At 36.7% G+C, this 144,179-nt stretch overlaps 2 protein-coding genes, 1 long non-coding RNA gene and 3 other non-coding genes across 6 annotated transcripts; 3 read left to right on the top strand and 3 right to left on the bottom strand.

Annotated features, from left to right (window-relative positions):
• Positions 1 to 7,078: 7,078 nt before the first annotated feature.
• Positions 7,079 to 44,802, bottom strand: LOC121729398 (facilitated trehalose transporter Tret1-like). Its single transcript, XM_042117904.1, has 7 exons — positions 44,413 to 44,802; positions 36,173 to 36,378; positions 34,758 to 35,069; positions 32,530 to 32,662; positions 29,421 to 29,629; positions 14,406 to 14,594; positions 7,079 to 7,403 (listed from the first exon to the last, which is right to left on the bottom strand). Exons 1-7 carry the CDS (start codon positions 44,495 to 44,497, stop codon positions 7,152 to 7,154), a joined length of 1,386 nt encoding a protein of 461 aa, XP_041973838.1. The 5' UTR covers positions 44,498 to 44,802; the 3' UTR covers positions 7,079 to 7,151.
• On the top strand, positions 14,054 to 14,126 carry Trnar-ucg. Its single transcript has one exon. It is a non-coding gene; the product is annotated as a tRNA-Arg (tRNA).
• On the top strand, positions 33,487 to 33,559 carry Trnar-ucg. The gene has a single exon. It is a non-coding gene; the product is annotated as a tRNA-Arg (tRNA).
• Positions 44,803 to 78,340: 33,538 nt separating the features above from the next.
• On the top strand, positions 78,341 to 78,413 carry Trnar-ucg. The gene has a single exon. It is a non-coding gene; the product is annotated as a tRNA-Arg (tRNA).
• A 5,611-nt stretch (positions 78,414 to 84,024) lies between these two features.
• LOC121730417 (orexin receptor type 1-like) lies at positions 84,025 to 109,672 on the bottom strand. Its single transcript, XM_042119447.1, has 8 exons — positions 109,631 to 109,672; positions 104,532 to 105,100; positions 104,119 to 104,266; positions 99,285 to 99,426; positions 96,296 to 96,408; positions 94,063 to 94,162; positions 87,277 to 87,389; positions 84,025 to 84,271 (listed from the first exon to the last, which is right to left on the bottom strand). Exons 2-8 carry the CDS (start codon positions 105,075 to 105,077, stop codon positions 84,057 to 84,059), a joined length of 1,377 nt encoding a protein of 458 aa, XP_041975381.1. The 5' UTR covers positions 105,078 to 105,100; positions 109,631 to 109,672; the 3' UTR covers positions 84,025 to 84,056.
• A 7,074-nt stretch (positions 109,673 to 116,746) lies between these two features.
• Positions 116,747 to 137,150, bottom strand: LOC121728647. The gene is made up of 3 exons (XR_006035850.1): positions 136,981 to 137,150; positions 128,287 to 128,292; positions 116,747 to 116,759 (listed from the first exon to the last, which is right to left on the bottom strand). It is a non-coding gene; the product is annotated as an uncharacterized LOC121728647 (long non-coding RNA).
• Between the last annotated feature and the right edge of the window lie 7,029 nt (positions 137,151 to 144,179).

Below are 144,179 nucleotides of genomic sequence, written 5' to 3'. Positions count from 1 at the left end.
GCCAGTTACAGGCGCGATGTCGTATAGGGCCTGTGCATACTGTTATGTCAAGGACCTCCTGTCTCAGTGGGTTGATAAACGTTGGTTTAGTACCCTGATTCAAAGTGTGGAGGTTATTAGTAAGTAAGAAGTCAAATAGTTTCTCACCTCTGAAGTTTACGTCGGTGCTGCCCCAACTTGTATGATGTGAGTTGCAATCACTTCCCAGGATAAGTTGGATGCGCTGATTCTCGACGTAGTCTATTATCGGTGATAGCTGCGTAGTGGGGTCTTGAGTGTCTCCAGGTAGATAGGCGGAGCAAACCATCAGTTTGCCTGCAGTCCCTCCGGGCTCCTCAATATACGCAGCTACAGTGTCATCTGTACACAGGCAAGAGACACACAAAAATTTCATCCTCTTGCTGAAGAGGATGCAGGATCTGGGCCTCTGGCCATGCTGAAAATAAAGTACGTTACCTGCCAGTCCAAGGCCCATCACCGTGTTCCCGTTGACCCACGGTTCTTGGATTAAAGCAATGTCGAGCGCCTCCCGGATGAACTTCTGACAGAGTACATCTGTGGCAGCCTTCGCGTGTCGTAAGTTGACTTGTATTACTTTAATCATTTTTTTTTTTTTTTTTTTTTTTTTTTTTTTTTTTTTTTGTGTAGTGTTACTGTGAAGTGTAGCTGTAGAGTGTTAAAGTGAGTATATGTGGATGGATGTGTGTGTGTGTTTAGTCTGTGTGGTGCAGGTTAGGTAGTCGGAGCAGGGGGTTTCGCGACACTTTGCGACTTGAGTGCTCCTGCGCTAATGAGGGCAGCTGTGCTGGCTTCCTCACAGCGCAGGCGCCCCCAGAGCCACCACGTCCGCGTCCGCGTCCACCACGGGACTGTCCAGGCCTACCCCTACTCACAGTTGCCACTTTCAAGGGAACTTGAGGTCTGGGATTGGTCTGAGCAGCCGGGCGTCCGCCTCCCCTGCTGGTGTGCACGTGCAAGTTTTGTGCTTGCACGTGTAGGGTGTTGGGCTGAGCAGTAACAGTGGCAGATGATGTGCCGCTGCTGCTAGCTTGGGGCGGCGCCGTGCCTCTATAGCCTATAGGCTTGATAAGAGGTGCTGGCCGCCATCCTTTATGTGAGGTGTGGGGCTGGGAAGTTGAGCCCAGCAGAGGTGTTGCCGTCACTTCGTCAGACCCTACAGGGTTTGACAGGAGTGCCGGTTTTGGTCCCTTCAAGCGAAGCTGAACCCGGTTAAACCCGAAGTAGAGCTGAAAATCCCGCTCGGAAAGTAGCTTGACCGCAGATTCGTCGAAGGAAAAGGTAAAAGTTTGACCCTTTCCATCGGCTTTCCTGCTGACCACTTTCCAAAGCCGGATTCCCATACCTCCATTCTGCGAGGTCAGTCGCTTGATGATTCCTACCTCGTCCACCTCTAGGTCAGGAACCCACGCCGTAGCGTAACGGGGCTTAGGCAGCTCCGCCTCGTCAACGACGCGGAGGGCTGCTCCATCCCAGGGATGGATCATGTCTATCAGCCGCGCCAGCCACTGCTTGGAGGCAGCGTCGACGCAGGTGAAGACAAGTCCACCCGATCTGTGGACGCATCCTATTAGCTTAGGTCCCTCTCCCTCCGGTTGATCGTCGATGACTCGAAGAATGCATTTCTTCAACCCCTCGGCGTTCTCCTGTGAGAGAGGTCCCCCAGCATCGAGGATGCCCACACGAATGGCACTCGCCGCCTCACTGAAACTCGGCTTGGGCGCCTGAGCACTGGTGTGCTTGGCTGCCTTCGTCGGTCTTTCCTGTGAGTTGGCGGTGTCAGAGAGCTGCCGTTTGGAGCTCGAACGCTTCTCCAACTCCTCGGCATACTCAGGAAACTCACTGAGTGGTTTCTGACAAAGGGTCTTCGCCTCTTCGAGGCTCTTACCCCTCGCCATCCACCACTCAATGCGTCTCTTGGCTGCCCCACTGAGTTGTCTTCTTCTTCTCTTAGGGGCGTTAGCGGTAGCGCCAGCCCCAACTTCAGAAGAAGAAGGTGCAGAAGCGCTAGATGGTAGAGGGTCGGAAGGGGTACCAGACACAGAAGTGTCCTCTGCCCCGACAGACCCAGACAATAGGTGGTCCTCGGCTACGCCGATTTCCATCGCCTCCGTGGAGCATAAAGCTTCCAGTTCGGCCACAAGACTTTCCTGGTCCTTTTCAATTTCCATTCAAATCCCACGAGTAGCTAGGGAAATAAAAGGTCCACCCCCACAGAGCCCCGCATGCAAGGGTAAGGCTATTTACTCCTCGAGGTCGCCTGGTATCGAGGGCCCTCCGTTCGCGGCTGACTTCCCCCAGCCATGCATCCTTCGGCACGGGTCGGATAACACCGATTGGATTGGGTTTTTGTTGTCGAGTTGAGTTCTGGTCTGGGTTGGGGTTCCAATGCTGTGAGCACTAGAACCCCAAACCAGACCAGACCTCAACCCAACCCAGACCGACTGATCCCAAATCTGACAGCAACTTGTCGCAACCGTTCGGGGGTAAAGACGCACTCGTCCGCACGTCGAGACCTGGCTGTTTGCACAGCCAAGCCCCGACAGGCCGAGCCGAGCTCGCTCCCTCCCCCAAACGGCGGCAACGCCGCAGTCAGGTCCGGGGTCAGCCGGTCCGCCGGTCGATCGGCCGCCCGCTTGCCACATCCGCAGATGTTTCAAGCGAACGTTGCCCAGGGACACCGTCACGATTACTTCACCAGAACCCAGAGAACCGTCGACATACAGATTTAATCCGTTGGTCGGCGGCACCGAAAGACTGGAGAAGTAATCGTGCACACTTGGAGGTAACCGGAAATCGCCCCCCGGAATTTATAATTCGTAGTCTTCAGCCTTATTGGCGATACTGTTAGCTTTGCGAGAAATCTGATACTCATTGCCGCTTGTCTGCTTAACAAGCTTCATAAAATGATTTTAATGAGGAGACGGAATAATATTATGTACTACTTAAATTCTTTTAAAAGATGAAACTTGTGCTCGTTGAATCACGTATTTTCGAAAGTCATTAGTCATTACACTAACAACAGTCATTCATCAGTTTAGAATACCACTTGAATAAAAGTTAGACCATATTTTATCAAATTGAGAATCCATACTATATTATAAAAACGACTATGACTGATTGTCTGTCTGTTACCACTTCACGCCCAAACCGCTGAACCGATTTTGCTGAAATTTGATATGGAGATACTTCGAGTCCCGAAAAAGGACATAGGATACCTTTTGTCCCGGAAAAATTAACGGTTCCCGCGCGATAAACGAATTTTGGCACAACGGAGTTGCAGGCGTCATCCAATCTAACTATACTAATATTATAAAGCGGAAGAGTTTGTTTGTTTGTTTGAACGCGCTAATCTCAGGATCTACTGGTCCGATTTGAGAAATTATTTCAGTGTTTGATAGGCCATTATCGAGGAAGGTTATAGGCTATATTTCATCACGCTAAGACCAATAAGAGCAAAGATACAGAGGAAAATGTGAAAAAAAAACGGGGAAAATTATTTGAAGGGGCTTAATATCTTACGCACTACTGGAACAATTTTTATGTTATTTGGCATAAAATTAATATAATATAGTAGACTACGCGAGACATGGATTAATAGTTTGTGAGAATGTACGGTTTCCGTGAAATTCCTAATTTACGCGGGCGAAGCCGCACGGAACGCTTAGTTCTTAATAAGCTACATCGAGCGCGAAAGTTTCGAGTTGACATTTTAATACATTAACGAGTTCAGAAACTTGAGCTCCGCTTGAATATTTTAAAGCAGTGACCTATTCTATTAACAATAGCACCATATAATGGTCCAAAGTTTTCGCGCCACAAAGAATACTTACAAATACTTGAAACTCTTCAGCGGCGAGATTTCCCCAACGCTTTTGAATTCGCTGGGGTCAAGATATTGAAATTACTAGTCATTTTGTGCACCGAACTTGAACGCGGTGTATATACGGTAGTTAAATGCAGTATACCAGGCTGCATAAACAATATACAACGCGAATCCAGTATAGAATATTCAAAAACCCTTTATATATTATCAGGTTTTTTTTTTTAAATACATTTTGTGACTTAAGAACAAGTGAAGTAAAAATCATTTTAAATACATACGCTGAAAAATAATAAAATTCAGTCAATAATTATTCATAATATATAATAATCTAATCGCATATAGGTAGGGTGCACGTAATTAGTTTGAAGGTGGCCATACACGGGATTTTACGTTCAAAAAGTCGATTGGACGATTTTCTTGACGATCGATCGAAACGACAAATTGTCCCGTGTATGGGCACCTTAAGGCTGCGTTTCCACTGAAGCGGAGCGGAGCTTAACGGTGCCAAATTGACCAATCACCATGCTCGAAATCCTCGCTGTCATTCCGCTGGAATAGCAGGATTGGTCAATTCGGCACCGCTAAGCTCCGCTCCGCTTCAGTGGATACGCAGCCTCACACTCGTTAAAACCATTTAGCTTTGTGCTACGCAGTGTCTTCGTAGACTCCGCTACGAGTCGTAGCATTTTTGTAACTGCGTGGTTCCATTTAGTCCGCAACGCGACGTGCGACGTGCGTGTAGATAATATTATGCATCTCCATAAAGTTAATAAATTAATATACCTAGCGGAATAGAGAAACAAAGGCCTGAGCAAGAGAGATGTCACTATCAGTAACACTGCGTAGTAAAAAGAGACGTGTGATACATGACAGCAGCACTCTTTTTTTGACGACCACACGTTGACAATTTAATCTCATAGGATTCATGTTCAATCATGCTTGTGTAAGTGTATACGTACACATATTTTTACACACAGATGCAACCAATTGACAGCTCGAAGTTGTTGCTCTATTCCGCTTTGTATTCCGCTAATTAACTTTATGTGCATTTCTTAAGGCATTTCTAAATTTGTAAGGATTTGACAGATTTGCAAGACGTCTCACGCTCACGAAATCTGTCAATTCAGTAAAAATTTAGAAATGCATCTATGCGTCGCACAGGGCTGTAGCTAAAGTCAGATTTGAGGTAGGGCAGCATTGGTGACAGGTAGGGCGGAAGTAAAAAAAAATCATAATTGATTGATTTTCTTGGGTTTTTTGGTATTTTTAAGGTAGGGCATTATGATTTTAAGGTAGGGCATTGCCCCACGATGCCCCCCCCCCTAGCTACGGGCGTGGCGTCGCATTGCGGCCCGAATTTACCAGTTTAAAACAGGTATAGAACTGATACTGTGAGTTCCGGTAAAGAATATAAGATTTTATTGCGGCTGCTAATGCGATTAAACATTTACCTTGTCTGGATAAAAAGTTAACCGCGATGTCAACAAAATGGAGCCTCCATTTTGTTGACAACGCAGACTTTATTATAATTTATCATATACTAGATGACGCCCGCAACACCATTGCGCACAAAACTCGTATATCTCGCGAGAACCGTACATTTTTTCGGGACAAAAAGTATCCTATGTCCTTTCCCAGGACTCAAAGCATCTCCATGCCAAATTTTAGCAAAATCAGTTCAGCGGTTTGGGCGTGAAGAGGTAACAGACAGAGAGACACACTTTCGCATTTATAAAATTAGTATGGATTAGATTTTATTTTGCCATAAAATATATATTTAAAAAATAATTTTAAATTTGTTGGTCTCACTAAAACTCAACAACAACTGTAGGCTAATTTTAGTCTTGTAATATTTTTGGAAGTCTAAGGAAGGTTTATATTAGGAAGGAAATGATACAAAGTTCACCAGCTCATCTAAAAAATATAATATACCCTAGACACTAATATATTTGGCCGTTCACTACATTTTCTCTTGATTTCAGGCTTTCTGGGAAGTGTGTAGTGGCGTATAATGAGTGATGGAGCTTTTAGAAAATTTATTTCTGGCTTTACTTCAACGTTGGAACGTCTGCCATCGAATAATAAATAATCGAGCTAAAAGCCTTAAGATAAACCTTTCTTCGATAAACATCTAAGTATACCTAAAATAGTTATCTACCATAACATTATATCGACAAAGTTTAATTATTGATATTAATGATGATTCCAAATACTATGAATGAATGAATGAATGAAATATCACTTATAAAGATACAAAAGGAATCCAAGAAAAAGACAAAATATTCAGGAGTCAAAATACTAGGTAGCAATCTCTTCCAGGCAACCGCAAGCAAAGGTGATAGAGAAAAACGTGTATGTGCAAACAAAAGAATACAAAAAAATATATTAATATAATATGTTTAGAATTAAATATAATATATATACACAGCATGCATAATATAAATATATTTAAATATAACTTTATTAATTATTATAATAATTAATCATTAATGAGTGAACAGTTTTAGGTTTTAAGACAAAACAATATCTCATCTTTTTATTATTTATTTTAAAAAAAAAATCACAACAATGCTTAAATAAAAATATTTTTTAATTTATTCCTAATTAACTATAATTTCTTAAATATAAATATAAGACAAAAACTTACCTACATACAATAACTTACAAAGGATCGAATTTACTTAATAAAATGCAATTTCATTTTATAATTATTATTCGTTTCAGATTTTGTAACTCGTCTCGTCACTTGGACCGTACGCTGAAGCCATGAGAATCTTAACTTCCATTTGTCTATTAATAATTATTATTACTTGTATAAAACAATACAGTATAATTGTATTACGCACCTATATTTTACAATATACCATCAAATAGTATATTATATTCATATTTCATAGGCAGACTATGAACCTTAATGATTTGGTCGGGCTGCCAAATTAATGTTAGGGCCAGGCCAGAACACTGCGTTGCGGCGTCGTATCGCAAAAACAACATCGCACAGAAATGCGAAGCGTTGTTATAACGCAAAAATTTCGTCGGAAATGTCGCTGACGCATCGCAAATTTCCACGATGCGTTCTGCGACGTCGTAGATTTTTACGATGCGGCCGCAACGTATTGTTGTGGCCTGGCCCCTAGTCGTGATCTGTCAGCTGGATTTGAAATACTTAACCCGACCAATTCAATTTCTCTGATTTTACTTTGCACTTTCTTTGCACACACTCATAATGTCTACAGTCTCAGTAAAATTATTTATAGGCACTTCAACCTAGAATAATTTCGTGTTATTCTACTGTCTGAGTATTATATTAAACCTTCACAGTCTTAAATTCAAGCAGCGGGACTCTTTTCAACTGCCTCTCTATTTGTCTAACGTTCTTCATCTTGATTTCAGGTACGGCAGATATCGTGTATATCGCTCCCAGTATGTTCACCGCTGAGAACATGTACATTAAGGTATATATTCCTGTGAAGTCCTCCAAATACTTGAAAGTGTGAACGTGAACAATCCTCAGCACTTGAGAATAAGTGAATATTACGCCAACGAGGAACGCTCTGATCTGAAATACAAATACAGCGTGTTTTAAAAGGTACGTGAGAGTTTTGAGTATCATAATTTTTGTACCTAACTCTCTATAAAAAAATAAAGATTAAAAAAAAATATATATTCGATTAAACTGTACATTTTAGGCATTTGAAATGGAAGTTACGAAAGTAAAAGATTTAGGCCGGCCGCAAATTGTCCGAAATTTCTGATCAGAAACATATGAACTGCCATCCGATCGAGTACTCTGGTGTTTCGTCCCAACCAAGGTTTTTGGGCCCAGTGGGCCCAATCACCAGATATGAATTTTTAACATTTTTTCATCTGGCGATTGGTCCCAAGTAATTATTTTTTATGACTTTTGGGCTTATGTCCGTAGAGCTAGCAAAAAAATTGTAGATTTGAATAAAAAACAAAATAATTGCTTTGTATGAAAGCATTTATTATACAATGAATGAATATAATATGATATTTAAAGAAAAATAATACAATAGACATTGGACATGTTTCAATTAAAATCTCTTATGACATAAATAATAACAAAAGTACTTATTTTCTAAATAATCTAATTATATTATTATTGTATAGTTATTTTAGTTTAAAATTTATTTATAATTATTATTTTTATATAAAGCTTATATATTTCTTTAATTGGCAAATTACAGGTATATATATTTTTTTTTGTAAGAGAACGACTAATTAATTAATTAATTTTATATAAGTAAGTTTAATTTAATTACGCGCCATTGTTGTGGCAGAATGTTAAAACTATAAGTATTTAATAAAACCTTTATATCATATAAAGACATTTGAATTTGAAAATGAAAAATATTTTGTATCACGTAGGTGCTATGGCAACTTTATGCCGATAAGCCGCGCGAGCGGCTATAGCCCGGCTGAATTTTATTTATGATTTGAATACAAAAAAAACTTCCCAAGTCTATCGTACAACTAAGATAGAATCATTTTACTATGGGAAAACAACCATTAAAATTTCACGCAGTACCTATTAGAGCAGGTATTTTTAAAAACTTGATTCAACGCAGTATGTTTAGGTATTAATAATAATAATATAAGTTTTAAGATGTTAGATATGTTTCGGATCATAAATTTCGGACAATGTGCGGCTGGGCTTAATCGGCATAGTCTCTTCTAACAATTATTATATCTGACTTAAATAAATATTAAATAAGTTATTATTTATGTAATTAATTATTATTATTTTGAATATTAAATATTTCCTGTTAATGCGGTGTTGAAATAATTAGTAAAATGAAAACTCGTATATTCAATACGTGACCTATAATATTATGTTAGATATTTTTTAAATTTACAAAACAATATTATGGTTATAACTGATTATTTTTGTGTGGTTTTTTGTGCCTACTTCAAAATTTCTTTCCAGAAAATAATGAATCACAAAAGTGGGACCAATCCCCATATGATAAAATGTTAAAAATTCATATCTGGTCATTGGGCCCACTGGGCATAAAAACACCAGAGTACTCATCCGATCGACGTCATCTGACACATAATGTCAGATGCCTGCCGGAACGCACTCTGCTCATAATATATTTTGTATCTGACGTCCGGTCCGGATGAGTTGTCAGATGCCGTCTATCGGATGACAGAAATTTTTAATTGCGTTCCGGCGGGCGTCTGACATTATGTGTAAGATGACTCATGGCGGCTCTCGACTCATGGCGGCTCTCGACATAGGCGAACGCGTTGGCCAACGCGTCTGCAGACGCGTTGGCCCAATGTGTAGAACGGGCGTTCGCGCGTTGGCCGTAGGTATTTAGACGTTGGCCAACGCGCGAACGCCCGTTCTACACATTGGGCCAACGCGTCTGCAGACGCGTTGGCCAACGCGTTCGCCTATGTCGAGAGCCGCCATATGTCGAGAGCCGCCAATAGGCGAACGCGTTGGCCAACGCGTTGGCAGTGCGCTTGCAACGGCGTTTGTGAGTAATCCACACATAGGAAGGTCGTTCAGTATGCTTTGGATCGCGCCAATGTGCGGACGGATTCAAAATGGATGTTGAGTCGCTAACAGCTGCAGCTGTATATTTATTCACAGCTTATAATTACTTTGTAAATGTGGACAAGAAAAAGTTTTTAAAGGGTATTCTCGAAATAAATAAGTAAAAGGCGAGAAAACGTAACAAACAAAGAAATAAACTCACTTTTACATATTTTATAATATTAAAATATTTTTTTTTATTACTTATTATTTATTATACTTACTTATATAAAAATTATTACTTATTACTTATTATAATTATCATGATTAATAATTAATAATATATATTTATTATTTATTAAATATTTTATTTATTTTGTTTTTAGTATATTTTGTTGTTATAGCGACAACAGATATAGGTACATGACGTCGATCGGACGTCAGTTCAAATGTTTCTGACGGATCGCGCTCTCTCTTACATTTTGTACTGAGCCGAGTGAGCTCGAACTCGCCGGAAGGAAATTTCGGATAGTGTGCGGTGTGGCGGTCCGGCCGACGTTCAAATGTTTCGTATCAGAAATTTCGGACAATGTGCGGCCGGGCTTAATCTCCATTGGCACGAGTAATTGAAAAAATACATTATCCGAACGGAATTCTTTAAAACTCAACAGCATTACTGAGAATATAATATCTTTTTAGCCCGGCCGCACATTGTCCGAGTTCTGATCAGAAACAGTTAAATTTCGCCGGACCGCCACCCCGCACACTATCCGAAATATCCTTCCGGCGAGTTCGAGTTCACTCGGCTCAGTACAAAATGTAAGAGACAGCGCGGACGTTCAACTGTTTCTGATCAGAAATTTCGGACAATTTGCGGCCGGGCTTAGTTTCAAGTATGAGGTATTTAATAAAAGCTATGCTATTTAATAAAAGGATATGTCATCTTCTTATACCCTCTTATAGATATACCAAAGTCGTATAATATTATATACCAAAGGTATGTCAAAGAAGCTAGGACAACCGTCATTTCTATACAAGGATGTTTCAATTGGCACGTGAATGAAATTGTCATCGTCTATACAACAGCAATTGTCACTCAAAATGACAACAACGACAGATTGAGCCACGTGAATAGTATAATTATGATAACCTGGACAGTAGTACATAGTGATGTAAAACAGCTGTCTTTTAGCTTTCAAGTGACCCCATACAGCATGACTGGTGACTGGTGAGACATGATCAATACTTAAGGGGAATACTCGGCACTCATTATAATTGTGTAATAAAATTAGGTACTTAATTTTTGACCAAATTTCCCTTTAAATAAATGAATCACGGACACTTAGTAAATTACTTTGCTGCCGGCGCGGCGCCATGCGCCCCGCGCCGCGTGCTACCCCTCCCGCGCGCGGTGTCCATGCGTTGGGTAAATAATTGGGTTTAACTTTGAGCTACATTTACTCAGTGATCTATTTTTTTAAATATTTTTTTTTTCAACTAATATAATAGCCAAATATCCAAATATCCCTTCAACTCAGTGGCGGCTATATTGCAAAAATAAGCGCATACAATATGTTTCACCAGTCATGCTGTATAAGATGGCAGCGTTAGTTCTAATTTCTGTCAGACGTCAAAACATCCTTGTAGGATTGTGAAACATTTTGATATTATCAGTAATTGGTCAAGATATTATTGTTAGCTACCTATCACTACAGAGTCTAAGGTTGGGTTGCACCATTGCACAAACTAAGGCCGCGTCCCCATCAGACACGGCGCGGCGCCGGCACAGTGTTACGACACGACGCCGCCACCGTGACACGGTACGGGCTACGGCGCCGTATCGTGTCACGGTGCCGCGTACGGTGCGATATTTGTGCTCGAAGGAGAGTGCTTGTCTGGATATGGATCGCGAAAGAATTATTCTCTTGTTGTTACTAAGACGAAGCTTGAAAAAGAAACAGAAAAATAGGAAATTTTGGGTAAATCCGTATATTTATACAATGAACCCAGACGGAAGTCATTTCAGAAGGAAATATGCAGCTCTAAAATTAAGTGGGAATGAGATTTTTTTTTTAATATTTTAGAATGACTATATCAACTTTTGAAGAACTACATATCAAGAAAGCACCTCGTTTACAAAAACAGTATGTGTTCAGAAAACCTGTGGACCCTATGGAAAGGCTTGGTTAAACTATCAGGTAATGGTGGCTTCTCACGGCGCGTGATATCACAAGCCGCGTCGAGCCAATTTTTGCTATTTTTTAACTGACTTCAAAAAAAGGAGGTTACCTATTCAACGCGTATGTATGTAGTATTTCCAGAACTGCCCAGTTTTTGTATAATATGTTGGTCCAGCTATCTCCAACCCGCAGCCCGCGAGCCGCATGCGGCCCAACGGGACTTTATTTGTGGCCCGCATGATGTTAAACCATTTTGAAATTCACGCCGACCGGCAAAATCAAAGTCAACGTGAAAGTCGTGAATTTTTTTTCACTTTTAAATCGATAATTTTTAATAACTTTCTTTTTTAAACCTTAAAAAAAATTGTTGCAGCCCGCGACATGACACTAAGACCAAAACATGTTTGTGGCCCGCATGAAAAAAGGTTGGGGACCACTGTGTTAGTTTCAGTGTCTGAACAAATGTACCAAATTTCAAAAGTGTATGTATGTATGTTCATATGCCTCGTTTAAGTTTGGACACAATTTTTGTTCTGAAGTTTCACCAGAAGAGGGGCGCGCGGCGCACCGTTTACGGCACCGTGTCACGGTGCGGCGCCGTACCGTGTCACGGTGGCGGCGTCGTGCCGTAACACGGTGCCGGCGCCGCGCCGTGTCTGATGGGGACTTAACTTTAACTATAACTGTAACTTTAAACTTTAACTACAATGCAAAATGTCAAATCTTTGGTTAAAGTTAAAAATGGACGCCATCAAGACGCCATATTTAACCATTACCATAGAGCTCGACAAGGTTTTAAATGCACGTGGCGAAAAAAGGAACTAACGCTGTTATCATACAAAAACGCCATTTTTGACAGTTCTCCTTTACCAGCAGCGACCCCGTCCACGTTCCTTTATAACCTTGTTGGACCAGCTGTCATCTGTCAATTTCTCCGGTCAAAGTTAAGGTTAAAGTTAAAGCTAAATTTAGCCTTAACTATAACCATAACTTTAACTTTAACCACGCCTCTGGTGTAACCCAACCTAAAACAAAACTTTTCTTCGGTCCCTATGTTGTTTAAATCTTTAAAACTACACAAGAAATTTGAAGCTTCTTTGTTTGGTAAGTAGAGTACCTAACCAGAAGGATAGAGGCTGCATTTAAATTCGAAATAAGGAGTTGAAAGAGAGGATGATCATGAAAACCGCGCGGGTTAGCTAGTATAAAACTAAGTTTATCTCCTTCCCCTTGACGCAGGAATATATATAATATTATTTTCTCCCGACTGACCTCACATAAAAATGTCCTGAAAGCGCGGAAACGCGTTTATCTCATAATAAATCTGTTCCACGTTTGGAAACCGACGCCATTCTTTATGCCCAGACTTACGACCTCTAGGGAGCATCTAAAATTGTTTTAGCTATACGCTTTACATAACGATAAAAACGGTTTAAATCTGAATTTCTGGTAAAAGTAGAAGTTACTAGGTGTTTTCTTCAGTATGTGCTGTAGTTACTTAGTGAGTAGGGCCTTATTAAAATCCGACAGTCCACTATTGTCTCTAAAGCTTACTTAAAAGTAAGTTGACAGCTCTGTCGCTCTATATCATGCATTTTCCTTTATTAATAAAAAACAAGTGAACAAAAACATTAAATTTAACCCCGTCTTAACTTTGACCCTGATGAAAATACATAATACTAGCTGTTGCCCGCGACTTCGTCCGCGTTAGTATAGTAGATCACGCCCAAGTATTATTTATTGTACAAAAATATTCAATGTACAGCATTGACTTTCCTACAATTTTATTATATATAAGTAGATAGATGTTCCGCGCGGCTTCGCTTGCGTAATTTAGAAAAATGTACTTTCCGCAAAAAATAGCCTATGTCCCTTAACGTGGTCTATTCTTCAAGTTTGCCAAATAACATAAAAATTGCTCCAGTAGTTCATAAGATAATAAGCAATTCCATATAATTTCCCCCGTTTTTTCCGCATTCTCCTATGGCCTTTTTCAATAAATAGGCTATGTAACACTGAAAGAATTTTTCAAATCGGACTAGTAGTTCCTAAGATTAGCGCGTTCAAATAAGCCCTTTCAAATCATTTCCCCCCGTTTTTTCCACACTTTCTTCTATTTCTTTGCTCTTATTAGTCTAAGCGTGATAAAATAATATAGCCTTTAGCTTTCCTCGATCAATGGGCTATATAACACTGAAAGAATTTTTCAAATCGGACCAGTAGTTCTTGAGATTCGCGCGTTCAAATACGCCCTTTCAAATAATTTCCCCCCGTTTTTTCCACATTTTCCTCTACTTCTTCGTTTTTATCAATATTAGCGTGATAAAATATACCTATAGCCTTCCTCGATAAATGGGCTATCTAACACTGGAAGAATTTCTCAAATCGAACCAGTAGTTCCTGAGATTAGCGCGTTCAAACAAACAAACAAACAAACTAACAAACTCATCAGAATTATAATATTAGTATAGATTATAGTTTCTAAAGCAGGAACCACTATTATAATTCGCTCGGAAACTGTGAGACCGTGTGGCCTAATGGATAAGGCGTCGGACTTCGGATCCGAAGATTGCAGGTTCGAGTCCTGTCACGGTCGAAGGACAACAATATTTTGTATGTGTCACTTTAAATTAAGAAGTTTTTAAAGATATATTACAATATTTTTTAGTAATTCTTACTTGTAGGACTTCATATTAAGTAAAATCGAATAAAGAATAATCTATACTCATTTAACGTGTTGGGGTAATATACTCGTAGCACTTATTATGCGGTATTTTAATAGCAATAGAAATACACTTTTGTATTGTTCCACTTCTACCATTGACAATCTTGTACCAACTGATAACATCAGATAATCAAAAGCTTTAAAACTTACCTCGAAATTAAACATCTCAGTCAATATAACAGTGGGTATGGCCCAGGCCAGGCCATATCCGAAGACCAGTACCCCCAGGGCTACCACAGGGAGCCATCTCTCCGACCGCACGGTCAGGTCAGACTGGGTGAACACTGCCAGGGTGCCCATCGATAGAATCATTATGGAGAACGCCGCCGTCAGAATATACTGAAACAAGTAATTATTTTAAAAATAGAAGCTATTTTAACCGACTTCCAAAAACAAGGGGGTTATATTGTGTGGTGGTGATTTTTTTATGTATGTTCAACGATTACTCCGCCGTTTGTGAACCGATCTTCAAAATTTTGTTTTGTTGTAGAGGGTATTACTCCAATTTGGTACCATATTTAAAAAAGTGGTGACCTGATGATGGGATCCATGAGCAATCGAGGGAACTCCTCAAAATTGAAACGGAAACATATGTTTTTTTGATTTCGTATGAAGTATTCCAGGCATATGATACCAAAAAGCAAGATTTTGCACCAGGATACACCATGGTTCGAAGGTGGTGAACAGATCTCCTTACTCTTTATAGATACATGTTTGGGGGTTTCAGCGTTGTCTTAAGAACTGAAAGCATATACTACTAAGCAAATTACATTAATCATCATCATCATCACCACCAATCCACCATACATCCATGAGTAATCGAGGGAACTCCTCAAAATTTATATGGAAACATATTATAATGATTTTGATTTTATGAGAAGTATCCTAAGCATATTATGCTACCAAAAAGAAAGATTTTACATTCATATATTATACCATGAGTCCGAAGGTGCTAAGAGAACTCCGGATTTGGAGTTTCCTAGTTGGTTTAAGAACTCAAAGCATATGCTACTATGCAAGTTACATTCGTCATCACTCATCATCGTCACTACCACCAGTCATCACACCATGAATCATTTAATCATAGCCCTATTATTGGTACTTTTAACCGTCTTTAAGATCGAAACCCGAATTTGTCGAACCATTTAATGTTAACGCCAAGTTAGAGTGGACAGTGGTATATGCTTGGAGTTGCTTAAGCAATTCTGAAGTGATCTCAGACAATGAGTTCTCATATCATGAAAATGTATTCTGATTCCTGGATCCAAAGTGACTAAGAATAACACATTAGTCTGTACATAAAGCCTTATAAATGACTAAAAAGAGTGAAATTATTATTTATAATAAAAAATTAAAACCGACTTCCAGGGAATAACATGTTTCCAACGCAGGAATCGAACCCACGACCTCCGAGTCAAGAGCCGTGCTCTATACCACTAGACCACGGAGGCGTGGGAGCTAGGAATAATATATAATAATATAGGTAATGAACAAAAAAGTATCAAATAATTCTTACTCTAATTATAATGGCTTATGCAGAATTCTCCTAAGCCACAACTATTTCTGTGCACAATTTTTATTATTTTGAAGTCGGTACCAGTGCAGTCTTTAATCTTCAAAATAATGAAGATTGTGACAGAAATAGTTGTGGTTTAGGAGAATTCTGCATAGGGCACTATTAAAGAGTAAGAATTATTTGATATTTTTTTGTTCATTAACTACAAATAATAAAAACTATTCATTACCTATATTATTATATTATTGCAAGGCCACCTAAATATCTGTATATATAAAACTCAAAGGTGACTGACTGATTGACATAGTGATCTATCAACGCACAGCCCAAACCACTGGACGGATCGGGCTGAAATTTGGCATGCAGGTAGATGTTATAACATAGGCATCCGCTAAGAAAGGATTTTGATAAATTCCAACCCCAAGGCGTTCAAATAGGGGATGAAAGTTTGTATATAATAATACTTCTTAACGCGAGCGAAGCAAAATAAATGCATTGAAATGTGTTCCTTTAGGTACACATTTTTGACAAGTATTGTAGAACGATATGTTTATTGACGGAGTTACTTTTCGTTACTTTTTATTATTCGTAGGCTATTAAGGCCCAGTAGTCCCTAACATAAGCAGGTCGATGTCTGTCAGTACGAATATCGACGTAAAGGACATAAAATAACATTCATATCAGCGCGCCTTGTACAGTGGCGGTTACGCGCTTTGATAATAGGAAATAGGCTTCGATCACTAATATAGTGATCGAAGGAAATAGGAGAAAAAAAACCTTTTGTTTTTAGTATTACACAAATCAAATATATCAAATCGTTTAGGTTATGTTACGACAAATGTACTACATTTTTGTTTTTACTAGAAAGTGTGTAATTTAGCCATAAAATGATTTAATTATGAAAAACAGCGTTATAACAGTCATCTTTGAGATTTTTTTCTATCGAGCAGAATTTTTTAAATTGTGTACCTTTGCGTATAGGAAATTTTCTTAATTTTAAAACGGTACTTTTTTATACTTAAATAATGACAGTTTCTTTACAAAAAACATTATTTTAAAAACTCATTTTACGTAGTTGCAACAACCACAGCGCCTTAAGAGGATACAACAGGGGCTAGAGAAATGAAAAAAAAGTACGTGTAATATCTATAGCTGTCTCCCTTACCTCAAGCCTATACCGCAGAACGCGATAGAGACAACTGCAGAAAATCCAGGAAATCAACGATTCGTTGTCCCCTGATTCCTTCTCCAAAACTTAACCGATTTAAGTACTTTTTTCATTAAAGATTAAAAAAAGGCTTGAGCTGTGTTCCTATGTTTTGCTTTTTTTGTATAATCTAGCCAAATCTGTTTTCTGGACGTTTGAACACAGCGGAAAATCTGGCCATTTTTTTGGGTTTTTGAACGTTCATATCTTATTTAATAATTAAATTATAAAAAAAAGAAAACATAGGGACATTGTATTAGTGGCCGTAGATATTCAGGAAAAAAATTATAACTCTACTAGCATTATCCAGGGAGGAAACAGGGGACAACGTTTGTATGGAAAAAAGGGCGGTGTGGAATCCTCTTAAGTTTAGCCGCTACGAAGGCACATAGACCGTACATACATAGACTGCCGTAATCAGTAGCCTTCCTTTTGACTGTAGTCGGGTAAATAGTAAAACCAGTTCAATAAAAATTAAAGACTGAATAAATAAAATTAAAACGAAAATGATAAAAGGATAAAATATAAAAGTCCCTGGATGGATTAAAAGTAAATCTGGTTGTTTCCAGATATAGATTTTAGGCCGCGGATAATCCATTTTGATACTTTCATCGTCGACACACTGACAAAAATGCCTTAGCCAAAGTTTGCTGCACAGTAATAATTTTTATGCTCTCTTGGGACATACAGCGTACTAAATTTGCTCTGTTCAAATAGAATAACTAATTTAATTCACGTAGCATTTGGCTGTAAATGAAACGAACTACGTAACTTACTTACATATTTTGTTATATTATTCAGTGACCATTTCAAACACGTCGCGTCCTAGAGACAGCCAATGTAGTTTTGTGAATCCAAACAGTAGGTATTCGGAATCAAAAAACTTCATTGGCTTAGGGGATATTTCTTATTATACGTGTAAATTATATCTCATAGAGTACGAGCCCGCGAGAGCCAGACCTCGAGGGCTCTTACTCTTGGTCCATCTATTTACATAGTGTAAAATATAGCATAGTATAAATAATAAGTATACGTCGCACACTAAAAACAAAAGTGACGTTATACAAAAACAGTAGTTTTTCAGTATATGGCCATTAAAAAGTTTGGGTACTGTGATCAATATTTAATGCAAATAACTGAAATATAACACGGTAATTAGTTTCACCAACAGTTTGACTATCTGGCTTTTAGTTAAATTTTAAAAACATGCGAGTAATTGAGATAGTTATTTTGAAAATAATAGTTTAAAAAAATTGTCCGTATAATATATAACTTTTGATTTTTGTATTTTTTTCCGTTTTAGAATAAAAACCCAAGTTATAGCTCATCTTTATGATAAAAGTAACATAAATAAAACAAAATTATGTGATAGTAACAAGAAAAAATATTTATTTGGCAAAAATAAAGGAAGTTGCAATCAGTACAATCGAACAACAATCAATATCGAGAGTGTATGAGATATAAAACTATTAGGTATAAAACCCCATTTTTGGCGTAGCACTTATTCAAACTCTTAATAAACATAAAACTAAGAATTAAGTAGGTAACACGAATGAAATAAGTATAAAAAAAGAAAACAATAAACATCTGGTATCAAAATAAAATATTAATTCTTATGTAGACAAAAACCTACTCAATTTTTTTATGAGATCAATCATAACACTGTGACCAGGGTCCAGTTGTCGGCAGCTCTACACGGGGGTCCATGGCCCTGTAAGGAGCTTCTGTATGGGTGGAAGGCCCGAGCGCCCAAAACAAAGCGCTTTTAAAGGGTGTCCAGAAGATAATGGTGTTGCGAATGTTCCGTGGCTATCGTATCATAGCTGGTGATGCAGCACTCGCTCTTGCGGGGACCCGGCCTTGGGACATCGAGGCACAAGGGCTGGTGGAGATTTATTTCCGAGCAGCGGAGATTAAAAGGAGAGGGGAACGGGTGTCACCCGAGCTGATAGCCCGATGGCGCCGCCAGACGCGCATTATCACAATGCGCACCTGGAAAGACAGCCTGGCGTCTCCGACTTACGGACGACGAGTCGTAGAGGCGATTCGGCCTCACATACGACAATGGGTGACACACCAGAGGGGTTCCGTCACGTCATACCGGATGGTGCAGATGTTGACCGGGCATGGCTGCTTTGGTCATTATCTGCACCATACGTCCAGACGAGAGACGACACCCCGGTGCCACCGACCACCCGGTATGATCATGACGACGACACCGCACATCATACGCTCCTGGAATTCCCAGCCTGGGTAGAACAGCGATCACCGGATTAGACCTCACACTCCCGACCATAGTTACAACTATGTTCAGGTCGAGACAAGGCTGGGACGCAGTGGCTACCTTCAGTGAAGATGTAATCTCACAGAAGGAGGCCGCCGAACGGATCAGAGAAGCTGATGTGGCCGCAGAAACGTGATTTTTTGGCTATTTTTGCACGTAATCCATAATGGAAACAGGTAGGCACTTAAAATATTCACAAAATCTTTTATTTTATTCGTACTTTAATATTTAATAAGAAAATTAAAATAAAATAATTCAGGGGGCTCCCATACAAACAAAACACTACGAGTATTTTTTCGCTCTATTATGGTACGGAACCCTTCGTGCGCGAGCCCGGCTCGCACTTGGCTGATTATTTATAATAATATCGATGGTCATTGGTATTAAAAACGTTATTTTATTATTTACCATTTATTTAAAACTACATAGATTTTCGCTGAAACTAAAACCTGTCTACGATATAAAAGGGTGAATTTCCCAAACGGCTTTTTTTTTGTCTTCGTTAAAATTACTATTAAAAAAAGGGAATAATGTTGTAAATTATTTGTTTTACTATTCAATGGGTAGCTATAGGATTGTGGCAAAAATATAATATGCCTAGGACTATTACAAAGGTAGAAATAAATAACTTAAAGATGTATTTTTATCAAATCGGTGCTGTCCCTCTACTTTTTTTACAAACAAAAACGCTTACATACTAGAAAATATGAATAATTTAAGGGTATAACTTATATTATTTCGTAGAACATTAGTTAATCTATTATTATATACCATATTTTATTATATAATTAACGATTATAGTTACTTAGAGGCACAAATGTACTTGTCCTGAGAATTTTCCTCATATCGCTGGATAAAAGTAATTTGAGCATTACTTTTCATCGACGAGTCGGACAGTCTCACCACCCCAATTTTAATTTACTCCTTAGTGTGTGCTTCCACGCAGTCAAGACAGATTTGCATCAAACCGCTGCATATTCGTGCCAACAATATAAGTATGCCATTAATATGCTCTCGGGCAATTATTTTATAATATCGGTGATTGAATTTTATAAATGTAATTAATAGTTTTAAAATTGTTGTTTGGTTCTAATGAGTGTATTAGGTGATTAAGCTTCATTATCTGTAACCAAATTTATCTTAGATATAATACATTTTTTATAATTTCCTAAAAAGTGCGTTTTTTCTCACGTCGCTGCTCTCATATCGGTGTAATCGGTGGTCGTTTTAACCACCGATATGATAATTTACACCGAAATTATAAGAAAAAACGAATCGGTGTCTTAAATCTAATCTCGGTGTTTGGAATCATGACCAACGCAAAGTTTTGTCACATCGGTGAATTGTTTTATCATATCGGTTGATCTAGTTATAGATCGTTAAGTATATAAAGAAATTACAAATGCGCATGATAGTAAAAACGAATGAATGTAAGGATGTATGGATAATTTAAAGTTTTTACTTTATTTTTCTTTTCACATCTAGTTCATTTTAATAAAGACAACGATGATAAATTTTATTATTTTTTTATTCTATATCCCTACATCAAATAACTGGATTTCCCAAACTGCTTTTTTGCGCGGCAATGCTGAAAACTATCTTATTTTTTCAATATATCGTTTTAATTTTTGATTTTAAAAATTAAAACATAACGCTTATAATTTGGGCCTATCTTTATTTTTTTTTAATAATTATTATTTTCATTTTATATAGTTGACTCTTCATAATATTATATCAATTTTACTGTGCTAACTTCTGTAGTTGAGTTTTTATGACACAGCTTAGGTCTGTCGCGGAGAATTTTTAAATTTTGGTGGGATTTACAAAACGTCCTTTCTAATAAATACCATTGATCCCTTAAGCATAAAAAATACGCCATTTGCTTCATTCAGCCACACGCTAACCTGTTTAGGAGGTGGCTGTGGGCTGGGTCGTACCAGTTTCCAGCCAGAAATGAAAGAAAACCGTTTTATCACAAAACTCCCGATTTTATGCAATTTTGGTGAACTTAAATTATCCTACTTATGGCAATAATATTATATTGTTATTTTGAATATCGGTAGAGATTTGGTTTGTTTATAGTTAAGTTAATGTGATGTAACTTTAGTGCACGTAGTTTCTTTTAATGATTATTTTTCTCGCAAATTCCAATTTTGGTGGGTAAGCGGGTGTGTAAAACATTATTTTTACAAAATACCATTGATTCTTAAAGCATAAAAATACGCCATTCACTTCATTCTGTCATAAGCTAACTCGTCTAGGTGGTGGTTGTTGTACCAGTTACCCGTAAACACCTAATCTCCAATTTTGGTGGAAACAAAAATGTCCACCAAAATTGTATAAAAATGCAAGTTGTGGAAATCCACTAAAATATTGTAAAACATTTTAAAAATATTTTAATTTTATTTTAAGTACTCTATTCTTGATCAAAATAAATACATAAATATAATATTATAAAGATAATATTATCATATCGCTGGAATAGTATGACTTGTCATTTCGGTGGTTAAGCTTATCATATCGGTGCACAGAAATAAAAATCGGTACCGGTTTATCATATCGGTGGAAACCAGAATTCAAACTGAATTTTCTCCATAGTCTTAAACGATACGTTAATGATATTAAATTTTGGGAACATTTTGTATCCTAAAGAATACATATACAATCTAAAAAGTATATAAAATATGTATAAATAAAAAAGTTCACCGATATGATAAAAAAATGGTCATTTGTTGAAATTCACCCAAAATATAAATTCCATTCCCAGAGCTGAAAATATTATTTCCATGCATATTTTTTGAGATCGGTTTAGCGGTTAAGTTAGTAAGGTGGTATGAACTATGATGATATCAGACACATACACTTTCCTATTTGTAATATACATCTAATATAATATTACTATCTAACTACTTACATGGACAAATTATATAATTATTGATTTTTCTTTGCATTATGCTACTAAGGCAAAACTTGGAATTTGCATCGCATCGCATCGTAATGTCATTTTTATTATATGAGTTTTATCGCACATAATATATATATATATATATTATGTGCGATGTTGCAAATTCCAAGTTTTGCCTTAGTAGCATAATGCAAAGAAAAATCAATAATAAATATATAATGTAATTTTTATTATATGAGTTTTATCGCACATAATATATATATATATATATATTATGTGCGATAAAACTCATATAATAAAAATGACATTACGATGCGATGCGATGCAAATTCCAAGTTTTGCCTTAGTAGCATAATGCAAAGAAAAATCAATAATTATATAATTTGTCCATGTAAGTAGTTAGATAGTAATATTATATTAGATGTATATTACAAATAGGAAAGTGTATGTGTCTGATATCATCATAGTTCATACCACCTTACTAACTTAACCGCTAAACCGATCTCAAAAAATATGCATGGAAATAATATTTTCAGCTCTGGGAATGGAATTTATATTTTGGGTGAATTTCAACAAATGACCATTTTTTTATCATATCGGTGAACTTTTTTATTTATACATATTTTATGTACTTTTTAGGTTGTATATGTATTCTTTAGGATACAAAATGTTCCCAAAATTTAATATCATTAACGTATCGTTTAAGACTATGGAGAAAATTCAGTTTGAATTCTGGTTTCCACCGATATGATAAACCGGTACCGATTTTTATTTCTGTGCACCGATATGATAAGCTTAACCACCGAAATGACAAGTCATACTATTCCAGCGATATGATAATATTATCTTTATAATATTATATTTATGTATTTATTTTGATCAAGAATAGAGTACTTAAAATAAAATTAAAATATTTTTAAAATGTTTTACAATATTTTAGTGGATTTCCACAACTTGCATTTTTATACAATTTTGGTGGACATTTTTGTTTCCACCAAAATTGGAGATTAGGTGTTTACGGGTAACTGGTACAACAACCACCACCTAGACGAGTTAGCTTATGACAGAATGAAGTGAATGGCGTATTTTTATGCTTTAAGAATCAATGGTATTTTGTAAAAATAATGTTTTACACACCCGCTTACCCACCAAAATTGGAATTTGCGAGAAAAATAATCATTAAAAGAAACTACGTGCACTAAAGTTACATCACATTAACTTAACTATAAACAAACCAAATCTCTACCGATATTCAAAATAACAATATAATATTATTGCCATAAGTAGGATAATTTAAGTTCACCAAAATTGCATAAAATCGGGAGTTTTGTGATAAAACGGTTTTCTTTCATTTCTGGCTGGAAACTGGTACGACCCAGCCCACAGCCACCTCCTAAACAGGTTAGCGTGTGGCTGAATGAAGCAAATGGCGTATTTTTTATGCTTAAGGGATCAATGGTATTTATTAGAAAGGACGTTTTGTAAATCCCACCAAAATTTAAAAATTCTCCGCGACAGACCTAAGCTGTGTCATAAAAACTCAACTACAGAAGTTAGCACAGTAAAATTGATATAATATTATGAAGAGTCAACTATATAAAATGAAAATAATAATTATTAAAAAAAAATAAAGATAGGCCCAAATTATAAGCGTTATGTTTTAATTTTTAAAATCAAAAATTAAAACGATATATTGAAAAAATAAGATAGTTTTCAGCATTGCCGCGCAAAAAAGCAGTTTGGGAAATCCAGTTATTTGATGTAGGGATATAGAATAAAAAAATAATAAAATTTATCATCGTTGTCTTTATTAAAATGAACTAGATGTGAAAAGAAAAATAAAGTAAAAACTTTAAATTATCCATACATCCTTACATTCATTCGTTTTTACTATCATGCGCATTTGTAATTTCTTTATATACTTAACGATCTATAACTAGATCAACCGATATGATAAAACAATTCACCGATGTGACAAAACTTTGCGTTGGTCATGATTCCAAACACCGAGATTAGATTTAAGACACCGATTCGTTTTTTCTTATAATTTCGGTGTAAATTATCATATCGGTGGTTAAAACGACCACCGATTACACCGATATGAGAGCAGCGACGTGAGAAAAAACGCACTTTTTAGGAAATTATAAAAAATGTATTATATCTAAGATAAATTTGGTTACAGATAATGAAGCTTAATCACCTAATACACTCATTAGAACCAAACAACAATTTTAAAACTATTAATTACATTTATAAAATTCAATCACCGATATTATAAAATAATTGCCCGAGAGCATATTAATGGCATACTTATATTGTTGGCACGAATATGCAGCGGTTTGATGCAAATCTGTCTTGACTGCGTGGAAGCACACACTAAGGAGTAAATTAAAATTGGGGTGGTGAGACTGTCCGACTCGTCGATGAAAAGTAATGCTCAAATTACTTTTATCCAGCGATATGAGGAAAATTCTCATGACAAGTACATTTGTGCCTCTAAGTAACTATAATCGTTAATTATATAATAAAATATGGTATATAATAATAGATTAACTAATGTTCTACGAAATAATATAAGTTATACCCTTAAATTATTCATATTTTCTAGTATGTAAGCGTTTTTGTTTGTAAAAAAAGTAGAGGGACAGCACCGATTTGATAAAAATACATCTTTAAGTTATTTATTTCTACCTTTGTAATAGTCCTAGGCATATTATATTTTTGCCACAATCCTATAGCTACCCATTGAATAGTAAAACAAATAATTTACAACATTATTCCCTTTTTTTAATAGTAATTTTAACGAAGACAAAAAAAAAGCCGTTTGGGAAATTCACCCTTTTATATCGTAGACAGGTTTTAGTTTCAGCGAAAATCTATGTAGTTTTAAATAAATGGTAAATAATAAAATAACGTTTTTAATACCAATGACCATCGATATTATTATAAATAATCAGCCAAGTGCGAGCCGGGCTCGCGCACGAAGGGTTCCGTACCATAATAGAGCGAAAAAATACTCGTAGTGTTTTGTTTGTATGGGAGCCCCCTGAATTATTTTATTTTAATTTTCTTATTAAATATTAAAGTACGAATAAAATAAAAGATTTTGTGAATATTTTAAGTGCCTACCTGTTTCCATTATGGATTACGTGCAAAAATAGCCAAAAAATCACGTTTCTGCGGCCACATCAGCTTCTCTGATCCGTTCGGCGGCCTCCTTCTGTGAGATTACATCTTCACTGAAGGTAGCCACTGCGTCCCAGCCTTGTCTCGACCTGAACATAGTTGTAACTATGGTCGGGAGTGTGAGGTCTATCGCCTCTACGACTCGTCGTCCGTAAGTCGGAGACGCCAGGCTGTCTTTCCAGGTGCGCATTGTGATAATGCGCGTCTGGCGGCGCCATCGGGCTATCAGCTCGGGTGACACCCGTTCCCCTCTCCTTTTAATCTCCGCTGCTCGGAAATAAATCTCCACCAGCCCTTGTGCCTCGATGTCCCAAGGCCGGGTCCCCGCAAGAGCGAGTGCTGCATCACCAGCTATGATACGATAGCCACGGAACATTCGCAACACCATTATCTTCTGGACACCCTTTAAAAGCGCTTTGTTTTGGGCGCTCGGGCCTTCCACCCATACAGAAGCTCCTTACAGGGCCATGGACCCCCGTGTAGAGCTGCCGACAACTGGACCCTGGTCACAGTGTTATGATTGATCTCATAAAAAAATTGAGTAGGTTTTTGTCTACATAAGAATTAATATTTTATTTTGATACCAGATGTTTATTGTTTTCTTTTTTTATACTTATTTCATTCGTGTTACCTACTTAATTCTTAGTTTTATGTTTATTAAGAGTTTGAATAAGTGCTACGCCAAAAATGGGGTTTTATACCTAATAGTTTTATATCTCATACACTCTCGATATTGATTGTTGTTCGATTGTACTGATTGCAACTTCCTTTATTTTTGCCAAATAAATATTTTTTCTTGTTACTATCACATAATTTTGTTTTATTTATGTTACTTTTATCATAAAGATGAGCTATAACTTGGGTTTTTATTCTAAAACGGAAAAAAATACAAAAATCAAAAGTTATATATTATACGGACAATTTTTTTAAACTATTATTTTCAAAATAACTATCTCAATTACTCGCATGTTTTTAAAATTTAACTAAAAGCCAGATAGTCAAACTGTTGGTGAAACTAATTACCGTGTTATATTTCAGTTATTTGCATTAAATATTGATCACAGTACCCAAACTTTTTAATGGCCATATACTGAAAAACTACTGTTTTTGTATAACGTCACTTTTGTTTTTAGTGTGCGACGTATACTTATTATTTATACTATGCTATATTTTACACTATGTAAATAGATGGACCAAGAGTAAGAGCCCTCGAGGTCTGGCTCTCGCGGGCTCGTACTCTATGAGATATAATTTACACGTATAATAAGAAATATCCCCTAAGCCAATGAAGTTTTTTGATTCCGAATACCTACTGTTTGGATTCACAAAACTACATTGGCTGTCTCTAGGACGCGACGTGTTTGAAATGGTCACTGAATAATATAACAAAATATGTAAGTAAGTTACGTAGTTCGTTTCATTTACAGCCAAATGCTACGTGAATTAAATTAGTTATTCTATTTGAACAGAGCAAATTTAGTACGCTGTATGTCCCAAGAGAGCATAAAAATTATTACTGTGCAGCAAACTTTGGCTAAGGCATTTTTGTCAGTGTGTCGACGATGAAAGTATCAAAATGGATTATCCGCGGCCTAAAATCTATATCTGGAAACAACCAGATTTACTTTTAATCCATCCAGGGACTTTTATATTTTATCCTTTTATCATTTTCGTTTTAATTTTATTTATTCAGTCTTTAATTTTTATTGAACTGGTTTTACTATTTACCCGACTACAGTCAAAAGGAAGGCTACTGATTACGGCAGTCTATGTATGTACGGTCTATGTGCCTTCGTAGCGGCTAAACTTAAGAGGATTCCACACCGCCCTTTTTTCCATACAAACGTTGTCCCCTGTTTCCTCCCTGGATAATGCTAGTAGAGTTATAATTTTTTTCCTGAATATCTACGGCCACTAATACAATGTCCCTATGTTTTCTTTTTTTTTATAATTTAATTATTAAATAAGATATGAACGTTCAAAAACCCAAAAAAATGGCCAGATTTTCCGCTGTGTTCAAACGTCCAGAAAACAGATTTGGCTAGATTATACAAAAAAAGCAAAACATAGGAACACAGCTCAAGCCTTTTTTTAATCTTTAATGAAAAAAGTACTTAAATCGGTTAAGTTTTGGAGAAGGAATCAGGGGACAACGAATCGTTGATTTCCTGGATTTTCTGCAGTTGTCTCTATCGCGTTCTGCGGTATAGGCTTGAGGTAAGGGAGACAGCTATAGATATTACACGTACTTTTTTTTCATTTCTCTAGCCCCTGTTGTATCCTCTTAAGGCGCTGTGGTTGTTGCAACTACGTAAAATGAGTTTTTAAAATAATGTTTTTTGTAAAGAAACTGTCATTATTTAAGTATAAAAAAGTACCGTTTTAAAATTAAGAAAATTTCCTATACGCAAAGGTACACAATTTAAAAAATTCTGCTCGATAGAAAAAAATCTCAAAGATGACTGTTATAACGCTGTTTTTCATAATTAAATCATTTTATGGCTAAATTACACACTTTCTAGTAAAAACAAAAATGTAGTACATTTGTCGTAACATAACCTAAACGATTTGATATATTTGATTTGTGTAATACTAAAAACAAAAGGTTTTTTTTCTCCTATTTCCTTCGATCACTATATTAGTGATCGAAGCCTATTTCCTATTATCAAAGCGCGTAACCGCCACTGTACAAGGCGCGCTGATATGAATGTTATTTTATGTCCTTTACGTCGATATTCGTACTGACAGACATCGACCTGCTTATGTTAGGGACTACTGGGCCTTAAATAAAAATCGGTACCGGTTTATCATATCGGTGGAAACCAGAATTCAAACTGAATTTTCTCCATAGTCTTAAACGATACGTTAATGATATTAAATTTTGGGAACATTTTGTATCCTAAAGAATACATATACAACCTAAAAAGTATATAAAATATGTATAAATAAAAAAGTTCACCGATATGATAAAAAAATGGTCATTTGTTGAAATTCACCCAAAATATAAATTCCATTCCCAGAGCTGAAAATATTATTTCCATGCATATTTTTTGAGATCGGTTTAGCGGTTAAGTTAGTAAGGTGGTATGAACTATGATGATATCAGACACATACACTTTCCTATTTGTAATATACATCTAATATAATATTACTATCTAACTACTTACATGGACAAATTATATAATTATTGATTTTTCTTTGCATTATGCTACTAAGGCAAAACTTGGAATTTGCATCGCATCGCATCGTAATGTCATTTTTATTATATGAGTTTTATCGCACATAATATATATATATATATATATATATATATATATATATATATATATATATATATATATATATATATATATATATATATATATATATATATATATTTTTTTTTTTTTTTTTTTTTTGCGATGCGATGCGAATTCGCAGTTATATGTTCGAACCACGTTGGAACCCTAAATTAGGCTATAATTTGTCACAATAAAATTATCATGACAGTAGAAGTCAATTCAGACCGCAACGCGACGCGTAGATGCATTTTTAAATTTGTATGGATTTGATAGAATTGAACTGCGTGAGACGTCATGCAAATCTGTCAAATCAGTACAAATTTAGAAATGAATCTACGCGTCGTCACAATAGACATAACTACCAGTAGTTCGACTGCAAAGAAACGGACAGGTTTCAATATCTGTCAAATTCGTCGGGTTTCACTAGGACTATGAATGGATTGTGATTTGTACCTCGCGCTGGCTGATTTAATTTATTTTTAAATATTTAAAATAAAGATTTCAAAATTGGATTCTGACAATTTTAATCGCATGTGCCAAAACACAAACAACAATACGACCAAAGAGGAACACGTCCAGCGAATATGTCATAGTTTTAAATTCGTAGGTAACAAGTTAACAACCCTAGCGACGATTTTCGTCATAATACGTCAAATTTAAAAATTTCAACATCAGTTCTAAGTCGGCATACTCTATCATTCTTTCTACTCTGGCGTCGTGTTGTGGTCTGAATTAACCCTAAAGAGTAATCTGCCGTCAAAAAAATAAAATGGCATACTCACTCACTTTTCTTTCCAGTATCCTCAAAAGAACTACACAGGTTATGCTCCCCAAGAACAAGCATATCGGTACCAATTTCTTCTCTGGATCGATGTCATCGTTCAGTTGGATCAAGGCCTTATCCTGGTCGAGGAATATGATGCTCCCGTTGAGTATCAGGGTTGTAAATTGAACGAAACCTATTTTCATCTCGTCCCTCCAAATTCTGTTTCGCACTAAAATAAAAGGTCAAATAAGAACAAATGCCAGGGGAGTTGCGAGCCCGGGCCCTCGTGAGTCGTGACCCTGCGACAGCTATACTCAATCTGCGGCCCGCCAGGACTTTATCAGTGGCCGAAGTTTAACCATTTTGAAATACACACCCACCGGTAAAATAGTGCAAAGTCGAAGTGAAAGAGGTACATTTTTTCCAAATTTCAAATCGCTAGTTTTCAATAAGAACGTTTTGTTTTAATCCTTAAAATTTTTGGTGGCCAGCGACACCAAGGCCAAAACGCGTTTGTGGCCCGTATATAAAAAAGGTTGAGTACAACTGCCCTAGGAGATAAGTGATGACGGTCGTTTTATAGAATTAGTAGGTATATTGCATGAGCTCACTTAACACGCACGCCCTGGTACTTATTATGATGGCCATGCGTGGCTAAAGATTTCCTTAGTAAGGGCCCTGAAATGTTTTTCAGTACCTAAGAACGTACCTAAGAACCTAGCAATATCTATTTTATATATAAAAATGGATTTTCAAATGTGTTAGTCGCGCTAAAACTCGTAAACGGCTGAACGGATTGGGCTGATTTTAGTCTTAAAATATTCGTAGAAGTCCAGGGAAGGTTTTAAAGTGACACGAAGTTCACCGGGACAGCTAGTATTTATTATTTAGGTTTTTAGGTACGTCAGCTTAGTTTAGTCAATTTTCTCGCTTTATGTATCTAACGAACTTAACAGTCATCGCTAAATATAGTTTTGCATGAAAGAGAGCTATTAAAAATTGATAGACCATAATTTTATATCTTACTGTACAATTTATAATAGAAAGATAAGAGTATTTCCTCATTCTAGTTATTTCTCAGTCGGATATTATCATTATCTTATTATTGTATTTCAATTTAGCAATTTTAAGTACTACGCATACGCTCTTTAAACTCTGTTAATTTTAACGAAATTTCTCTTCTCATTCCAATTTAACTTTAAAAAGCGACATATCGGTAATTTTACGCGTCTCTTCACTTTAAATATGTCGAGGGGCTGACGAATCGCTTCTGAGATAATCTGAGTAATGAAATCGCACTTCAATCGCAAATCTCAGATTGGTGGGATTCATTTTCAATGTGCCCATCAAACTTCTCGGATATATTTCAAACAAATTGCCAACATTTACAATGTGGGGGTGTACTGAGAAATTAAGATCGAGTGCCGGCCTGTCATTTTCACTCTTTCGTTTGTTTCGTTTCGGATTCCAATGACGATCGGTAATTAATTTAATGTCGTTACGAAATTATCGACTTTAATTTAATTTTGATGTCGTCATTTTCGAAATGAGGAAGTGTACTTGTCGGGCCTTTATAAAATACAAGTTTCGAAACATTGCCATTTAATTTATTAATTGATTCGTTTTAGTTAAATTTATTAAATAATATGTTAAATATATTTAACTGGATGACGCCCGCAACTCCGTTGCGCCATGATTCGTTTATCGCGCGGGAACCGTACATTTTTCCGGGATGAAACTATCCTTTGTCCTTTCCCGGGAATCAAAGTATTTCCATAAAATCGGTTGAGCGGTTTGGGCGTGAAGAGGTAACAGACCGACATATAGACGCACACACAGACAGATACAGAGACAGTTTCGTATTCATTTAAGAGCCTGTTTCACCACTTTCTGATAAGGTGCCGAACAGGCGATTCACAACTGTTTTGACAGATTCTCGATACTTGATCTATTAAGTTAATTGGTGGATAGCCTATTTGTCACTTATCGGGAAGTGGTGAAACAGGCCCTAAGTATGGATGTTAACTGCGAGATTACACGTGCGAAATGAAATCCAGCGGGAACGCAGCTCTGCTGTGAGATAATATTATTCTGAATATCAGCTTATATATAGAAAGAAAGCAAGGGGAAATACCATCTCATCATCAGCACATCATCATCTCAATCTATTTAATAGTTTGGAGCATATTATTCGATGTAAGCAAACAAGCCTAAACTCTCTATAATTAACGTTAGTCTTTACACAATAATATTATTTTACCTAAAGGTGTATGTATGTTGGCGTAAACACGTCGGGGGTAACCTCTCAAGTCTCACCCCGACAAGAGGTCACGTGTCGTCATGTCACGAGGACGAAACCTGACCCTAAAGGTAGGATTATTTTTCACGACACTCCGAGAAAGCGTTAACTATTATTTATCTAACCACTACGTTATGCTACGTAATATTTTTGTTTGCGAGAAAATTAGGTTGGGTTGCATCAACTAATTTTAACTATAACTACAATGCAAAATGTCAAATCTTTGGTTATAGTTAAAAATGGACGCCATCAAGACGCCATATTCAACCATAACCATAGAGCTCGACAAGGTTTTAAATGCACGTGGCAAAAAAGGAACTAACGCTGTCATCATACAAAAACCCATTTTTGACAGTTCTCCTTCACCAGCAGCGCCCCCGCCCACCTTCATTTATAACCTTGTTGGACCAGCTGTCATATTCTGTCCGGTCCGGTCAAAGTTAACAAAGTTAAGGTTAAAGTTACAGCTAAATTTAGCCTTAACTATAACTATAACTTTAACCTTATAAGTTATAACTTTAACTTTAACCACGCCTCTGGTGCAACCCAACCTTAGACTCGTAATTTTAAGGCAATGACACATTATTATTACTTACTTACACTTCCTACTCGGTGGCAATTTTCAATTAAAATAAACTCGCCCTTTAGCCAAGACATTTTCTTCATTCTATGAAGAAAACGTCTTGGCTATCTATCTCAGTTAATATTTTTATACAAGGCGATTGACGAATGACTTCGCGACGTCGTATAAAAATATGAAGCTCCAAGCAAACCACCACCACTTAAACGGCCTAAGAAAAACTTGATCAAACATAAATGAGTATATTTACCTATCTGAAGTATGCCCAGGTTCCCATTAGCTCTGGCCCTGTCGCTCTCGCTCTGGAGGCGTCTTATCTCGTGGTCTATGTACACATCATCCGCGCCCAAACACTTCAGCTTCGCTAAGTTGTGTCTGGCTACCTTAAATCAACACATTCAATATTCGGACCTGTTCGACAAGTACGTCTATGGCCTATTAAAATATTGTAGCAAAAATAATAGGCTGGGTATGAGCAGTAACTTCTTTGGTTTGATTTCGTATAGATATCTTATTTTGTTTAAGGAACGTTATGGTGCTTACCAACGCGCTTACAATAAAATAACAATATTATGTAAAAAAAAATGGCTCTACATAACTTTTTTTTTAGATATTCGTTTCTATTTCGGTATATTCGGTACTAGGTTAAAAAAGGTAGGCAGGTCTGCTTGGAATAATATTTGCGTAGCTAACATGAATCATCCGACATTCACAAAGTAGTCAATACACTCTATTGTACCTACATCCTAATATTTGTACAATTTTATCTTAAAATTCTCAAGCAAATAAAGGTTAAAGCAGCAAATTATGCTATTATCCTACTAGTCAGGCTATTTCGTAGTGTGATTCCAGGGTAATACTCGTCTTTATAATAAAAACTGCATCTGTTTTGATTAAAGTTTGACTATATTAACATCGTTCCCACCAAACTTGTTCTAAAAATTATTGGGACATGATAGTTTTGGATCCGACCGTAAAATCCTGCAGGATACAAATACATATAATATATATTATTATATATATTACTTTATTTATTAACATTAATCCATTATATATGTTCTAAAGATTATTTTAAAATATATTCGATCGAAAAACGATTCATGCAGAATTTTACGGTCGGATCTTAGGATATAACTCTACCGTGAAATATAATTTATCTCTGTTATAAAGGGGTGAAACAAACCCTTATTTTTCCAGGAGTCTATAAGACCGTGTGGCCTAATGGATAAGGCGTCGGACTTCGGATCCGAAGATTGCAGGTTCGAGTCCTGTCACGGTCGATTACCAGGGTTCTTTTTAAAAGCTTTTATATTTATTTATAAAATATAAAATAACTTAAATTGTTTATTATTTTGTCAAATAAATACTTAGACCCAATTTCACCAACCTCTGTTTGTTAAATCCTAATAAGGCATTACTTAACGGACCTTGGAAAATGTCCCACAGTAAAAATTTAACAGCGGATTAGTAAACACAACGTTATGTGAACAACGAGTGAATAACATTCAATTCGTTCGTTCTTGTTAAAAGGCGACGAAATTGCAATGTACAAGTTAAATACGACATGTTGGCTGCAATGGGTCATTTTCACCTTATTTGTATAATACGTCATCTGGTAGATAATGCGACCAAATTAAAATATCACTGATCGCATACATTTGTTACACTACAATAGTTCTTTTTAATTTACCAGGTTAATAATTATGATCTGTCAAAGCTACACAAACTTTTATTTACTTATTTCGGCTTGGTAATTTTGATACAAGTCAGTGTATTTGCAATGTCAAGGAAAATCCGAGGGCTGAATTTTTGAAAAAATGAAAATAAATAATTATGCATAACATGAAAAATAATAAATAATATGTAAGGAAGTGGCGAAACATGGCGTCAACACTCAAAAGTCAAAACAGATTATTTTATTGATATTATATATTGTCTTTTTGTTGTTTTGACTATTATAACGGCCTGTTTTATATTTAACGGACCTCCCCAGCAGGAATTAAAATTTAACACCGTGTTAGGCGGTTTGACATGACATTAGCGTATGGTGGAACGCTCGATAGCTCTAACAAGCCGTTAACTAATTTAACAAGCCGTTATTTATTTAACATTGCTTGATGAAACTGGGTCTTATTCTAATAATAATTAATATATTTTGTTAGTACTGTAAAGTAACCGTTTATACAGTTAAATGGTGTAATACCTATGTGTTTTGCGTTTTTCCTCAAAATCAATTTTGGGTTTTGAGTGGGAAATTAATTGGCTGGAGAAACTAAGGGTGGGTTGCGCCAGAGGCGTTGTTATAGTTAAGGTTAAGGTTATCGTCATATAAATGGCGTCCATTATTGACTTATACTAGGGATTTGAGTTTTGACAGATCATTTGACATTTTGTTACAGTTAAAGTTATAGTTAAAGCTGTTAAAGTAAGTTGGTGTAACCCACCCTTAATAACATAATTTTATTTTACTAAACTCACCTCAATTTTTCCGACTTTAATTAGATAGTCGGGGGTTTCTATTAATGTGAACAAAAACAGGAATTGAAGGATCACAAGTGATACCGTTAGGTAGAGCATAGACTCCGAGCTGAGGCCGAGTTTAACCAAATAACCTCCTGCTGTCATGAACGACATCAAGCCGACCATGGCTCCTCTGCTATGAATCGTGCTGATCTCTCTCAAGTATATCGGCACGCAGGTGAACAGCCCAGCTGTTGATACCCCGATGAGCACGTGCAGAATTATGTTGCTTACTTCTGAGTGCGGTAAGAGAAGAGGTACGCATGAGACCTGGAACAAACATAATTAATTATTATTTTTAACAAAAAATTAAAACCGACTTCCAAGGTAAAAACAATAATAATATGAACTAAAACGTATTAAATAACTCTTACTCTATAATAGTGCCTTTTTCAGAATTCGTCTAAATCTCAACTATTTCTGTACATACTACAGTCAATGTCTACAGAAAATGATTGAAATAGAAAAAATGTGGGGTCTATCATTTATGAATAGCTCTAAATAATATTATCTTAGCTTGATGATGAAGTAGGTGAAAGTTACAAGATTTTTTAATTTCTCATAAGTTGTAAAATGTTAGTTTCCCACTTCATCGACTCAATTAGGGATGATGACAAGGTCAAAGGTTAGCGAATTTTGTTAATAAAATAAATAATCAATTTCAGTTCGATAGCATTTGTTTTTTTTTTTGTTATGCGCCTTCAAAGTTGGATAATCAAGTCGATTTTTTTTTCAATTAAATTTCTCAATATTTGTATACCATTCGATAACTTATGCAATTTAAAGCAACTTTTGTTATGAAACCACTTTCATAAACGCAATATTTAATACACCTATCAAACAAAGTTCCCTCCCGATGCGTACAAACTACGAAAGAGTGACGTCAGTCTTTCGTAGCATATTTGTATGGAGCGTTTCGGGCATATCTATTTTATGAGATGTTTGAATTGTCATATCTTGGTAAATTTTTAAGCTATGAGAGTCATTCTTTCAGCGATGTTTTTATTTTTTAAGGGTCTTTCAATTACCAATAAGAAAAAAAAAATAGTCATCAAGCCTATTGTCCTTGTAATGAATGTTACCTACGTATACCTAAATACATATGTTCATTACAAGTACAATTGAAGACATGAGTATCGACTCATGCCTACAATTATTATCCTTGTAATTCAAATTTTAGACTTCATTAGAAGTCTGAAATTTGAACAATACGTTAGTCACTTTAGTGGACCTATTGTCAATTGGCGTTACAATGGGCATTCGATTCAACAAAAAACACGTTTGGGACCACAAGGCTACTGACAATACATTGTATATTTTTTTATTTAATCGCCATTATTTGGGTTAGGACCGTATTGATTTTTATTTCTTACCCCTTGCAGAAGCACTATGACGTATATTCCGAATCTTCGTCCCAACCTGTCGATGCAGAAGCAGAACAGGCTGCCACTGAAGATGGAAGCGAGGATGAGGGCGGTGGTGGTCCATGGCACGTCGTTGAAGAAGATGAAGTATCCAGAGTGAGTCGATATCGTGAGGTTGTTGCTCTCGACCCCATGAGTGAAGAATAGGAGGCTAACTGGAATAAAAAATATCATTAGGATATTTTGTTTATATACTTGGTGAATACGCTTAAGGCCATCCCCTGAGCAAACGACCTTGACCATACATTTGCCGCGTTGCCGAGATCGCACCAAAATCCTATTTTTTTTTACTTCTCTTAGTTCAAAATTGACCTAAAAAAAATCTAACGGCAAATATTGGCGTGTGTTTCAAATATACGTTTATTTTGTTTGTAAATACTAGGGAGATGCTGAATGTATGCTTGAATTTAAAAAAATCGTATTACTTTGGAAGCTGTCAATATGATGAGTATAATTTATTCGTAGAGTATAATAAACAAAAATAGGAAATTATTAACTGAGAAAGAAATGTTCATATGCTGAAGATTATTGGTGTATTTTTATTATAATTTTGTAGCTTTCAAATTATGAGTTAATACTTAATAATACTCTTAAAACGGTAAATTACGGCATCTCCGTAGTGGAAGCGCCTTAATCCATAGTAATAATATTTTAAACATGTAAAATAGAATGTCGGCCTGTAAATTGTAATCACTAATTCCTTAACGATTTACCCGCTGAAACGATCTTGATATGTCTTGATGAGGTATTTTGAGTCCCAAGGAAGGACATAAATGTATGTCAAACTAAGTTTTAATTTTAAAAAAGTATGATTTCTTAAATGAGCCATTTTTTTTTGCGATTTTAGGGATACGACACCACATAAATTGTATACAATTAGTGCGTGAAATTTTAAGTTAAAACTTAAGTACAGTTTTACGCCAGAAGCTAATATAGTATCAAATATCAATCTTAAAACTGCATTTTATAAGATGAGCCATTTAAAATAGATTTTTGTTACCAATGGACCGAGACGATAAGGAATTGTTTATCGGAACGTTAAAATCGAACAACGACTATTTTATTTCATTGTCAGGCAAATCTAAGACCAAATTCTGTACGATTGTGATATAAGTACTTAAACTAAAAAAATAAACCACTAAATGATTAATAACACTTTACCAAAAGTTTCGATTAAGCTCGTAAAAAATTAAGTGCATAGATTTATATCGTTATACACATTATTTTTGCAGTTTATTTATTTAGTTCGAGAAACTATAGAATACGAAACTTTTAACAATAATAGGTACTCGGAGTAGGCATCTAGTTACATAAGGTTTTTTTTATTATTTTTATCTTTTAAAACTTGTTTAAAACGCAGGAAAATAAAATATGTTCAGCTGTTTTCTCGGGTTGATCTTGGCAAAATTAATGATGTTAGAAGGATTATTTCACGCTCCGCAGTGAATCATGTAAATTCGCTTGTTTTATAACGATTCCTCAGCGTAACAAATCGGTTTAGTGTCACAGTTCTATGTCGATTAGACTTCCTAGGGTCAATTCAAACCGCAACGCGACGATTTGTATTGAATTGACAGACCCATAAAGTTAATATACCTAGCGGAATAGAGCAACAATCTCGAGCTGTCAAACGAAACCGAAATTGATTTATGTCAAATCAATATACGCATCGCGTTGCGGTCTGAATCCCCTACTCGTATATTATGAATTAGTATATTATGTATAGTTAGTCCGCCAGCAACTGTAAGATTTTCGTCATTTTATAAAAGCTTAGGTTACTTATGCCCCTCGTAGAGGTAAGATTGACCATCTACTATGGTATTTCGGTCGCGGTTACTTGGAGGTAATCAGTTCTGAAGATCTACCTAACCTCATACTACTCTACTAATATTATACTGTCGCTGGCTCTTGGGTTATAAACTTGTAACTTATAAGTTTGTAAGTACCGAAGGATATTATAAAACTTTAGAACTATTTTTATGAAGGTAGGTATGTAGTTTATGCTTCTACATTAAAACATAGAGTACGTGTTATCTCTATAAAGATTGGATTTAATCAAAAGTGGAGTATGTCTGGCTGGTCTGGATACAAGAATAGATAGAGCTGGGAAAAATTTCATGACCGAATATAATTACTTATTATAAATTTTGTGATTTAATAGAAAATGTTTAATGCTAGATACATATTAATAATACATATCATACATACATAATATCAACCATAATACCATATTATTATTATGAATGCCCTTTTAAAAGCCAATTTTACAATCACCAAATATTGTTAAAAATGCCATAATTTGCAACAAAACAACATCAGTTACGTTTCAAAGTTGTGGAATGACTCTATTATAGATTCGTTATGGCTGTGAATACGTGCGTATAGCCGGTGTACGTCACATGTCACTTTAATTACAAAGGATGTAGAGATTAGCAACACCTAAATCAACTTTGTTAGCACAACATAAGATTGTGGATAGTATGATTAAACAGTATGGTACTTCGACTTCAGACAAACGGGCGAATCTACGCGAGTTGGGCGAGAGGGTACTCACAATGCTGAGTTTTAGTACGGCGGCGGCGCGCGCCGGCCGATCGGACATAGATACGTCAAACATACCAATATCGAGATCTCTTCTGAGTCGGCCTACTCGTTAGTTTTGTTTACTCTGGTATAATGTCTAAACATGGTCTAAACATAAGTTCGGGGCTTCACTGCGAATTGATAATAAGTACCTGGATGACCGAGCTTAGCTCGGTATAGCAAACAGTCATTGACTTCGTGTTACTTAATAACGCCATCTGCTGACACTCGCAGCATCAGAAGAGCTGCAGGTGCGTTGCCGGCCTTTTAAGAGGGAATAGGGAAGGGTAGGGATGGGAAGGGAAGGGAATAGGGGAGGATAGGGAAGGGAATTGGGCCTCCGGTAAACTCACTCACTCGGCGAAACACAGCGCAAGCGCTGTTTCACGCCGGTTTTCTGTGAGAACGTGGTATTTCTCCGGTCGAGCCGGCCCATTCGTGCCGAAGCATGGCTCTCCCACGTATAAACTTATTGGCATTTCTACTATTTTCAAACAAAAATTAAAGGTATAAAAATTGCCAACGCTGAAGTAGTTTGCCCAAGTAGGTACGAGTATGCTGTTTTTTGCATAAAAAATATAACATTTCGGTACACAGTATTCAATGGATTGGGGAATTGATATTGCATGTTAGATTCCATAGAATTCAGCAACTTATTTTTATTGAAAAGACTACTGTATCGGTTTCAAACTTATGTCGGATTTTCTATTGAAAACAGCAAATATCTATTCAAGTTACGAATAACGTATAAGCCGATATTCAATAGTTCTGGCACGATATAGAACAAAGCCGCGCTTGAATAAGCATTCTCCAGACTCTACAAAACTGTTCACTAACTACATAATATAATGTAAAAATAAAGGTAAGTATATTAAAGATTAATTTATTTTTACACTAGGTGTGGGATACAAGTTACAACTTAATGCACACATTTAAGAGGAGTCCACACCGCCGTTTTTCCATACAAACGTTGGACCCTGTTTCCTCCCTGGATAATGCAGGTAGAGTTATGATTTTTTTCCTGAATATCTATGGCCACTACTAGCATGTGCCTATGTTTTCTTTTTTTTTCATTATTTTATTATTAAAAAGGCCGGCAACGCACCTGCAGCTCTTCTGCGGGGCTAAAATGGTAACTTTTAGCAATTCCTCACAATCAATTCAGCGACGATATTACGAGCAATATCGTCGGTGATTCATCTAATTTTGTAAAATAACGTCCTACGTCAACGGCAATTCAATTCATTAGCAGATTCATAATTGAAACTGTATTGCCATTCTGAAAAACATAAAAACGAACATGACCGGTTTTTTTTCTACATTTATTTATGATTTTATGAATGATCCACGAAATATTTGATATAATTGTTATATTTTATGTATTAAACTGTACATTTATTGTATATTTGTTCATTAAAATCATTTTATAACTAAAAACAAAATGTTGGTTAATAATTTCACCATAATCTTCAAATATCGTTATATTTTCGTAACGTTATTGCCGCAAGGGCATCTATGTCCATATAACAATATCAAGTATCGGTTAAATTTTCATATTATAAGCACAGTAAAATTTAATACAGACAGACAGACGGCCTGACAGACCGAAACTATAAGGGTTTCTTGTTGACTACGGAACCCTAAAAAGTAGGTAAGCACAAATCTTGCGAAAAAACTTTGGTGCTCGAAGTTGGGCTTTGAGTGAGATTTCGTGCGTCTACTAACATGAACGGAAGGTATCGCGTCGAACTGGCATCGTTGCATATCAAAAATTACCGTTAAAAATATCAGTATTAATAACGTTATTTTTATACCTATAGGTATCTAAAAATGTTACCCACAGACTTGTATGAATATAAACGAAATGTGTCGCGTCGAACTGGCAACGTCGCATACCAGAAAATAACGATATTTTTACCGGTAATAATAACGGCATTTTTTAAACTATATTTAAATGTTATGTTACCTACTAGATATCGTTAAAAATATCGTTAAGCTACCCTTATAAAAATAGCGGTACGTAACGGTAATTTTTCTAGTAATCGATAACGTTATGAAGCCATGCTATATGCTGGCAACATTTTTTACTTTAGTCATGTTTGTATACAAACTTCAAAGTTTTGAAACCGACTTTGTAATTTTAAACTTCTTTAGATAAACCATAAACCTATAATGCTACGACAGTATATAAAGTCTATGAGATAAACAATTTCTATAATATATTACGACATAAGAATAGTTCTAAGATCAAAGATGACGTTTATAGTAACATTTGATGATTCTGATTTTTACGACTTTTCATAGAAAAATGTCAAACAAATGAATTGCTTAGTACGAATCATTAAATGAATTGCACGTTAAGAGAAGTTTAAAAATGAATCGTAAATGATTCATTGTATGATTCAACTAAGCGACCATTTTAGCCCCGCCGATGCTGCGAGTGTTCATGGGCGACGGAAGTTGCTTTCCATCAGGTGACCCGTTTGCTCGTTTGCCCCCTTATTTCATAAAAAAAAGACTATTTTTTTTATTATCTCTATTCATTAAGTACTTATTTCAGTCATAATAATAATAAGAGACTTTATTCGACAATCTTTGTAATACAAACTAAATACCTACAAAATAATAAATCAATTAATATTGACACTGCACCGGTTAAGAGTTTGTCTTGCGTCGTCGCATAGGCCTCCCCTTTCTGTCTGTCCTGCTTGTTGCATCTTTTCCAATTGGTGCCCGCAAAATAAAAAAATAAAAACATTCCAGTCGCACTTAGGGTCAATTCAGAGCGCAACGCGCCGCGTAGATGCATTTCTAATTTTGTATGGATTTGACAGATTTCAATTGCGTGAGACGTCTTGCAAATCTGTCAAATCCATACAAAATATTGAAATGCATATACCTACCTACCTACGCGTCGCGTGCGTTGCGGTCTGAATTGACCCTGGATGAAACAAACGTCATTTGGTTACTCGAAATAATTTTAATGATTTTTAATACTAACAAAAGAATTATGTTGCATAATGATTAATTTATCTGATTTACGTAATAGCACGGTTATGTTATGTAATAGACTATAATGTTTCCTACAATCTTCATGACATAATAACACGCTAGGGCAGTTCCTAAGACGTAAACCTTTCATTATATAGAACTCAATATTGTTGGGCATTTTTTATCCCTAATGATATCCATACCTTTTTTTTTTATGAAATAAGGAGGCAAACGAGCAAACGGGTCACCTGATGGAAAGCAACTTCCGTCGCCCATGGACACTCGCAGCATCAGAAGAGCTGCAGGTGCGTTGCCGGCCTTTTAAAAGGGAATAGGGTAATAGGGGAGGGTAGGGATGGGAAGGGAAGGGAATAGGGGAGGGTAGGGAAGGGAATAGGGCCTACCCTATTCCCTTCCCTACCCTCCCCTATTCCCTGAGTGAGTGAGTTTACCGGAGGCCCAATCCCCTAGGATTGGGCCTCCGGTAAACTCACTCACTCGGCGAAACACAGCGCAAGCGCTGTTTCACGCCGGTTTTCTGTGAGAACGTGGTATTTCTCCGGTCGAGCCGGCCCATTCGTGCCGAAGCATGGCTCTCCCACGTATAAATATAATATTATACATGGTTTCTTAATTTCATAAAATGAAAGTTTTTTTTCATAATCATCAAATGCCCCTGAGTAGGGAGTATGGCCGTTAGCTAAATAATAATTGGGCTTCAGGTATAGCATTTGGGTGACGTAGCTCTCATAAGAGGTAATATTGTTTATTTGTCTGTCTTCGAAATTTACTGAGTGCCAAATTCTACCAGAAGGAATAGTAATTAATAATTATTGACTAACTAAATTAGTGGAAACTAGTGGAAACGTAACTCATGCCTATGGCGTACACTCACTCATTTACTTAAAGGTTAAGTTTTATTTTCCGGAATATTGCTAAAAATAATAACATAAGTACAAAATTTTAATTAATGTATTATTTACAAATAATAATTACTGTACCTATCAAAATAAATACTCACTGAACCAGTTTATCAATGTTAATGTTGCATTGTTTATAAATTAACTACCGGAGAGTCGGCAGTCGTTAGCCTTTATTAATAAAAATGTCAGTTAGTATTAAAAATCATTGTTATTTTTAATTATTAATAACACACCTGTAGGTTGATTTTTTTGCTTAATCTTACAATAACAGTTTCGATACAATTTTGATGTAATCACTCCTCAATACTCATATTACTTATATAATAGACTATGAAATGGTATTCTTATACAATCAGGGGGCCTACTACAACGTGTAATGCACTTCTTCTCCATATAAACTATAACTGTGCGAAATTTCATGCACCTACGTTTCCCCATTTTTCGTAAAAACGGTTACAAAGTTTTTCTCTCACGTATTAATATATAGATAGTTATATTATAGTAGGTATGTGATCAAACAATTAAATAACAAAAGTAAACAACGAAACAATTGTATTACTTAACTAATAAATAAGTGGCAATTTTTATTTTTAAATAACATCTACCTGATACTTAATATAAAAAGTATTTTATTTCCAGATGGTTCTTGAAGGTCATTTTAATAAAAATTTAATAATAAAATTTTATCTACAGTTAGGTACATAATAATTTAAAAAACAGGTTTCCAATTTATACATGACTTGTGCGTAGTACCGTGTAGTACGTACAGATAGCATTTATTTAATTATTCAGCGTAGGTTTAATTAAATTTAACTGTTGGACGAAATTAACTGAAACTACCTGTAGAGTTAAAACAAAATTTGGCCAAGGTAAGTGATACAATTTATTTCATGCTAGATTGAACACAACTACGTTTTTGTGTAAATTCGCTTTACGTGCCTAAAAATATAAGTATCTTTTCCCAGGACCTTGCAAATTTCATCAATATCGGTTTAGCGATTTCAGCGTAGAGGTACAAGATAGTGCTGATAAGTGAACTCACGCATATTAATAAATATAAATGGGCATTGTCCAAAAAAAATCACATGTACTTTTTATATTTTTTTTCGTTAAAATAGGGTATTTTAAGAATATAAATTAAATAATTTTGAAATTCATTGGGTAGTTTTTTCTCAATAAATTTTTAAAGTTTCGCTCTGACGTCATCATCGGCGGCGAATTGACCTCTGCAGTATGTTTTAAATTTCCTTTCAATCTTATTTATAATGGCTGGTTCGTCAAATGCAAGTTCTCATTATGTGAAAGCTGATACGAGAAGCTTACCAAAAGTTCGAAACGTAATGTTGGTCGAATTTATTGCTAATTTAACGCCATTGAAGGTCAAACTAAGGTTAAACATATTTGTTCAAAAATATAAGTAACTAATGGGTATTTTTTTCGTTTATATACAGAAAAACGATCACTGACCTTATTCCTCGAAATGTTTTTGTAATGAGCAAAATTAAAAAAAATGGACAATCCCCATTATTATGATTGATATTATAACAATATTATCCTGTGTAATGATAATTTAGTATGTTTCATATAATATTATATTCATCCTAAGTATAACATCGTAATAGGATATAAACACCCGGATACAATAAATAACACCGAATGTTGAAAAAAAACAATAAAATTTATAAAACGTACCCGCGAAACATAGGCCGAACTGTTTCCATACACAACCCTTGTCTTCCGCTGCGCCCAAGTTTTTATCCGTTATCGTGTACACCATTTTGAACCGAGCACTGTTATTCCCACTAAAAGAGACGCGTCTGCATCGCACCGCTTTATATAGTAATTTTAAACAAGTAAAAACTTTAACTAGCTCCCAATTACGACGCAATAGGGCTCAATTTCGAGCAACCGGAGCCGGACAAATATTTGCGAAGCGTTTTGTGAGTTTATTTAAAATGAGTCTGACTGAGTTCACGTTCGCGATAATGTAGCGCCGGTTTTATTGTGGTGCTCAGCGAGATTATACGGCGATGATAGATAAATACAAGACGTCGAATGGAAGCCGATTGTCAGCGCGTTTGAGTCAACACGATACGAGCTATATCAACGACTTGTCGTTCATCAAGACTCACGAGAAGGTTATGCTGTGTTTACACGTCGCGGTCGGGGGCCCATGGGTTCTATTTTTATATTGTTGACCGAGAACTTCTAAAAATACTTGAATTTAACCCTCGGTTGGTCACGTGGGGTCTTTAAAAGCCCGGAGTTTGCGAAAATGTAAAAAAATATATTTAAATTAATCGTACTCAACTCCGCTCTTTAGGAAGCTTAGCTTAGGAAGGAATTACATATTATACTAGCTGTCCCGGCAAACGTTGTTTAGCCATAAAATGATTTTCCCTCTTTTCCTGCTTTTCTCTTGAAGTTTTTCCTGTTTTTTTTTCTATAGACATCACGGAGCCCGAGACCTTTCCAACGAATGCAAAACCGTGGAAATCGGCTCGTGCGTTCTGGAGTTACAGCGTCAGGAAGGAAACCCGATTTATTTTATGTATAATATTAGATTTTGATAATATAATCGGTACTCATATTCTGAGCTCGCGTGCGTGTGTTGTGTGTAGGGAATGCAATATCGGGATACCGGGATCCCGCATGTATTTTGCGGGACTAATCCCGTTCGAAAATTTAGCGGGATCCCGCGGGACTGGCGGGATTACAAAGAAGCGTGATTCATACGTGTAACTCTGCGCGAGGGGATGCGAGAACTGGCTACAGGCAGCCCACTAAACAATTTACAGTCAATTCACCTATATTTCACTTTAAATGATAATAATTGTACCAACCAGCTTGGAAGCTGAGCGAACTTTTTCAGCTGCTGGCTACTTTGTGTCGAATATCAAGAGCCGTTTGGGAGGCAACAAAATTAATACATAACTTTTATAAGCTTGGGCTGTGTCATGTATGTAATGGAATCTTTTAGTACAATTTTCTCTATATTTCGAAAAATTTTTGTTTCATAAAACATGAAAAGAAATAGGCATGGTTTTTTAAGTTTATTTTAACTATTATTATTATTATTACGTAGCCATTTCCAAAAAATGATTAGTTTTTTTTTTTACGTCTGAAGTCAGAAGTATTTAAAAACCCTTGTAAAAAAAGTGTCCGACAAAGTTAGTTTCATTTGAATTCTAAGAATAAAACGGGTTCTATCAACTAAAGTAATTATAACCATTTATTTTGAAAGTTTAGGTCTACTCTGCGGGATCCCGCAAATACCGGGATCCCGCGGGATTGTGATGGTTCAGTCCCGCAAATATCGGGATTGAAATTATCTGGCGGGATTGCATTCCCTAGTTGTGTTTTACAAATGCGTTTATTTACGCTGGGGTCTTAAAAGACCTCAGGTGACCGACCACGTAACTAATTTTTTTATATACATATTTCCACACAGTTTCCACACCGAAATGGATAATTCGTTTGTGATTTTTATAGCATTTTAATAATAAATCAACAAAAACGATCGTGTATTGTTTCTTATTGTTTTAAATTAAGTACTTTAAAGAAGCTTTAAACGCACTTTTCCAAAAATGCATATTTTACTTTAATACAGTAACAGTGCATAGATGAAGATAATGATGATTATTTTTGGTGATGATGAGAAGATATAAGTAATATGCTTAAAGCATAAGAAAAGAAAAACATATAATACTAGCTATCCCGGCAAACGTTGTTTTGCCGTATAAAGTATTTCCGCCCATATTATTTTATTGAAGTGACTAAATAAGTATATAACCATGGCATAAGTCTTCAAAAAATAATTAAGTAGTTATCTGATTGAATCTGATTGATATTGAATTTAATAACAATAATTTAAATAAAAAAGTTAAGAAATATATAAGTTTATGCCAGGTCACCAACGGCGTTATTTTAAAAACGCGACCAACCGAAGGTTAATGGCGGACGTAAATATACAGCAAATAATATAAGCCCGCCTCCCTCGAAAGGAGCGTTATGTTTTTGAGTTTCTTTAAATTATTATGAATATTATTTTTTTGATGTGGCTCATTTGAGAAAAGATAATATTATATTGCCTGTGTCCACTGTCCACTCTTTATATTGTATCAAACTATAACTAGTCATGCTAAGCATGTAATATGTGTAATTACTATTTTTATGCATTAAATAATTTTTGCCGGTCCTTTACAAATCCTTACCATACCATTGATGACGATGACCGTACTGTGGCACTATCGTGATTGTCTCAAATCATTGCGACCTAAATATCGTTAAATAGCTATTGAATCGTTTGCGATCGTATAAAACTGAATTGTAATTGGCAACAAAATATTATAATAGTTGAAAACATTTCATAGATTATTATTATTGGAAAATAAACCACCGTCCATTTTTACTGTCTCGTGATTCTTAACGATATTTATATTATATATTCTCTCATATATATGAATTATAATAATTTTAATTGCATTCTACTAATAATTATTGACTTCGGAATAAAGAACTTGAGGCTTGAGCGTACAGGGCCTGTAGACAAGTGGCAAAGCGCTAACGCTAACGCTACAAAATGTATGCGATTTGACATAAGTCATCGCTTCGCTAGCGAATACTAATGCCAAATCCATACATTTTGTAGCGCAAGCGTTAGCGTTAGCGTTTTGCCACTTGTCTACGGGGGCTGGACAACGATCATTTTATGCTGTAGTAGTCTTTATCCTATCCTACTAAGATTATAAAGGCGAAAGTTTGTTTGGATGTAGGTATGGATGTTTGTTACTCTTTCACGCAAAAACTACTGAACGGGGGAGGTGTTATGTTCGTTTTCTTATGTTCATCGATTACTCCGCCGTTTGTTAACCGATTTTCAAAATTTTGCTTTTGGTATATAGGGTATCATCCCAATTTGGTATTATATTCACAAAAGTGGTGATCTGATGAAGGATGCATAAGTAATCGAGGGAACTCCTCAAAATTTATATGGAAACATGTGGTGACTTCGGTTTCGTGAGAAGTATTAAAAGCATATGCTACCAACAAGTAAGATTTTGCACCGAGGTATACCTGGTATACCGTGGTTCGGAAGGTGCTGAGAGAACTCCTGATTCTTTATAGATACAAGTTTGGGAGTTTCGGCGTTGTTTTAAGAACGGAAAGCATATGCTACTATGCAAATTACATTCATCATCATCATCATCATCACTACCATTTTATACCATACATAGTCCCATGGTTATGTCTTATGAGCCTATAATGACCCTGTTTTTGGTACTTTTCATAGCCTTTTAGATCGAGATTCGAGTTTGTCAAGCGATAATTGAAAAAAATCCTTACTTAATATTGCTTGAGAGTATGTTTGCTTGAACGCGCTAATCTCAGGAACTACTGGTCCGATTTAAAAACTTATTTCAGTGTTAGATAGCTAATTTATCGAGTAAGACTATAGGCTATATAAGGCTATATATTATCACGCTAAGACTAATACGACCGAAGAAACTCAGGAAAATGTGGGAAAAACGGGGGAAATAATATTAGAAATTACGAACTACTGGAGCAATTTTTATGGCAATATTTGGCACAGATATAGAGTAAACTAAGTGAAGGGAGTAGGGACATAAGAGCTATTTTTATGGGAAAATGATCGGTTTCCGTAAAATTCCTAATTTACACGGGCGAAGCCGCGCGGGACATCTAGTTTTATAATATACTTAATAGTAGCAGTCGATATTGTGATAAATATAATCGGCGCTCTACATGACGGAAAAATTCGAACTGTGTGATGAAGTTATCAAGTAGACTGGCACATTAGAGCGTACCTTAGAGAACAATCAACGGACCAGCAAGGTAATTCAGGTTAACTGGCTGTTCCGGAGCTGCTTCTTAACTGATCCTAACTCGGGATTACGGATACCGCTGCTATTTTTAAATGATAGTTCCATTTAATTTCAGTAATTTAAACTCTGGAACGAACTCCAGCAGTATAAGGGAGCGAACGAGCAAACGGGTCACCTGACGGAAAGCAACTTCCGTCGCCCAGTGACACTCGCAGCATCAGAAGAGCTGCAGGTGCGTTGCCGGCCTTTTAAGAGGGAATAGGGTGATAGGGGAGGGTAGGGATGGGAAAGGAAAGGAATAGGGGAGGGTACGGAAGGGAATAGGGTAGGTGATTGGGCCTCCGGTAAACTCACTCACTCGGCGAAACACAGCGCAAGCGCTGTTTCACGCCGGTTTTCTGTGAGAACGTGATATTTCTCCGGTCGAGCCGGCCCATTCGTGACGAAGCATGGCTCTCCCACGTATAAATTCAGTTATTTATCATTTGGACATATTTACGGTTATACGTAATATTATTACAATGATCTACATTTCTCCTCTCAGTGGATTACTTACGATTTTTCGGTATATAAAATATAAAAAAAAAAGTGTAAATATTTTTCTTATTAGGAGGGGTCCTAATAAGAAAAATATTTACACTGTTCGTAGAGGCCCTACACGACAATCCTTGTCTTTATCTGTCAAGCCACTTTCAACGTATAGGAAAAATATTTGTTTTAAATGAACACTATATAAGTAAAACGTCTGTAGGTATACACTATACACTGTATAGATCCATACTTACATACCAATATTATAAATGCGAAAGTGTGTTCCGGGTTTATCCCGGGTTTTAAAGTATCTCCATCCATATTTCAGCAACATCAATTCAGTGGTTTCGGTGTGAAGATGTAACAGACAACTATTTGTCTGTTACATCTTCACACCCAAACCCGGGATAGGACACATAATACTTCTTATTCCGGAAAAATGGACGGTTCCCGCTTTATAAACGAGTTTTGGCGCAACGGAGTTACTAGATAGTTAATGAGAATTTTATGTCTAAAACAAAACATAGGTATATTATCTAGGTTAAAACTATCCTGTTTTCTTTTCTCGGACTCATATTATGACGTATTCTCCTTACCAAACATTCAAACGCTTTTGGCTTTGAATGTCTTAAGGCCCTGTATTCCCAGAAACGGATGATTTTCAAGATCTGAATTACAAATAATTTGGACATAGTATGGCAATTTCGTTAAAAGAAGAGGTAACTTTGGGATTTTTTCTATCGAGTGAAGTTCATGATATTGTGTAATGGAATATAAATTCCACTGTATTAGATTCTTAACTAACACGTATATATTTTTTTCAGAATTTAAATTACTATATTTTTATGTCTCCTGTCACTTTTAAATCTTGAAAATCATCCGTTTCTGGGAATACAGGGCCTTAAGACATTCAAAGCCAAAAGCGTTTGAATGTTTGGTAAGGAGAATATGATATTGTGTAATGAAATATAAATCCCACTGTATTAGATCCATAACTAACACATATATTTTTTCAGAATGTAAATTACTATATTTTTATGTCTCCTGTCACTTTTAAATCTTGAAAATGTGTTTCTGGGAATGCAGGGCATTAAAGTGGTGACAGACACATATTTTGCGATTTTAATATATATATTTTTATAAGTACATTTTAATACTTGGTATTACCCGTAACCCTGTTGCAAAAAAAAACGTTTATCACGCGGGAACCATACGTTTTTATATAATAAAAACAATATTATATCCTTTTCCGGGACTCAAAGTATCCGTATACCAAATTTCATCAAAATCGGTTCAGTGGTTTAAGCTTAAAGATGTAACAGACACAATTTCGCATTTTACAATATTAGTACGGATGTCACTGAGGATTGATCATTATTACTTATTAATGCTATCTCAAATGCTACTTTATGACCTGAAATTGTTTTAACATTGTTACGTCCTCGGATGAAGTGGATAACTATCATTTTATAACAAAAAATACTAATTTCCCTATAATTTTAATTAACCGTGTAACTAAACAACTTCATAATATATCTGGCTAATACATAAAATCCATGAGTTTCTTTTATTTCAAATCATTTTCCCGTTCCTAAAGCCGCCACTTATGCAAAAAACGAACATTTTCAAATCATTAGATATACACTTCATCCACTCACGTCTTCAATTGCTAGGTATATAATATTATTTACGTGCAAAAATACTACTAGTATGGAGAATCTGTCAAAAAGTTGTGGATAGCTTATCCGGCACTTTATCAGGAAGTGGTGAAACAGGCTTTAAATATCTTAATCTGCCTTTGTTTAAATTGTTTCAACTTTATGTAAGTACCTAAAACCTAAAGTGACTCATCACACGATGAAATATGTCAAGTTAAGGGGTGGATAGCCTATCCAGCACTTATATCAGGAAGTGGTAAATGTGGCCCAAAAACTCACATTTCACAATAAATCTCAAGAAGTTTCTATTAAGATAGTTAACTGAATCTTTAAAGTTTCGCAGGAGATAATAAGTACTTGAATCAAAATATGATTATTGAATTTCTTGGACCACATGTGTCCCTGAGTATAGTCAAAAAGTTCGTTGGTAGATAAGATAAGTACTTTAGTCGCAAGGGAAATATTTTATAGTTCCTTACCTATATTTGATAAGAATTTTATCAGTAAAATACTATAACAAGCTACATGTCGTTTTAAATAAGAATACTAATATCGTCGTAAGTATATAATAAATTAATTAATATGTTACCGATTGAATGCAGAATATGTTAAGGTGACGCCGCGTTAAAGTAAAAAACCGTGTTGGATATGTTTTAGATTGCTTGTTTTGAAAACAAGCAATGCAATGGCAAAAAATTGAAAGGGCTTAAAGCAACAAAATGGTTTTTGTCGCGTTATTTAAAAAAAATACATTTAATATAAGCTATGGGCAAATTAAAGTGTATGCTTGAACCAATCTATGTACAAATTTTGAAAGCTTAAGTCACTCTCCTCTGTTGGCAAAATTGGAATCCCTTTTTTTACAGAGGTCTTTTTGATTGATTATTCTGTGTTATAAAAGTTGACCAATCGTGTTTTGCTATTAGTAATTCAAAGACAAAGACATGATGAATCCTGACAATGAGCTTTATATGACAAATCTTTTTTTGGCTGTAGCGATATATCGCTACAGCGATATATCGCTACATTTATACGTGGGAGAGCCATGCTTCGGCACGAATGGGCCGGCTCGACCGGAGAAATACCACGTTCTCACAGAAAACCGGCGTGAAACAGCGCTTGCGCTGTGTTTCGCCGAGTGAGTGAGTTTACCGGAGGCCCAATCCCCTACCCTATTCCCTTCCCTACCCTCCCCTATTCCCTTCCCATCCCTACCCTCCCCTATTACCCTTTTTCCCTCCTAAAAGGCCGGCAACGCACCTGTAGCTCTTCTGATGCTGCGAGTGTCCATGGGCGATGGAAGTTGCTTTCCATCAGGTGACCCGTTTGCTCGTTTGCCCCCTTTTTTCATAATAAAAAAAAAAATCAAGGCGCCGCCTTAACGTGCACATTACCTATAGGTACTCCGCAGATTCCCTGATACCATCCGTTAAAGTTTTTTAATTTTTAAATATAAAAGTTTATAGGTAATTGCACTCGTTACTCGTTTGTTTTACTTTAATGAGAATAGAATAAACTTTATGCACTTTAACTAATCATATAATCTGCAGAATACCTTGTTAATCTGCAGTCTAATTGGTTTATGCACATTAATGGTAACATATTATATACTACAAGTTGTAGGGCACATAATAATTAAATAATTAATAACACAACATTTTTAATAAACCAGGTCCACCGGCTTATTCATGGATTTGATATAGTATGAATAATAACCGACCGAGTAAGTAGTAACTAATAAGTTAGCCACAAAACTTTGTAATTTGCTGAGCCCTCGTGGTTTTGTCAAGTGGAGTGACAGAAACAATTTCTGACAAGTGTGACAAGATTTTCATCAAGTGGTACACTTGTTGAAAATAATTATTTAGCCTAAATTCTGTTTAATAATCTTACATGGCAACGAATCTAATTTGCCTTTAAACTTTACTGATTTTATAATAGGCATGTATATTTTAATTTTATGATATTGCCGTGTCAAGTTTTTATAATTTAATGAAAGAAAAAAAAACCGTTTTAATTAACAACATTTGCATCTTAGCTATTAACTATTTAACAACACTTTAACTGCGCGTACCGTAATAATTAAATCACCATCAAATGAAGTAAAAATGTCGTTATAGTTGCGAGTAATTGTCTTTTAATTGGATAACGGCGTAACAATGCTATCTGATCCTAATTATAAATTTTATCATAGTATCGAGACCCCTGGCCTTGAACACTCCAAGGTTTTCCTGGCTTCAACAAGAAACTGTCAGAAATAGTGCTCACCATGGGTAGGAATCAATTAAGAATCCTTACCAGACGCCTAGCTGCAAGCTTAATAAGCACCTTAACAGAATAGGTGTTAGTAGCTTAACGACTTGCAGATTCTGCGAGGAGGAGGACGAGACACCTATACAACTTCTCCTTGACTCTCCTGCTCTACTACAGAGCAGAAATAGGCACCTCGGTTGCTACGAACCAATCCACATCGGAAATTCGTGGCACCAACCCCAACCACATCGTTCAATTTATGAGCAGCATTGGGTTGGGGACGGTACTCTAATGCGAAGTTGTCACAGAAGATCCTCAAGGGTCGCAGTGACTTTAGGGCTACTTGACCTGCCTTCAGCACAAAAAAAAACATAGTACCAAGGGTCGATGAGCAGTCTACAAGAAGTCACTCGTAGAGCCAGGCCCGGATTTATGAATAAGCCGTATAATAGGCCGTGGCGTGGGCGGCAGCGTTCTTGGGAGCAAGCGTCTATAAGGGGGAAATAGATTTCATATATGGGGCGGCAGAAACAAAGTGGCCTACTCTCATAAAAAATATAAATTCGGCACTGCGCGGCGTAGAGCTGGCGCTGGGTGGAGTCAAGTATGCAAAATGTGAGGAACGCGTTTTGTGAATAAGGTTGAGCTCAGAAAAGTATTAAGATTATGATTCTGAATGTTATCAGAAGAAAAACCCTACCTCTATGGCTCAGTGGTCAGCACGTTGGTAGCTCAAGCCGGGGGTCGCGGGTTCGAATCCCGCCGACGAAACAAAAAGTTTTCAATATTCCCGGGTCTGGATGTGTATTAAATATGTGTATGATATAATAAAAATCTTAAATATATGTAATTTGTAAAGTATAAAAGTATTAAATATATTTCCGTTGTCTAGTACCCGTAACACAAGTCCTTCAGGTACTTAGCACGGGGCCAGACTGACGTGGTGTGAAGCGTCCATAGATATTATATTAACCCTTAACCTTGCACGCTGACACAGGATTGATATTGATAAAATATGATAACCATAATAATTATGGTTATCATAATTATTATGGTTGGTAGCACAATGTTTCACACACGCTACTGTAATTATTACAGTAGCGTGTGTGAAACATTGTGCTCAAACGACGTCCATCATGGGCGATCGGAGACTTAGACCCAGTTTCATCAAGCAATGTTAAATAAATAATGGCTTGTTAAATCAGTTAATGGCCTGTTAGAGCTATCGAGCGTTCCGCCATGCCCTAATATCATGTTAAATCACCTAACACGGTGATAAATTTAATTCCTGCTATGGAGGTCCGTTAAATATTTAACAGGCTGTTATACTACTATGGAAGAAAGTGACACATTGCAGCAAACATGTCGTATTAATCTTGTACATTGCAATTTCGTCGCCTTATAACAAGAATGAACGAATTGATAGTTGTTCACTCGTTGTTCACTTAACATTGCATTTACTAATCCGCTGTTAAATTTTTACTGTGGGACATAAGTATTTTAACAGTCTGTTTAATTTTCCAAGGTCCGTTAAGTAATGCCTTGTTAGGATTTAACAAACAGAGGTTGGTGAAATTGGGTCTTACAATATTATGTCCCTTTATATTTTCTAAAAGTTAGGCATCGCTTATTGTCCATCATTGACAGAGAGACATCAAACAAGAGCAAGAAATGCTATGCATCGTATAAATTAACTGTATATTCACGTTTCTTGAAGATATTCGGTATGAGTGAGCACTGAGCAGGTAGATTCATTAAAAATGAAAATCACGAGATGAAAGACATGCATCCTCTTAATATACATGGAGCAAAACGTACATGAGTCTACTCAGAAAATTTATTCATGTCACTCATAAAAGTGTTAATTTAAACACTCAATTTAAACATTAGACTTTTTTTACGTCCAAGGCAATCACTTTTTAGTTAAGTTTGAGTCCTTTTACACTTCCGATTTTTTTTTCCATATCAAAATCACTTGGAAGTTTCGCATTTTATTTATAAAATTAAACAAATAAACAGACAAACTCCTTAAACCAAACCTGTTTTCGTCGTTCAAATACTTTAATCCATATTAATTATTTTCCCTGAGGCTAGGTTAGGTTAAAGCTGACTTCATATAGCCCTGATTGACGAATTTGCATAGTTTTTGCTTAGGTCTTAATTTGAAATTGAGTCCTTTGTGGCTCGATGGCGGCGCGTAATAGAGTTACCCGATAGTCGATACCCCCCCCCCTCTCCCGACTCCAAATATTCATTCTTCATTTTACATTATAAAGGTATATAAAGCTATTAATAAATTTTAAGCCCAGAATCGTTATGTTCAATATGTCTGCCTAGAATAATATAATCCATACTAAAATTATAAATGCGAAAGTGTGTCTGTCTGTCTGTTAAGTACCTCTTCGCGCCTAAACCACTTTGTGAAATGACAAAAAAAAATTGGTATGGAGACACTTTGTGTCCCGGGAAAGGACATAGGATTCTTTTTATCCCGGAAAAGTGTACGGTTCCCGCGCGCTACACGAATATTGGCACAACGGAGTTACGGGCGTCCGTCATCTACATAGTTAAGGTAAGTATAATAATATGGAGCTATATTTTTGTGTCCAGAATCTTTATGTTCAATATTATGTCTGCCTAGAGTAGTATAATCATAGCTGGGCACCGTTAATCAAATAGTTGACTTCGTTAATCCGTTAAAAAAAAGTTAGCTTCGTTAAAAGTGTTGCATTTCGGACGAATTAACGCAAGTTAACGTTAATCGTTAATCCGTTAATATGTGTAATATGGCCTTGTTATGACTATTACATTGCGTTAGTTTACATACAAAACCTGTTGGTTTAGGTTCTGGAAGTTAACAGGTTAGGGACAAAACAAAATACTTTTATAATTATTGTATCCTACCTAACTAAATTACACTGCACTCTTATTTGTCAACATGCAAATGATTTATAATAACAATAAACAAATCACTCTTCACTCTATAAGCACCGGCGCTGAGTAATGACATTTCATTATAAAGGAAACAAATCTCTTCTCGCTCGCACGCGTCTGAAAATGTATCTAGTATTGTACTTGTTTCACTCACTGTATTACCGTACCGCGGCACCGCGCTTCATACTAACTGTCTGAACCTGTTTTCGCGCCGCGCCGCAGTGCCATGCCGTGCGGTAAATAGTAGGCATTGGATTAACGATTAACGGACTTCTGCATATTAACGGAAGTTAACGAGTCCGCTAATATTTTTAAAAGTTAACTTAAAAGTTAATCCGTTAATCAAAATGTTAACTTCGTTAATTAAAGATTAACGGATTAACGAGTTAATACCCAGCTATGAGTATAATGATATAATAATCCATACTAATATTATAAATGCGAAAGTATATCTGTCTGTCTGTCTCGCTTTCACGCCAAAACTACTGAACCGAATACAATGAAATTTTGTACACAGTTATTCTAGAGTCTGAGAAAGGACATAGGCTACATTTTGATGTGGGAAAATATCTTATTTCCTTGAAAATATCGATGAAAATTAATTTGCATTGCGCGTGAGCAGCGCTCATCCCAGGGGTCCTGGGTTCGAGTCCCGCAGGCGGAACAAAAAGTTTTCAATGTTCCTGGGTCTTGGATGTGTATTAAAATAATATTTCAAAAATCTTAAATATATTAAATTTATGTATAATATTATAAAAAATCCAGAAATATATCGATGCAATGAACATTTTAGTTCTAATACGATTCAACAGATCGCGTTTTATTTTTTACTTCATTGTAACATAGAACTAATCATACTTATTAGTTGGTATGTTTTTGTTTATAGTTTTTAATACGTTAGAATATTATGTTTAATAATATAATCACTTGGTATAATAATAATCAATCTATCTTATCTTAAGAACTCCTACTGCATGTCTAATATATGTGACAAGTTGACAACAGAAGGCGCTCTAAAATAAAGGAGTTCGAGTGTACCGTGTTGGCCTATATTCCATCCAGAAAATATATCAATGCAATCAACATTTTAATTCTAATATATGAAAACAGATGGCGTTTTATTTTTTACTTTTAACTAACTTTTAACTTATCATACCTACTTTATTATATATTGTTTTTATTCATAACTAGCTGTTGCCCGCGACTTCGTCCGCGTGGACTTTAGTTTATAGCGCGCGGTGTCAACAAAATTGTGTCAAATTTAAAAACTTTTTAAAACCCTGGTAAGTGGTCCCCCTCTTAGGGCCGCGCTACACCGGAATGGCAGCGCTGAAAGTGCTCGCCTCGCCGCTGCCATTCCGGTGTAGCGCGGCCCTTAATTAATCAAAATACCCAAAAACAGCTGTGCAGTGTGCACATAATCTATACTAATATTATAAATGCGAAAGTATCTCTGTCTGTCTGTCTGTCAGTCTCGCTTTCACGCCAAACGCCAAAACTACCGAACCGATTGTAATGAAATTTTGTATACAGATAGTCTAAAGCCTGAGAAAGGACATAGGCTACTTTTTTACTGGAAAAAAGGGTTGTAAAGGGGTGAAAATGCGTAAATTTGTTCAAATTAAGTTAGTTCCAACCATTCATAATAGATGGCGCCGTGCGTCTTCTACATCGCGCTGACGCTTGCTCAAAAGTCTTTCTATAAGACGTGGTATCATCTTACATTTAAGTTTCGGTTTTTTTCGATTGTTATATCTATTCTACGGTATTAAATAACTCAGTACTTTATCTGTGCAGTGACGTAACCTTAAACCTATCAATGATAAATAGTTTATGGATAAAGTTGTGTAATTGGAGGGCTAAATAAGCTTTAAAATTTGGCATAAAATAAAAAAATGAAATACTTATTGTGTGCACACTGCACAGCTGTATTGATTTAAGGGGTACCAGGGTTTTTTTATAAAAGCTTTTGACTCCAATTTTGTTGACATCGCGCGCTATAAACTGAAGTCCACGCGGACGAAGTCGCGGGCAACAGCTAGTAGATAATATAATAATTATACTTAGCGTTAACAGGTGACTACACTTTATTAGCTCGTAAACATTTTAATGAGCGAAATTCAAATTTATACTTTATCGTTTTCATTTTGCATCCGAAAAAATATAGGCGATTTCGCTGAAAATACATTTTTCAGTAAAAAATTTTTTAAAGTTGTCATTTATGTAGTATGCTTTACGAATGAGCGCCTTTATTATCCTACTATCCTACTTCCTACTAATCCTAATAATATTATAAAGGCGAAAGTTTGTTTGGATGTATGAATGTTTGTTACTCTTTCACGAAAAAACTACTGAACGGATTCGAATGAAACTTTACAATAACATAGCTTATACATCAGAATACACATAGGCTACAATTTTAACCAACTTTCAAAATGGGGGAGGTGTTATGTTCGTTTTCTTATGTTCAACGATTACTCCGCCGTTTGTTAACCGATTTTCAAAATTTTTCTTTTGTTATATAGGGTATCATCCCAATTTGGTATTATATTCACAAAAGTGGTGATCTGATGAAGGATCTATAAGTAATCGAGGGAACTCCTCAAAATTTATAGGGAAACATGTGGTGACTTCGGTTTCATGAGAAGTATTCTAAGCATATGCTACCAACAAGTAAGATTTTGCACCGGATATACCTGGTATACCGTGGTTCGGAAGGTGCTGAGAGAACTCCTGATTCTTTATAGATACAAGTTTGGGAGTTTTAAGAACGGAAAGCATAATATGCAGTAAATATAATAATAATAATAGCTCCCACACCGGTTTCGGTGACGGTGGCCGGTTTCATTGAAACCAGGCCAGCTACGCAGGAGTAATTTTATAGTGCCCAAGTGTGTGCGCAGTACACAAGAGCACTCTCTATTCCTTTACTCTCATAACCCAGTGGGACGGAAGACCGACACGACCGGCGAGAGATCAGGCGCAGGACCGACTTTTTACATGCCCATCCGACGCATGGATCATCTTACTTGTCAGACAATCAGGTAATCAGCCTGCATTGTCCTAACCAAACTTGGAAATAACATGTTTCCAACGCGGGAATCGAACCCACGACCTCCGAGTCAAGAACCGCGCTCTGTACCACTAGACCACGATCATCATCATCATCACTACCATATTATACCATGCATCGTCCCATGGTTATCAAGCGATGATTAAAAATATATACCTATAACCTACCTAATATTATAAACCTGAAGATTATGTTTGCTTAAACGCGTTAATCTCAGGAACTACAGGTACGATTAAAAACTTATTTCAGTGTTAGATAGACCATGGAAAAATCATGAAAATCATTATAGGTCATGGATCAGGGAAAAACGGGGGAAATATTAGAAATTACGAATTACTAGAGCAATTTTTATGACAATATTTGGCACAGATATAAAGTAGAACAAGTGAAGGGAGTAGGGACATAAGCTATTTTTATGGGAAAATGTACGGTTTCCGTAAAATTCCTAATTTACGCGGGCGAAGCCGCGCGGGACATCTATTGCATCTATAAATAACTAGCGGCCCGGTACGTGCTTCGCTACGTTAAAGTCAAATTATAAAATAAAAATTGGCACTTGCTTGTACTGGAAAAAATCTAAAAAAGTTTCAATTTGGCAGCATAATCCCCGTTAGCAAAATAATCTGTCATTTATTGAATTCATTTGTTACAGAAAATGCTACAAAACATGTGATAAATGTCGACCGATTCTGTGCAAACTTCACATTAAGTGCAAAACTACTAACTACATAGTCATAACAAAAGCTAAACATTTAGTTTGGATAGGTGCGCCCGTTCTTGAGTTATAAAATTACAACGAAAACTATGGCATTGATTTTTAGGGTTCCGTACCCAAGGGGTAAAAACGGGAACTACTGAGACTTATCGATGTCTGTCCGTCTGTCTGTTTGTCTCCAGGCTGTATCTCAAGAACCGCTACACTAGACTTTAGGTACGTGGTAGAGCCATGCTTCGGCACGAATGGGCCGGCGCGTTCCGCAATGGAAATTACGCCGTGAAATTTCGGCTCTTCGCGTAATTTATAGTGTGTCGCATCAGACGGCTGAACAGAATTTCGGCCAAGTAAATTACGCCGGCGCGGCGTAATTCAGCCTAGTGTGTTTAGACACTATAACGGGACGGAACCCTTCGTGCGCGAGTCCGACTCGCACTTGGCTGATTTATACATATAAGACCACGGGAGACAACATTATGATGCTCAGGAATTTTTCAAACAAATTTCTTTCTCGTTCTTACAATATAATGATATTATTTTGTACTAGGTACTTTGATATATGACTCCGATTTACAGACATAATAAGGGTCAAGGTATTTCCAGAAATATATATCTGGTACCTTTATAACAATGATATTTGAGCTCGCATTATTAATTTAAGAAAATTCATATAACGCTTTATGAAAATCTCGCGAACAAGGTAAGGCAAAAGATACTTTCATGGTAAATAATATACGGAAAGAAGAAGAGATAATATACGGATATACGGAAAGAAGAGAAACATTTGAAATTTAGAATTGGAGAGAAATCTGTAATGATTCATTCATTACCAATTACTTCTCTCCAATTGTTACAAAATTGTGTGACAAAATAAAATATTTAAGTATTAAATACACACTAGCCCCCTTACTAATAAACGCTGTCTACAAGCTTTGAATAGTTATACAGTATTTTGTCATCTTCAATCCAATTAAAAATGTCACTTGTGTGACAGGAACAAAACACTGTATAACTATTCAAAGCTTATACAACGTTTATTAGTAAGGGGGTTAAACTATTATGTGAGTATAGTAAAATATATTAAACGATTTTATATCGGAGTTTTTTAAGAATCGCATATTTTATGTAATATAATATCGTCTTATTGGTAGTGAAATAACTGATGAATTTTATGTAGCCCTTGCCAGAAAAAGGGTAAGGGAAATCCTTTAATTTTAAAAGGGTCGTATTTTTTGTTTATTAAATGTAAATACTATATTATTTAATATTCCTTTGAGAAGCTTAAGGAGCTATACAAGTCCGGCAGTGCCCCAGGGCGTCGCTGGGAACGCCATTATCCGAAGATAAACGAACAAAAGAAGGTATTTCATTTTTACACACAATTGTATTTAAATTAAAAACAAATTGTTTACTATACCGAGCCTTCTCATCTAGCTTTAATTCTTAGGGTCAATTCAGACCGCAACGCGACGCGTAGATGCATTTCTAAATTTGTATTGAATTGACAGATTTTGTAAGCTTGACACGTCTTGTAAATCTGTCAATTCATTACAAATTTAGAAATGCTCCTACGCGTCGCGTTGCGGTCTGAATTGAACCTTAGGGACCTATCATACAGAGAGCGGTCAAGCGTTCAAGCGATATGAGTGAGTCACGTTCGTTACAACTTACAACTGACATTGTAAAACATCAGTTCTATCAGGTTCTATCGAATGTGAAGTGACGGCATGCAAGTATGTCAAATCCATACAAATTGAGAAAAGCATCGACGCGTCGCGTTGCAGTCTGAATTGACCCTGAGGGTAAATTAAATAAAAAAGAGACATATCACGCAATTTAAATCTGTCAAATATGTCGCGTGCCATCTAAATTGACCCTACGGGACCTATCGCGAGAGAGCGGTCACGCAGTCAAGCGTTCAAGCGGTCAGTTTTGCGTTCTTCGGAATGTGAAGTGACGGACCGTGTTCTATGGAATGTGAAGTATTCGTGTCGCTGTAGTGTGATCTTACCTTTAATCTTAAAAGAAATCAGAATGAGATCACAGATTTGAGAATTCGGTTACTTCATGCTGAAACCACAGAACCGATTTTAATGAAATTCTGTTTAAAGACACATGTTTCGGGGCGTCGAGTATGGACAAAAGTAGAGTTCCGGTAAGATAAATGCACCTTTATCCTAAAATTACAACATATTCTTACAGCTAATTCCTTTGGAACTCGGGAAATATTGTGAATCATCTAAGTCATTCGGTAGCCATTATTTCTCGCAAACTTTTCTTTTATGCGAGGGTAAAAGGTGTGTTTCATAATAGGAAATTAGGGTTCGTACATTATCGTGAGAGTTATTCAGACATGATTGATAGTTGTGCTGTTTTCATACAGGCTTAAGGTAGGTACCGTCACAGAATATATATTAGTTGGTACCGTTCCGAAAACGCGGCGGGCGAGCGCGACCGACAAAAATTCAAATAAAATGCCACTTTATGACCTAGGCCAGGGGTCACCAAATGGCGGACCGCGGTCCGCATCCGGACCCAACTGAGTGCGTACCAAGTAGTTTTGAAGATGGACTTCGTAAAAAAATCGGTTTCGACTTACTGATGAACATCTCCAGGATTTGATGTGAATATAAGCTTGCAAACATTTTCACTCCAAATTTCAGAGAGATATTTAGCAACAAAAATTGTCACTTTTCTCATTGATATGTTTAAACTACCTTTGTTATTTCCGAAATTACCTTTGTTTAATATTTTTTTTTATAGAATGTTTGGATCGCGAATGTCATTTTGTTCCTCAATATGGACCCCGAGCGAAACTAATTGGTGCCCCCTGACCTAGGCTATGTAGGTTTCATTTTCTACCGACCTATCTGTAGTCGCGTAGAACTTTTATGGTGAACTCTACACGCGGGCCTCATACACACCCTAAAGTATTATCACTTAGTTTCGTTACACTCTGTATATGTTATTTTTTTTAGAATAACGTATAGTCGGTTAGGTGTGAAAGAAAAAGTGATTATTACGTACGGAAATACCAAATTCCGCATAACGCTCACTCACTTTCGGCGACTGACACTCAGTTAGGTGTAAACACAGCTTTATTTACACCTAATCACTGTACAAGAATAGACCTAATGGATGTGTCCATACATTCGTTTTCGATTAATTACATGAAAGACTCGAGAGGCGCTGTGATTAGGAAAAGCCTTAGTAATTATTGCCTTAGAGGCAGAGCTACAGTTAGACCTATTGGTTTTTAAATGGATATTGAACTGAAGCCATGCCTCTTAAGCAAGTACTTATTATAGATATGATTATATCCCAATACTTACTGCTAACTAGAGCAACGTGCGAGTGTCCATGGGCGAAGGTAATTACTTTCCATCAGGCGATGACCCGTTTGCTCGTTTGCCCCCTTATTTTATATAAAAAAAGAATGTATAGTTCCTGGGTCTGTAGACAAGTGGCAAAGCGCTAACGCTAACGCTAGCGCTACAAAATGTATGCGGTTTGACATAAGTCATCGCCACATTTTGTAGCGTTAGCGTTTTGTCACTGGTCTACGGGGGCAGACCAACAAACGGTTGAGGACCCCTATAATATATTTCATACCTTCTCTCTTCCATCAAGTTTGGAATAAATCATTAGTTTGAAATTAGATTTCCGCAGTGAATAGCTAAAATCAGTACATAGTACAAGAGAAAAAGTTTAGTTATGAATAAAATATAAACCTTTCCGGTAATACGATCGATTTTTCTTTTTGCTTTCTTTTTATCTTGACTAACCTTTGTATACCCGAGTACCAAAAGGATCAAATATTCGATGCAGACCGTTTGAAGTTATTATAGATAATACGATACGATACGTCTTATGTCGTATCTGAACGTAACGTTTGTTTCGAAACATAAATATTATATTGTTACTAGCTGACCCGGCAAACGATGTTTCGCCATATAAATTATTTCTAGTATCCGTACGCCACGTGTACGTCACGTGAACAATATTATTACCTGAGTGCTTGGTCAAGTTGAATTCGCTAGTTTCGATAACGAAGTTAGATGTCAAAAATGTATGGGATTTGACATATTATGCATCGCAAGCGCCATGATGATTAGCGATGCGTTACATTAAGCCCCATACATTTTTGACATCTAACTTCGTTATCGAAATTAGCGAATTCAACTTGGCCAAGCACTCAGGTAATAATATTGTTCACGTGACGTACACGTGGCGTACGGATACTAGAAATCTATACTAATATTATAAATGCGAAAGTATCTCTGTCTGTCTGTCTGTCTGTCTTGCTTTCACGCCAAAACTACCGAACCGATTGTAATGAAATTTTGTATACAGATAGTCTAAAGCTTGAGAAAGGACATAGGCTGTTTTTTACTGGAAAAAAGCGTTGTAACGGGGTGAAAATGCGTAAATTTGTTCAAATTAAGTTAGTTCCAAAAAATCCATAACAGATGGCGCCGTGCGTCTCCTACATCGCGCTAACGCTTGCCCAGAAGTCGTTCTATAAGAGGTGGTATTATCTCACAGCCTATTATTTTCGATTGTTATTTCTTTTACGTTATTTATTAAATCAGCACTTTATCTATGCAGTGACGAAACACTATAATACTTTATCTATGGACGAAATCTTTAAAGTCCTTTAACCTATCAATGATAAATAGTTTATGGGTAAAGTTGTGTAATTGAGGGGCTAAATAAGCTTAAAAATTTGGCATAAAATATAAAGATTAATTAAAAAAATTGAAATATTATATGCACACTGCACAGTTGTTTTGATCTAAGGGGTACCAGTTTTTTTTTATAAAAGCTTTTGACACCAATTTTGTTGACATCGCGCGCTGTAAACTGAAGTCCACGCGGACGAAGTCGTACAGCTAGTAATTTATATGGCGAAACTAGCGAATTCAACTTGACGCGAGTGCGTCAAGTTGAATTCGCTAGTTTCGCCTATGATGATATGACCTTAATTGTATAGTCTAGTCGACAAGTTGAAAATGGTGCAAATAGAGATACTGCTCTTAAAATTAAATATGTGCGATAGCATTGAATCGCTAAGTGTCGTGGCGCTTGCGATGCATAATATGTCAAACCCCATACATTTTTGACATGTAACTTCGTTATCGAAACTAGCGAATTCAACTTGACTAAGCAGTCAGGTAATAGTATTGTTCTCGTGACATACACGTGACGTTACGTACAACGAAGCTTTAACGGAAATTGGATAAGTTGGCGGTAACGAACTTTTCATAGGGACTGCACACACTATTACATAGAAGGGTTAAACTTCTTTCACATTTTTTTGTTTATCAAAAGGAACCAACTATAATATATAACTCATAGGTCGGAGCAGAGAGCGCTACTAGCACAAACAGTAAATAACGAGGGGTGTGCCAAAATCTTTTCGAGTTCGCTTCGTTATAGAATCGCCGATGAAAATGTATGGAATTGACATTAGCGTTCGTTAATATGACGTTGACGTTCGATTCGTCTTATGTCAATTCCATACATTTTGTTCGGCGATTCTATAACGAAGCGAAATCGAAAAAGTTTCGGCTAAATGGCCAGGGGAGAGTGAGCCAAAATCTTTTCGTTTTCGCTTCGTTATAGAATCGCTTATGTCAATTCCATACATTTTCATCGGCGATTCGATAACGAAGCGAAAACGAAAAAATTTTGGCACACCCCCTCGACCTAAATTCGACATGCTGCACTCATCATATCAGAACATTGACAGAAACGTTAAAAAAAAATATAAAACTTTTGTTTACAGTCTGTGCTGGTACTGCCGCCTAGCGTGAAAAAAATGCGGTAATTATAATACTTATTAAACATGCGTAACTTGATGATGCTGTCATATCTTTTCTCGTAACTTTATAATCAGTGCCGTAATTAGGGCGGTGCCACCGGTGCCCAGGCACAGGGCGTAGACTCTGGGGGGCGCAAGAATGGCCAGACCAGACAGATTACTTTTCGAATTGCTCCCGATAAGTTCCCGCTGCGCCCCAGAGATGTTTCTCAATGTAGTAAAAAAACACATAACCTCCTCCTTTTTGGAAGTCGGTTAAAAAACAAAGGTGCAGTTATATAGAAGCTCGCACAGGGCGCAAAAAGGCTATTTACGGCACTGTTTATAATATGTCTCTAATCAAAATTTAGACAGCAAAAGTATAGTATAATAATTATAGTTGACACTGCTTATACAATTAAATACACACTGCCCTGTAGTGGTAAGATACTGTACTGTATCGCAAATAAGATATTATACCCTATTGTTGATTTTATAACGTTAAAAATTATATCAATTTTATAATAATTTTTGTGACTTATTTCTTCAAGTGTATAATTTTATATTATATTCAGGAGGAGTTACATAGTTAAACATGTTGTTACAAAATCAAAATCCGCACATTAACATTATGGTATGTAGTATACTCGTAAAGGGACCTTCATACAAAATAAGAGGCCTTCAGCGTATCAATTTCCATTATCTATATATCGAATCGCTTTATTCATATATAATCTCGGAATTGGCTCCAACGATTTTCATGAAATTTAGTATATAGGGGGTTTCGGGGGCGATAAATCGATCTAGCTAGGAATCATTTTTAGAAAATATCATTTTATTCGTGTTTTATCGAATACCGAGCAAAGGTCGGTCAAATAGCTAGTAGTATTTTAAAAAGGTTATCAACATCAAAATTTAAAATTCCCTATCTCAAAAACTACTGAACCGATTTTGATGAAAGTTGCAGTATTCCCTAAGTTGAACAATAGCCAGTACAACAAAACACTCAAACTACAAGAATCACTTAAATCGGATTATCGGACTTGTAGCACCGGAGATATGCGAACACAAAAACAAAAACATACATACATGCATATCACATATCATTATATACACGTTTAAAAGGCACATTTGTTCAGACTAACATAATATATGAAAACTGGTAAAAACGAGATAATAATATATTCATTTTTAAACATAACTTAAAAGAAATTATTTGGGGCAAGAGGGAAATAAGTGAATCTATTGTATATTATAATATATATATATTGTATATTATAATATATATTTGTAATTTCTTCACTGAAACGCTGAGCCGATTTAGATAGGTTTAGATACTCGAGTCCTAGAAAAGGATAAGGGATATTTTAGCACAGAAAAGTGACACATAATCCGTATAACTGAAGGCCGGATAATCGAGTTGCTACTGTAACAGGACAATTGATAATATATAAGTGTAAGTAATCTGCTTTTTATTTGGGCCGTTGATAATGTATACCGTGTCTTTTCAATAGCCGGCTATTGATCACAGCTTTCAAAGGGAGTGATTTGTCATGATCGTAACACATTGATATGAAATACTAGACTATCATAAACAATATTATACGTCCTCCAATAAGGAAAATGATTTTCAAAGAAATAATCTATACAGAGTGTTTTTTTGGGCTTCCGTACCCAAAGCGAAAAACGGGACCCTATTGCTAAGACTTCGATGTCTGTCCGTCTGCTCTGCTGTCTGTCTCCAGGCTGTCTCTCAAGGCTCCCAAACAACAAACACATTTTGCCTATTTTTGCTCTATAATAATACAGAATTACCCTTGGTACACGATTCCAACTCGCACTTGGCCGTTTTTTATTAAGTTCCGATGGGTTGACTGAACGGAATCCACTCTCTTATTAAAATATATATAAAAATTATTAGATCTAATAAAAGTACTAAACAACATACATTTATTGTGTTGCCATATGATAATGCGTATGTGTTTTATTGACTGCGAAGTCTCTATTAAGGCTGCGTCCCCATCAGACACGGCGCGGTGCCGGCACCGTGTTACGGCACGACGCCGCCACCGTGATACGGTACGGCGCCGCACTGTTTCACGGTGGCGCGTACGGTGCGTCCCTATTCAGTCGATATTTGCGCTCGAACGAGAGTGCTTGTCTGGACAAACACCGGCGCCGCGCCGTGTCTGATGGGGACGCAGCGTAAGATGTTACCAGTTACTCGTATAATTTCTAGCAATAAAAATTTGGATGCTGCGAAATTGCGAGGGAATCATATTCTTATACTTACCATTTTTTCAATATGTTCTTGTACCATTGTTTAGAATCCATTCAAAGGTAGGTACTGACTGCGCAAGACAGACACAAATTAGTGGATTCCCAACGACGATGTCATGAGAGTAACTCGCTTGAGGTGGAAGCAAATATTTGAATAGGATTAGTATTTGTTGAGTAATGCTAGTTCTGATTCGGAAGTTTTCGATGTTTGTCTTGAACTTAGTGCGGGCTGGCATAGTCTACTCCACGTTGATTCCTATTATTTCAATTACGTGGCACGTTGTCCAAATCATGACACCACCATATTGTACAATGTCACATGAAATACAGCTGCACACTTCTACCCCGAGCGTGAGTGCATTGTCATCTAAGTGACATGTTGCATGTAACTGAAATGAAAACTAATTTTGAGTGACAAATGCTTTACGTGCCTAAATGACAATAATATCATCACGCTAAACATTAATCCTTGTAGGTCATAATATGGCTAATAGGGAACATTACGCAAAGATCGGAGCAGAGGGCGCTGCTAGGATATACAAGATGTTTGTGTAAACACCGTTTTTTTTTATTATTATTTATTTATTTAGTTCCTCCCCCTAATTAAAGACTCTGCTCTCAGCCTTTTGACTTCTTACCTTAAAAATAGGACTCAAAGGGTTGAGGTTAATAGTAAAAGGTCCAAAGGAACCAAAATAGAATTAGGTGTCCCACAGGGATCTATATTAGGCCCATTTCTTTTTCTCATCTATATAAATGACTTACCTTATCTAGTTAAGGATAATAATAATGAGATAGTGCTTTTTGCTGATGACACTTCACTTATTTTTAAAGTGAAGCGACAACAGTCGAACTACGACGAGGTAAACAGTGCTCTCTCAAAAATAGTACATTGGTTTAATGTTAATAACTTACTTTTAAATTCTAGTAAAACAAAATGTATAAAGTTTACTTTGCCCAATGTTAGGCAAGTCCAAACCAATGTAGTATTAAATGATGAGAAGATGAATTTGGTAGACAACACTGTATTCTTAGGTATTACACTTGATAGTAAATTACAGTGGGGTCCTCACATTGTTAATCTTGCAGGTAGGCTCAGTTCTGCAGCATATGCAGTCAGAAAAATTAGGGAAATTTCTGACGAAGATACGGCACGATTAGTATATTTTAGTTATTTTCATAGTAGGATGTCATATGGAATCCTTTTATGGGGAAACGCTGCCGACATTAATACAATATTTGTGCTGCAGAAGCGAGCCATACGTTCTATTTATAAAATGTCTGCTTTAGAATCTCTGAGAGATAAATTTAAAGAAATTGGTATTCTAACTGTTGCTTCTCAATACATTTTGGATAATGTAATATATGTTAGAAAAAATATAAGTAAATTTAAAGTTAAAAGTGACATTCACTCTAGGAATACTAGAAATAAGCACAAGCTAGATATGCCGGTGATCAGACTTAGTAAAGTCAGTAAATCTTTTAAAGGTCAATGTATACGCCTTTACAACAAAATCCCAGAAAACGTTCAAAATCTTTCCATTAATAAATTTAAAAAAGTAGTTAAAGAACGTTTGTGTGCCAAAGCCTATTATAAGGTCAATGATTTCATAAACGATGGCACACCTTGGGAGTAGGATGGCTTCTTGCAAGGCTACTTCTTCATTATTATAGGACTTACAATTATGTATGTGGATATTGTATATAATATTTAGTTACAAAATTGTAAACTTTATTTTAAAAGATTAATTTTTTTCTCACTTTTTTTGGTAAAAAAGTGGGCCCCGTGCGAGTTTCTTACGCCGGTTCTTCTCGCCGGGCTAGTTCCCGAACCGGTGGTAGGCATCATGTAGGACTTTCTGAAAACATTTATTTTAAATTTATTCAGAAATAAAACAATTTTGATTTTGATTTTGATTTTAACACTATCAGGGCTTGTTAATTCACATAATACAATTTTTCCCAAATACATTTCCTGCTTACGACCTACTATAAATAATTTAAAATTGCCAATTATATTACAATATTCAAATTGATACTTAATTATAAATAAAATTTCTAAAATTAATACAATGTCAATAGTAAAAACTCAATAAAACAGTGGCACGATCCAAAAACTATACTTATATAACATTCACAGCTGTTAACCTATCAATAGAACCTAATTAGTATCACAGATTATAATATTGCTATTTCTCTTATAAACTACATCCACGATCGTCCTGCAAAAAGCTAGGAAGATGTCCCGCTTTTTCCCCCCCAGGATGGATGCCAGATTCTCACCCGTTATCGATGTACCCAATTTTTGTTCAATATCGTATCTATTGCTAGCAAAAATTTGGACACTCGAGTAGCAGGTGAGGAACCGTCTCCTAAACTCCGGGCTGACACAGACACGACGGATCCTCCTCAGCTTGAATCTGTTCAAGTAGAAGGCGAATCCGCCGTGACCGGTCAGTATCTGCGTGGTGTAAGGTGTAATGTCTATCTTTTTGACTATTTTGTATGCAGCAGCAGCGCTTGGGGAAAAAGAGCTTCGTGACTCCGGCCGTCCCTCCCACTTCGTATCTCCTGTCCCATTCCTCAATTGTATCCTCTCTTAAAATACGCTTGACGAATGACACAGGACACAGATCGTAGTCGGGTCTCCTTCTCAACCCCAGGGCGGCTTCTTTGGCTAACTCGTCAACTTTCTCATTCCCCCTCAACCCAGCGTGCGACTTTATCCAAAACAAGGAAATCTCCCGCCTCTGCAATGCAGCTTTTCGGAGAGCCGCCCTTATTTGCACAGCTAGGGGATGAGGGGAATTAAGGGTGACCGCTTGAAGAGCCGTCCTGGAGTCGCTCAGGATACCAACCTTCATCTCTCCACTCTTGCAGACTATAGTTACAGCTCTTTGGAGCGCTAGAAGTTCGGCCTGGTAGACGGTGCAATACGGCGACAAAGCAAGCTTGACGGCCTTTGTCTCGGCCTCACCCTTCCATACGGAGAGTGCAGCCCCAACTCGGCCCTTAATCCTGCTGCCGTCCGTATAGATCCTATGGACGTGGCTGTTGACCACGTCAGCATACGAGTCCTCGTCTACCATCCCAAACCCCAGCTCTACCTGCTCTGCCGGATATGGGTCCTCAATCGCAAGAGCCATTCGTTCCACCTCCCTGTCCCTCAATGCCGGGTACAACACTCCCTTCTTAATCTTATAAAGTCTCGATGCTTCGAGTATTCTGAGATCAAGATGGAGTATCCCTGCCAACAGCAGTGCAGAATTCAGGGAGACGGTCCGATATGCTTTGCAGATCTTCAGGGCAAAACCCCGTTGAACAGAGTTAAGCCTTTTTTGGATCCCCATCTTTTCCACGGTGGGTACCCACGCTGCTGATGCATACAAAATAGTCGGTTCTATGACTGCTGTATAAATAGTTTTAACTACTTGGGGGTTAAGCCCCCAGCCTACTCGAGCTGCTCTAGCTAACTGTTTGTATCTTGAGATTGCCTTTTTACAGACATCTGCTACATGCTGCTTAAAGGTAAGGTCGTTGACTATGGTAAGCCCTAAAATTTTTATAGAGTCAGAATACTTTATTTCGACACCCCCCATATTTTCAAGTCGTGGCGCATCGTATTTACGTCTCCTGGTAGAGATCAAGGCACATGTTTTATGTGGAGCAAAATTCAATTTATTTGTTCTTCCCCATTCTTTTATTTTTTGTAGCACTCTGTTTGCTTTTTGCTCAATTTCTAGTGCGGTATCTCCTTCAAACACAATCACTATGTCGTCAGCGAAAGCTTGATTAAACACGTCCATCTCCTCTGTATGACCAAGGTCGTTTGTTCCGGGGACGGCCTTAAATAGTCTATGCTGCAAAAACATGCTGTTTGCACATTGTAAAGTTTTTTTTTTTTTTATATAATTTCTCATCCCCCTAACTGTGTCAGGGCTTGTTGCTATCTTCTTATTCAACTACCCTAATATCACAGCTTACAATCACAATAGTTTACTAGAATTTCTCTTGTTCACAACACACACTATCCTCTTACAAAAAGAGAGAAACAAATCTCTCTTTTTTCCCCCCAGGATGGCAGGCAGATTCTCACCCGTCATCGATGTGCCCAATAATTCTTGCTCAATATCATATCTATTTCTAGCAAAAATTGGACACTCGAATAACAGGTGAGGAACCGTCTTCTCAACTCCTGGCTGACACAGGCACGACGGATCCTCCTTCAACTTGAATCTGTGCAAGTAGAATGCGAATCCGCCGTGTCCAGTCAGAATCTGTGTGGTGTGGTGTGTGCACATTGTAAAGTTACGTAAACGGGGTTTACTTTTTCCATATTATAAAAAAATATAGAGATTCTAGATATTTATTTCATCGTTGGCTATTACACGGCTGATCAATGTTACCTGAAGCTTTTGAGGTTTTCGAGATGTATTCATGATAAACGATCGCGTTCGAATATTCAAATCAGCCGAACAAAGAATTTGACTTACCAAAAAGGCTATTTATCGATACGGATAAATGGAATCATTCAATAATCATAAAATTATTATCGAGTGGATGAAACTCCTATGAATTGGATAAAATTCTTATAAGCTAAAGACGTATCAAATGTATTTCTGCTTATGAATGAGGCTTAAATACTATATAATTGAATTTTCTTGTCTGGTATTGAAAGCTAATTTCGAGAAATTTTATAGATATCGAAAATAGACTAAACTGTTTTAAGACTTGAGTTGGTCATCGCTTTACATTTAAAAAATACCCTTATGATGGTTTCAGAATAATATTACAAAAACTTTATTGAAAAGTTTCTTACGACACAAAATAAATTTTACTATATTAATTTAGTGTAGAAATTGCTGCAAAAATCAGGTTTTTGCATTAATTTCTGTTACGAGCGGGCGGTAAAATTTTGCTGTGTTTTCTAATAAGTATTACGATCCCGGAAGACGATTGACTTAAATGAGATTTATTTATCTGATATTTGCCTAACGGAAAACACGATTCACTTATTTTGACTCGGTAGTTATATTTTTCGAAATTATGAATCTTTCTGGGCTTTTCAACAAATATCTGTGACACTTATTGAGTTACTATCATTTAATAACTTGCACTACTACAATCAAACACTTTATAAAATAATGGCTAAAGGAAATATTAGTATTGTATTTAATTTTTAAGTAATCATCAAAAACATTTTTGGGACTTGCGACCTTTACTTTCGTGCTATAATGCGGGAACCGTTGTTAAGCGATATTGTTCACTATTAGCTGCAGCGCAAAGGACAATGCTCGGGGGCACGATTCTGGAATGTATGAACTGCGCTAGCGTGCCTTAATATTTCTGACAGCCTACTCCTAACTACTGATACATTTCCACTTTATATAGATTTTACATCAATTAGTGTTAACTAGGACTAAATCAGAGATGTGCAATTCTTTCAAAATACGAAACAAAAGTCGATTAAACAAGTTAACGTTTAACCCGTGTTTAAGTTGTTTTATTGTTTCCAATCGATGAAATTGGTAATAAAACTATCGGGAGCGTTCGAGCAAGGAGATAATTTCTTATTGATGGCCTCAGCTACGTAAATAGTTTTCCCACGATGATAATTTTGCTCGTGTTCGGCCCAAGGCAAAATAATTAAATAATAAAGCGATGTAACCATGTTTAGGGTTCCGTACCCAAAGGGTAAAAACTGGCCAATTGCGTATCGAGCCACGCGCAATATAGGGTTTCGCAGTACTGCTAGTTTTTGATAATTTTGGTATGGTCAATGACTGTACATATTTTATAACGTGTTTTAACTTTTACACACTACTAACAACATCATTTCAGTTACGTTCAAAGGAATTATACCTTGGTGAATGGTGCGAAATCTTACTTATTGGTAGCTTATGCTTAGGATACTTCTCATAAAACTAAAATCACCACATGTTTCCATATAAATTTTAAGGAGTTTCCTCGATTAATCATGGATCCCATCATCAGGAAGAATATAACATGATAAAGAATATAACATGATGGTGTAAGGGTAGTGATGATGATGACGAATGTATGAACGTAATATGATATAGTAACATAATATGCTTTCAGTTCTCAAAACAAAGCCGAAACTCCTAAACATGTATCTACAAGGAGGTCCGATTTCTGTAACCATGGTATATAATATCTTGGTACAAAATCTTACTTTTTGCTAACATATTATTATGCCTAAAATACTTCATATAAAACTAAAAACACTATATGTTTCCATTTGAATTTGGAGGAGTTCCCTCCATTACTCATGGATCCCATCATCAGGTAGCCATTTTTGTGAACATGGCACCAAATTGGTGTGAAACCTAATACAACAAAATAAATATTTTTAAAATCGCTTCACAAACGATGCAGTAATCGTTGAACATACAAAAATAATAAAAAATATATCCACAGCCGAACATAATATTATTATAACCTCCTTATTTTTGGAAGTCGATTAAAAATAACCCGCATCAAGTATACCTCTACGGTCTACCATAAGGCGTAAGGAATATATCCTTAAAAAAAAGAATAATATACAGCCTCTACATCCTGTGACTTGTACTGAAACTTTTGTTTTTGTTACGCTTCATCTACTCCTTTTAACAAGGGTCAGTTTAGGAACGCGCGTAAGCTTGCAATTAATTATTCGTCTTAAGATTTACTAGAGATTTACTCTATAAAATTCTTTTTACGAAGAACATTCCATTTGTTAAGACTTTTTTGATAAGATTTCTTTATCTGAAAGTTTACTCTCATAAAATTAATTTATATTGTGAAAGTTTTTGACAGGGAGTCAATGACCGCTATCGCCATGTTTCGCCGAGTACAGTTATAGAAAGGAAACTATTTTATGAGAATAATATGATTATGTTGCGATTTCACCAAAGAAATTGAACGCACTTAGTGCACACAAACCAGTTTTTAATTTTGACAGATGCGTTTGGTTAGTGAGTATAATATAATGTATCTTACTACTTTGTTGTTAAAATAACATGATGTAGCTCCAGAATGATGTATGTGATCCATGTTTTACATGTTAAATCATCGCGTGACTGCGGGTAAACTTAGATTATTAATCGTGATTACAAAAAAAAATTTAAAATCCATTTGAAACAAAACCAGATTTACATCGCCGCATGAACGCGTTCAATGAAAACAAAGTTTAATAAAACGAAGTCAATGGAAGACGGTACAATAATTATCAATTACTATTTTTATGTCACTCTAATAATTAAGTACAGTATCTGGAGACACTGTGAAACTTACTACGAATAATAAAAACTAAGGAATCGTAACTCCCATACTATTACCGTTTTAAATTTGGTTCCTTTTGATCTGTCATGTAACGTCAGCCTAGTGCCGCTCAAGGTCACCTAAATATTGCAAATGTATTGAAATGTGTACCTAAGGTACACTTTTTTGACAAGTATTGTGGAGCATGTTTTTTGACGGAGTTACTTTTCCTTAGTTTTTATTATTCGTAGGAAGCTTATAATATTATGATTTATGATAGTACGGTATCCGAAAAAGTAGAGTTTCCGCTCGGTAAGCGATTTTTTGTACAAAAAACTACAAAGAAACGGGCAACATTTACAAACACATAAAATAAAACTTTTCATTATTTTTAAAAGGAACATGTGAAACTGTTAATGTTATACATTAACAGTTTCACAAGAATAAGTGCAAATTTAAAAGAGTTATATGAAGAAAATCGTATTTTGTACAAATTATAACAATTATGTATGTACCATCGAGAAAGTTGATTCCTATGCAATTGACAGACCAATGTTATTTGGTCGAATATGTCAATTCAATGTTAATTGTGATCTGTCAGCTGGGTTTGACGTAATGTGACCAAACTACTTAGGTCCCCGATTTGCATAGGAATCAACTTCTCTGATAGTACATACTACATACGTATATTATGTAGAAAATACGACTTTATCCAAAAATAACTACTAACCCCTTTTGGTGTGCACTGACCGTTGGCTATTATCAACTACTTACAAAGCAAATTAGTCCATAATGACATCTTATACATATACCATCAATACCACTCAGTCAATCAACAACGGTAATTGGGAACTGACTGATTCCGCCGTTGACTAGGCAGATGTAACTAAACAAGCATTATTGCCGTTACTAATATGTCTGTAGACTGTAGTAGCTAAATTAATTATCGCATCAAGATGATCATATCGCTTGTTAATAATTAACAAGCGACATGATCATTCGACTTAGAATTATTCTAAGGCGATAATTAATCCTAATCGGGCTGGAGAGCTTTCTAATATACTATGCTATAAGAAAGTTCTTTCGAGATAACGAATTTATTAATGAGACTAAGTAAGACACTTTTAGGACTATGAGAAAGATGTAATAAATGTAAGTAAAACTAAAGTTAATGTAGAATGCAAAATGTACTTCTTACTTCTCATAATATTAAAATTTCCATTGAATCGTGAATGCGATCAGCATCTCATATGCTGATCGCATATGAGATGTATATGCGATCGTGAATGCGATCAGCATCTCATGTGCTGATCGCATATGAGATGTACTCTTTACAGTATCGGAAATTGAAATAATAAAATCACAAATCACAATGTTACATGCGATTTCATTTCCCTCCATTTTATTAAAATGTGCCACGGGCAAAACCTTATTAATAACAATGCCCTACGGGATGCATTTCACACAACAAAAAATCGGCCAAGTTTGAGTCGCACTCACACACGAAAAATGTTATACCATGAAATTGCAAATTTCTGTACTGATGGACACACACCTACTCTTAAATGTTTATTTTATTTTAAACTAGCGACCCGCCCCGGCGTCGCATGGGTATGAAATATATAGCCACTGAAAAAAAATATTAAAATCGATAGCCTATGATCCTTCACGTGGTCTACTTATCTACTTATCTTATCTGTGCCAAATAACATAAAAATTGCTCCAGTAGTTCGCGAGATAAGCCCTTTCAAATAATTTCCCCCGTTTTTCCACATTCTCCTATTAGTCTTAGCGTGATAAAATATAGCCTATAGCTTTCCTCGATAAATGTGTTATCTAACACTGAAAGAATCATCAAAATCCGTTGCGTAGTTTTAAAGATTAAAGGGAACAAAGGGACATCGGGAAAAAAAGCGATTTTGTTTTATAATATTATGTATAGAAGAAGTGGTACTTATAACTGAGTATTTCGTGAAAATTTCAAGTGCCAACCTGTTACTATTATTGACCGACAATATTAATTTATTTGGCTACGAATAAGTACGGAGTGCCACTAAGCATTTAAATAGCATTAGCATTCAACATTGTTTCATTGACATATGAGAGTTCAAGAGTATATTAAGCCGGGGCGCGCACTAGCGGCCAAGCCGCGGTGGCCATCGAGATAGATACCTTCGTATGAAACCGCCATAGACGACGTGCACCTGGCCGCAACGCGACCTGCCGCCACACCATACTTTCGATGGCCGCCGCGGCCTGGTCGTTGCCGCGCCGCTAGTGTGCGCTCGGGCTTAGAGTAAGTAATATTGAATTAAGTACCGGCACATCCAATTTATTTTTCTACTAGTCTTTTAAAATGCAATCTATTCCAGAAAAATCGGAAATCGAAATTAGCTATAATGATCGATTTTTCAATCAGTCAATCAAAGGAAAGTAATAGGGAGGTAAACGAGATTTAATCAATTATGAAGTCCAACCCAAAGAGAAAATTAATAAAACTTTGCACTGGCCCTTAAAATACGATGTTCATAAATAAATTGAGATTTCTGAAAATATTTTACCATAAATACGATTCGTAGTAATATAAAATATATTTAAATTCTAAATGAAAACGGTAGATGAATCTACTTATATGGACAAACTTCTTAAAATGCAGAAATCAGGTAATATTAGTAAGTATAATAAAATAAATATCTTTAGACCTACTGCATAAATGTATACAATATGTATACAGACCATACATATTAATGGTGCCTTATATGACTTATTAGGGTACGCCTGTCTTTCATGTTTACAGTGTACACCGAAGCATGAACACATTAAAGCCTACACACACTTGCGCCTTTGTATATTTTTAGTGCAAATAAAATAACATAGTATAACTTAAGCATGTAATGTCATCCTTAGTTAGGTAACATAAAAAATGCTAATTTTTATTAAAAAAAATCATTTATTTCGGGCATCAGAGGCCCATGTAGGTCAGAGGCCCATGTAGGTCAGATGCCCATGTAGGACGTAATACGTCGTATTTTAAAGTTATAAAAAAGTTGAAAAATATATTAAATGCGTTCCTAAAGTTCCTATCATTTGCACTACTTCTTCATATTTCTTATAAACTTGACGTTAGCTGAAACTACTTAGTATGCGATTCAGAAAAACAACGCTGTTAATATTTATAAGTTATAACTTATAAGAGAAGAAAAATGTGTAAGAAAAAAATTTGGTCATGTCGCACCCTATAGACAGTATTTTAACTTACGTAACCCAGACCGTGTGGCCTAATGGATAAGGCGTCGGACTTCGGATCCGAAGATTGCAGGTTCGAGTCCTGTCACGGTCGTAGTATTTTTACAGGTCACCAAATTTTTATTTCAATTAGTAAATCGTATTTATCGTATTTCCTACTACTACCTTCAACAATTAAAATATTAAATGAAAAGAAAACGGTTTAAAAATTACGACTGATTTTTATGTAATGCCGCAGAGTGTACCAAACAATTATACATACACTCTAAAAACTTAACCCTTCTTTTAATGAACATACAAAAAAAAGATACATACAGCCGAACGTATTACCTCCTCCTTTTTGAAAATTGGTCAAAAATAAAATAAATCTAGCGCAGGGACGTAATAATTTGACACCGCATTTTAGTTTTCTTTCGTATGCAAGCCACGTCTCTGTTTTTACAGGAGAAACATCAAGACGTGCATAAAGTATATAAAATTTCGGGATAAAAATATCACATGTAAATAATTTCCTTTACCAAACATGACATCGTGATCAGCAAGAAAAATACAACTTCGAATACGTGAAAATCATTCTAATTTGTAGAGCTTTTTTCAAAAAGACATAATAAAAGACTTGTAAAAAGCAAATCTTGGCAACTTATGTAGCGCTTTATTGCGTATCCAAATACTACATAAGACCCCAGACTAATAATATAGAGTGTACCGGGTCGTAGAGACGTCGCCTTAAGCGTTTTGTCCTAAGTTAGCGATGCCAAAACGTGTTTGTTAGCTTTTTTATTAGCATAACAATATTTGGCTTGCACACACTCTCTTTAAGGAATTCAATCGTGAAATTCGAGGATTGTTATAGTAAAAAAACACCTCCACCTTTTTGGAAGTCGGCTTAAAAGTACCCAAAAAACATTAGCTATTTGCCATTATTATACTGTGTGCAAATAAACCTTCCGCGATATATTATTGATCACTGTTAAAACTAAAAATAAACATGTTTTTAACCGACTTCCAAAAAGGAGGAGGTTATAATGTTCGTCTGTATTTTTTTTTATTTTTTTTTGTATATTCAACCATTACTTCGCCGTTTGTGGACCGATTTTCATGTTTTTTTTTGTTGTTGTACAGGGTTGAATCCGAATTTGGTACCATGTTTATAAAAGTGGTGATCTGATGATGATGGGATCCATGAGGAATCGAGGGGATTCCTAGAAATTTGTATGGAAACATAATAATATAGTGATTTCAATTTTTTCCTTGGAAGTCGGTTTTAATTTTTTGTTAAAAAAATTATTTTATAATCACTCACTACTCAGTACTAAAATGTTGAGAAATAGCTTCCGAAATTTTTCCTAAAAAAACACCACAATTAATGGACACTGCGCATCGCCGGCGCGTGAGACACGCGCCTCCCTGGCCCCACCCCCTGCGTCACCCCCGCCCTACCCACCGCCGCGAAGTGACCGTTCTGCATTGATTTTATGTGGGATGAAATGTGTTATTATAAAAAAATAATACACCCAATTTTTTGGTCAAATGCACTCTCCTAATGATACCCAAACCCTAAAAAAATTTGGCCGGTATGTTTATTTGCACCCTGTATACACGGTGTAACAAAAATAAGTGATAATACTTTAGGGTGTGTACGTGTTCCTTGTAGAGAGTTCACTGTGAAAGTAGCAGCGCTGAAAGACCAAAAATTTTTTTCACTTTTGTATGGGGAAACTGGTGACGCTCGAGCTCGGGCCCATGCCCATACAAAAGTGAAAAAAATTTTTCGTCTTTCAGAGCTGCCACTTTCACAGTGAACTCTCTACAAGGAACACGTACACACCCTAAAGTATTATTACATATTTTTGTTACACACTGTATAGCCGTTACAAGCGGTACAACATATTTTGAAATTATTATATTATAACTACAAGGATGAAGTAAGCATATAAATATTATGTAGGCAATGTTAATAAGTATAACATTAGCTATCTGCCAGAACTCGAGTCGTTTTACAGATTTTAATAAATTACTTTAGGTTCCTACAACATACTGCCAATTAAAAGTAGCCTATATTAGGGTCTTGTAAAACTGCTACATTCTTCACTGCTGATCTAGCCGTGGACTGCACAATTAAACGTATTTTGCTTTTGTTATTGTTAAAAACAGAGAAAGAGAAGAAAAAGACGTGCATTTTTACGTTACGTTGACGTAAATTTACACGTCACGTCAACGTACCATGCCACGTTACCGCACCGTTCCACGTTGACGACGACGTGACGTGGAGATGTGCACAAGCCCTTACACCTTAAAATACTAGCGTTCTACGAGTGGAAATCCTGTTAAAATCTGGATTCCAAAGATCCTAATTTCAACTTTTTTTAATACATTAGGTTGGTACCGTATATTCATCGAGAAAAGTGAGGCAGATTAAAATTTACAAGCAGACTTAAATTTTATTTATTTAGCTATTAACTTGGGTAGCTGGTACTGTCATATTCATCGAGAAAAGTGAGGCTGATTAAAATTTACAAGCAGACTTACCCCAATTTCACCAACGTCTGTTAGTGCTAACAGCTTGTTAAAATGTCAAGTCTTCTCTTTCATTCATAAGAAAAACGAAAGAGGTAACGTGATACTAATTCGAGCGTTAACTTTACAGTCGTTGGTGAAATTGGGGCTTAAATTTTATTTATTTAGCTATTAACTTGGGTAGCTTAGAAAATGCTACGCGCCGTAGCGTTGTCTACGGACATGCTACGTCGCTACGCGTAAGCTACGCTGCGCTTACGTTTGGTATATATTCTAAAATCTACAATTTTACTATCGTAAAGTAATTGTAAGTAATTATATTAATATTTAACATTTATTTTAATATACAATAATATTATATTATAATAATAAATAATTTTCGTTCGACTTGAATTATAGCCGTGTCTATAACATCAATGATCATAATATTAATATTTAGATAAAAATATCTCAAATTTTATCATTCCAAAAGGAGGTTTCTCACTTCAAATGAATGTTATAATGTTATGTTGTTTTTCTTTAATCAGTCGAATTCGAAAAATATTTTTGACCTAAAGCACCATCTTGCGCTAACTTATTGTAACACAAACATCACTTCTACCTTTACGATAAAAGGTTGGTTTCAACATAAAAGATAATCTGAACACAGAGAATACTGGTGCTAGCAAGTGATGCCATCTAGTGAAATTCCCGCATACTGTAGATACAGGTGGTTCTACAAACATGGAGTAGAACCCTAAAAATAGAGAAGTTTAATATGAGCTGCGCTAGATGTCAGAAGAATCATAGAAAGGACAATTATTAGCGCTATACAGCCGTAGGAGCCTGTCCTATCAATCGTCGTGTCAAAGAGCTGTCTTTTGTCACGAAATAGCTTCCACATGGCACGATATAGCTGTTATGTCTGTCTTATGCTAAGTACTCACATACGGTTTTGCTCGATAGTTTTACTCCAAATCGAATTATAACCACCGTGTAGACCGCAAAACTGACAGCTCGAAGGCTTACTTCGAGCCGGCTCGATGGAATTAAATAATATGTCAAATATGTCGTTTCTTTCCGAAAGCGTATTTGAGTACGTAGCATAACACGACATTTAATACGAAAGACCCTACCGTCCCTCTGGTGGCAAATGACATATCGACAACCCTCATTTCGTATCAGCTTAGGGGCGATTTCACCAAAGAAATGGAACGCGTTGAGTGCACACTGAACTAGTTCTAAATGTCTAATTAACGTGATTATAACACCGAATTGCATTTCACCGACATAAACTAAACGCGTTCACAGGAAATCAGAGTTTTACCTTCTGAACGCCCAATGTTCGAGGTTTAACTTCATAAAACCCGTTCTAGACTGTATGAATCAGCCTACGAATCAGCATTGATAGAATCATCTAAAAAAATTCATCATATTTTGTTATGAAACTTTATTATAAAAACACTTAAGTACTTATACAAAAATCATAGCATTAATTAACAGAGTTTACATTTATTTACATTCACGAAAATCTTAAAGTTCTATTCTTCAACTTCAGTTTTTGTTCCAAAAAATTCCTTTACAAATATCGAATTACGAATGTATTATGTATTTTTATTCTATATTCTATTAATCCATTACTCTATCTTACCTTTTAATATAAAGTTTTGATACAATCTTACTTCTACTATTGTAATATATTATTTCTGACTAGCAAATTAGATCAAGAGTATATTTTGCTATAAGTACACAATAGTCATCTCTTTGACATACTATGCAATTCATTCAGTACCTATCAGATAAAAAGATTTATTATTATGTACCATACTGAAAAACATTTTTAAATTAAAAATAATATAATTTTACAATATGAATTGAATAGTTTGTCTATTATATCGCTTAGGGTGGGTTGCATCAACTTACTTTAACTGTAACTGTAATTTTAACTATAACTTTAACTACAATGCAAAATGTAAAATCGTTGGTTAAAGTTAAAAATGGACGCCATCAAGACGCCATAATATTTAACCATAACCATAGAGCTCGCCAAGGCTTTAAATGCAAGTGGTTAAAAAAGGATCTAACGCTGTCATCATACAAAAACGCCGTTTTTGACAGTTCTCCTCTACCAGCAGCGCCCCCGGCCCACGTTCTTATAAAGCCTTGTCGGACCAGCAAAGTCTTCTGTCAAATTTAAGGTTAAAGTTAAATTAGCCTTAACTATAACCATAACTTTGACCATAACTTTAACTTTATCCACGCCTCTGGTGCAACCCAACCTTAGAAACCTTGTCAGTTTATAAACCTCAATAATAATTATGAATAGATGCTATTTACAAAATGCAGTATCTGACTTGGTTACTTAGTTATAGTAGATTAAACAATGTACTTACGTTATTTAATTAAGTTACATTTATACAAGAATAATGCAATATTTATTGTCCGATCATTACAATGAATAAAGAATTGTGATCGGAACAATATACCTAGGGGTCTATAGACAAGCGGCAAGCGATTATCGTAAACGCCAACGCCAACGCCACAAAATGTATGGGATTTGACATTAGTATTCGCTAACCAAGCGATGACTTAATATGTCAAATCGCATACATTTTGTTAGCGTTTACGATAATCGCTTGCCACTTGTCTACTAGGGCTATACGTAATATTATATTAATATATCTTGTCTTATTGCGCTGAGAAAACAGTAAAACATTAATAATAATATAATATTTCAATGTTACGCTCATGAATAGAAAAAGCTCATTGAGTAAAAAAATAGGCCAATGTCATGTCTGAAAATAAATTATGTTATTTATAATTACGAAGCGCGTTGTGGTAACGCGCTTCGATAATGAGGAATTTCATCTTGCGGTGTGAGCATTAATTGCTTTAACCACAATACGTCAGGTAGCTTGTAGCTTTTCGGTGTCTAAAATATTGTAATTTTTATTTTCTAGATATGTCACACGTTCACAATTTGTCGTTCGGACAAGGTAGAACAGCCCCAGATAAATATAATATAGGCCGTGGCCTAGGGTCGACACCTTCCTAGAAGGGCGCAGCGTCCAAAGAGGCCCTATAGGTTACGAACATGGGGGGAATAAAGTGGCCTACTCTCACAAAAAACATAAAATCGGCACTGAGGTAGGATAAGCTTATGAAAGCGACGCTTTTTGCTACTTTAAGTTCCTAGACCTAACTATTCCGAACAATAACACTACTTATAGTCATATTACAGTCAGGCAATGTGGTAGCCGTTTCTAGTGGAGTATCTAGTCTCGGTGACGGTCCTATACTGTCTCCGGCTGTTGTCGAAGTGCATAAGGGCCCGCTGACTGATGGCCGGGTCGAACTTCTTCTTGGAATTGGTCAGACGAGTCATCGTCGACGTGGTCTCGTCGGTCAGATTCACTCCGCAGCAGAACGCGCGACGAAACTCTCGACGATATTTGCCTGGAAATAAAAGTGAAATTTAGAAAATTACGGTGACTTGTGAATGAAGTTAATTGGTGGATAGCCTATTCGTCACTTATCAGGAAGTGTTAGTACCTGTTTTACCACTTCCTGATAAGTGCCGGATAGGCGTGTGTGTGATATTGAGACCCGGGTAAGGTGATTTTGATCTTTAAGGGGCTGTTTCACCACTTCCTGATAAGTGTCGGATAGGCTATCCACAACTTATTTGACAGACTCTCCATACTCTATGTCAAGTTAAGTGGTGGATAGACTAATAATAGGCTGTCTGACACTTATCAGGAAGTGGTGAAACAGCCCCTTAAAGATCAAAATCGCCCTTACCCGGGTCTCAATATCACATTTTATCAAAATCGGACAGACAGAGACACAAAAAAATAGCCCGATAAAGGGACAAGCACGCATTCACATATTTACAACATTATAACGGATTTAACCGACGCCAATCTACTAACAATTTGAGTTTAAAAAATAATTATTACCTAAACACTACACAGCCCACTTTGACTTGTCATTATTCATGTTGGATATATTATGATGGTATCTCCGATATATCAGTTGGCCTATAACATACAAACCGGCCATTATTATAAAATTTAAAGGTAGTAAATTATTAATTATATCCAATTTAAAATATATTCGTCGCTGGACTGACCGACGTAGATGTCCAGACCGGCTAGCATGACCTTTAAAGATTTGTTTCCAGTATTCGTAGAGAAGAAATAAATATAGTTTCCTGGATGAAAGTTCCTACTTCAAGCTAAATAACGACCGTAGGTTAGTTATTGTCAATTTAATTTATTTATGAGTGCATATTTTTGTGAACCGTTTTTATAATAAAAATATAAAAAATATAATTCCACAGTCACTACATCACTGAAGTGCTAGACAAAATAAATTCATTTTATAAAATATTTATAAATCCGAGCTCGCTACACAAGAGGTCGTAAAAGAAAAATATGTTGTCGTTGAATCCACCCATGACTTTCCAAAATTTATTTCGAAGCAGGAAATTTCATCCAAGAAATATGCTACTTGACCTATATTCAATTTCATTGAACAAATACATATTTCTAGTAGAACTTGGCCTAGAAAACCGTATTTCACCCTTATCATCAAATAAAAGCTTATGATTGATAAATAAAGTCGATTTGAAAATATAATTTTATGAAAATAGGATTTGTACTGACGAAAATGCTTTTGCGGTACTTCCGAATTGGATGTGACGTCATCTCATTCCTAATTTAATATCTTTTATTTATCGCGCTCGTTATATGTAAGTTTATTTGTACATAAATAATAAAAATAAGGCTAAAAAGATTTGTAAAATATATTTTCTTGAATAATTCAAATAAAACATCAGTTTTATAAATTATCTCCATTCATTGTAGACGGGAAATGAAATGGTTAAAACTTTTCTCCAAAAGTTTTCAACATTACAAATGATTTCTAATTTCTTATTTAATTCTTTTATAATTTTTGGGCACTTTTAGACGCGTACATTTAGAATATAAATTTTTTTTCAATAAAGAGAGCTTAAAATACAAAACGTTTGACGTCACACTATGGCGAATAGTGTTTTCGGCGCCATTTATAAGGCATATTTTTCAATTAACATTTTTATGGGTTTCTACTGTGTAAAATATTAAAATATTAGTTTTTATTGTAATAATGAATGATTATTAAGCGATTAGCATGAAGAAAAAAATTAGGTCAAGTAGCCTATTATGGTTATTTCGTCCGTGCTATCCGGGCTGAGATTCGTTTGACTCTTGGCGCATATCGCATAATCGGAGGGTGAGATCCATGAATTGGTCATTATAAATGATTATAGCCTGGCGGTGTGAATTTATAGTAAAATAGTCATTAAATCATTTTTTACAACTCTCACAATCATTCCTTCACTTCACATCTAGTGAAATTAATAGCACACGAAAATCATAATTATTATTATTATTATCATCTAAAAAGCCTTTTTTCACTTATTCCTTCTTGATTAACAATAAACGTGTTAATTAAAAGGCACGTGCAGAAAGTCATCATTTCATTATTTTCCGTTTACAAGTATCTCGAAGTTTGATAGTAAACCTTATGCCGTTGAAATAAAAGCGAATAGACTGTACAAATTTTATCACGAGATTTATATTATTTACCTAAGTGATATTTGATTCATTGTTTTCACATAAATCAATAAGACCCTGCAGACGCAGGTGGAAAATATTTTCATTTGGGAAAATAGTTTAATTTCAATGTTATTATTGATAGCGAAAAATTAAAGAGAACTTAATAATATTATGTAGGTACATTTTAAACGACATAATATCAGTAGACTTTATACTCTAAAGTCTCAACCTACACTGCTATGTGTGTGCGGAAAATATATTAAAACACTGTACTAGATTAAGTTAATAATTGTATTTGCTTTGAAGTTTTTAATAAATATAAATACATTTTCATTCGAAGCCTTGAATTAATCGTGGATTTATTATCACAATACTTCTTTCGTTCTTCGTAAATCACATCTATGAAAGGAAAGGCATGACTTGACAAATTAAACAAAATTACCGATAGCCAAGTCTGGCTTAAGTGGATATACCCCTAGATTATGTACTTTAGGGTTAAGTAACATCTAAAGCTGAACAATAGCTGCACGCTCTCTAAATAAGAGCAATAGCGCACTAGCGGCTAGGTCGCGGCGGCTATTGAGATAGATACCAGCTTAGTATGAAACCGCCATACACCACGGTCTACGCCCTCATTGTTTATCTGCAAACCAACTAGCAATAGACTAGTTATAGCCACGATTAAACTACCATGGTCTTAACCAGACCAGTTAGTAGCTTAGACCCTTTCGAAAAAAAAAAAGAAAAAACCACGCGCTATTGCTCAAACAAGTTTTCATAACAATTTTCGGACCGATTTTAGAATGCGAACACGCCATTTGGACTGCTCGTGCACAGCTAATATTAAAGGAATATGCTTACCGCTCATGAAGTTGTAGATGAGAGGGTTGATGGCGGAGTTGGCGTAGCAAAACACATGCGACAGCAGACCCATGATCGACAGCACGTCGTTCTGCTCCAAGTCTTTCATGTACCTGCAAAAAATGTATATGTTATCCGTTAGAACTTAGAATACGTTAACGTGCACATTACCTAGGTGATCTGCAGATTCCCTGATAATCTTAGTCTAGTATCTAAATTCTAAAACTATCCTTTTAAGGCCCGATTCGACCAAACTTGAAGTTACACGAGTATAACTATCATGAGAATAATTTTACTCCTTTAATTTACTCTAGGGTATTATCGTTTGCATTTTACCAAGTTACTCAAAGAGTATGAAATAAAATGTCAATTATAGTTCACAATGACACCGACCGTGTCAGTTGAACCCTGTTATACAACTATTCTCAGTTTAATATTTACTCCATCAAAATAGCCCGTGTAAATATTTACTTCCGTGTAATTACCTCATTCTTGGATTAGAAGTTAGAAAAACGCAAAACCAGCTTACTCTTAGATTAGGAGACAGTTATACTCTAGTAAAATTTTACTCCAGTTTGGTCGAATCCGCCCTAAGTGTAAAATTTGTTAATAAAAAAAACTTATATTTGCACTTAACCTAACTAGTTAGTTTGCATTCTCTTCCTTCGTAAAAGTCCTAAAAACTTTTACTTAAGCTTTATGTTGTTTTGGTTGTTTTTTTTTAGTTGATACGCTCTGTTATACTTTGTTAGTGTAGTAACATGTTACTTAAAATTTAATAATTAATTCCTTTGTTTATATCCAAAAAATATGTTAAATTATTCTCTACCACTAAAAATATGTTATATTAAAACAAGAAACTGTTTTATGTAATTTAATGAGAATAGAATAAACTTTTTGCACTTTAACTGACTTGCCCAGATAATCTGCAGAATACCTTGTTAATCCGCAGTCTAACTGGTTTACGCACATTAACGGTAACATAAGTTGGTCTGTCAAGGTTTGGTTTAGATTAAAATATAAAAAACTGACTTAAAGATTATCCCCACGATGCAACCCCTCACAAAGCTCGGTTTCTAGCTAGTGATACTATACATACAGTTAAATACTTGTACATAATGAAATTTAGTTCCTATAAATACATATTTCGATTTTTCATGGAATTTGGCACTCGTTTAGATCTCTATTATTTTTGCGGCGAAGCCAACAGCCAAACATAATTTTTGTATTGAACTTAGCTTTTCTTTTGTACATTAATTTTGTTTTGGTGGGCTACATATTTCTTCTTCATTTGGACATGACGATAAGCGCCTTTCAAGGGTCTCAAAAGGAGGCTTAGTGCTTACTGATAAATACACCGCAAATAATATTATACTTTGAGAGAGATTAAGAGTCTTGCTCCATGCAAGACTCTTGCTAAAATTTTTACTTAGTCGCAGTGACTATAATATGAGATAAAATATTTATAACAATATAATATTTTCTACTTAACATAAATTTCAAGTTCTTGTGATACAGCCTGGAAACAGGCAGACGAACAGGCAGCGATGTGTAAGTAATTGGGTCCCGTTTTTACCTTTTGATTATGTAACCATGCATTTAAACTAAAAATTTGGGAATATACGTGGCGGCCGAAAAGGTCGAAGATCTTCCAACCGAAAATCAGGTCAAGTGCGAGTTGGACTCGCCCATGAATGGTTTCGCTGTCCTCAGCAGCCAAGAGGTTTATTTTATGAAATTAAAAGGTTTTTGATTTATTTTATATTTCAGTTGATTTAATGAAAGTTAAATAATTAAGGTTTACCATTTATGACGTATAAAAAAAAATACTTGCTAGTTTTCGTTAAAACCAATTCTCCTAGGTAGTTTTTATAGCAATGTCCATCATATTATATTTTTAGACTTGTCATATCTTTCAATACTTTAGAAGTTAGAGGGGGGGGGGGGGGGACACGGATTTTACCACTTTGGAAGATTCTCTCACGAAAGAAGCGCACGGCGAACGGCTTACAACTATAGCAAAAAGCACAGACACAGATCAAGATAGATACCGCATCTATTTTGATCTATGTCTGTGACAAAAAGTGTCGTTACAACTTTTTCCGTCTAGCCCTCTTTCGCAACGCGCGATAAGGAACTTCGTTCCAAATTTTTTTTTGTTTCAGTTGTACCTATGGGGACCCCTACAATTCACAGACTACACCTACTTACCAAGTTTCAATTGTATAGCTCTTATAGTTTCGGAGAAAAGTGGCTGTGGCATACGGACGGACAGACAGACAGACAGACAATATGACGGATCTATAAGAGTTCCGTTTTTTTCCATTTGGCTATGGAACCCTAAAAATACTCTAGAAGAAATTCAAGGGAAAGTTCTTATTTTTCTCATTTTTCTTAAGGACATCATTGCCGATAAAAGATCAACCTACGCTGAGTTGGCTCTCGACTTTTCATCAGTATTTTCAATTCAAGAATCATTTCCATAATAAGTTGAGATAATATCATGTAGCTAGTCTAATAATTTAGGTTTGAAAATGTTTTTTTGGAGAATATTACAACGCTTTGAAAAAAGTTTTGAAAAATGTTTGCAAGAGTCTTGATTTTTGCAAGACCAAGACTAGGCGTGCAAGACCAAAAGCAAGATGTTATAACATAGATTATGTCATAAAGTGGCATTTAAATTGAATTTTTGTCGATCGCGGCTAGCCGCGATAAAGATCGGAGCGGCACCTTCAGCTGTTTATCTCCGCTGTTTGTCTTAGATATTTCTACTGTAGCTGGAAAGGCAATAGCGTGTAAATAGCTAAATTGCCTGCGGGATAATACAAAGTTCTCAAAAATAAAACACTCCGGAATCCGTATCATGCCCGACTAACCTGTTCCATAGTCAGCAGGGGGTGCTCTTCAGCAGGGGGTGCTCTGAGGAGCACCCCCTGCTTGCTTGCTGCTACTGCAATTCTTGTAGGAGCAAGAGGATTGTCTTCTGTAGCGCGTGGTCCGCTCCGGAGCGTAGCTGAAGTACTCTTGAATTTTGATGCACTTTGGTCGGCCGACCACACAAAAAGTTCACAGCGATTATATTGAAAAACCAAAAGGGGAAAGAAACTTGAAATTCCAGCTGGATTAAGCCTTTTCAAGGAAAAATTATCACAACAAAATTTTCTCGAAAGTCGTCAAGCCCGGTCCGCGGCAAAAAGCACCAGCAAACACTTGTCATCTGTCAAGTGTCAAAGATATGTATTCTTCGTCTTCTTCCGACGGTGGTGAATTGCCATATGCCAGGTGGTGTCTGATGATCAGATCGACAACATGATCATGTTTCGGTAGAAGGACAGGATGTCTGGCCTCAAAAGGTAAATCAGAGTGTGAAAGACTCCTACTCGAACAATCCCTTCTTCATCAAGGAAAGCCGAAAGATGCAGAAGTTTTTTTGCAGGCAACTTATTATCTTTCAGAAGCGCAATATCTTCAGCAAAATAAGTCATCTGTACTGCACGAATTACAGCTGTTTGCAGAAGTTTTTTTCGAGCGAAGACATTGATAGGCTATTCTGAAGTAGGTTTGCACATCCAAGACGGACCACTCCACCAAATAGGATGGGAAATAATCTGAGAAGGTAACAAACCGCGAGACAGACAGTCACTAGGGTTATCTGTTCCGGCTATATGAAAGAAATATTGTGATGCTAAATTCTCTTGACATTGTGACACTCGATTACTCACAAACCAGCGATGCGGAGAAGAATGAATCCAGGATAACGCAATCGTTGAATCGGAAAATGCATAAATATCAGAGATATGAACCCGATCGAGGTATGTGTCACGAACAGTCTTCACCAGCTTGGACATCAACAGCGCAGCACATAATTCCAGTCTGGCAAGAGTCGTTACCTTACGAGTAGTAGGTGAGACCTTGGATTTAGCACATAAGAGTCTAACTGAAATATCGTCTCCCTCTGTGATGTGTAAATATACCACACAACCATAGCCATGCATACTGGCATCACAAAAAGCCACAATTCTGACAATACAATCCTTGGAGACTCCTACATGTCTTGAAATCTTAGCACATGAAAGCAGAGGCAATTAGAACCACAAACCGTTTTATGATATCTTCAGGATATTCTATCATCCCACCCAACATTACTCAGCCATAACTTCTTGCATAGAGACTGTGAGCTTATCACTATCAAAGCCTATATCAAAGAACTCTCAGAGAGATTCTTTGAGAAAGGCAAAGTACATCCCAATCCGCTCATTCGTAAGGCTGTGGACTACGAACATGACGCATCATTCCGATACCTCTTCAGACGGCCTAAGCATATCTTAGCCGACCCTGTAGACCCCATCACAGAATACGTAACGTACTGTGTACAGTTACGTAAACACAAATCACACTCACCCGCGTGGTTAGTACTGCACCGGGGACGACGCCGGCGCCTTCCCCGAGGACTTAACACGACCCGAACGACAAACAGACAGACCGACCGAAATCCGGTGCCGAGCTCGATCCCGGGTTCGAGTTCGCATGCGGATAGCATAGGAACACACCTAAATTATGACCGCGGCCGCGACATTGTCCTAGAGAGCTCTACCAATTACTTTGACATTAGAACATACACGCGTATGTCGCCCCAACCGGACTCGGAAGGGGAGAGGGACGGCCCTCTTTTAAGCTATAACATTAATAACTTGAGCTCATCTACCGCGATAACTCGGACGCAGCTAGTTTGTGCTACCGCGCGCGAGCAGCTTCACTCGTCTGAGAATGAGTAAGGGGTCGGACCCCTTAAGAGCAGGGGGGACCCGTGTCCCCACGTTAGATAAAAATAGCTTATTTTCGTAGCTCTCCCCAATATTGCCCGACTAGAATGTCACACGTGTGACTTTAGGGGAGGGGGCCAGGCCCCCCTCATTGTTTATCTCCAAACCAACTAGCAACAGACTAGTTATAGCCACGATTAAACTACCATGGTCTTAACCAGACCAGTAGCTTAGACCATTTCGAAAAAAAAAAAGAGCTAGGCAAACTAACATTATGGTTAGTGGGAAACCTCCCCAAGATCTTAACTTGATCCCGTACAAACGAAATTAAATCATTGTAAGAAATCTTTACTCCGCACTGACAGCTCAAAGGATTGAGCAGTCTGAGTATCAAGTTTCCCCAAAGCACAATGTAACAAAATAAAATCACTCACATCTACAATACCTAACTGTTTTAAGGCAGATACTGAAGCAGAATATTTCTCTATGAAGGTGTCCAGACTATTTGTAGTGTTAATACACGGTTTCATATCTAAAATATTATTTAAATAATAAGTACCTAATGACCGCTTGTCTTGGTATTTCTTAACTAAACCTTCCCAAATAATCTTATAAGTTTCACCTGTTGGTACAATACCAGCGATGGCCCTCAAGGCACTATGAGTAAGTTTACCAACTAAATACACGCTGCGAATCAGTCAGTTGGGTATTATTATGTATGTTCGCTTTAAAAGATTCATAGAAAACTGGCCATTTCTCTGTACTTCCATCAAAACTAGGTATTTCAATCGCCGGTAATTTAATTTGTATCCGATCACTGGAACGAGACGGAGAAGCAACTGTGACAGAAGAAGCGGAAATTATATTATTTCTAGTACGTTTAATGCGAGTAAACAATTCCTCAAAGGCTAATAAAGGTGCATCAGAGTCGTCCTTCAATAATAAACAATTTAACTCATCAATAATGCTCTCGAACTTAGACTTAATTTCGTCTATCGTTTCCGATTCTATCATGAATTGTTCATTAGATCGCGACTCAAACGACGATATAATCGACGATAACTTATACAACCGATTTACCCTTTCGAAATAAATTTCTTTCTTAGAATTTAAGATAGTAAACTTTTGTTCAAATGACAAATCTCTATCGTGCGCCATTTTGTGCACGTATGCACACCGGTGCAACAAGGTACTTATAAGTTATTAGCAAACTTAATAATTCGAGTAATTTACGAAAATGAGTTAATAAGCTCGTTTACCACAGCTATGGCTATGCGGCTCGATATGGACCAATGGAAAGGCAATAGCGTGTAAATAGCTAAATTGCCTGCGGGATAATGCAAAGTTCTCAAAAATAAAACACTCCGGAATCCGTATCATGCCCGAGTAACCTGTTCCATAGTCAGCAGGGGGTGCTCCTCAGGCAATTGCAGTAGCAGCAAGCCCGTTGGATCTTGTAGGAGCAAGATGATTGTCTTCTGTAGCGCGTGGTCCGCTCCGGAGCGCAGCTGAAGTACTCTTGAATTTTGATGCACTTTGGTCGGCCGACCACACAAAAAGTTCACAGCGATTAAATTGAAAAACCAAAAGGGAAAGAAACTTGAAATTCCAGCTGGATTAAGCCTTTTCAAGGAAAAATTATCAGAACAAAATTTTCTCGAAAGCCGTCAAGCCCGGTCTGCGGCAAAAAGCGCCAGCAAACACTTGTCATCTGTTAAGTGTCAAAGATATGTATTCTTCGTCTTCTTCCGACAGTGGTGAATTGCCATATTATGTTAAAGGTTCATCCAACGGTTGATGAACAGAAACTTCCAAACTGAGCTACATCCTAACAGTGGAAATCAAACACAACACAAATCCAGAGTGTAATTTGAGAACTCATTATTTAGTTATTAAGGAATTTAAGGAAATATCATATATTAAATTATAACAAAATTAAGTGCACAACCAGTAGCCATGCTACGGGTATAGGTAACCTGTTTGCTCGTTTGCCCCTTTAAAAAAAAATTAGAAAAAGGCTAACCTTAAAATAGACAGGAGGTGCACCGGGAAGAAGCAAACGGCGAACATGATGACGACGGCTACTAACATCTTGGCAGCGTTGCGCCGCGATCGCATTTGACCTTCAATGGAAAATTACAAGTTAAAAACTAAAACCGAATACTCGCGGCCATCTCTTATGTAGGTGCGTGCGGTGGATCTCTGTGCACATGAACCAGAACGAAAAGTGATTTTATGGCTGGACAGCCCTTTACAGTGTCAACAATGTTTTATTTTTAATGTTACAATAATATAATAGAACCAATTGTTTTATTACTTCCGTTTTTGGGTTCCGTAGTCAACGAGGACTTGTTGATTACAGAACCCTTAAACGAAACCCTAACCAGCTGCTTTTTTGTATATTGATAAGTTAATATTAATATAATTTAGAGTAATATTGACCTATAAATAGAACAATCCATATTTTAGGACCATCAAATCGAAATACTAAATCCTTGTCTTTAAGCTACCACTTTCGAGAATTTTTGCAGAGGAAATTGTTATTTGTCGTATCAAAATCAGGCAACTCACGAAGCTTGATAGTTGATAGTAATAAAAAAAATGTTCTAGGGAACCTGTAGTATAATATTTTATATTAAAAATATTTTATGCGTGTTACGTTTTTGACGTGGGAGAGCCATGCTTCGGCACGACCGGAGAAATACCACGGGCTCACAGAATAACGGCGTGAAACAGCGCTTGCGCTGTGTTTCGCCGAGTGAGTGAGTTTACCGGAGGCCCAATCTCCTACCCTTTTCCCTTCCCTGCCCTCTCCTTTTTCCTTCCCTACCCTCCCCTATTCCATTCCCTACCCTCCCCTATTACCCTATTCCCTCTTAAAAGACCGGCAACGCACCTGCAGCTCTTCTGATGCTGTGAGTGTCCATGGGCGACGGAAGATGCTTTGCTCGTGACCCGTTTGCTCGTTTGCCCCCTATTTTTTATATTATTATATGCCCGCGTATGCACGTCACGAGATCAAGAGTAATTTCGCGTGTAGCGGCCATTGGCCAAGCCACTTGTTTACGCGGACGCACATTTAAAATCGCCTTAAGTTGACTCCATCGCGAACAAATCGCGTTTATCCAAGTTGCAGGCATTAATCAAAATGTACCGATTAAACTAATTATTTTATTTTACATGACCGTACACTGTAGTTAGCCACCGCTTGCAAGAAATATTTGGCTAATACTGCGTGTATAGCTAAGAATAATGTTCACCGAGCTCGGTAAGTAGGCAATAATCCAGAGATCGATTGAGTTTGTTAATGAATTCTAACCGATCCTACCCACGCGACGGGATCTCACGAGATCAAAACAACACCCTCATAAGCAACGCCCTATTGGTTCAAACTTATCCGACAAACTCAGTTGTGTTGTAAATAAATGGCATCTCTATAATATTAATTAAATCCAACTATCTACTCGTTATATTAATATAGTTACAAATGAAACAACTTTAGGGTCCGCTTGCACCATTCTAGTTTAAAGTTTATCATGACTTGCATATTTATGAAATAGAAGCATTATTTCAATAAACTACCAGCAATTAAGTTTAAGCCTCCGCATAAAGCCCTGATTATGTATTAGCTAATATACATTATACAAACTTAATCTGACACGCTCGAGCTTGTCCCGAAATCCAATCTTCCCCTCCCCAACTAGTGTCTATAATTCAAAAAATCGATAAAATCGTAGTTAATACATTTGACCTTTTTCATTTTTAGTCCTGCATCGTTATTCGGCTAAGGTAGTAATGTATGGGGCTCGGGAACTAATGACTACAAATGTGGGAGACCTTAAACCACTTAGGAAAAGTAAGATACGGCTCCTTATTTCATTCTAAGGTAAATGCCCCTTTTTATCAACGTAAAAAAAAGACATTTCGTGAGAAAATAACTGCAATGAATTATTTTGACGCAGATCTTTTGGCTCATTAGATTTTTTTAAAAATGTATTTCACTTTTCTCGTATTACCAGACTATACCCAGATAAAGTGTCCTTGGTGAGTATCCTAGTGGACACTGAAATATTGTTTATAGCTTGACAAATTATGTTTCTTATATTTTTATAACAAAACATCTAGTTTATGAACATGTATTAGCGTTTCTTAAGAGATGGCCGAAGTCCAAACGCAAACCGATCAAGGAAGTTTTACTGTATTTCATATTATTTGAAAAGTTTTTATAGTTTAACGGTTAAATTGAGTATACTCACATTGTTCTGCGGAAGCGAGCTTCATAGTTTCGGCTTGTCCGGGGATTTTCTCCGCGCTCCACAGAACCCTCACTATTTGATGATACGCCACTGTCATTAAAATGAGCGGTATCCTGAAAAAATGTGAAAGAATGGTCAATAAACCTCCGTTTAACTTAAGAAATGAGCTGTCTAAATTATCTGCGGTATTCACATTTTAAACACAATATCGTTAAATACAGTAGAAAAGAAATCACTATAAAATATAATATACAAAAAATAATAAACAAAAAACTTTTTGAAAAAAAGCTTTTATTTTAAACACTTTAAAAAAAATCTCCTTAAAATGTTTAACTATTAAGTTATAACCTCAATATAATACAATTTGCATGATAATAGAAGCTTGTCACGAGACTTAACAATCTGTCAGTATTTAATTTTATTCAAATAAAAAAATATAATATCAATTTACTCCTAGTTAAATTGATAGGTACTAGTTTATTCACAAATCGCGCGACAAGCTTTTATTATAATGCAAATTGTATAATATATTGAGGTTATAACTTAATAGTTAAATATTTTAAGTAGAAATTTATTTTCTTCTTTTTAAAGTGTTTAGAATAAAAGCTTTTTTTCAAAAAGTTTTTTTGTTTATAATTTAATTATTGTTTTTTAGTTATTCTCTGGCTAGTTTTCTTAGTCCGTTTGATTTTAGTTTGTTTTGTTTCAAGAATTTGTTAAAATCTGATTAACTTAAGTCCAAGAAATCGTACTTGATTTTGATCAGTGAAAAACCGTGTCTTTATTTAGTATTCAGCGAGTTCGGTTTAGTTCAGTTTATTTCTGCGTGACTAAAAAATTAAATTTCACTTAACAAAAAAAGTGACCGTGTTCAACCGGACATTTTCTAAAACCCGGCTGGATTTGACCTGACATTTAAACATGACATGACGCGATACGACGCAACACGACACGATACGACACGACACGGCACGTCACGACACGACACGACACGACACGACACGACACGACACGACACGACACGACACGACACGAGTCACGACACGACACGGCACTAGACGGCACGACACGACACGATACGACACGAGTCACATTACATTCGTTTTCATGTTACTCTCAATGAGCCCTTTCATTTGATACCCATATTGCAGTAGTGCATTAAAAATAACTATTCCCCTATCTTGGATGAGCCGCCATATTGGATGTAGAATGGCATTACATTAGTTTTCGAGTTATTCTCAAAAAGCCTTTTCATTGAATGTCCATATTATAGGACTGCATAGAAAATAACTATTTCGCCATCTTGGATGGTCAGCCATATTGGATTTATAGTGATGTCACATACCATATCGTGCATTGTCATCCAAACTAAACGTGTATGCAAAATTTAAGCTCAATCGGTTAAATATATCTACTTCAAAATCGAGTTGCAAAATTTCACCCGAACATACATACTTACATACATACAGAGAAAGTTAAATAAAAGCTTTTAAAAATCACTAGAATCGTCCTAACGCATACGCAAGCATGTTTTCAAATAGATTGAAATATCATAATTCAGAATTAATAAGTCTTGTGCTCGTAATCTATGTTGAGCGATTTTGATTACAAGGTAACAGCTGTGTTACTCTACTGTTTGATATTATACAATGCTACGATGTAAAGTACATTTTGATACTGAAATAATGTTAATTTATTTTCGTTTAATTTTTGTTGTACCCAACTTTTATCATGCAAATTCGACATTATACTACGAAATAACAAAAGTTATAAAGTTACCGATCATTAATATTAATGCGATGTTATTGTGAGGGTAATGGTGGTATTGAGACGGGCTCAACACAAAAAGGAGTTCGACATAATATTAGTCACTAGTCAGTAACCCACTTGTGCGAACCGCATTGACGAAGTCCTCAACATTGGCGTTATAAGAGTCACTTTTGAAGATTGATTATATTTCTTTCATACGAGTGTTTCTGGGATCCTGGGTCTCGAAAATAGCTGAAGCCGTTGCTCATTATTAGCTTTCAATTTTAGCCACCTTAGCAACACTTTCGTTTCACTTAACATTTTTATAAATAAAAAAGTTACGTCTTAACAAATTAGAATATGAATTTTAAAGGTGACTTTATGATAATAACGAAGGCTTGGGAAGTTTATTCTTTATGAAAATTACACAATATTAGAATGTCCTGAAAATTTTACAACAAACCTTAACCATAAACAAAAGAGTATAATTCGAATTCGTATGTAGGTATAGGATATTGTCATTCAAAAATATGGTAGTGTGCACATTGTAGTATGTGTAATGTTTTATTTGTTAAAAAAATGTATGATAAAAGCATAATTTCAAAATAATATTAGCTCGATGCACTCCTTCACCATATAAACTATAACTGTGCAAAATTTCATTCACCTACGTTTCCGCATTTTTCGTCAAAAGGAATCCAAAGTTTTTCACTCGCGTATTAATATTTAATATATAGATTGTATATTATATAATAACGATTATTATTATAGCGGCGCGGTCGCGCTGTCATTTACATACATTTGCTTGTAATCTCGCTATAAGCCTCTACCGCGTAGACCGCGCGTTCGGGCGGACGCATACTCGTATAAATCCAACTTAAACATAATCGTTCGTCTGAGTTCGTAACTGGAAAACAAGCGTTGTCAAGTGCTTTTCCGAAAATTATGTACTTCTTGGATTCTTCGAAATATATTAAATTATACAGGTTGTAACAAAACTAAGTGATAATACTATAGGGTGTGTATGGGTATATATAGAGTTCACTGTGAAAGAAGCAGCGCTGAATTTTTTGTGATTTGTATGGGCAAACACTCGCGCGTCGCAATTTTTCCATGCAAGTTTGAAACAAAAGTTATTCTTTCAGCGCTGCTACTTTCACAGTGAACTCTATATAAGGAACACATACATACCCTAAAGTATTATCACTTAGTTTTGTTACTGTTAAAAACTTTGACTTACGTGTAGAGAAAGACAGCTTTAACGATATGCCAGACCAGCTCGCTGGTTGGTGACCACGTCGCAGCGCACTGCATCAGGTACTGCAGGTTAAACCGCAGCGGGACCAACTGCACTGTAGTCAGAACTACTATTTCCGGCGAATCTGTAACAAGAAACCGTTATGTTATACTACCAGACTATAGCGAAACTTATTAAGGGCATTTTTCTTCCTACTCCTCCTATTTTCTTCTGATTAAATTCGTTGCGGGTCCCAAGACAGCTTTAGCATGTCCCTCGGGCTCCCTGAGATCATATCAAAGGGTTTTCGTGGTTGGATACCGCTGTCGATCCTGGCGACACAGGAGATACAGTGGTGGAAATGTGTGGTGGGCCAAAGCCCGATTAAAAAAAAATTAAGGGCAGGTTATTTGTATTACAAAATATGTAAAAGGCCCGTGTTTATTAATATTGTAATTTATTCTATGGCGGGGGTGTATTTTAGGGTATTGTCGGGTCTGAGATTACTGTTGTGTACATACCCCAGTGGAGTATGTGGCATTAGCGGCTAACGATGGACATTATTTGAATATGCAAATACGGCAGATGGGCACGACCACGGCACGACAGATATTTGTGACGGGAATGTCAAAACATATTCCAGAAACGGGCCCGATGTGACATCCTCTTTCCACATTTAAGTACGCTTAATTTTCTTAAATTTCGTTGGAGAACATTTAAAATGGGTTTAGATATTAAGACGTGGTGACTGAGAATAGGGATGATGACAAGGTCAAAGATTAGCGAATTTCGTTACTAAAATAAAAAAATCACGGTGAAAAATGAGTGTTCACAAAATTACAGCTCGATAGCATTTTTATTTTTATTGCTATGCGCCTTCAAAGTTAGATAATCAAGTCGATTTTTTTTTCAACTAAATTCCTTAATATTTGCATATCACTGCAATTAAAAACAACTTTTGTTATGAAACCACTTTCATAAACGCAATATTTAATATACCTATCGAACAAAGTTCTCTCCCGATGCGTACAAACTACGAAAGAGTGACGTCATACTTTCGTAGCGCGTTGTATGGAGCGTTTCGGGCAGGACTATTTTATGAGAGGTTTGAATTGTCATATCTTGGTGAATTTGTAAGCTATCAGAGTCATTCTTTCAGCAATGTTTCTATTTCTTAAGGGTCTTTCAATTACCAATAAGAAAAAAAAATAGTCATCAAGCTTATTCTTTTAATGCCGAGGATAAGATTAAGATTCTCTAGAGAAAATCTAAGGGCCAACCCACACGTACCACAACCACACGACAACCACACCACGTGGTCGGGCGTATATTTCGTATATAAACTAGACAATTCACCCGTAGCACATTTTGCGGTCGTTGTCGACCACTTGTCAAATACCGACCACAACGCAACCACGGCCGACCACGTCGCAACCACGTCGCAACCACGTCGCAACCACATCGCAACCACATCGCAACCACATCGTAACCACAACATTGCGTCAATGCATCGACAGTGCGCGCACAGCGCCCGCGCTCTCCCCCCTCCGTTTCATTGACTTTCGTACGTAACCACTAACCACATCGCAATCACTGGCGACAACGCAACCACGTTGGCATTTTGTCGGTACCACAACGCAACTACAAAAAGCTGCAGCGACACCATCCACACGTAACCTGTTTATAATGTCAAATGTCAAATGTGTTGCTTGACGACATTTTGTCGTTGCGATGTCGTGTGGTTGTGGTACGTGTCGGTTGGCCCTAAAAGAAAATTCAATCATTCACCGCTGACGAAACGTTATGTTAAAATATGAAAAAAGGATTTTCTCAAACAGATGAAAAATAATTCTATTCAAGTTACAATATTCGGGTAACTCTTGTTAAGAATGTCATATTTTATTATTGTAACAGTTTCGTAAAATAATACAAAAGTACTGAATCATTGAATGTCTCGACTGTGGACTCGATACATTCAATGATGATTAGCCCAATAGCGCACTAGCGGCCAGACCGCAGCGGCCAGGTCGCGGCGGCCATCGAAAGTATGGTGTGGCCGCTGGTCGCGTTGCGGCCACATCATACTTTCGATGGCCGCCGCGACCTGGCCGCTAGTGCGAGCCTGGCCTTAAACTTCAATTTAATGAAGAGTCAGCTAAAGGTGCTTCCACATATTTTGTATCATTTGCGCGATCAGATCTCCGTCGCGATCATCGCGCCGTATCAAGTATGCGTATCATAGTGTGGACGCCTATTAGATCATTCTGCCGATCATGCGCGTATTTGATACGACACGTATAGGGAATGCAAATCTCGCGAGATCGGGGCTCAAGCGGGATCTCGCGAGTTTATGATTACAATACCGCGAAATCTCGCCAATTTCGAGATCTCGCGAGATTAATAGTTTGGTGGTTTTTTTGCAAATAATCACAATATTTGAATGAATTACGAAAAAAAAGGAATAAATATTATAAGTATTATAAGATTAACATTCATTTTCACGACTTTTTTTCAATAGAATTTCATGCATCAAACATTGTTTGATGTAAGTATCTGTCTATAATTTTTAAGTAGTAAACTTTGACATACGTATCTACTATCTATCAAATAACAAATGAAAGAAACAGCTAGTCTTCTCTTCTAATGCGCTTTTATAATTTTGGACGTGGGGATAATATCGTGGACGTCCGCGGTAAAACGATAACATAGGGAAGTAAAATGTATGGAAATATATGGAGACGCTTTTATATTTCCGTCGACGATAACTTTTTAACGTGCACGTTAGAGGACATCACAACTTTACACTTCTGAACCGCACAAAACGTCCGCGGTGCGTAAAATCAAAAGGGCATTCAACGTACACCCAACGTCTTATCGTGGAAGCCAGCGTCCACGATAACGTAATGTCCAGAATTATAAAAGCGCACTATCAAACGCAAATCTTTTAGTAATAAAATAGTTATTTTACTTATAACAAACAAAACAACGAGAAGTCAAAATTCAGGATCTAGTTGAGAATCATAGTGCACAGTTGCTTAGGCCAGCTCAGCTCCGTGATCGCAACTCCATCAATGTCAGTCCGCGCTTCAAGACGTTTTTATGCTCAAGTGCAATCTCGTCAAACTCGCTAGATCTCGCCTTTTTTTCGTCCGAGATTAATCTCGCTAAAAAAGGCCGAGGTCTCCGGAACGAACGAGATTGCATTCCCTAGACACGTATCAAATACGCGGTTAATAGTCGGGGCGTATCATGATACGCGTATCATTTTGATACGCTTCGATGATACGCGACGGAGATCTGATCGCGCAAATGATACAAATGTGGACGAAGCCTAATGTAATGAGCTTAAATGTCAAAATCTTCATTAAATTTCAATCAAGTAATTAATTTTCGTCTCTGAGTACGACAGTAATATTGTTATTAAATTGATTACTTTGAATTTATTAAAGTGAAATTGCCCTTGAGGCGTCCTCCTTTGGAAAAGGCTGCTTGGGGTACTTTTTATAAAGGTAAGCCATCCGCTTTTTAAACACAATCGTATTTTAGTGAACAAAAATGGTTTCTTTGTACAGACCTAAACAAAATATAAAATATAAGCTAACCGTAATTTATGAGGATGTTGTGAAAAAGTCTCTTTACTCCTGAAGAAAAGAGGCTTTCCATCACAAGCTTACACGATTAAGAGGATACACCAGGGGCTAGAGAAATGAAAAAAAAGTACGTGTAATATCTATAGCTGTCTCCCTTACCTCAAGCCTACCGCAGAACGCGATAGAGACAACTGCAGAAAATCCAGAAAATCAACGATTCGTTGTCCCCTGATTCCTTCTCCAAAACTTAACCGATTTAAGTACTTTTTTCATTAATTAAAAAAAGGCTTGAGCTGTGTTCCTATGCTTTGCTTTTTTTGTATAATCTAGCCAAATCTGTTTTCTGGACGTTTGAACACAGCGGATAATCTGGCCATTTTTTTGGGTTTTTGAACGTTCATATCTTATTTAATAATTAAATTATGAAAAAAAAAGAAAACATAGGGACATTGTATAAGTGGCCGTAGATATTCAGGAAAAAAATTATAACTCTACTAGCATTATCCAGGGAGGAAACAGGGGACACCGTTTGTATGGAAAAAAGGGCGGTGTGGACTCCTCTTAAGGGAAATGAATTATTAGGAACCTACCGAAGAAGCTAATTTTGCAGTGCCATAATTCGCCAGTGGAATGCCGGCTCGATCGGACTCTACAGTCTCTCGGCGGGAAACAACATGAACTCCTACAGATGTAGATAGAGGCGTAATTTGTTCTAAATAATGTACGACTTTATACGTGGGAGAGCCATGCTTTGGCACGAATTGGGCCGGCTCAACCGGAGAAATGCCACGTTTTCACAGAAAACCGGCGTGAAACAACGCTTGCGCTGTGTTTCGCCGAGTGAGTGAATTTACCGGAGGCCCAATACCCTATTTTCCTATTCCCTCCCCTTTCCATCCCTACCCTATTACCTCTTAAAAGGCCGGCAACGCACCTGCAGCTCTTCTGATGCTGCGAGTGTCCATGGGCGACGGAAGTTGCTTTCCATCAGGTGACCCGTTTGCTCGTTTGCCCCCTTATTTCATTTAAAAAAAAGGACTAAGGTGTGACAAGATAACTTTGCCATACTAGAAGAATTATGTGTTTCTCCACTAGTGTTGCGAGTGTACATGGGCGGCGACTATTGCCTCCGTGGACGCTTACCATAACTTGATTAGTATGCTTATTTCCTGCTTCCATTCTGCTTTCTGAATTCCAATTAGTCTAAAATTATTTTAAACCAATATTCAAATAAAAAATATACTTACTAAACAGTAGTGATACTGTCCAAATGGCGAAGATGGCGGTCTTGGCGCGCGTGATCGTGGACTTGAACTTGAGGGGGAAGCAGATGGCGTACCAGCGGTCCACCGAGATGAAGGTCAGCGTCAGCACTGACACCGTCACTGATACCGACTGAAACAAAGAAAAGGTTAGGATTATGGAACTATGCATATGGCCGGCCATAGACGGACCGCATCTTGCAGTCGAGACCGGCTGCAAGATGCGGTTGCCACACGGCGATCTGCAGTTTCCATACTAAATTCATATCCGCCATACAAGGACCACTCGAGCAGTTCTTGAGCGGTCAGAGCAGTCGTAAGACGACTGTACGACTTCAAATAATAATTAATCAATCAATAAAAAAAATCAATAAAGGTATTATAACACTTTACATTACCTGAAAGTAAAGTATAATTTTGCAGAGAGCGTCTCCCAGGAACCACGTCTCGGTGACATCCCACAGCACAGTCGGGGGCAGACAGAACAGCAGCACCATGATATCCGCCACCGCCAGGTTCACCAGGAAGTAGTTGGTCACCGTCCTCATGGAGTAGTTCCTATACACGGCGACGCACACCAGCGTGTTCCCCACCAACCCCACCAGGAATACCACAGAATGAGTCCCTATAAGCACCCACTCGTACGGCTGTGGGTATATGTACTGGTTTAACATCTCCACGTATTCGTCTTTCGTCAGGTTGCAGTATTCCGCTGCTCCGACGCATTCTGTGCTGTTTTCTTCTGCGACTGATGCAACTGTTCTGTTATGATCCAAGTCCTTACTTATAATGTTTTTGTTCACATCACCACGATTTTCGACAGCTTCTGTCTTTGCGATATCGACTCCGCAGAGAGTAAGTAAACTTATACAAATTATTTTCATACTCCAATCCATTTTTACTATGCGTAACTTTTTCTTGGCAATGAGCTCACTCGCGTACATTTTTTGTAGGCGCCATTTTTAATCTGTAACAAAAACATTTAAAAATAGAGACGAAAGGATGAAAAGTTTATTAATACCATGGCGGTTTTTATAATTATGGCTTTGATTCTTCGAAGTTACACAAGAGCGGGTTTCTGAGAGAGTTTGAACATAAACAGCTGCTAATAGAGACAAAGGCTAATTTTAATGAGAACGTTTCAGTCTGAAGTTTAAATTAATAGAAGTTAATTACAATGAGTGATAATTGCTATTTAAAATTTTCAGTATTTCTCTCAAATAATTGTTCATATTATTAATATTCGAAATATTTTGTATTTCTATCGGAATATTGTATTATTTGTTTAATAATTCAATAGTAGAAAGAATAAGTACTATATTCTAGTAACATTTTATTTGAATGTTTTTAAGAGAAATACTGAAAATGTATGTCCTTTCTAATTATTACTAAATAAAACACGAATAAAATGACATTTTCTAAAAATGATTCCTAGCTAGATCGATTTATCGCCACCGAAACCCCCTATATACCTACTAAAATTCATGAAAATCGTTGGAGCCGATTCCGAGATTCCAATTATATATATACAAGAATTGCTCGTTTAAAGATATAAGATTAGTAAAGATCCTTAAGTCCTTGCTAATTATAATTTGTAAGGACATCTTAAGTGCAGCCTTAAATAAATACAATAGCAGGTGCTATACATCACTGATTTCTCGCACACAATGTGAATTTAAATCAGAATCAATAATGGAATCGGCTGAATTGTTATTATAACATTGGTATTCAGGAGATGTTTTATTGAAATAAAGAACATGATCTGCGATTGACAGCCGTACGAAATCGGAAATGGCTTCCTTATAAACGAATTTGCCAAGTGGGAGCCGAGTATTATTTCCTGCCAACATGCCACTATCATCATCTACCATCATCGTAATTTATATTATTATTTATTATTATTACTAAAAGAAATGATCGGCCAAGTGCAAGTCTGACTCGCGCACGTACGGTTCCGTACCATTATAGAGCAAAATTAGGCCATAAATTCTGTTTTTGTATTGGAGCCACCTTAATTTTTTAATTTATTTTATTATTATTATTAAAAATTAAAGTACACATATAATTAAGGACTTTGAGACTTACTAGGTACGGTACTTGAATTTTTCAAGTACCTACCTGTTGTTATTATTGATATAAGTAGAGCAAAAAAGGCCAAAAAATCACGTTTGTTGTATGGGAGCCCCCCTTAAATATTAATTTTATTTTGTTTTTAGTATTGGTTGTCATAGCGGCAACAGATATACACAATCTGTGAAAATTTCAGAATTCTAGCTATAGCGGTTCTTGAGTCACAACCTGGAGACAGACGGACAGATGAACAGACAACGAAGTCTCAGTAATAGGGTCTCGTTTTTGCCCTTTGGGTACGGAAACCCTCAAAAATGGCTACAGATTTCTTAAAAAGTGTTCAGAGGTACCTGTACCCAAAATTCTTAGAAATCTGTATTGTGGTCCGTATACCGTCAAATTTGATCGAAAATGCTGGAAGATTCAATAACGCTAAAATATTTTGTTGATATTTATTATTTGAATTAATAAAAATACTTAAAAGTTGTAGTAGTATGTATTACTGATATTATAAAATTAAAAGCAGTTGCTTAAGGTGACGCCGCGTTAAACAATCGTTTTGGATATGTTTTAGATCGATATAGAAGAAATGGAACAGCAAGAAATGGAAAGGGCGTAAGCGACAAAATGGTTTTTATCGCGTAATTTAAAAACCATAAATATATTTCATATATTTTATATTTCATATATTATATATTTCATAGCTATGGGCAAATTATAGTGTATGCTGGACCTAATTTATGTACAAATTTTGGAAGCTTAAATCACTCTCCTCTGTTGGCAAAATTAGAATCCCTGTTTTTATAGAGGTCCTTTTTCTTAATTATTCTGTGGTATTAAAGTTGACCAATCGTGTTATGCTGTGGGTAATTTAAAGATAAAGACATGATGAATGCTGATAATGCACTTTAATTTCTAAGCTTTAGCCATCCTTGAGAAAAATCGATATCGCTGCAGCCAAATTATCAAGGACGCTCCCTATACGGAGATGCCGTAATTTACCGTTTTTAGAGCCTTATTAAATCATAATTTGAAAGCTACAAAATTATAATAAAAACACACCAATAATCTTCAGCATATGAACGTTCCTTTTATAGTTATTAATTTCCTATTTTTGTTTTTTATACTTATGATATCAGCTTCCAAAGTAATACCAATTTATTTAAATCCATTCAGTATCTCCCTAGTATTTATAAATTACGATTATTTAAAACACACGCCAATAGATCGACAATTTCATTAACTACCTACTGGACGTGTGAATTTTTTTAGGTCAATTTTGAACTAAGATATAAATAAAATAGGATTTTGGTGCGATCTCGGCAACGCGTCAAATGTATGGTCAAAGTCATTTGCTCCGAGGATGGCATTAAGCTTTCGATCAAACTATCGGCCGACTAAAAGTCTGTAGTCTGCGGGGGCTCTAAGTGATATTTTCGTAGAGACAGCGAATATTACAACAGGGAAGAGATCGTCAAAATATGATCGAGGTCAGCGATATTTCGTACAAAAATGTTTACATTTTATAAAGCGCTAATACACGCAAGACATTCTGTTTGGTTTTGCGTGTAAACAGTGTAATGCGCGTCTAGATTTATGGGATATTATTTGTGATGATCGCTGTTGATCCGATCGTACCGTACGGATCTTTAAAAATTAAGTACTTACCTAATTTTCACTATCATCACTACATATTATAATATGAAGTCGCTTTTTTTCCCTCATGTCCCTTTGTTCCCTAGTTAATCTTTAAAACTACGCAACGGATTTTGATGCGGTTTTCTTTAATAGATAGAGTAATTCAAAAGGAAGGTTTTTAAATAAATAAATAATAACATTCATTAAATGGTGGAGAAATACTGTTATTTTTGGGGTTTCTAATAATATGATGTCGTAAATAATTTCATTTTTTTCCGCTTACATTGCAAACGCAGGCTGAACCCTACGAGATTTATCAAAATAATGTACTAAGTATTGTACACTATGAAAAGGTCTACAGAAAACTCCGCGACGGTATATTATGTCCATCTCTTATGGATATCCCACAATAACAGTTTTTTGTTATTTACTTTTAACGACAAATAATGGCTAATTTTCGAAGCGATTTTAACCAATATTGCATTAATCCTTATAAAATTAACACTTTAAATACATTGTTGATTTAATGTAGATCTATATGGCCCTTTACAGCATATTATGATTTAAATGAATATTTTCAAAGATATAACATAATATTTTTATAGCTTTTGCGGCGGTACCGACCAATGCGGGCCACAGCCCACGGGTAGTTAATAAATATAAATCAAAACTGTTGAATCGATTTTAATCATTTTTTCAGTGGCTATATATTTTATACCCGTGCGAAGCCGGGGCGGGTCGCTAGTATTACATAATTATAATGAGAATCGATTACCGAGTACTCTCCTTAAGTACCTATTGATCATATCTCACCAGTCATGCTGTAATGTATGGTTTTTGACATTTTCGCAAATGCTACAACACTTTTCAACATTTTATTTTCTGCAGAAACATTATTAATGTTTAGGCCGATTCTTGGTCGTTTGTCCCACTCACTCAATTTGCAAAATACAAAATGCCCAACCTAATTTCTACCTTGAGTCCTTGACTTTAGATAACAATTTACAAGGCTTTGCGGGAGCGGACGAAAATTTGAAAGTTTCACGTAGCAAATAAATGTGTTCTTGAGCTTGTTTCATTAATCACGAACGGTGGTGCTTCAAAAATGTAAGGTTTAGTTAGCTCGGTGTGGAGTTTTCTTAATTACAACTTAATTATAACTCCTTCTACTCGAAAATTTAATATACATAATATCCGCTATGTTCCGTAACGAGTATAACTCAAAATATTGAAGAAAACTGTTTTAAAAACTCTAATGAATTATTGCTTCAAGCCTCATATTAAGAGCACCGGTGATCGCGACAACAATAGAATAGAATAGCATTTCCAAGAATCCGCGATCGGAGGATAATTACAATTAGAAAGATTTTAGCATTGCTGAATTTTAGGCGCGGGCAACCTAAAGGGAACCAAAATCACTGAGGAATGAAAAGCAAATATATAAACTCTATCTTTTCCGAAAGGTCCGTGGACCCTACCTTCGGTTACGTGTTTGATTAGACGCAATGGGGCAAAGTGATACGCAGGGCTTTAAACATTGATGGCAACAAAATTTAATGAAACTTCAAAGTTTGTTACAAATATTTTGTGATATTAAAAAGACATTAGATATTTCATAAAATGTTATTTTCGTGTACTACTAATAAAATAACTAAACTATTAAATATAATCACCGCTGCTCTCATTGAATAGAATTACCTTTTTAACATCCATTACCCAGATTGCAATACATTGACCAGACGTTTTAACATTCCAACCCTTCACCGTTAAAAATAAAACGTTACAATACCTGAGTCAGACTCTAAATCAAGCCGTTTTGACACGAACGATTTTAGCATTGTTTGCCTAGCCATGAATAATTGTCGGGTCTAGTTTTTATTATTCGTAGGCTCTTATTTATAACGAAAAATTCAACAAACGGATATCGATTCGGAATTGGGCGCTGTCTCAATTTATTAGCCAATAGCTGTTAAACTATATAGGTAGGTACTTAGTTTACAAAGCGCATTATAAAGCACTTGTTTGTGTAGTCGATCTCATCGAAGCGGCTATTTCAAACTACCTACTTCAGACATTGATTGTCGATGTGTATTCATAGTGGGATGTAGCTATTTGCTTTTCGCGATTGATTGTGAATTCACACTTATTGTGTCTACGGTAGTTTCGACTTTCGGGGAAAAGGAAACCTGTTTTCTGTGTAACGTAATTTATAAAAGAATCCGTGATAACGAGCTGGCTCTATTAGTTATCAATGTGTGTCTCTGCCGTCCAAACAATATAGTTATCCACTTTTTGCTTTATTCGGTCTACTTAGCGATATATTGTTTTCGGTTCCCTAACAAAAACTAAGCCTACGCCTGTCACTTCGGGCATATGCGAAGCCATTTTAGTTCATGGAATTGGTACATTTTGGTTTGCATCAAATGGGGTAGTTCTGATTTTTTTATATGTTGCATGTAATGAGGTGGTAATGACAAATATAATTTTTCCACCTCGAAATCCTTCCGGAACATAGTAAAATTCATGAGAAACCATTAAATTTTTGATCAGTAAAAAATAGCAAAAACTGAAAATTTTTTGCTATTTTTTACCACCAAGGACCTGCTAATGGTAGAAGTCACTAAAAATTACTTTAAAGTAGACTAAATTTACAACAAAATGGGAATAGTTGGGTCTCGATAAACTGAATAGTTTCAAAGGTGCAGCATTTTTGCAATATCTCAAAAAAAAATCACTACGTCGTATGTAGAAGACACGGAAATGGCTGTGGTTAATATCAGCTGCCGGGCTAGCACGGCCACCAGTAGAAATGCGAAAGCATAGACAACCTGTGGCGATAAACTTAAGGTGAAGTTCCGATCTTTTTTCGTTTCGAAAAATTCAATTAAAATGCCACTTTATGATCTGTCATAAAGTGGCATTTTAATTGAATTTAAGACTATAGTCCTAAAAATTCAAATAATATCCTACTCTATGACATATATTATAGTCTGTCAAAAAGTGGCATTTTACTTAATTGAATTTTTGTCGGTCGCGATTAGCCGCGGTAAAGATCGGAACTTCACCTTAAGTTTATCTCCACTGTTTGTCTATACTTTCGCATTTCTACTGGTGGCCGTGCTAGCTTGGCTGTTGCACCTTCAGCATGTGGATGAATCTAACCTTGACCCTGTCATTCAATAGGAACTTATCCTGAGCAACTGGAGCAGTTGTCTCGTCAAAGATAACTTTGCTCCAAGTCTACGAAGACGTTCAGACCTTTTGATGTTTTTTTCTGAGGCGTCATATGGATACCCGTCGAAAACCACGATTATATAGGAGCTGTAGTGACTTTTCAAGTATTGGACATACCTGGCACCAATTTCTCCAAAAGACACATTCCGAGGCCACATAACTTTGTGCAGCAGATGTCCACTGTAATAAAACTCCTGTGATGATCTCAACTTCAACCGCCACATGCAAAGTTAACCCTCAAGTAACATCGTGATTTTTGTTACATAACATCGTGGGGTAAAATTTTACCCCACATAAAAACTTCAAAAAATGATATATAATGGTTATAAAAACTACTATATTTATGATCAATTTACATTCGACTAGCACATTATAAATCTTTAAGTCAAAGCGCACGGAGTACGCGGCCAAGTTCCAGCAGGCCGCGCGCATGCCGTGCACTATTTACACGATTACACGAACCGTTTCGACGCACTTTTGACCCTACAGGGTAGCTCAGTGCCTATTGCGAGTGCAAAGATAAAATTATACCTACGTAATTATGTGCTAGTACTTAAGCAGTATACCAAATTTAATAGATATAGCTTCGGTAGATCCTGAAATATCTCCCTGTGAAAATAGCTAATTTTGGCACTCACTCACTGACCGGTAATCAAAACCTCTAGGCCACTTCCAATGGGGATTGTCCATTTTTTTTTAATTTTGCTCATTACAAAAACATTTCGAGGAATAAGGTCAGTGATCGTTTTTCTGTATAAAAACGAAAAAAAATATGTTTAACCTTTGTTTGACCTTCAATGGCGTTAAATTAGCAATAAATTCGACCAACATTACGTTTCGAACTTTTGGTAAGCTTCTCGTATCAGCTTTCACATAATGAGAACTTGCATTTGACGAAGCAGCCATTATAAATAAGATTGAAAGGAAAAAACATACTGCAGAGGTCAATTATTATTGACCGCCGATGATGACGTCAGAGTGAAACTTTAAAAATTTATTGAGAAAAAACTAGCCAATGAATTTCAAAATTATTTAATTTATATTCTTGTTAACGAAAAAAAATATAAAAAGTACATGTGCTTTTTTTTTGACAATGCCCATTGTCCTAGCTTTATGAAATTTGGCACACAGGTCGTGTGTTATAAGTAGATTAACAAAAAATTGAGAAATTTAAGAAATCGGTCAAGCGTGAGTCGGTTCACCAACAAACCTTAGAGGCCACTTCGGATTGTCCTAGGGTTATGAAATTTGGCACGCAGGTCATGTGTTATAAGTAGATTAAAAAAAATTGAGAAATTTGAGAAATCTGTCAAGCGTGAGTCGGTTCATCTACAAACTTTAGATACCACTTCCAATTTTCCTAAAGTAATGAAATTTGACACTCAGGTCGTGTGTTATAATAATATGTAGATTAATAAAAAAATTAAGAAGAAATCGGTCAAGCGCGAGTCAGCTCCTCTACGAACCATAGGTAAAAACCAGTGATACAATGAGAATTCTATGAAGAGGGTGAGAGGATTGGTTTAAAATATTGTCATCATGTATAATGCATACCGTATAGGCTTTAGCTTATTAATCCTTCGATCGCAGATTCTTGGAAATCTATTGTTTACGCGGTCGAATTCGACTGCTTGGCAGTTGATATAGGTTAAATAATACTGTTTACTTGAAAATTTCGCTTCTATTGATAGTTTAACAAATACAACTAGCACCATATATCGAAGATATTGTTTAAGTCGGGTGTGGCACAAAAAGAAAAAAAATAGGTATAATTTCTTGAAAAAAGTATTGAAATCCCACCAAAAACATACCTGTTAAAATGGGGCCAAGTTCCTATCGGCAAATTTTTGGTCTAAAAAAAGAGTTGAAATCCAATCCAATGCCAAGTTTAGATGCACTTTATCGATCGTTATCATTTTCATCAACAGCCTGATCCATAATACTTCTAAATTTGAACTTGGCAGGTTTTCATGCTATACGTAACTCTTGAATAATTCATAATTGTATAATTAGATCATAATATAATTAAATTAACCTGCCACGTTTTTTTCTACACATTAGAAACATTCAATCCTATGTAATTCTTCCTGTGTAATTTTTCATACTTTTATCACTTTCCAGCCGTGTTTCAGTGTCAGTTTAATGATTTCTGCGTTCCTACGGCGCGTCTTCTAAACAATGATGAAAAACTCAAAGCAGATATGTTACTACCGCGCGTGTTGTGAAGCTTCAAATACGGCCCAATTGGGCCGTCTGTTGTTTAGTCGACATCGAGCGCAGTCACGAACGTGCCGCGTCTTGTCTTACCTAAATAAATTGAAAATGACGTCGTGCGTGTTTCGAAAATGTACCAAATTATGACTCAAAAGAAAACAAAACACATGGAATCTCTTACCACATGTCTTGATTGTAATAAATACCTCGATTATTTACATTTTCAATTATTTTTTCGAACAATCTGGAAAAAATCGAATTTCCGTCATAGCTCAGGCGAAGAAAGAGACAGCGATACGATTCGACGTTTAAAAATAGAACTGTCTCTTTCATGTAAATGGTTTTTCGTATCTTTTGTTTCACTTATCTGTCAAATTTGTCAGTGTTTGCAATTTTGAATTTGAAAATTGTTCGGAAGAGATTTGAGCCGGAAAGTAGTATGGACGTAACAGATCTGTATAAGTAGAATATCATTGCTTCTAAATAACACTAAAATTGGCCATGGAATCCCATAAATCTTGTTTTTCTTCAAAAACTTCGTCTTCCAGAATGTTGTCAACTAATTTGTTAGATAAAAAAATACTCTTAAGGCCTTAGTTATATAAAAATAGACAAAACGAATTTTTAGGATAGTAAAAAAACTACATACGTTTTGAACTTGAAAAATGAATTTCCAGGCCGGGCAAGTATTGCCCTCCAGGATATCATGGCTGTATAGTGTATATCCGCGTGCGGGCGATGACATGCATGATACGAAAAGCGCTCTGACTTGTCCAACTATTACCACAGGTCGAAAAAGATCTTAAAGTGAAATCTGACTAATGGGCCCACTGAACGTTCGTGTTTTGGAAATAGCCACCCACCTCAATACACGTACGCTTTCAATTGAAACGTTTATTTATTTAACGAAATTAAGCGATTCAGATGGGTATGTTTAAAATTCCGACGTGCTTCGGGATGCGACCCACGCACGTGCCCAGTGCCCACCTCAATTTCCGATTTCAGCTCCGTGTAATTTTCAAACAAGTATTTTTTATCATTAATTTCATATAATGATGAAGTGCAAGTGAAAGTGAAGAACAATTACTATTATAATACTATTACTAGTAGTTTACTTGTATGTCGAACGATCTATTTAAAATTACAGTAATGTAATTTTAAATAGTTATGTGCGATATGTTACGTGTAACGTAAATTGCCGATTGCGTTAGCGCGGTATTAAACATCGTTAACCGCGTCAGTAACTACTAAATTTCCAGTTACTAAAATATCATTCAACGACTGTTTGAAAAATGGCAATGTTTTTCAAATAACATAAATTTATATGCGTATGAAAATTTAACAATTGTAAATCTTATATCTTTAAACGAGCAATTCTTGTATATTTTTTTATGAAATAAGATGGCAAACGAGCTAACGGGTCACCTGATGGAAAGCAACTTCCGTCGCCCATGGACACTCGCAGCATCAGAAGAGCTGCAGGTGCGTTGCCGGCCTTTTAAGAGGGAATAGGGTAATAGGGGAGGGTAGGGAAGGGAATAGGGGAGGGTAGGGAAGGAATAGGAGAGGGTAGGGAAGGGAAAAGGGTAGGGAATTGGGCCTCCGGTAAACTCACTCACTCGGCGAAATACAGCGCAAGCGCTGTTTCACGCCGGTTTTCTGTGAGCCCGTTGTATTTCTCCGGTCGCGCCGGCCAATTCGTGCCGAAGCATGGCTCTCCCACGAAATATAATTAGAATCTCGGAATCGGCTCCAACGATTTTCATGAAATTTAGTAAGTATATGTATAGGGGGTTTCGGGGGCAATAAATCGATCTGGCTAGGAATCATTTTTATAAAATTTCATTTTATTCGTGTTTTATCGTATACTGAGCAAAGCTCGGTCAAATAGATTATGCTAAATATTTTATGCTAAAATATAATTCAGTTAATAATAACTAATATTAACTGAATTAATATAAATTAAAAAAGTGGTGGTTTTTCAATTCAACCGTACATAAATATTATTTTCTTTTTTCGTACGTGGGATAAGCCTCAATTACTATTAATAAAAATATAATATTAACAATGTGCTAAGCTGTCCGCCATGAGCTCTTTGAATACGGAGGTGAAAACGTGAAGGTTGCATTGATTTTTGCCTCGTAAGTATATTTTACGAGCTTTTGCCCGCGGCTTCGCTCGCGTTAAGAAGTATTATTATATACAAACTTTCATCCCCTATTTTAACCCCTTGGGGTGGGCATTTATCAAAATCCTTTCTTTGCGGATGCCTTCATCATAACATCTACCTGCATACAAAATTTCAGCCCGATCCGTCCAGTGATTTGGGCTGTGCGTTAATTATAGATCACCATGTCAGTCAATCACCTTTGAGTTTTATAGATTAACTTTCTATGCGGACCGTCTTAGTGCCTGTTTCACCACTTCCTGTTAAAGTGCCGGATAGGCGAAAAATTCAAAAATACACCACACGTAATTTGCGGACGCCCCCTAAGTGGTGGATAACATATCCGGCACTTATCAGGAAGTGGTCTGTTATTTATAACTTCTACAACTCATTGGTGACTTGGATTAATAGATTGGTTATAGCAGCCCAACAAACAAGAATGTGGTTTCGCTTCACTGTACTTACAAATTACAACGCATAGGGTTTTTATGAATATACTGTGTTCTAATTATTATTATTTATTTTATTTTATTCAAATTCCTCTGTAGTTTCCAATGTACGACACTCAAACAAGCCTTGCACAGTTATTCGACGAGGAAATCTTTTTATTAGTCTTTTGGATATACGTGGGAGAGCCAAGCTGCGGCACGAATGGGCCGGCTTGACCGGAGAAATACCACGTTCTCACAGAAAACCGGCGTGAAACAGTGCTTGCGCTGTGTTTCGCCAAGTGAGTGAGTTTAGCGGAGGCCCAATCCCCTACGCTATTTTCTTCCCTACCCTCTCCTATTCCCTTCCCTTCCCATCCCTACCCTACTACCCTATTCCCTCTAAAAGGCCGGCAACGCACCTGCAGCTCTTCTGATGCTGCGAGTGTCCATGGGCGACGAAAGTTGCTTTCCATCAGGTGACCCGTTTGCTCGTTTGCCCCCTTATTTCATAAAAAAATCTTTTCATTAGGTTTATATTATAAGGGTGTTAATAAATAATTAATTAATTAATTAATATAATATTAGACCAACGTAGCGTTTTACGTAGTAAAGAGTAATCTACATAATATTAATACGTGAGCCAAAAACTTTGTATGATGTATCCCATTTTGACGAAAAATGGGGAAACGTAGGTGAATGAAATTTTGCACAGTTATAGTTTATATGGTGAAGGAGTGCATCGAGCTAATATTATTTTGAAATTATGCTTTTTCATAAAAAAAAATTAACACATAAAACATTACACGCACTACAACACACACACATGAGAAATGACAGATTTTTGAGTGACAAGCCTGTACATACGAATTATACTCTTTTATTTTTGGTTGAAGTCTGTTGACAACAAGGTGACAAATTGAAAATGGATTATAATTTTTTTTTATTGAATCTTAGATACTATTAGCACAATAGACATAACTACCAGTAGTTCGACTGCAAAGAAACGGACAGGTTTCAATATCTGTCAAATTCGTCGGGTTTCACTAGGATTATGAACGTAATGTGCCTCGCGCTGGCTGGTATAATTTATTTTTAAATATTTAAAATAAAGATTTCAAATTTGGATTCTGACAATTTTAATCGCATGTGCCAAAACACAAACAACAATACGACCAAAGAGGAACACGTCCAGCGAATATGTCATAGTTTTAAATTCGTAGGTAACAAGTTAACAACCCTAGCGACGATTTTTGTCATAATACGTCATATATAATAATTTCAACATCAGTTCTAAGTCGGCATATACTCTATAATTCTGTCTACTCTCGTGCTCTGCTATTAGACAATGCTTACACGGCCAGTTTGAGATCGGCTGAGTCCCGGAGACAAGAGTTGAAAAAATAAGATAAAGTCAATATTTTTTTTACAAAATATAGGTAGTAGTCCTAATGTCGTTGAAACTAAGGTCGAATTTCGACCATTGGGCGATCTCTAGTAAGAGTAATAACTAATAACTTAGAGTACTAACTTCACACGCTTGTTCTTATCGTATTAATTTCACAATTAAGGCCGAAAAGCCGAAAGGTGCATGATAGCATTAATACCTAGATAAGATATCCAATATAAAATTATGTAGGCTTATGTAATACGCCGCTTAGCGATCACGCATATTATAGAAATTAGCTTGCAATTACAACATTTTGTATAATACACACAAAATATATTTTTGTGTTCATGTGAAAGCAGTGAAAATTTAAATGGCCAACCTGTTGCCATTATTGATATCGATATCAAAAAAGGCCAAAAAAATCACGTTTGTTGTATGGGAGCCCCCCTTAAATATTAATATTATTTTGATTTTAGTATTTGTTGTTATAGCGGCAAGAGATATACACAATCTGTAAAAAAATCAGAAGTCTAGCAATAGCGGTTCTTGAGCTACAGCCTGGAGACAGACAGACAGACGGACAGACTTGGAAGTCTCAGTAATAGGGTCCCGTTTTTACCCTTTGGGTACGAAACCCTAGAAACTACTGAATCGATTTTAATCATTTCTTCAGTGAGTGACATAGGCTATAATATATTTTATACCCGTGCGAAGTCGGGGCGGGTCGCTAGTATTTATAATATGAAGAAAAGGGTTTCCAAAATCTTCTTTCAATATTCACTCTTTTGGAGATATTTTGAGATAGATAGAATACAGGCACACTTATAAATATATTTTTTTATGCGCCCTCGGACGGTTCTGGGTTGACAGCTGTCTAAGGTCGGATGCAGTGGTGATTAGGGGATAGCTAGAAATTTCCTTTTATAATTTGGCAAGATTTTAAGATTTTTCAATTTAACCTTACATTTTGGGGGGTCATGTCCCCTGTGACCCCCTCCTTCGGACCGCGCATGATGGAATATTCAACTAAATTCTAGTTTTGATATGAACCAAAATTTCGACCCACAAACCAGAATCGTATCACGTATAAATTTATTCAAAATTCAAATTTAACTACGATCAATTATTTTATTAGTAGTCCAATCAGTATAGTAAGTTCACCTCGGAATTCGAGATATCCAGATGTAAGTCTGCAAATACTTGTATATTGACACCCTAAATGTTGTCTCAAAACCTACATAATATGGTAGGGTGTGCGCAACTAAGTATTAAATTTCAAGGTCAAAAGGTCACGAAAATCGTTTTTTTGCACTTTTTTTGTAAAAATTAATTTCCTATGGGTTTTTTGCTTTTGTATTTATTACCAAATGTAGAATACAAAATTCTCTATAACTTTTGTTCAAAAATGTTTTTCATACGGTGAACCGTTTCCGATAAAGAGGGCGGAGAGCGCGCGGTCACAGTATCACTTCAGGTTAACCGGTGGCTCCGGTCGAAAACGCGCCATATTCAATGTGTCGCGACACCGATCCTTTAAGGCATATTTCATCAAGAAATTGGCTCTCAAATTTTTTCTCTCTCTCACTATTGTAAAATGGCAGCCATTTTAATTTTTTTCGGGCTTTCACACTAATCTGACCAATACTTCTCATGTAAATATCCTATGAATATAAATAGTTTTATTATAGTGGACATCTGCTGCACAAAGTTATGTGGCTTTGGAATGTGTCTTTTAGAGAAATTGGTGCCAGGTATGTCCAATACTTGAAAAGTCATTACGGCTCCTATATAATCGTGGTTTTCGACGGGTATCCATATTATGACGCTTCAGAAAAAAACATCAAAAGGTCTGAACGTCTCCGTAGAGTTGGAGCAAAGTCCTCCCTGTTATCTTTGAAGAGACAACCACTGCTCCAGGTGCTCAGGATAAGTTCCTATTGAATGACAGGATCAAGGTTAGATTCATCTACACGCTGAAGGTGCAGCTGGAGAAGAATAATATTCTTACACTACAAGCATAGGCGGATGCTGACCAGCTGATATTAACCACAGCCATTTCCATGTCTTCTACATACGACGTAGTGAATTTTTTTTTTTTATGAAATAAGGTGGCAAACGAGCAAACGAGTCACCTGATGGAAAGCAACTTCCGTCGCCCATGGACACTCGCAGCATCAGAAGAGCTGCAGGTGCGTTGCCGGCCTTTTAAGAGGGAATAGGGTAATGGGGGAGGGTAGGGATGGGAAGGGAAGGGAATAGGGGAGGGTAGGGAAGGGAATAGGGGAGGATAGGGAAGGGAATAGGGTAGGGGATTGGGCCTCCGGTAAACTCACGCACTCGGCGAAACACAGCGCAGCGCTGTTTCACGCCGGTTTTCGGTGAGAGCGTGGTATTTCTCCGGTCGAGCCGGCCCATTCGTGCCGAAGCATGGCTCTCCCACGTATAAACGATTTTTTTTTAGATATTGCAAAGTCAAACATTTGAACAGCTGTATCTTTGAAACTATTCAGTTTATCGAGACCCAGCTATTCCCATTTTGTTATAAATTTAGTCTACTTTAAAATAATTTCTAGTGACTTCTACCATTAAACAGGTCATTGGTGGTAAAAAATAGCAAAAACTGAAAATTGACCAAAAATTTAATGGTTTCTCGTGAACTTTACAATGTTCCGGAAGGATTTCGAGGTGGATAAATTATATTTGTCATTACCACCTCATTACACGGGTGTTACAAAGTATTGGTATATTTGTGAGCAGAAATATGTAATTGGTAAGCTAAAATTGATAGTTGGCAGCAACTTGTGTTCAGCAAATATAAATCAGGTGTTTAAAATTGCTGACCATTGTCATGATTATTTACAGAACACGGATTGCAGCCTGATTTTAATTATTGCTAACAAAATCTTTGTATGCTGACAAAATGATTTATTTACGGTTATTTCTTGCAAACCAATTTTTTAAATGGCATACGCAATTGATTACTTCTCATTACATACAATATATAAAAAAATCAGAATCAAACCAAAATGTACCAATTCCATGAATTATGAAGGAAATTTAAATTCTCGAACAAACTTAACCTTCATTATTCATGCGGACGGTGAGTGACTAGTCCAGTGTTTCATTTCCACGGGTAATCTGTTTAATTTAATTTATTATAATATCCTCATTTCCCCGATTTTTGTTTGTGTTTAGAAATTTAAATAAAAAGTTTCACTTCTTGTGTTAAGTGTTAAAAAATCACTGAAGAAGTTTTACCAGTAGAAGCTATTGTACCTACTTTACGTGTAACTTAACTTAATACATATTATCAAACTAGCTGTTGCCCGCGACTTCATCGCTTAAATACCTATCCATTCATTTTTAATCAGCAGTCCAAAAATAGACTTTCATGTTTCTAATTTAAGAAATGACGGACTTTCATTTAAACTTTCAACCCCTATTTCACCCCCTTGGGGGTAGAATTTTCAGAAACGCTTTAACATGTATCAAATCCTTTTTAATCAGTAACCCAAACATAAAATTTCATTTTTCTAACTCAAGAAATAACGGAGTTTCATTCAAACTTTCAACCCCAATTTCACCCCCTTGGGGGTAGAATTTCAAAAACGCTTAAATACGTATCCATTCATTTTTAATCAGTAGCCCAAAAATAAAGTTTCATGTTTCTAACTCAAGAAATGACGGACTTTCATTAAAACTTTCAACCCTTATTTCACCCCCTTAGGGGTAAAATTTTCAAAATTCCTTCCTTAGTGGGTGTCTACTTAATAAAACAACCCTACTCACCAAATTTCGTGGCTGTAACTTTTACAGTTTTTGCTCAGCGATGATGAATCAGTCAGTCAGTCAGTCAGGACATGTAATAGATAAAATATACATAATAAATATTTAAAGCTTCAAATTTTATATTACTAGCTGATATAAATAAGAAATAAAAGGAATCATTAATAAAGAGGACTCATACATTTTTAAGTTATAACCAAAAACTTATATTTAAATTGAGGGTTACAACCTTTACTTCGAGTTACGTGTCTATCGGGCTATCGAGTGAATCATTATGGAAAAATTTATAACATGAAAAATTTCGTTTACTTCGATAACTTCGAATAATGAATTAGTTGGCATCGTTGGCTGTTTGGCATTAGCCTCACTTCGTGTGAAGGAAATAATAGAGTAACTCAATAAATTGTTAATGTTCGCAGCTCGACCCATGGCCGTCAGGCGATGGCACCCCTCAGAGCTAAATACGTAGTAAATATCAGTAATTCACGTGACGTCACGCAATTTTAGATGTTTTTATAATTTTGGAGCCTTTTCACGTTATTTTATAAGCAAAATAGCAATAATTTGCTGTGAACGCGTTTAGTTTATGTTGGTGAAATGCAAAACGTGTTTATAAGCTTAGAACTGGTTCAGTGTGCACTGAATGCGTTCCGTTTCTTTGGTGAAATGAAATCGCCCCTAAATAAATTAAATTCAAGTATCGTGTCGAATCTGCTACAGCCTATAGTCCTAATTATTATGAACGCATAAGTTTGTAAGGACGTTTGTTACTCTTTCGCGTAACAACAACAAACTGGGTTCTGATAAGACTGCAATAATACAGCTCACCCTTATTTTAATATAGATTACCCTTATCATTAGCAGTACATCCGACAAATAAATAATTAGAAAAACAATTTAAAAAAACGTGATGAAAAAGTCGCAAATTATTTATTTTACGCAAACGCGTTTAAGCTATAATCAGCGCTATTAAGACTAAGAGGGCGACTAACCCAAAAAGTAAAACATCGTCCTTCTCTCTTCACACTCACGCCCGTCTTTCATATGCCAGGTGAAAAAGGACGACGCGGATTCACCGCCAAATTAGTTTTTTCTCAATAACTTGATAAATATATACAATATTTTAAGAATCCGCTAGGTCGCACGGACAGACAGACAGACAGACATGACGAATGAATAAGGGTTCCGTTTTCTTGCCATTTGGCTACGGAACCCTAATTAGATGCATCTTAGTGATTTTTTTTCTACTGAAAAAATGTTAAGATATCGTGTTTTTGCTCAGATTGAATTCTTGGAAATATTATAATGATTAATGTAGTATCTAATTTTATAAAATGAAACAATTCGGGACTTATTTTCAAGTATAAAAATGAATTATAAAATCGTACATTTTGGGTTAGTCGCCCCCTTAAATCAATTCAATAGGTATTTTAATTCACCCGAGATACTATGGCTTTAACAATGCTCAGCAGTCCGAAGCATTAATTATTAAATGATCAAATTAGTGTAGAAATCAAATTAATATGAAGTAAATGAACAGCTGACAAAGATAAATAGCGAAATAAAAGTCAAAGTGAGAGTCAAACGAGAGAGTCAAACGCATAATAAATAAACCAAAGATTTATTACACACTTAATTAGAGTAGGTTTTTATGTCTTGTGGGTAATTCACGACTATTTTGTTTATTTGTAGACCTAATTAAATTATGATCATAATTTATGCATATTATAATATTATATTAATCTAAGTATAGCTTGTCTTGATCGAAAATAAATGATAATGACTCTTCGCTATAGAATGAAGTAAAGTGGTTCAAATTTCCACCACTAACGAGGCATATTAACTTATATTATAAGAGTAACTTTTAATATGAGACACAATGAAAATAAGCTTTCAGTAAAATGTTATGACCAAAATAATATGAAAAATGTTTTTTTTTTAATGAAAATATTGATCTATTTTATACTTAATTCATCTACTTCAGTGGAAACTTAATAATTATGGGAATGCCAAGCGGCATGGCATAACTTAGTTTGAGTAGTTAAAATTCATTGGATCATATCAACACAATTTTAAGGAATAAAATTGTAATAGCTTTTTCATTCCGTCATAACTTTCTACTGAGAGGATATTTTTGGTTGCGATCCAGTTATACAGAGTGTAACAAAAATAAGTGAAAATACTTTAGGGTGTGTACGTGTTCCTTGTAGAGAGTTCACTGTGAAAGTAGCAGCACTGAAAGACCAATTTTTTTTTCACTTTTGGATGGGGAAACTCTTGACGCTCGGGCCCTTGCCCATACAAAAGTGAAAAAAAAAAAATTCGTCTTTCAGCGCTGCTACTTTCACAGTGAACTCTCTACAAGGAACACGTACACACCCAAAAGTACTATCACTTATCTTTGTTACACACTGTATAATGATTCAGTATTTAGTAGACATTTGCACCAAACTATCTACATTTTTATTACCTCAACAATATTTTTCATACAAAATGGTAAAAAAATATGACTTTTCATCAAGCCATAACTTTTCACTGACAGGATATTTTTGATTGCGATCTGGTTATAATCATTCAGTATTTAGTAGCCAACTTTACTATATTGGTCTCGTTAGTGGTGGAAAGGACCAAACTCCATACATTTTAAATTTTAATAGGAAAAGTACCTCCGTCAAAAAACATGCTCCACAATACTTGTCAAAAAAGTGTACCTAAAGGTGGCTTTCGGATCTTTGCCGCGAGCTACCGCCACCGGTGAAAATTAAAATAAAATGCTACGGTACTTTGTGACATAGAATATAAGTGTCATTTTCTATTGACATTTTGGTGGCAACCCACGCTGCCGCCGGCGGCGGCGTAAAAGCTAGTTGGTAGAGTAAAATGAAACCTATCGCCTATGTCATAAAGTGGCATATCGTTTGAATTTTCGTTGGTCGCGGTCGCTCGCGGCAAAGATCCGAAAGCCACCTTTAGGTACACATTTCAATACATTTGCAATATTTAGGTGACCTTGAGCGGTACTAGGCTGACGTTACATGACAGATCAAAAGGAACCAAATTTAAAACGGTAATAGTATGGGAGTTACATACGATTCCTTAGCTTTTATTATTCGTAGCATACAGCATACAAAATATTTTTTCTGAATGTGTTCTTTAAGCTTAGGCCACACCTACGCGACCAAAGCGACTGCGAAGCGGTAGCGTCTACCGCGCGGCGGACGCTGCCCATGTAATCTTATGGCGCCGCGCCGCGCCGTGCACACCTACGCGACCGCGACGCGAGATGTTCGCGTCGGCAAAGCGAAACATGCGCGTCAAGTTGTCAGACGCGTGTTTTGAAGTGTACATAACTAGACTTCTTTTTTAAAACCTTTTTTTATATTATTTTCTACAACTCCTTAGTTTATGATTTTTTTATTTGTTTACGTTTTGATCATAGACTTAATATATACTGTCGTATAGACCACCTGACAACCCGAAAATGCGTGACCATTTTCGATCTGTTAATGTGTGCGTGTGCTAGTGATGTATATTTTACTATCGATAGTATAGTATTTTGCTATCGATAGTATAGTCCGTTCGAGTTATTTTACCTCAGTTTCTATAAGAAATAAATAATATGCAACTTTGACAAATTTGTATTTCAAATTAGGTATCATAAATTTTGGTGACGATTGAAAAGTAGATACACATTTTCTTTTGGAATGATTTTTCAATCGTCGGATATGTTATGACATGAGGTTATTATAGGGGTAAATAATATACACATAACACATTATAAAGTTACTTACTTATTACTCAGGTAAAATCTATCTGGTAAATCAGCCCTTACATTGAAAGTAAACGTTGAAAATAAACAACACACAGAGTATATTATAATATTTTATTCTTAAATTAAATACATATCATAAAATATCATAATATTTTTTATTACAATTATTTTTAACCGACTTCCAAACAGGAGGAGTCTAGACGTTCGGCTGTGGATATATTTTTTATGTATTGTTACGGTACATGGTATACGGACACGCGGTGCGCAAGTACATACTCGAACCTTCTAAAAAGGTCCAATTTTTGTTTACGTGTTTACCCTTTATTTGTTAGCGTGTTTGAATTTAGACCTTATGACTGAGTCCATAAGGTCTAAATTAAATTCAACTTACTGCACTTATCGCAAGGACGGCAGTTTTATTGTGGTACATGCCCGAGCCGCCTAGAAATTTCCCACGGTTGTTTACTTGTTTACGTGAATCGGGAAATTTCTGGAATTCGTCTCGCCATATAAAAAGAGCCGCTGGCAGGCCCGGCAAGTTAGTTCAATCTGAGCGATTTCCGAGTGACAACAAGTGATCAATAGTGAGTGAACCAGTGAAACCTGCGACTTGGCTACGACCTAGGACAGTGATAGTGCTTAGTGATTGGACCCAGTGATTTGTGTTTGGACTTAGTGCTAAGTGTTGTGACCTAGTGTTTAGTGCAGTGTTAATAAAGTCTTCAAGAGAGTCACCAGGTCTTTCTCTCCAAATCCTCGAACCCTAGCACGTAACAACTGGTGTCAGAAGTGCGATTTGGAGATGCCATTGACTCCGAGAGAGGACTTCAAGGGGAGTGTCAGGACAAGGGCGCAGCGAGCTGCTGCCCTTGACTCCGAGAGAGGAGTTGCGGAGGCCACACCCACTGGGGACCAAGCTCCGCCCACTGAGGGACAGGCCCCACCCACAGGCCCCGCCCACATGGCTCCGCCCACTGGCCACGCCCACCAGGCTCCGCCCACTTTGGCTGAAGCCACGCCCACTGGCTCCGCCCACCGGGACACGCCCACTGGCCACGCCCCTCAGGCTCCGCCCACTTTGGACATGGCCACGCCCACTGGCTCCGCCCACCAGGCCACGCCCACTAGCTCCGCCCACCGAGCTCCGTCTGCTCAACCCCTGCCTACTGGCTCCAGCCACCATGCATCGCCCGTAGTTTCTACGGCCCCTCAAATGGCCCTTCAATTGGAAAGCATAATTGAATTAATTCAGGCTTTGCAGGAGTCTCAAAAAGCTGAAAGTCAGGCGTTGAAAGATTCTCAAAGGGCAATGATGGAGGCACAAGACCGCAGGTTCGGCGCTTTACAAGAGTCACAAGAACGCAAGCTCGGTGCTGAAATCAGAGCGATTCGAGAATCACAAGAGCAACAAAAAGATCTCCAAGAAAAAGCGCTTGGAGCTATAAAGGATGTCAGTGACACGGTGTTTAAGCTTCGAAAAGATGTAGACGTAATGGACGAACGAGTTACAGGGTTAGGAGTGGATATGGAAAATGTGAAAACCGGCCTCACAGAATTACAGAAGTGGAAAGTGCGCGTGGAAACCACAGGAATCGCGACGCCTAGTGGGACTTCCGTAGTGGTACAAGGACCAAGAGTTAAAGTGCCACCATACGACGGTACTACTTCTTGGAACGCTTATCGTCGGCAATTTCAGACTGTTGCTACCGCAAACGGATGGACGGAGGAGCAATGCTTGACCGCTCTCACTGTTGCACTCAAAGGGCAAGCTGTGTCGGTTCTGGAGGCACTGCCACATACGGGAAATGGTTTCCAAGACCTGATGGAGGCACTGGAATCCAGATACGGGGAGCGACACCTGGAGCACGTGTTCCGTGCCCAACTGCGTGACAGAGTCCAACGTTCAGGAGAAGGACTTCAACAATGGGCGTTGGAAATTGAAAAACTCGTGAGGAAGGCATATCCAGGAGCCGACACCAAGATGGTCCACACAAATATTGTTCAAGGATTTGTCGACGGAATCAAAGACTTGGAGGTCAGGGCTGCAGTAAGACTTGGTCACCATACCTCGTTAAAGGAAGCATTAGCGCATGCTTTGGAAGTCGAGGCTGTGCGCCATGACATACGGCAGACCCATAAGATCCACAAGGTCTCTGAAGAAGTCAAGGAAGTTAAGTCTTCTACGAGGAAAAGATTTGAAGCCATGTGCTATAAGTGTGGTGAGAGGGGCCATCTTCAGCTAAACTGTCCGCAGAAGAAGACCCAAACGGCAAGGATAAAAAGGATCGAGGAACAAATGGAGGAGTTGAAGAAGCAAGCGGTTTCGTCCCCTACCCGGAATCACGGGGAACGAATAGAATCCAGAACTAAGGGGCGAGTGCTGGCTGACACGGAGGAAGCCCCAATAACGGTTGTCTCCCAAGCAAGCAGCGGGAATAGTCTGGTGATTCAGGGGACTATTAACGGGACGAATTGCAAAATGACTCTAGACACAGGAGCCTCTAGAACAATAGTGAACCCAAATTTGATAAAAGCCGCAAGGAGGCACAAGAGGAGAATTAACTGTCGGCTTCTTACCGCCTCCGGTCAGCCAATACCCGTCCTGGGAGAAATGTCAGTTACGATGAATGTGGGGGAGTTCTCATACCCTCATGACGTTATCGTGGCTGAGATTATGGATGATTGCATCTTGGGTTTGGATTTCATGAAGAAGCACAACTGCAGAATTAATGTCGCCGACGGAGTGTTCAAGTGTGGCGAAGAAGAAATTTTCATCCTTGGAGGCGCCTGCGGGAAAGTTGAATGTGTAAAGAAAGTCATAATACCTGGACGTGCGGAAGCTCGGGTGCTGGTGAAACTACCGCCAGCTGGAAAGAAGAAGTCAAACAGATGCGTGTTAATCGAAGACACACCTACCAAGACATCAGCGCAAAAATTGATGACGGCAAGAACCCTTGTTAGTGGAAGCAGTAACGCTGTGGTCAGAGTTTTGAATCTTGGTGATCGCGAGATCTGCTTGAACAAAGGTGACGTCATTGGAAAGTGCGAGGAAGTTGTCTGGATGAGAAAGTGTAATTCGATCACAGGCTCAGACGCAGCAAACACCAGCAACTATGGAATAGTGACTGAGCTACTCGATGACTGCAAGAGTAATCTGACTTATTCGCAGGGCATGAAAGCTAAGAAGTTTTTACAACGCCACGCGAATATCTTCTCCAGTCAGGAAGGCGACCTTGGAAGAACGTCGATGGTTCAGCACAGGATAGATACCGGAAGCGAGAACCCAATTCGTCAACGAGCAAGACGGATACCCATTGCAAAGGAAAAAGAAGTTGAAGGCCTTTTGGAGGACATGAGAAGGAATAAGATAATTGAACCGTCTGCAAGTCCGTGGTGCTCACCGGTTGTATTAGTGAAGAAGAAAGATGGCAGCACAAGATTTTGTGTGGACTACAGACGTCTCAATGATGTCACTAAGAAGGACAGCTATCCATTACCTCGAATCGACGACACTCTGGATACCTTGAGTGGCATGAAATGGTTCTCGACCCTGGACCTGAAATCTGGATACTGGCAGGTGGAAATTCATCCAAAAGACAAGGAGAAGACAGCGTTCTCCACCGGTAAAGGTCTATGGCAGTTTAACGTCATGCCCTTTGGATTGTGCAACGCACCTGCCACATTTGAGCGACTCATGGAGTGTGTACTGGCAGGCTTAGTTGGAGAGGCTTGCTTAGTCTATTTGGACGACGTCATCATTGTTGGCCGCGACTTCGAGGACCATTTGCGAAACTTAGAACGAGTTTTCGCCAAAATAGAGGGGGCCAAGTTAAAGTTGAATCCGAAAAAGTGTCGTTTATTCAAGAGTAAGGTGAACTATCTCGGCCATGTTATCTCCAGTGATGGAATTCAGACGGACCCAGAGAAACTAGAAGCAGTCCAAAATTGGCCAACCCCTAAGAACAAAACCGAAGTGCGGGCATTTCTCGGCCTATGCTCCTACTACAGGCGTTTTGTTAAGGGATTCTCAGAGATAGCCAAGCCATTACATCGGCTGACAGAAGATAAACGACAGTTTATTTGGGACGAGACTTCCGAAGATTCTTTTCAGAAACTAAAGAAACATCTGTGTGAAACACCAATCCTGGGGTATCCACAACCTGAAGGTCAGTTTATAGTCGACACGGACGCAAGCAACACGGCCATTGGAGGGGTGTTATCTCAAAAACAGGGTGAAAGAGAAGTTGTAATTGCATATTTCAGCAAATCTTTATCTAAGCCAGAGAGAAACTACTGTGTGACAAGAAGAGAACTCTTGGCTGTCGTAAAGACGCTACAACATTTCAGCAAGTATCTCATCGGCAGACAGTTTCTACTGCGAACTGATCACGCAGCCTTGAAGTGGCTACTACAATTCAAGAACCCAGAAGGCCAAGTAGCTCGATGGATAGAACAACTCCAGGAGTATGACTTCAAGACGGAACACCGCAGCGGAAAGTCGCATGGGAATGCCGACGCACTCTCACGAAGGCCGTGTTCAAAAGACTGCAGACATTGTGTTAAGCAGGAATCTAATGAAGTAACATTAAAGTTAACGAAAACAAGTCCTTTGGGTCCATGGGAGAATGATGGCATGAGAGAGGCTCAAGAAAGAGATGACGACCTTCGACACATCATCACGTGGAAGAAACGGGATGACGTAAAGCCAATCTGGAGTGAGGTTGCACCCACTGGCGCTGTCACTAAGGCGTACTGGGCGCAATGGGACAGTCTGATTCTTCAAAACGGAATACTTTACCGGAAATGGGAGAAGACCAACGGCAGAGAGTTCCATCTTCAGATAGTTGTCCCAAGAACGAGAGTACCGGATGTTCTCCGTGAAATGCATGATGGCGTATCAGGAGGTCATCTAGGAGTAAAGAGGACGTTAACGAAAGTGCGAGAACGATTTTACTGGTTGCATTGTCGAGACGATGTACAGGATTGGTGCCGCAAATGCACTACTTGCGCTGCAGTGAAGGGACCACAGACAAGGAGCCGTGGGAGCCTGCGCTTGTATAACGTTGGCGCACCGTGGGAACGAATAGCAGTTGACGTAGCTGGGCCATTTCCTGTAACGGAATCAGGAAACAAGTATTTCATGGTTGTCATGGATTACTTCACCAAATGGCCCGAAGTGTTCGCCATACCAAACCAGGAAGCTACAACAGTTGCTTCTAAGCTAGTCGAAGAAGTAATATCTCGCTTTGGTGTGCCTCTAGAAATCCATTCCGATCAGGGCAGGAATTTCGAATCGCAGGTCTTCCAGGAAGTGTGCAGAATTTTGGGAATGCATAAAACGAGGACCACCGCGTACCATCCACAGTCTGATGGAATGGTTGAGAGATTTAACCAAACCCTTGAGAGGCATTTGGCGAAATTGGTAGATGACAAACAAAAGGACTGGGACAAGTATATACCGCTCTTCCTTCTGTCGTACCGTACCGCCGAGCATGAGAGCATAAAAGCTACCCCGGCGTATGTCAATTATGGTAGAGAACTACGAGTACCAGTAGACCTTTTGACAGGAGGATCACCGGAAGAACCAAAGACCGTACCAGATTATGTCTGCGATTTAAGGGAAAAGATGCGTTATATACACGCCATGGTTCGGGAAAATGGGTTACAGTCAAGTGAGAACATGAAGATCAGATACGACCGGAAATCGAATACAAGCGGCTTCGAAGAAGGGTCACTGGTGTGGCTGCATAACCCAACTCGCCGAAAAGGCAAATCTCCAAAGTTGCAGACCAAGTGGGACGGCCCATACAAAGTGGTTACCCGATTGAATGACGTGACTTACAGGATTCAAAAGCAACCAAGAGGGACATTCAAAGTGGTACACATAGACCGTCTGGCGCGTTACCATGGCAGTAACAATGATGCTCGGGACGAGCATCTCTAAGAGGGGAGTAGTGTTACGGTACATGGTATACGGACACGCAGTGCGCAAGTACATACTCGAACCTTCTAAAAAGGTCCAATTTTTGTTTACGTGTTTACCCTTTATTTGTTAGCGTGTTTGAATTTAGACCTTATGACTGAGTCCATAAGGTCTAAATTAAATTCAACTTACTGCACTTATCGCAAGGACGGCAGTTTTATTGTGGTACATGCCCGAGCCGCCTAGAAATTTCCCACGGTTGTTTACTTGTTTACGTGAATCGGGAAATTTCTGGAATTCGTCTCGCCATATAAAAAGAGCCGCTGGCAGGCCCGGCAAGTTAGTTCAATCTGAGCGATTTCCGAGTGACAACAAGTGATCAATAGTGAGTGAACCAGTGAAACCTGCGACTTGGCTACGACCTAGGACAGTGATAGTGCTTAGTGATTGGACCCAGTGATTTGTGTTTGGACTTAGTGCTAAGTGTTGTGACCTAGTGTTTAGTGCAGTGTTAATAAAGTCTTCAAGAGAGTCACCAGGTCTTTCTCTCCAAATCCTCGAACCCTAGCACGTAACAGTATTTTCAACGATTACTCCGCCGTTTATGAACCGATTATCAAAATTTTTCTTTTGTTGTACATTGTATTGTTCCGAGTAGGTATCATGTTCACAAAAGTGGTGGTCTGGTGATGGAAACCATGAGAAATCGAGGTGACTCCTTGATATTCAAATGGGAAGATATGGTCCCAGAAAACGTTCAAAATCTTTCGATTAATAAATTTAAAAAAGGTCAATGATTTCATAAACGATGGAACATCTTGGGAGTAGAATGCTGAATGACTGCTTGCAAGGCTACTTCTACATGACTTACAATTATTATGTGTCTATCTATGTTTACATTATATAATTTTTAGTTACAGCATTGTAAAGTTTATTTTAAAAGATTTTTTTTTTCTCACTTTTTTTTGGTAAAAAGTGGGCCCCGTGCGAATTTCTTACGCTGGTTCTTCTCGTCGGCTTAGTTCCCGAACCGGTGGTAGGCACCATGTATTCTGAAAATATATTTTATTTAAGATTTGTTCAGAAATAAAGCAATTTTGATTTTTATTTTTTTTAACACCAACTGTAAGTATAGAAAACGTTAAGGACAGCTAAAAAGAGTAGTTAGTATTACCTTGGAAGTCGGTTTTAATTTTTTGTTTAAAAAAATTAAAACCGACTTCCAAGGTAATGACAATAGTAATATTATACTTAAATGAAATAAAAAGTATTAAATAATTCTTATTCTGTACTCAGTATTAATTCTGTTCTCAATCTTCATTATTTTTGCAATCGGTACCAGCTAACCTAATCGGCAGTTCTCTGACAGAATAGGTATAACTGCAACTTATATACTTAGGGCTGGTACCGACTTCAAAATTATGAAGATTGAGTACAGAATAAGGATTATTTAATACTTTTTAGTTCATTTAAGTATAATCTTAAATGAACCAAAAAGCAATAATTGCTTATAATTGCTTATTTTTAATAATTGCTTCAGTAACAAGTGCAACAGTATGTCAAACTTACTGGCACAAATAAAGTTGGGATAGCTCCTTTAACCAAAATAGTATTTATTCTACTTTTTCTTTAAAAAATAATTGGGATTCCAACCAACACGCCCAATTAATTTCAGCCATTTTCCTCTTATTAGAGGATCTTGAGGGAATCTGTAAAACAAATGATTATGATATATAAATACTAGCTGTTGCCCGCGACTTCGTCCGCGTGGACTTCAGTTTATAGCGCGCGATGTCAACAAAATTGGTGTCAAAAGCTTTTATAAAAAAAACCTGGTACCCCTTAAATCAAAACAGCTGTGCAGTGTGCACATACTATTTCATTTTTTTAACTGTACTTATATCACTACGTCACTGTATCACTATATAATATAAAGTACTGACTTATTAAATAACGTAAAAAAGAAATAACAATCGAAAAAAATCGCAACTTGAACTTATTTTTTTTTTTTTACGAGTGGATCTATGCTAATGGCCCTCTGTGAGAGGGCCGTGTTAGCTTCATCGGAAAGGAGACTGCTGTTTGACAGTCTTGTGTTATTAGAAAGCCCCCCTGTGGGCGACGTTTTTCCGGATTTTGGGGAATAACGGATTGATGATGATACCACCTCTTATAGAAAGATGTTGGGCAAGCGTTAGCGCGATGTAAGAGACGCACGGCGCCATCTATTATGCATTTTTGGAACTAAATTAATTTGAACAAATTTTTGTATTTTCACCCCCTTACAACCCTTTTTTCCAGTAAAAAAAGTAGCCTATGTCCTTTCTCAGGCTATAGACTATCTGTATACAAAATTTCATTACAATCGGTTCGGTAGTTTTGGCGTGAAAGCGAGACAGACAGACAGACAGACAGACAGACAGAGATACTTTCGCATTTATAATATTAGTATAGAAGTATAGATAAACCTTCCTCTAGTTTTAGAGTTACTCTATATTATAGTAGTTATATTATATAAGCTATTAAATAAATAAATAATAAAAATTCGGACGCCCCGCCCCGCTCATACATTTTGACACGTCAGAAATTCTTTTAGTATGATGGGTCTACAACAAAATGTATGAACAGAGTGCGTTCCGCCGGGCGTCCGAATTTTGCTGATCAGAAATTTCGGATAATGTGCGGCCGGGCTTAAGTTGATAAATATAAAGGTAAATGATTTTTATTTTAGTTTTATGTTAATGTAAAATATCGATAAGCATATCGATAAATTTGATTCAAGCACTAGCGTATATGTAAAAAATTTTGATGAAAATTTTTTCTTCAAAATTTATGTAATATAAGAACAATAGTACCTTTAGTTACGCAAAATATGAAAGTAAAAGGAAGGATTCACAATATTTTATTTGAAATAGAGAACTAAAGACAGAATATAGCAAAAATAAAAACATCATAGCAATTAGGACATGAAGATTAATTACCTGTGAAATGTATATTTTTCAGGATTATTCTTATGATTTACACTGCTAACACTTACAGCACAAGTCATCATTTTTAAATATAATAATATTTATTAAAAATAACAAACAAATCTATACATATAATAAAACTGTAGAAATGACAATTCTGTACATTAAAGAATCCAAAAAATAATAAGCGGGGGCTGTTACTACATCGCTATAGAAGCCAAAACTGTGGTTAGTTTTTTGTCTGTCTGTCTGTCTGTATGTTTGTTCCAGCATCACACGAAAACTACTGATCCGATTTGAATGCGGTTTTCGCAGATAAATTTGTCTTCTTCCAACTTAACATCTGGTGTACAAAAAATTTTCCCCCCACCTCTCTAAGTGGTCAAAAGAGGGGGTAAGATTTTGTACCAAACTTTTTTCTTTAACACGAAAACTACTGATCCGATTTGAATACGGTTTTCGCAGATATATTTATCTTCTTCCAACTTAACATCTGGTGTATAAATTTTTCCCCCCCACCCCTCAAACGGACCAAAGAGGGGGCAGATTTTGTATAAATTTTTTTTCTTGAATAAACTTACATTATTATAAACTGTATTTTCCAATTTAACATCTGGTGTATAAAATTTTTCCCCCACCCCTTTAAGGGGGCCGAAGAGGGGGTCAGATATTGTATCAAACTTTTTTTTTAACATGAAAACTACTGATCCGATTTGAATATGGTTGTCGCAGATATATTTGTGTTCTTCCAACTTCATATCTGGTCTATAAAATTTTTCCCCCCCACCCCTCAAACGGACCAAAGAGGGGGCAGATTTTGTATCAAACTTTTTTCTTGAATAAACTTACATTATTATAAACTGTATTTTCCAATTTAATATCTGGTGTATAAAATTTTTCCCCTCACCCCTCTAAGGGGACAAAAGAGGGGGCAAGATTTTGTATAAAACTTTTTTCTTTAACACAAAACTACTGATCCGATTTGAATACGGTTTTTGCAGATATATATGCCTTATTCAAACTTAACATCACACCCCAATCCCACCACCTGGTAATGATGCCAAGCAAAAACATGTTGCGTCGTTAGTGTTGAGTTTTAATTCTCCTTTAGGATCAAACAAAGTTATTTATTAAAAGTGAATTGAATCTAACCAAAAATATACAGATTTTGAGTGTCGTTTGATTAACATGCGGGAGGCTTTGCCCCCGGCCGGTACTTGGGGGGGCTGCGCCCCCCCATACCCCCCCCCCCCTCCTGGTAATGTTGCCAAGCAAAAACATGTTAGTGCGTCGTTAGTGTTGAGTTTTAATTCTTATTCCTTAGGAACAAACTAAGTTATTAATTAATAGTGAAACATGTGAAACATACAGATTTCGAGTGTCATTTGATTAATATGAGGGAGGCTTTGCCTGGATATGGACAACCGGACAGGCTGATATTATATCTTTGTACTCGGGTTCCATTTTTTACCATTTGAGTAAGGGAGCATAAAAAGGAGAGAATTATCCATTTCCGTTATTATACTATGGTAACGCCTACGAAGTCGCGGGAAACAGCTATCCATACTAATATTACAAATGCGAAAGTGTATTTGTCTGTTTGTTTGTTTGTCCTTTCTTCGCAGCCTAACGAAGCAACCAATTGACTTGATTTTTGGCATCGACTTAGTTAAAAGGATAGAGAGTAACATAGGCTACTTTTGGTCTTGGAAAAACATCATGTTTCTAAAGGAGATTTGCAAGAATATTCGTATTGTACACGATTTTCGAATTTTACGCGAGCGAAGCCGCGGGCAAAAGCTAGTTAAACAATATATTGGAAATACCGAAAGGGCATAAAAACGACTGACGACTTTTGACGACCGGTCAAATAAAAGTGGTTACAATTTTTATTAGACTGCCTCTCGCTTTTCATCTTGTTATAATTCCATAAAGGATTTTCTTCTCTCTCGCACTCTTTGTTGGTCTTTAGCATTATAGGTTTATGGTTTTGATACGTAAGACTGACTTATCTACCACATGCATGCGCATTGCGCAAGCCACATTCTTGCCGAGATCGTCGGCGTATAAACAATGTTTCTCAATGAAGAACTATTTCTTCTGCTTTTATTTTTCCAGTGTTTGCTAGTGACAAAATTGATAATGCATAAATAAAATATTTTTTCATATGTGTATTTTTTTATTCCTGTCAGAATAATCTTTCAATTTGATCTTTCACGGAGCGAGCAGAGATTTTTATAATTTAATGAATTCAGTTGCAAACTGACGATTATATTATGTTCGTAAATCTGCCATTTTATAGCAGCGTGCGCGCATTTTAACACCATTTGACTGATAAAGAGCGGCTTGAACACTGAACTTCCAACCACACGCTCAGACAAGTTTCTACACGAAGGCTTGCGCATGCCTGAATTTCAAGCAAGTTTAAAAACCATCAAGCGAAACTTTGGGGCTTGCGCGTACTACTGTTTTACCAAATACATGCACAATGTTCAGTGTTCTATCCGGCATGCGCAAGCAAATTTGTAGTCATGCATGCACGTGTGGTAGGCGCCTAAATTAATTCAACTTGAGCACTGTGGACACAGATTATTTGCGGACGTGTTTTATTCCTCTGCACCTTCCATATCAAAAGCAAGCTTAGCACCTCGCAACCCTCATGTCCGTCCGTCCGACGCATCGGAACCTCATGTTAAGTATAAGGATGTCATTACCACAATTACAGTTTAGCATACACCAGATAAAGTCGCGCGTCTTCAGTGACTGTTCATTAACAAATGAAGTTTGACGGTTCGCGCCGGAGTCTGCCGTAGTCGCGCAGGTTTGCACGCCCAGTTTCGCGTTGCAGACGCTCCCGTATTGCGTACCGCGTCCCATGTCACTGACGCATAGTTAGGGAGGCGAATAGGGGAATTTTCGGTAATACTCGAGCGCGGCAGTTTAAGATATGAGAGATACCTTGGACCTAATAGAACAACCTTGTAAAGTATTTAGCTCTATATGTAGTGACGCGCGCCAAGGATAGACGATCAGATTAGTAAAAACAAATCGATAGTCTGAAATACTCGAGCGCGTCAGATTAAGATATTGGGGGTTGATTTTAGTCTTTTAAGACTAAATTTAACTAATCTGACGATAAGTCCTTGACGCCGCCGGCGAGTTATAGAGTCGCAAACTTGTAAAAAAAACGTTAATCCGGCATTCTCGAGCGCGACTTTTTTATTCTTTATTTTGAAGAATATAATCTAAAACTTACTAAAAATACAAAATCTGCCGGTTTCCTCATGACCGGAAGTGTGGATGAGCCATTTCGTCTTCCGAAAAACGCGTTGCGGCATATAAGTCGCGAACGATACATTTTACAAAAAAAAAGTTTAAATAAACAAAAAAGGTAATTTTATTTTACACAAAAAAGGCCTCTTTACATTTTTGTCCAAATTTAACTTTTTGACTTGAAGCATCATAAAAACTCAAAACCGGGAGGTTTTTTGAGTATATATCTCGAAAACTGAGGGTGTTAAAAAAATTGATATGAAATAACGATGATTAAATTATGTGACTTTTGTTATATCTCAAATTTTTTTTCTAAAGCTTCTCGACAATTTTCGTGGACTCGGAAAAAGCTACGCGTATCTGTATACAAAAGAATTATTAACATGTACAGTTTCATGTATGTATATTATTCAATAGCCTGTTGATTCTCAAATTGTTTTTTGGACGTACCGTAAGCAAAACGAAGTGAAGAATTGAAGCAGAAATGAGGAATTTGCCATAAACATGTAATACAGACTGAGATAATACAATTTTTATATCATTTCATTTTTTTATACAATAAATAATACAATTCATACTACATTTCATCTACATTTACGTTAGTTGTATCTATCGCTTTATTGTCAGTCCCCGTTTTATCAAGGAGAAAGAAAGGAAAAAAAGAAACCAAAAAACCTTTCCGGTCAGATTAAGAGAACCCACCAACATTTTTGTCAGATTAAGAAAATATGCTTTCAGGATACCGAGATAAAACTCCCCTATGAAAATCTGACGCGCTCGAGTATTTAAAAAAAAACTTTTTTTTTCCATTTTCAATCATTCATCGTAACTTATCGTCACGCCGAAATCGTCAGTTTTTTTTAAAGGGAGTCTACTTAACACCCCTTCCGAAAATCTGACGCGCTCGAGTAATTTTTTATTTTTGCATTTTTGACTAATTTATATGCCTACACCCACCACGCAAACCGGCAGATTAGTATACCGATGTTATCAAAGGCACTTGGGGCATACGTATTATGAATATCTGACGCGCTCGAGAATGCCCAAGTAACTGTTTTTTTAGGGTTCCGTACCTCAAAAGGAAAAAACGGAACCCTTATAGGATCACTTTGTTGTCCGTCTGTCCGTCTGTCAAGACCCTTTTTCTCAGGAACGCGTGGAGGTATGAAGCTGAAATTTATATCAATTACTCAGGTCTACTGTCCCTTGAAGCTGTGAAAAAATCAAACTTCTAAGCCAACGCAATCAAAAGATACAGCCGTTTATGCCGCAAATTTTCGACACTTGCAAGGGAATCAAAACCTACAGGGTGCTTCCCGTGAACTCAGAATCTTGAAATTTGGTACGAAGCAACGTCTTATAGCATAGATAAAGGAAAAATTACGAAAACCATAAATTTTTAGTTACATCACATAATATATTTTTTTTTAATAATTTTAAACTTACTACCCATTTCCTCATAAACGCGTAGAGGTATTAAATTGAAATTCATACCAAATACTCAGGTCTATAATACCTTTAAGCTGTCGGAACCCTCGGTGCGCGAGTCCGACTCGCACTTGGCCGGTTTTTTTTTTAACATTTTTGAAAAACCGTACACGCCAAACCCACCGCTAAAATGGTTTTTACCATACGAGCTTTTCTTTTCGAAATTATTTTATCTTTCGATTATGATAGCTCTCGACGGCGCCGTTGAATTACGCCATTTAGCTACCTCGCCTCCCTAACTATTTGTTCTAAGCTATGTTCTAACAAAAGCAGATTATATTATAAAGCCTAAAATATACGTGATTCTTCCCGACGCTTTGAAAATTATTATGAATTAATTAATGACTTTATTTAAAGAAATGACTTAAACATAAAAAGAAAAATATTATTTTTGTCTAAACAAACTCCTATTAGTGGCTAAACAATATTCGTAACAATTTCTATATCCAGTTATTGTTGTCTTGTTACAGCAGCATTATGATGACATAATATTTGCCACTTTTTACATCACTCACATTGTCATAAAGACCGTACCTTCGGGCTTCGGCTATAAACTGTCATATTATTTAATATCAGCTATATATTGTAGTTAATGGTCCACAGTCCACACTGATATTACTTATTTCTTTACTACTACAATATGCCCGTAACTTTGCACGTATGAATAGAAAATGTCTTCAAGGAACTGCACTTAGATATTATTTTTTCAATGTATCAGGACGTTTTTGACATTTTAATTTTAATATTTAGGAAGAACGACTTCATGTATTACAAAGTTAAAATTTTAAAAAGCCTTCTTAAGGGCTCCGCAAGCGAAACGTGATTTTTTTTTTAGAAATATCATCAGACACCAGCAAGGAGTCACTTCAGATAATGCCACATGTTTTTCGGTGCAACATTCGTCAAAAAAACTTCTAGCCGCAGTGACTCAAATTTTTTTCTTTATTTTGGAGTTCCACCGAAAATGTTGCGTTTCAAAAGAATTCCGCCACCAAAAAGTTTGAGAACCGCTGGTCTAGAGTAATTCAAAAGCATTATTATAGGTTAAAGTCGTTCGTTTCCTTGAAACGATTCCTTTAATATTTATAAGAATCACTCGATGCAAAGTTTAATTTTTCCCCGAAATGTTTTGGCTCGATTAGGGAAACAATTTAACAAAGAATTTTCCAATAAATTTCTTATTGGGAAATAAAAAGCGAACCGCGACCGAACCTATTGTTCACAACACGAGTTTTCTTCTGTTTACGTCTAAGAAGCCCATCAAAGTTTACAGCGCAGTTTGGGGTCATTAAAACATTGCATTAACACAGACCCCGTTTCAAGTTTACAGCCCATAAACACCATGATCAACATTTACAGCGGCAGAACAATAAAATACTCTCAAACCCTCTCGAGCTTCGAGTAGATATTTCAACGCATCTCCACTTTACTTTCTTTTAATTTGTATTTAAATTATTTTATGTAACTGTTTAAATTAAATCATTTTTTTTAAACTCCGATAACCCTCTCGAGCTCCAAGTAGAATTTTCAGCACTGTCGCATCTTGACATTACTTTCTGTTTCTCTTATTTTGTGTTTATGTTTCTTAAATCATAATTTAATTTAAACACCATCAACAATTTCAGTGGCAGAATTATAGTGCTCCGACTCAGGGCCCCCGCTACCACATTATGTGCAATGTGTGCAATGCACACGGGCGCCATCCTCTAGGGGCGCCAAATTGCCATCTTTGGGGGCGCCAAAACCAAGGTCCCAAAAAATTTGCCTAAAAGGGGCGCCAAAATCCTTTTTTTGCACACAGGCGCCAGTATCCCTTACGGAAGCCCTGCTCCGACTAAAGTTTTGACCTCTGTCTCATCTTCACATTATTTTCTTTTAATTCTTCTTGTTTATATTTCTTAAATCATAATTTAATTTAAATACCATCAACATTTACAGCGGCAGAACAATGGTCTGTTAACCCTCTCTAGCTTCGAGTAAAGATTTCAGCGCTGTCACAATAACTTAACATTTTTTTAATTCACGTTTATATTTCTAAAATCATTTAATATAATTTAAACAACATCAACGTTTACAGCGGCAGGACAATGGACTGTTAACCCTCTCGAGCTCAGAGTAGAACTTTCGGTCCTGTCACATCTTCACATTTAATTCTTGTTTATATTTCTGTAATCATAATTTAATTTAAATACCATCAACATTTACAGCGACAGAACAATATATTTATTATGATATACCATGTACTAGCTGTTACTCCCTCGACTCTCGAGCTCCGAGTAGAGATTTCAACGCATCTCCATTCTCCACTTTATTTTTTATTTAATTTGTGTTTAAATTTCATGTTGCGGTGTTAAAATATCATATTTTAACACCGCAACATAATTTATTATAAGCAACGTTTACTCTGGAGCTCCAAGTAGAATTATTACCGCTATCGCATCTTCACATTACTTTGTCTTATTTTGTGTTTATGTTTCTCACATCATAATTTTATTGTATTTAAGTTTATATTTCTGAAATCATAATTTAATTTTCCAATTACACGACTTTCTTTTTAGAAGTTTTTCAATTTCCATTTCTTTTAGCAATTTCAGCGGAGAAACCACGATCCATCAAGCATTAACCCGGCCCGCGGCTAACGCGACACTCTAAAATACTGCCAGAAGTCAATTTCTCGAAGGTTATTTATAATGTCCGATTTCTCCGATCTTAGCCCATGATATCCGGGGCGAGAAACCCTCGAAAACGATTACTTAGAAGGGCTGAAAGAAACGAATTTCGTTGAACCACGGTTGAACGAAACTTGGTAATATCATAACAACGAGCGTGAGCTCAGCGACCTCACAATCTCTGTTTTTTCTTAGAACTGCAATTGGCATAATAGTCAGTGTCTCTGATAGAGCTCCATTTTTACGTCTCTAGTCCACCGACGGCTGAGAACTGCGGAATAGAGCTAGACGCAATATAACGCATTGTCGTGTGGCGGATGACACAGTAAATCTTTTCGCCGCTGTTTCGCAGTTCGCAGCGTCGGTAGAGGCGTTAGGGTTCCATACCCAAAGGGTAAAAAAAAAAAAAAACTCCACAGCCGAACATATAACCTCCTCCTTTTTGGAGGACCCTATTACTGAGACTGCGATGATTTCCGTCTGTCTGTCTGTCTCCAGGCTGTAACTAAAAACGGTAATAGCTAAAGAGTTGAATGTTTAGCAGGAATTGGATTCAGTGAACAATGCACCATTGTAAAGTCGGGAAAATTAATGTTAATGTTAATGTTCAGCAGTTTTTTTAATAATCTATATTATGCGTAGTTTCTGAAATAGTCACAATAAAAATGTCGTATATTACTAAGATAGCCCGCTAACAATGTCGGATAGTCACTACCTACGTTATTAACGGAACGCGGAAGCGAGTAAGAGCGCACGATGTGCCACATCCGACTATGTTAACGGAGGGAATGGACGTCGCGCTGTCACTTGTTTTTTGCTACCATAGTTATATTTTCTTACTTTTCGACGCCATTTTCAATGTCTACAAGATCAGCACGGCCAATTAAAACTTAGTACTCAACGAAATGAAGAAAAATATAGTAAAAGGCAAAAAATGCTGATTGTAATATTATGTCCAAAGCTAACGCTAGTGCGGAAAATGGTATTTACTATTCTTTGTAATATTTTTTAAATATTTTTAACAGTATAGCTTATGTTTTATTGCTTTAGATTTGATTATGAGATGAATTCTTAACTTCATCAACATTAATTTATCGTAGGTAACTTAAAATTGTAGGATGTACCACATCCAACGTTCTTAACCGGTTATTCAAATGTGTGAAATGTCGGTAGTACCATATAGGACATTTTTAATCGGTTTTATAAATGGTTAGATTGTCGGTAGTGCCACTTCTGACATTGTTATGTGGATTTATAAATTGGTAAAATGTCGGTAGTACTAAATCATAATCATTTCATTTTCTTTTCTTATTGATTAAATGGAGCTTGTAGTTTGTACCATTTCTGTCGTTGCTTACCGACTTTTAAGAAATTTCAGAAGGCTTTAAAATGGGTAATTTTTGTGCGAAAATTAGGTTTTTGTGGGCACATGTCATACACAATTAATTAATATATTTTTTTATTTATTAATCGTATTTTTCATGGTTTTGCGATTTGGTGACTAGTAGCCGCAATAAAGCCAGACTTTCTTGGCATTTTGCTATTAAGCAGGTAGGCAGCAAACATAAAGATTTACTCAAATTATGTAAAAGTGACATACTTCCCAAAAATAATATCTAAAATGCTATTTAAAATACCACAATGGATCAGAGAAAATCTCGGATGAAGAAGACTGCTTTTGAATAATTAATCTAATAAATACTAATCTCAATTTTTCATGTAAACAAAGGCTGTGGTGGTACGTAAGTGCCATAACTACTTGACTCCGCGAACTTCGTTTCATGGGCCTGCAAAACAGTCAGTCCTTAGTTAGTACTTTCTGTATTCCCCACACATTTAGGCACTATCATCTCTCCAGCATATTTGGAAGATCTAAATGATATCGATTGCCGGTCGTTCGACTTGCAAATATAATATTTTCCATTACACATTCGTGGTAGCCGCCGCCGTTGCCGCGTCAGCGCGGGTGCCTTGTTTTCAGCTTTAATCAAACTGTCCTTACTTCTAAAATATTTACCACATGGTAATCATTTAAAGGACAATTCTATTTTAACATAATTCCAATTAACATTTTGATATTTATGTAGGTAAAGATTAATAATGAACATGCAAAAAAAGTCACGCTAGAAGGAGATGATTTGAAGTATGTTTTTTAATTAAAGTAATGGTTATTATTCGTTAACCATAAAAGATAGACATAAACTGCCCTTGGCTTTTTTGTAGACAATGATAAGTACTATAAGCATGTATTACATTATTTTGATGTATCATCAGTATTTTTCGTAGCGGAAGCGAAATAATGAAATTTTTGGCAAATGTTTACCACTTTGGGTTATATTTTTGCTATTTTCGGTAGGATCCCTAATATTTTTCAGAGTAATACATAGCCTGTATTCTTTGCAAATGATGTAGCTTTCCAAAAGTAAAATAATGTTTAAAATTAGTTCAATAGTTATTGAGCCCATTCAATACAAACAAACATACGAAGAAAACAATCTTTTTCTGTTTATAATTAATATCTATATTTTTATTTTTATTTTGTTCAGTTAATTAAAGTTATGCTATCAAAAATTCAACAAATAGTGAGTGTAATAATTTTTAATTTCATTGTTTTAAGTAAGTTTTCATTTCAGATGAAAATTTGATTTTCCGAATTATTTAAATCTTAAGAAATGTTTTGTATTTTCATACGTACATTGTTTTTACGTTTTATTTGACAGAAGTCCATAAAAACATTTTTTTTTTCTTTAAATTGTTGTCGTTTTTGTTGGTAATTTCTACATGCGACATATTTTTAAATTAACAGTTATCACTTAACAATGACGTAAATGCCACTTCCGACAAGCAATCATCGATTTTGTACAAGCAACAATGTCGGTTCTGGCACTTCCGACAAATCAACATTACTCGTACCCCGTTAAAAAGGTCTAAATTTTAACTTAATTTGAAGTGCCTGCCCGAAATGTATCAAGTGACAAGCCCCGCCTGCCAACATAATAGAAAATAGTCAAATTTCTAATTTCCT

The sequence above is a fragment of the Aricia agestis genome, chromosome 1, assembly GCF_905147365.1.
Source record: "Aricia agestis chromosome 1, ilAriAges1.1, whole genome shotgun sequence".
In the NCBI taxonomy this organism is placed as follows: domain Eukaryota; kingdom Metazoa; phylum Arthropoda; class Insecta; order Lepidoptera; family Lycaenidae; genus Aricia; species Aricia agestis.
The sequence above is the reverse complement of the archived record's forward strand: the minus strand, read 5'-3'. Positions and strand labels throughout refer to the sequence as shown.

Excerpts from the sequence above, each read along its gene's own strand:
- LOC121729398 (XM_042117904.1), bottom strand. The coding sequence starts at position 44,497 with ATGGTGTACACGATAACGGATAAAAACTTGGGCGCAGCGGAAGACAAG. Across the intron at positions 35,070-36,172 it reads TCATAGTGCTTCTGCAAGGG|GTCTCATGCGTACCTCTTCT; the intron begins GTAAGAAATAAA and ends TGTTTGTTCCAG. Across the intron at positions 29,630-32,529 it reads CCTGGGCATACTTCAGATAG|TGCGAAACAGAATTTGGAGG; the intron begins GTAAATATACTC and ends CTTTTATTTTAG.
- LOC121730417 (XM_042119447.1), bottom strand. The coding sequence starts at position 105,077 with ATGTACGCGAGTGAGCTCATTGCCAAGAAAAAGTTACGCATAGTAAAA. Across the intron at positions 99,427-104,118 it reads GACAGTATCACTACTGTTTA|ATTCGCCGGAAATAGTAGTT; the intron begins GTAAGTATATTT and ends TTCTTGTTACAG. Across the intron at positions 94,163-96,295 it reads GCTCGCTTCCGCAGAACAAT|GTCAAATGCGATCGCGGCGC; the intron begins GTGAGTATACTC and ends TTTCCATTGAAG.